This window comes from Hoplias malabaricus, chromosome 10 (genome assembly GCF_029633855.1).
Source record: "Hoplias malabaricus isolate fHopMal1 chromosome 10, fHopMal1.hap1, whole genome shotgun sequence".
NCBI classification, from domain to species: domain Eukaryota; kingdom Metazoa; phylum Chordata; class Actinopteri; order Characiformes; family Erythrinidae; genus Hoplias; species Hoplias malabaricus.
The window spans coordinates 5634161-5757376 of NC_089809.1; the positions used below are offsets into that span (position 1 = coordinate 5634161).

General features: G+C 39.9%; 8 protein-coding genes and 1 non-coding gene across 15 annotated transcripts; 6 read left to right on the forward strand and 3 right to left on the reverse strand.

Annotated features, from left to right (window-relative positions):
- Positions 1–1849: 1849 nt before the first annotated feature.
- zgc:92606 (uncharacterized protein LOC100000242 homolog) lies at positions 1850–8307 on the reverse strand. Its single transcript, XM_066682884.1, has 5 exons — positions 8154–8307; positions 6935–7024; positions 6526–6604; positions 5623–5741; positions 1850–2775 (listed from the first exon to the last, which is right to left on the reverse strand). Exons 2-5 carry the CDS (start codon positions 7022–7024, stop codon positions 2710–2712), a joined length of 354 nt encoding a protein of 117 aa, XP_066538981.1. The 5' UTR covers positions 8154–8307; the 3' UTR covers positions 1850–2709.
- A 4080-nt stretch (positions 8308–12387) lies between these two features.
- Positions 12388–25706, forward strand: leng8 (leukocyte receptor cluster (LRC) member 8). The gene is made up of 15 exons (XM_066682773.1): positions 12388–12636; positions 13219–13360; positions 14422–14559; positions 14672–14746; positions 15154–15562; positions 16187–16358; positions 16654–16824; positions 17676–17894; positions 17996–18145; positions 18572–18863; positions 19082–19183; positions 19272–19340; positions 19461–19590; positions 19843–20050; positions 20710–25706. The coding sequence occupies exons 1-15, from the start codon at positions 12596–12598 to the stop codon at positions 20870–20872; spliced, it is 2481 nt and encodes an 826-aa protein (XP_066538870.1). The 5' UTR covers positions 12388–12595; the 3' UTR covers positions 20873–25706.
- A 742-nt stretch (positions 25707–26448) lies between these two features.
- Positions 26449–33227, reverse strand: tpi1b (triosephosphate isomerase 1b). The gene is made up of 7 exons (XM_066682815.1): positions 33042–33227; positions 28352–28475; positions 28055–28139; positions 27827–27959; positions 27610–27695; positions 27411–27498; positions 26449–27145 (listed from the first exon to the last, which is right to left on the reverse strand). Exons 1-7 carry the CDS (start codon positions 33148–33150, stop codon positions 27027–27029), a joined length of 744 nt encoding a protein of 247 aa, XP_066538912.1. The 5' UTR covers positions 33151–33227; the 3' UTR covers positions 26449–27026.
- Positions 33228–34216: 989 nt separating this feature from the next.
- LOC136709130 (U7 small nuclear RNA) lies at positions 34217–34272 on the forward strand. Its single transcript, XR_010804443.1, has one exon. It is a non-coding gene; the product is annotated as a U7 small nuclear RNA (small nuclear RNA).
- Positions 34273–36660: 2388 nt separating this feature from the next.
- Positions 36661–49680, forward strand: lpcat3 (lysophosphatidylcholine acyltransferase 3). 2 transcript variants are annotated; one of them, XM_066682947.1, is made up of 13 exons: positions 36661–36789; positions 38267–38374; positions 39438–39544; positions 40081–40174; positions 40405–40442; positions 42120–42298; positions 43774–43882; positions 44049–44135; positions 44723–44889; positions 45732–45879; positions 46810–46965; positions 47345–47470; positions 47780–49680. In XM_066682947.1, exons 1-12 carry the CDS (start codon positions 36705–36707, stop codon positions 47462–47464), a joined length of 1398 nt encoding a protein of 465 aa, XP_066539044.1. In that variant the 5' UTR covers positions 36661–36704; the 3' UTR covers positions 47465–47470; positions 47780–49680. The 2 variants fall into 2 exon arrangements, with proteins under 2 accessions (XP_066539044.1, XP_066539045.1); XM_066682948.1 differs by lacking the exon at positions 38267–38374 and having other exon boundaries at positions 36705–36789.
- Positions 49681–55426: 5746 nt separating this feature from the next.
- Positions 55427–87552, forward strand: clstn3 (calsyntenin 3). Of its 3 annotated transcripts, none has more exons than XM_066683527.1 (20): positions 55427–55588; positions 55934–55974; positions 58201–58267; positions 61397–61519; positions 63248–63458; positions 64703–64911; positions 66693–66842; positions 67468–67653; positions 69880–70167; positions 71826–71938; positions 72504–72663; positions 74757–74816; positions 76169–76317; positions 76784–76932; positions 78558–78781; positions 81915–82076; positions 82719–82864; positions 84250–84385; positions 84473–84657; positions 85506–87552. In XM_066683527.1, the coding sequence occupies exons 3-20, from the start codon at positions 58201–58203 to the stop codon at positions 85653–85655; spliced, it is 2868 nt and encodes a 955-aa protein (XP_066539624.1). In that variant the 5' UTR covers positions 55427–55588; positions 55934–55974; the 3' UTR covers positions 85656–87552. The 3 variants fall into 3 exon arrangements, with proteins under 3 accessions (XP_066539624.1, XP_066539625.1, XP_066539626.1); XM_066683528.1 differs by having other exon boundaries at positions 55427–55580; XM_066683529.1 differs by lacking the exon at positions 55427–55588 and having other exon boundaries at positions 55859–55974; positions 84476–84657.
- A 1025-nt stretch (positions 87553–88577) lies between these two features.
- Positions 88578–105777, forward strand: pex5 (peroxisomal biogenesis factor 5). 4 transcript variants are annotated; one of them, XM_066683733.1, is made up of 16 exons: positions 88578–88845; positions 91110–91266; positions 92013–92051; positions 92568–92685; positions 93318–93461; positions 94869–94959; positions 96080–96170; positions 97208–97330; positions 99183–99269; positions 99915–100034; positions 100514–100657; positions 100949–101019; positions 102396–102617; positions 102716–102881; positions 103803–103960; positions 104080–105777. In XM_066683733.1, exons 2-16 carry the CDS (start codon positions 91153–91155, stop codon positions 104318–104320), a joined length of 1929 nt encoding a protein of 642 aa, XP_066539830.1. In that variant the 5' UTR covers positions 88578–88845; positions 91110–91152; the 3' UTR covers positions 104321–105777. The 4 variants fall into 4 exon arrangements, with proteins under 4 accessions (XP_066539830.1, XP_066539831.1, XP_066539832.1 ...); XM_066683734.1 differs by having other exon boundaries at positions 99186–99269; XM_066683735.1 differs by lacking the exon at positions 97208–97330.
- A 642-nt stretch (positions 105778–106419) lies between these two features.
- cdca3 (cell division cycle associated 3) lies at positions 106420–111452 on the forward strand. The gene is made up of 7 exons (XM_066683592.1): positions 106420–106643; positions 107496–107679; positions 108326–108440; positions 108813–109399; positions 110349–110670; positions 110902–110981; positions 111121–111452. Exons 2-7 carry the CDS (start codon positions 107542–107544, stop codon positions 111211–111213), a joined length of 1335 nt encoding a protein of 444 aa, XP_066539689.1. The 5' UTR covers positions 106420–106643; positions 107496–107541; the 3' UTR covers positions 111214–111452.
- A 1370-nt stretch (positions 111453–112822) lies between these two features.
- On the reverse strand, positions 112823–121186 carry gnb3a (guanine nucleotide binding protein (G protein), beta polypeptide 3a). The gene is made up of 8 exons (XM_066683319.1): positions 121074–121186; positions 120495–120640; positions 119221–119284; positions 118615–118777; positions 117759–117825; positions 116793–116994; positions 115619–115835; positions 112823–112958 (listed from the first exon to the last, which is right to left on the reverse strand). Exons 1-8 carry the CDS (start codon positions 121128–121130, stop codon positions 112852–112854), a joined length of 1023 nt encoding a protein of 340 aa, XP_066539416.1. The 5' UTR covers positions 121131–121186; the 3' UTR covers positions 112823–112851.
- Positions 121187–123216: the final 2030 nt, after the last annotated feature.

A 123216-nucleotide genomic window follows, 5' to 3' on the forward strand; every position in this document is an offset into this window, starting at 1 on the left:
TTTACAGGTGTGCAGATTATTCTCCTTTGTCTTAGTTAGTGGTGGTGTGTTGCCAGCAGTATGGGTGTGTGTGGGTGAGTTAATGTCAGGCAAGGCAGGGCAAACAATGCATGCTGCTGCATTGTTTGGCTACACTGAAACTTTGAAGTTATTATTCTGTGTACTGGGTACATTCATTCATTGTCTGTAACCACTTATCCAGTTCAGGGTCGCAGTGGGTCCAGAGCCTACCCGGAATCACTGGGCGCAAAGCAGGAACACACCTTGGAGGGGGCGCCAGTCCCGCACAGGGCAACACACACAGATTCATTCACACACTCACACCTACGGACACTTTTGAGTCACCAATCCACCTACCAACGTGTGTTTCTGGACTGTGGGAGGAAACCAGTGCACCCGGAGGAAACCCACGCAGACACAGGGAGAACACATCAACTCCTCACAGACAGTCACCCAGAGGAAACCCACACAGACACAGGGAGAACACACCACACTCCTCACAGACAGTCACCCGGAGGAAACCCATGCAGACAAAGGGAGAACACACCACACTCCTCACAGACAGTCACCCAGAGGAAACCCACACAGACACAGGGAGAACACACCACACTCCTCACAGACAGTCACCCGGAGGAAACCCATGCAGACAAAGGGAGAACACACCACACTCCTCAGACAGTCACCCAGAGGAAACCCACACAGACACAGGGAGAACACACCACACTCCTCACAGACAGTCACCCGGAGCGGGAATCGAACCCACAACCTCCACATCCCTGGAGCTGTGTAACTGCGACACCTACCTGCTGCGCCACCGTGCTGTTTATTACATGTAATTAATATTTTTTTGACGATATAAGACATTCAATCTATTCCCATCATTTGTTTAATGGGATTGTTATTTACTTATTTTCATTTATTTTATTTATTAACCCTCAAAATGTCTAGTATTGTGGGATATGTATTTTTATTTTATTTTTTTTATTTTATGTATAATGTGTTTCCCCTCTGCTTTGGTGTTATTTATAGTATTACTGTTATCTAATTAATATTAGATTTTGGAACTTGTTTATTATAATGTGACTTGGGTTCTTCTTCTTTACATATATTTTATTATATTTATATTTTTTGGAGAAGTATTTTTTTGTTTGTGGCTGCTGGCCTCTACACCATCTGTTTTTTGGCACCCGGACTTGCATATGTGAGGTTGCTGAATTTTACTCAGCTATATTTATCTGTTAATCTTTATTTCCTAATTATTCTCTGCGTTTATTTTGATGTTGCTGTACTGCTTTGTGTTAGACCACTGACTTCAGCTTTATGTCACATAGCAAAACGCTCTAAAAACAGAACAGAGCTGTAAAAACATCAGTTTCTGTGTTGAAAAATGCTGAATGTTCCTAGAGGTTTCACTGCACACAATTCAAGCCCCACAACAGTAAATATGTTTTTGAACCAAAGAGTTTTTGATCCTAGTTGCAGGGCAGACTTGGCCTAATGGTTAGAGACTGGGCTTGGTACCGGAAGGTTGAAGTGTCTTTGAGCAAGGCACTAACCCCACAAACTCACACCAGGGCTGGCTGCCTGCCGCTCTGGGTGTGTGTTCACAGCCCCTAGTGCACTTGTTCGTGTGTGTTTTCACTGCCACAGATGGATTAAATGTGGAAGACGCATTTATTAGTCAGTTATTAGTTCACTTGTGTGAAAATGTATTGTGGAATGGACCAATAGGAATGCTCCAAAATTACCTCCATAGAATGTGACATAGAAGTTGTCGTCTAAAGAGATTCACACTTGTCCACACCTCAAAGACAGAGCAGAATGTTCAATATTCTTTTTTATTTTTTTTTGCACAAAATGTATAACTTTACAAAAAGTACTATTTGCATTAAATACAAATGAGTCACTCATAGTGACTCTCATAGGAGAGTGTCATGGAAATATGAATACTTTTGTACGGCACCACACTCTTTACACGGTCCCTCTCTCTCTTTCTCTTCTGTTTAAAGGAATACTCTGTTACTTTTAACGCTGATCTCAATGCTGTAATCTTAAAACCACAGATCGTACAGAATATTCTGTCACTGGGTTTTGCTTAAGCATTTATAAATTAAATTTAGTGATTTCCCATTGTTTCTGAGCATGCAAAATATGTTTTTGGGAGTAATCAAAGATCTGACACAAAGGCAACAGAAAGAGATTAATTAGCAAAAAAAAAACCTGAAGTGCTTCTTTTCTCTGATACCTTTATAAGAGCAATATGTCATTTTTCTTTGAAGTAAAACAATTTAGTTGAGTTAAAGAATTAAAGAATGTTTTGTAGTTTAAGGAACCATTTTGTTTTTAATGAATTGGCTCCCCCACAAAGAATGGCCATGTTTAATATAGAGAATGTGATCAATCTCAGCCAGTAGGTGTCACTATGATACCTGTTTTATAATATACAATAGAAACAATTGAGGAAAATGACTGATTACTCCTTTAAAGCTTTACTGACTTCACTGAGTATAGTCAAACGCCATGTTTGCCCCCAGATATAAACACAAATAAACCACGCCGCTGTACAATGCCCCTCAAAAACTCAGGCTTTATCAACATATTATAATAGTGGTAAAGAGTTAGGCTAACAATTCCCTCCCACTATACCTCCCTCTTTCTCATCCTCTGTGGCCCTTTCTCTCCCTCCTGCACACAGTTTTCTGTACTCTCTCATGCTCCGTACACACTCTCATTGCTGTACGTCATATACAGGAAAAGGTCTTCGTCATGGTGTTCCTGAAAAAACAACATATTACAAATTAATATTTTCAGACACTAAAATATTAGATAAAGCACTAATCAAACACAATGTTTGATTGTAATTCTGCTTGCTCTTCAACCCTTTAAAACGCTACATGACTGTATATGACCTACTGAATTGATTTTATTTTTACTCAATAATTCATAGTATTCCAAGGAGACAGCAGGTAGTGTCGCAGTCACACAGCTCCGGGTGACTGTCTGTGAGGAGTGTGGTGTGTTCTCCCTGTGTCTGCGTGGGTTTCCTCCGGGTGACTGTCTGTGAGGAGTGTGGTGTTTTCTCCCTGTGTCTGCATGGGTTTCCTCCGGGTGACTGTCTGTGAGGGGTGTGGTGTATTCTCCCTGTGTCTGCGTGGGTTTCCTCCGGCTGACTGTCTGTGAGGAGTGTGGTGTGTTCTCCCTCTGTCTGCGTGGGTTTCCTCTGGGTGACTGTCTGTGAGGAGTGTGGTGTGTTCTCCCTCTGTCTGTGTGGGTTTCCTCCGGGTGACTGTCTGTGAGGAGTTTGGTGTGTTCTCCCTGTGTCTGCGTGGGTTTCCTCCGGGTGACTGTCTGTGAGGCGTTTGGTGTGTTCTCCCTGTGTCTGCATGGGTTTCCTCCGGGTGCTCCGGTTTCCTCCCACAGTCCAAAAACACGTTGGTAGGTGGATTGGTGACTCAAAAGTGTCCGTAGGTGTGAGTGAATGTGTGTGTGTTGCCCTGCGAAGGACTGGCGCCTCCTCCAGGGTGTATTCCTGCCTTGCGCCCAATGATTCCAGGTAGGCTCTGGACCCACCGCGACCCTGAACTGGATAAGCGCTTACAGATAAGGAATGAATGAATGAATTCATAGTAGTTAATGATATATTTAATAGCTGAACCTTAATAATTAGGCTATTCATAGATAATAAATACTTCATGTTCAGTTACTGAATGATTTTTAATAGTTACTGGATAATAAGCATTAAAAAGACTATTAACTGAATAATGAGCTTATAATTTAAGTAATTAAGCCAAGTTTAGTTGTATGTAGGAAGGCTCTGTCTTTCAATGATTAGTGCCTGTTGAAATATGTGATTTTATACAAATTGGATTTGGTGATTTTAGACTTTTGAATAGTGGTGTATAATTATACAGATTTGTTTACTTTGCCCCAATGACAACTTTCATTTCATCCTGAATAATGAAGATCTGATTTTCCATATCATTTCTACATAAGATTATGATGCTAAAATGAACTATACATTTACATGTCTATTTTGGATTTTGCAATACAGATATGAGGGCGGCACGGTGGCGCAGCAGGTAGTGTTGCAGTCACACAGCTCCAGGGACCTGGAGATTGTGGGTTTGATTCCCGCTCCGGGTGACTGTCTGTGAGGAGTGTGGTGTGTTCTCCCTGTGTCTGCGTGGGTTTCCTCCGGGTGACTGTCTGTGAGGAGTGTGGTGTGTTCTCCCTGTGTCTGCGTGGGTTTCCTCCGGGTGACTGTCTGTGAGGAGTGTGGTGTGTTCTCCCTGTGTCTGCGTGGGTTTCCCCCGGGTGACTGTCTGTGAGGAGTGTGGTGTGTTCTCCCTGTGTCTGCGTGGGTTTCCTCCGGGTGACTGTCTGTGAGGAGTGTGGTGTGTTCTCCCTGTGTCTGCGTGGGTTTCCTCCGGGTGACTGTCTGTGAGGAGTGTGGTGTGTTCTCCCTGTGTCTGCGTGGGTTTCCTCCGGGTGACTGTCTGTGAGGAGTGTGGTGTGTTCTCCCTGTGTCTGCGTGGGTTTCCTCCGGGTGACTGTCTGTGAGGAGTGTGGTGTGTTCTCCCTGTGTCTGCGTGGGTTTTCTCCGGGTGACTGTCTGTGAGGAGTGTGGTGTGTTCTCCCTGTGTCTGCGTGGGTTTCCTCCGGGTGACTGTCTGTGAGGAGTGTGGTGTGTTCTCCCTGTGTCTGCGTGGGTTTCCTCCGGGTGACTGTCTGTGAGGAGTGTGGTGTGTTCTCCCTGTGTCTGCGTGGGTTTCCCCCGGGTGACTGTCTGTGAGGAGTGTGGTGTGTTCTCCCTGTGTCTGCGTGGGTTTCCTCCGGGTGACTGTCTGTGAGGAGTGTGGTGTGTTCTCCCTGTGTCTGCGTGGGTTTCCTCCGGGTGACTGTCTGTGAGGAGTGTGGTGTGTTCTCCCTGTGTCTGCGTGGGTTTCCTCCGGGTGACTGTCTGTGAGGAGTGTGGTGTGTTCTCCCTGTGTCTGCGTGGGTTTCCTCCGGGTGACTGTCTGTGAGGAGTGTGGTGTGTTCTCCCTGTGTCTGCGTGGGTTTTCTCCGGGTGACTGTCTGTGAGGAGTGTGGTGTGTTCTCCCTGTGTCTGCGTGGGTTTCCTCCGGGTGACTGTCTGTGAGGAGTGTGGTGTGTTCTCCCTGTGTCTGCGTGGGTTTCCTCCGGGTGACTGTCTGTGAGGAGTGTGGTGTGTTCTCCCTGTGTCTGCGTGGGTTTCCTCCGGGTGACTGTCTGTGAGGAGTGTGGTGTGTTCTCCCTGTGTCTGCGTGGGTTTTCTCCGGGTGCTCCAGTTTCCTCCCACAGTCCAAAAACACAGATTGGTAGGTGGATTGGTGACTCGAATGTGTCCGTAGGTGTGAGTGTGTGAGTGAATGTGTGTTGCCCTGTGAAGGACTGCCGCCCCCTCCAGGGTGTATTCCTGCCTTGTGCCCAGTGATCCTGACCATTTTTAACTCTGAGAGAAAGTCTCTTTTAATTTAGGGCTGGTTTTCAAGTTATTTTGTGATATTGATTTTAAAGATTATAATAATGAAGTGTACTATGAATTCACATGTAAATATCTCATGTGCAAGAATGTTTTAATTGAGTTAATGCATTGATTACCTCATACACAGCAGAAAGAGGGGAGCTGGATGGAGGGAGGGTATTTTTTACAAAAAAGAAGAGGGCTTCCTCTGGCCTCATGGACACTCTCTGCCTAATGAGGAAACACAGCTGACCAACTGAAAAAGATGGAGAGATGAATAGATAGATAGATAGATAGATAGATAGATAGATAGATAGATAGATAGATAGATAGATAGATAGATAGATAGATAGAAAGGCAGACAGGAGTCAGTTGTGTTCAACATTTTTTTATTAATTGTGCTACCCTGTTTTAATCATTGGGGGTGTGTGGGAGTGGGTAGGGGTGTGTGGGAGTGGGTAGGGTGTGTGGGAGTGGGCAGGGGGTGTGGGAGTGGGCAGGGGGTTTGTGGGAGTGGGTGGGGGGTGTGGGAGTGGGTAGGGTGTGTGGGAGTGGGCAGGGGGTGTGGGAGTGGGCAGGGGGTTTGTGGGAGTGGGTGGGGGGTGTGGGAGTGGGTAGGGTGTGTGGGAGTGGGCAGGGGGTGTGGGAGTGGGCAGGGGGTTTGTGGGAGTGGGTGGGAGGTGTGGGAGTGGGTAGGGGTGTGTGGGAGTGGGCGGGGGGTGTGGGAGTGGGTAAGGGTGTGTGTAGGAGTGGGTAGGGGTGTGTGGGAGTGGGCGGGGGATGTGGGAGTGTGTGTGGGAGTGGGTAGGGGTGTGTGGGAGTGGGTGGGGGGTGTGGAAGTGGGTGGGGTGTGTGTAGGAGTGGGTAGGGGTGTGTGGGAGTGGGCGGGGGGTGTGGAAGTGGGCGGGGGGGGGGTCATGTTTAAAAAATATTTAGTGCAGAATCTCTTAAAACAGCAGTTTCCTAAATGAGAAGAAGAGTCCTTGGAGCGATGACTGATTGCTCAAAGAACATTAAAGGGAAAAGGATCACACACTCACCTGTCAAATCTGAGGGAACAAGGTATTTCTTTTTGTCAAGTTCAGGAGCACGAGATCTAGCAGCTCTCTCTACAATGATCTAATAAAAAAAAGTCACAAAAAAGAAAATAATGTATGATATTTTAAAAAACAGATGGAACATTAAAACACTGAGGTGAGGATTTGAAGCCATCCACATTTACATCAGTGAGGTCAGGTATTTTTGTTGGATGAAACACCCTCACTCTATAGTTCAACTGTTCAAATGCGATTCTAGGCATTGGGCATGTATCATTATATTGGTCAATGAATTTCTATGGATTTTATACAAGGTGTTTAGCACACTGTCATTAATGGGTACACCTTTAAGTGGCAGAAATTAGAATTGTCTACAAACTTTTGGATGTATAGCATCAGTTGAGTGACTTACTGGAATTTTGTCTGGATGTTTAGCTCTGACTCTTTCCCCCTCCAGTCTCCTGACCTCAATTGGGACACTACGCTGGTACTGGCTACTCATCTGCAGAATAATAACAAACATTCATTTTTATTAAATAGAGTAATCTCCTTAGCTTTTATCGGTTGACTTACAGGGATTCATAAAATCTACTTTCAGCATCAACAGTAGAACAGCTTAGTGTTTTTTAATACACACACTCATTGATTGTTTTTCTCTTGGCTTTCACAGACACAATGCCTTGTTAAAAAAGTACACTTGCCATTTACCAAAAAAAGGGTATCCATTGCTGCATGGCTCCTTCCCTCCTACAGTGGTGCCACAATATTCTGTTACTCATATCAAGGCAAAAAAAATAATACATTCCCCCTCCATTCACAGATTGTTGTTGTCTGAATTTGAGATCCTCAGGGGTCATTTGTTCATCAAAACTACACATTTACAAACATACCATAAAGCCTTAAAGGTCATTTAGGATTAATACTATACTGTCACCTACATTCAGTGTGACATTATGAGTAAATCTATGAATATGTAACTCGCCTGCAGCTAGAACCCCATCCCACAAGTTGACGTTATTGGCTGTTCAGATTTATGACATAGGAAACCCCTGCTGTTTGAAATTGCCTGTTTGAGACTGTTATTTCAGACTATACGTCTAATTCAAAACACACACACTCAGATATGTTACCAAGGTAAAATACTTCATTGTCATCAGATCATCAGAGGTCTTTTAATGTGTGTGTGTGTGTGTATACATACACCATATTAAAAGTTTCTTGCAATATCTTATTAAGTATTAGATTTAAATCATTATTCAAGAAATATCTCATTTTTCGGCGAGCTATAAAGTAGGAATATATAATACACCTAACATTTATGGTTTAATTCATATTGTTATCATTGTACATTATAAACTGATAATAGATGAGAACATCTTATTATAACACAACTGTTGTTATGACTGCTGTCAGAGCAGCTTGGTATTTCGTAACGTGGTCATATGAGCAAAACTTGACAAACGCAAGCAGCAACGTATGCACCGCGAAATTATATATATTTACAAATGAATAATTAGAAAAAAAACCTTTTTGATTAATAAAGATAAACAAATATCATATCAGACAAGGCCTCTTCGTTATCAGATGTAAAGTTTAAGAGAAACAGCTGTCAAATTAAAATCTTTAGCTACCTTTTTATATGTCCGCAGAGGGGTTTTATATGTCCGTCTTCCTCTGGTGTAATATAAAGGCTCAAAATGAGCAATTAAGCCACTTTTCGCCAAAAATTGTAAGCCCAATTCTTCCAGATCTCCCTCTACATGTAAAATGTCGACTGGTCCACTTCTACCGAAACAACAACACACGCCCTTTCCCCGCCCATTTGGAATATCTTCGACCAATCAGAGAAGCGCCAAGCGCCACTGTCCAACGAGCGCAGTCACTTGGGCGGGGCTTAAGTTTGTTTACAATGCGTCCATTCGAGAGAGTCACTCTCAATCAACTGCTATACGCCAATGAAAATAAGGGAAAACTGGGACATGATCCTATGATACGTGCGTGACGTGTCTTTTTTTTTTTGTCTGGAAGCACCTTCTGTTCTTTTCTGTACGAGTACATGAGAAACAGTCAGTTCAGTTCAGCGGGTAAAGTATTCAGTTCGTAATGTGTCGTTTTAAAAGGGCAAATTACCGATTACTTTGTTATCAAATAATTCAGAACGATTTATTATAGTCATAGTAGAACATACAACTTTTCCACCGCATTTACCCTATCCGCGGTACGCTTGGGGCAGTGAGCACACACACACACACACACCCCGAACGACCATCCTCAGTGCCCGGGGAGCAGTTGGGTGTTGAGTTCATTGGTCAAGGCCACTTCAGCCGTAGCTTGTGGGAGGAGACAGCGTTGTCCATCCATCCATTATCTGTAACCGCTTATCCAGTTCAAGGTCCAGAGCCTACCTGGAAACATTGGGCGCAAGGCAGGAATCACCCTGGAGGGGGCGCCAGTCCTTCACAGGGCCACACATACCCTCACACATTCACTCACACCTACGGACACTTTTGAGTCGCCAATCCACCATCCAACGTGTGTTTTTGGATTGTGGGAGGAACACACGGGGAGTACACCCCACACTCCTCACAGACTGTCACCCGGAGCGGGAATCGAACCCACGACCTCCAGGTCCCTGGAGCTGTGTGACTGCGACACTACCTGCTGCGCCACCAAGTTTGGGAAACCCGAGTGATGACATTCCTTCAAAATAAGTTAAGGCAACCGCTTAATATAGCATGTAGAAAAGATATCTACTGCTTTGAAAGATGTGCAATATATATACACAACCAAACTGCTCAAATCAATAAAAGGGAAAATATAAAATCACAAAAATAAAACACATCTTAAATCTCAATGAATTAAATATTCCAGTTGATTTTTTTTTTCATTACATAGTGGAAAGCGTTGAGAACAGAATAATATAAAAATGCTCAATATAAATCAAAATTACTATCCCATGGAGGTCTGGATTTGGAATTATACTCAAAATAAAAGTGGAAAATCAAGTTAAATTGATTTTGGAACTGATGCAACTTCAGTGGAAATTCCTCAAGACAAGTAAAAATGAGGCTCAGTAGTGTGTGTGTGTGTGGCCTCCACGTGCCTGTCTGACCTCCCTACAACACTTTGGCATGATCTTGATGAGCCGGGGGATGTACTCCTGAGTGATCTTCTCCCAGACATTGATTAAAGCATCAGTCAACTCCTGGACAGTCTGTGGTGCAATGTGGCATTGGTGGATAATGTCCCAGATGTGCTTGATTGGATTCAGGTCTGGGGAACGGGCAGGCCAGTCCATAGCATCAATGCCTTTATCATGCAGGAACTGCTGACACACTTCAGCCATATGAGGCCTAGCACTCTCATACATCAGAAGGAACACAGGGCCTACAGCAGATTCCAACAAAATGCCTCCCCACACCATTACTGACCCACTGCCAAAAACCCACAGTGTGTACCTGCTCTCATCTCTGTGGGTTTCCTCCGGGTGACTGTCTGTGAGGAGTGTTGTGTGTTCTTCCTGTGTCTGTGTGGGTTTCCTCCGGGTGACTGTCTGTGAGGAGTGTGGTGTGTTCTCTCTGTGTCTGCATGGGATTCCTCCGGGTGACTGTCTGTGAGGAGTGTGGTGTGTTCTTCCTGTGTCTGCGTGGGTTTCCTCTGGCTGACTGTCTGTGAGGAGTGTGGTGTGTTCTCTCTGTGTCTGCATGGGTTTCCTCCGTGTGCTCCGGTTTCCTCCCACAGTCCAAAAACACACGTTGGTAAGTGGATTGGCGACTCAAAAGTGTCCGTAGGTGTGAGTGTGTGAGTGAATGTGTGAGTGTGTTGCCCTGTGAAGGACTGGCGCCCCCTCCGGGGTGTATTCCCGCCTTGCGCCCGATGATTCCAGGTAGGCTCTGGACCCACTGCGACCCTGAACTGGATAAGGGTTACAGATAATGAATAGATGGATGGATGTTTCACATGGGAAATCTTGTAAGCATTAACAAATATTGTTTGTTAGAAAAGTTCCCATTTGGTCATCCCCTACACTTTCATGCCTGTTCATTATAATAACATAATTAGAAGTTATTTCCAAGAATGAAAGAAAAAACTCTGTAATGTCTGAAATGTGGTTTAAAAGTAACCTCACCTTCATTTAGTTTATACTGACCTAATTATTCCCTGTCTCCACTATTTCCTCAATTGCTGGTCTGCAGCTAAAAAAGCCATATGCCCTGAGTATATACCCTTGGTGTCTTAAGTTTTTGATAAATGCAATTCTGGCTGTCTGAATACAGATGCCTGTGACTTTATTAAAATAATAATAATAATAAAAATAACATGAAAATGTTAACAAGTAAAAAAAATAGGGTGTTTAAAACAGGGAGGGGATCTGAAAAATTAAAGTCACATAGTATTACAAATTATATTTTATAAAAAAACAGGATTAAGCGGTACAATGTACTCTCTCCTGAGTATTATTTAAAGAAGACTGTCTCCATAAATTATCTCCCCGATTTCCTAGGGTAGTTGCAAAATTTGGATTGGGTATACACTGAATATCACAGGTGTGTACATCTATGTTGCTCATTGATAGATCAGATACTGAAATGATTTCTTCTTCTGTCATAATTTGAAGCAGATATAACTTTTGATTGTATCATATTGGGGCGGCACAGTGGCGCAGCAGGAAGTGTCACACAGCTCCAGTGGACCTGGAGGTTGTGTGATCGATTCCCGCTCCGGGTGACTGTCTGTGAGGAGTGTGGTGTGTTCTCCCCGTGTCTGCGTGGGTTTCCTCCGGGTGACTGTCTGTGAGGAGTGTGGTGTGTTCTCCCCGTGTCTGCGTGGGTTTCCTCCGGGTGCTCCGGTTTCCTCCCACAGTCCAAAAACACACGTTGGTAGGTGGATTGGCAACTAGGGTGTCCGTAGGTGTGAGTGTATGAGTGAATGTGTGTGTGTCTGTGTTGCCCTGTGAAGGACTGGCGCCCCCTCCAGGGTGTATTGCCCAATGATTCCAGGTAGGCTCTGGACCCACCGCGACCCTAAATTGGATAAGTGGTTACAGATAATGATAATAATGTATCATATTGTTTGAATGTCATTTGCTGCAGTTATGGTATGTTGTGACATTTGCAGCTCTGCTCTGGGTGACTGTCTGTGAGGAATTTGGTGTGTTCTCTCTGTGTCTGCATGGACCCTGCAGGGTGCTCTGGTTTCCTCCTATGGTCCAAAAACACATGTTGGTAGGTGGATTGGTGACTCAAAAAGGTCCATAGGTGTGAATGCGTTTCACCCTGCGATGGACTGGCATCTCTCAGGTATGTGTTCCTGCCTTGCACCCCATGATTCCAGTTAGGTTAGTAGCCTAATGATTAAATAGACACTATAGTGGTTTTATCTTAAACATTATTGTGATGCTGAACTCATCTGTAACAGCAAGCACAGAGCCACTGTCTTTGCCACTCTGGGCTCAGCCTCACCAACACCACGCCTTGATTTCAGGACATTTTACACTCTTCCCACTCTCCAAGAACGTATAGTTTGATCATTTAAGTCAGCTGTCAGTGATGATGAATAAGGGAATGTTTTATTACGGTAGTACCCAAAGCTTTCAAATTTGAACAGGAGCTCATAACATTATATGTATTTTACCAATAAAGGGAAAGTAATAGTAATATATTGTGCATAAGCCTGAATATATCTACGTATCTATCTTTCGTAAATAAACACACTTAGCAAGTGTTTCTGAATGTCTAACTCGTGTTTGTTTAAATGTATTCCTCTTTCCTGTAGCCAGTAGCCTGTCCGCCTCTGCGCATGCGCAGTCCAAATTGGGCTGGGAATGCAAATCGGGGAGCGACTAGATTCGGCAGGCAGCAGCCATTTTGTTGTAGTTAGGTCTTGACTCGGTGTAACGAAGGCTATGGATTTGTTATTTTTTTCGATTATGGCCTAAATTTCTATAAGACACGAGTTTGAATCCGGGTTATTTAGACGATTAGTGAATTTCACTTTTTAATCTTTTTGTTAAAAGCAGCATATTAAACCCGAAGCGCAGCTTTTCTTTTAAAGGAAGCGAAAAGCTGTTGAAATGGCGACAAACGCAGCGGCGCAGGCCCCGAGCGCGAACTGGTGAGATAATTATAATTTAATACAGCGAACTTTAAACAAGCACAGGATTCGTTGAGTTGCGTTGCTGCTTCGTTAAAATAGTTATTGAAGTGGGTAAAGCTTAAGTGTATTTTCCGCGCCACGTTAGAATATACGTTAACTGATGATCCTTTTAAGTTTACGAACTGCAGCAAAATCTTTTAACGTTACTCTACCACAAATATGATGTAATGGTTCTGTAATAACGTATAGGTTTATGAACCGATGACCATATTTCGAAGGGTCAAGTAGATCAGTGGTAAAATGTGCTTGAAGGTGATAACATTGATTATAGGCAGAGGTTAAGCTAATCAGCCTTTTTACAACCAAAGTGTAAAAATCGGGTTTTTTTTTTACATTTATAGTTTTTTCACCTTGCAACTCACGTACGACAAAAATCAGATTGTTTTATTCTGAGCCACTTAATGCTCTCACGTTAGTACTACTGTTTGGTAACCTCTGGCACCTCCAGGCCGGAAGGTGTCACTGTGATGTGTGTAGTTTAACGTGAAGAAAAATAATAGAACGCTCTTTTAAACGACAAACTGTGCTCCTTTTTTACAGGTCTTATGGAGGAAGTTCTGCTGCTGCTGAAGCTCCTGTTCACGAGAACCCCGAGTGGGAGAAGGCCCGACAAGCCCTAGCCTCTATCAGCAAAAGTCAGAACTCTACCAAGACTTCACAACCCAACCACACCACCTCACAGGTTAGACTGATCTCCAGATATTTGAGACTGCACAGTATGATTGATGTCACAGTATTAGCCTTTGGAAAAAATACAATTTTAGTAGAGCACTAAAGGGGTTTCAGTGTTGTATTTTGTTCAGGTGGAAATAATTGGCATTTCCCAAAAACAACAAATTTCCTGCTGTATCCTGTAGTAAAGATAATATTCCACATCTCATACAAGTATTTTTTCCCTCTATATTTCTTTGGAGCTATAAGAGTGTTAAGGACCCAAACTTCAGGAAAGTAATACAAACAAGCTGGCAAGCTTTTTTCAATCATGTTATTTAAGTTTCTGGTATGGTAGATGTAGGCCTTAATTTAATATTTAATATTACAAAAACTAAATTACTGTAATTGTTTCATTTAATATTTTATGTGTGTATACATACATGTTCGCACACAAATCTAATTTCCTAAAATGTTTGGACATGGAACATTTAGGTAGTATTTTTAGCTTAAAATTACAGCTTCAAAATCATTGTAATGTTCCACTGACCTGTAATAGGGAGAATAGAGCCTCTGTGTTGGCTACTTCAGAAGCTGCGCTATTACTGTACATTTTGGAGGAAGGCTCCAAACCACACTCTTTCTCACGAATACGCTTGCAGCACATTCAAGTCTCTAAAGATTGCTGCCTTTAAACCCTTTCTCTAATGCGACTTAGTTACAAGTAACTTAATTTCAAAATGCTTCCTTCTAAGGCACTGACATATCAGAATGTTGCTGCCTTCTGTTTCAGAAAATGCCTTGGGCTTTGGGAGCCTACGTGCCAAACTCTGAGAGAATTGTCAGTCAGTTCAAAGACAACGTTTCTCAGCACAGCACTTAAATCTTTCACCATCTGCAGTTCATAATATGCCAATGTTAATGTGATACAACCTGGTCAATGTTTTTCAACAAAGATAACTAATTTGAATTATTCCTCTGTTTCACAAAAGTGCATTGTCTAAGCATTTGGGTGGGTGTTTTGGCCTGAGCACCTAGAATTATGAAGTGAGCTCAAACTTGTTTATGAGATTAATTATTTTTTGTTTGTAGGCTGGCCAGTACCAGACGGCAGTGACAGACACTTCTGCAATGCAGCAACAGCAGCAGTACTATCCGTGGTACCCACCGAACCAGCAACAGTACCCGGGATACGCATACCCATACTACAATTACTATGCTATGCCTCAGGTAAAAATTCTCTTTAAAATGTGTACTTTGACTCCATAATATACAGATATATAATAAATATTTATGTTGACTATGTGTTTTTTAATATATATAATATAATCTTAAATTTTAGTATGGAGGAGGGTATCCCCCAGCTCAGTATGGTGTTCCAGGAGCCTACCCACCACCTCCAGCCCCTGCAGGACAGGTAAGTATCTTGTGTATATAGACAAATCTATATAGTTTTCACAAAAGTAATGTGTGTTTTAGGATAGAATGATTCATGGTAACCTTTATAAATATAAACGCATTTTAATATGATTTTACTGTAGTGTGGAAACTGTGGTGAGCTCATTTTTGGTCTCGGTTTTTGTTTCTTTTTCATTTTACTATATGAGGCTTAATAATTATTGTCCATATTGTATAAAATATTAGAATATAAATTTCATGGTACATGGTTCACTTGTAAACAAGGACCACATAGATTTGTCAGGTCAGATGCGAAATCTTATGTATGCCACTAGGTGTCAGTGTAATGACTGTTTATTAGCATGAAGAAGAGTCACTGGAAAATGACTGATTTTATTTATTTATTTTTATATAAATATCCCCCAGTCTCAGGCGATGCCCATGATGGAGGAGCAGTCATCCAATTACACGTCTGAAACCCAGCCACCACCTCCTGCTGTCCCCCAGCCACCCCCACAAAGCCCTACATCATCTGACCAGCCCCCTCCTCCTCCACCTCCCCCTATACCTCCCCCACCCAATGCCCAATACCCCCCACCCCCCTCCCCAACTCTCTACAACACAAATGGTTCCCTACCGTACAGCCCCACTGACTCAATGAGGGGATATAATCATGGGCAACCCAGGCCTAGTTACCAGAGTTATCAGACTTTAGGTTACCAGCAGCAGCAGGGTTCAGGACAGAATTCTTATGGAGGAGCTGGCAGAGGAGACAAGAAACTCAACAATTCAAATATGAACAAAGGCGGACAGCAGTTGTGGAACCGCATGAAACGTAAGTGTTTGTTTATTGGGCTGGAAGATGTGGACAAAATACAATATATGATTAGGGATAGGCTATAAAGATATTTTATGATTGGATCATAAACGGCCACGGCAACTTGAGTTTTGAGGTGTAGGATTCAACAGGAATTTTGGTGGCTGAAGTGAGGAAGATACTGGTGGGCCCTGTGTTAAGCTCTAATGGATTGGCATAGGATTTTTTACATCTTGTGTATGATTATAAATAGTTCAAAGGCTGTTGTAAAAGGAGACAGAAGAGAGGAAATCTTTTAGCCACTGAAACCTGTAGGATAAGGCTAGTAACTGGGGCTCCTCCCCTTTGTATGAGTAAATGTGACTCCTCTTCGGCACAGTTTTATTGTTCGTAGAATGTAAATTTTTGCCAGTGTAACTCTGACATCAGAAAATATTACTGAATGTTTCTGTTCATAGCAAATATATGCAGTTATGTAGCCTAGCAAGATTTCTCATAATTATGACTAGCAAAGGATTAGCAATGCACGGGTTTCATGTCAAATATTTCTTTACTTATGTATGTTAATAAATTATTTATTTCTGATAACGATCATTTTTGAAAATGTTTAGAAAACTCAAAACCTTTTCCCAAAACCAACAGAAGCTCCTGGAAGTGGTGGTGTGAAGTTTAACATACAGAAACGCCCATACGTGATGGCCAATCAGAACTTTCCCCCTGGTGAGCAGCCACCTGGATTAGCAACTTCCACTGCATCCACCACAGTGACATCATCATCAGCAACAGTTTCATCAGCAGGAGCAGCTCAGGCAGGGTGAGACACTTGACTTACTGAGGCATGCTGAATAGCATTATTCTTTCCTTAAAATAAATATATATAAATTATATATTTAAATGCTGTGATATGCTCGGTGCTGTATGATATTCTCTGATGTTAAACCAGTATGTGTCACATCTTAACAGATTTAATTTTAGCAGAGATTAAACAAAAATTAGTGGGTTTCATTTTTAGCAAATGATATGTACTACAGCCCTACATAAAGCGTCAAAGTAGGGAGAATTGTAATGAGGAGGAACTAAAGATATGGTGTTTTCATATGTGTATGTAGCCCTCAGGACTGGCCTCAGGCCATGAAGGAATATGTGCAGCGCTGCTTCACAGCCTGTGAGACTGAGGAAGACAAAGATCGCACAGAGAAAGTGTTGAAAGACATTCTGCAAAGTAGACTACAAGATGGCTCTGCCTTTACTATTGACTGGACAAGAGAACCACTGCCAGAGTGAGTTTCCTGCCTGGTTTCATTCTTTGGTTCTATGTTACAGTGTTTCTTGCTGCTGTGTTCCTTTTTGTTTCTCAGTGTTGTCAGAAACATGCATGTTCAATACACAATATAACAGTCTTTGTATTAACAACACACATTTTATAAAAGTACATGATTCTGAAATGTTCTAGAACTGTTGTTTTATTACAGATGTTGATGTTTTATAGCAGTTTACATAGAATTGTTCAGCTGTGTAAATGACTACCTGTTATAACGTTGTCTTACTCAAAAAAAAAAAAAAAAAATATATATATATATATATATAGATAGATAGTATGGTTCCTTAAGAAATTTGATAATTTTTTTTGCAGCTTGGAATAAAAACAAAAAAATGGTTTCCATTGCTGAATGTGGTATTACTGTTTTGTCCATTTATAATAAATATCAAGATGTCCCATGAACATATATTTGCCATGTTGAGACATGAGTAAAACACCAAAATGATCTGAAATGTTATTGTCAGCACCCAACCTTATATTCCTCCTTTCAGTTTTGAAGCAGTGCAGTTGATTACATGTGGCAGTCAGATAAATTAAATGAGCAATAGATGCTAATGTGTGGTCTTTACACAGGATACAGGATTTAAAATGCATGCAAAATTAGATTTTCCTTACACAGAAGTGCAGGAACATGCTCCAGTGACGGCTTCAGAGTTCACAGAGGTCATCTGCAATTCGAACACATTATAACTCAGCACTGTGAAACTACACAGAATGGCACTTTTTTCCCCACTCCCCGTTTCCCCACCTTTTTGTTGATTTTAGCTGTCATTTTTACAGAAGAGAAATTAAACGCACTCTTTTCTGCAGAGTAAAACCCAGACAGTCTCGCTGGGAGGCGGTGCCTCAGCACTCACAGGAGAACAACATCGGTCGAGGTGGAGCCACACGAGGTAGAGGTGGAGGCAGGCTGGGTAACTATAGAAATGTGTTTTCTCAGAGAAGCCCCTCCTCCAGCTCATCCCGCTCCTCATCGCGATCGCCTTCCCCTCACAACCGCCACAGAGACCGAAGTAGACACCGCCGCAGGTGACACACATACAATTACCCGTTAAAGATGCATTTAATAATTAGAAATCTCTGCAGAGACTGTGGTGTTTAATTGGGGGGTTGTTTTAATTTGCCCACAGTGACTCTGGCTCCCAGTCAGACAGCAGCATGTCTAGTGACCTCCGACCACTCTCTCGCCGGCAGCAGAGAGCTGGACGAGGTCGAGGGGAAGATCGAGGGCGAGGAGGGGAGAGAGGAAGAGGAAGGGGAAAAGCAAACAGAGGACGGAGGTAAAAATAAATAATACCTTAATCAATGAACCTTATTAAGCGTAAATATAGCGCTCTCAATGGGTGTTTTATAGTGTTCCATTCTCTTGTTTTACATTTTTTAGTCTTTATGCTTTTGATTCACTTACTCTAGTCATTGACCCACTCTGTAATCATTATCTTCTCTGTGTTTGGAAATATGTTGTTCTAAAATTGGTTTTATTTATTTTATTTGTTGCTATATGGTACCTATAATTCTGGACTGGTTTATGGCTGATCCTTAAACAAACTTTTGGTAATTTGATGTTACCTGAATTGTTCTATGGTTTATTTTTGTTACAGTTTGACCATGACCAAAATAAAAATAAGGCAGTCGCAAAGGTTTTATTTTATACTTGAACCATCGTGTGAATCCTCCTGTTGAGCCTTGAGTTTTTTGTTTCCTAGGAACATGGATGAGCCCGGTAGTGGTATTGGTAAAAAGCGAAAAGGTGGAAATGCTGGAATGGATTTCCATGATCCAAACCGCGAGGCGAAAAAGCAGAGCCGAGCAGCACGTTTCCACACGAAACGCACTGAGCCGCTGGTGCTAAACATTAATGCTTTTGATCTTCCCAATGGCACCCAAGAGGGGCTAAGCTGGGAGGACTGTCCAATAGTAGGAACCTGCCAAGACATTACCAAAAACTACCTGCGCCTCACCTGTGCTCCAGACCCTTCCACAGTCAGACCTGTACCTGTAAGTCTTCCACACATCTCATTCACAAAATTGGGTTGTTCTAATTTATATTGAAACTAATGATAGCATCTATAGTTGATTTATCAGCTATTCAACAAATTTAGCCATTATGACCTCTGTTTTCTCTTCACTGCTATCATTAGAAGTGAGGTCATTTAGGGCACGGTCGATTGTAATCATGTATTGTCAGTGATCATGGCTCCTTTGTTTTTTTTCAGGTGTTGAGAAAGTCTCTGGTTGCAGTGAAGGCTCACTGGAAGTCGAATCAGGATTACCAGTACGCCTGTGAACAGATGAAGTCAATACGACAGGACCTCACTGTGAGTAGTCGAGCAATATCCTCAGTAATGGAATCCTGTCCCTTTTCTGTTTATGCCGTTGTATTTTAATATTTCTTTTTCACCTCAGGTTCAGGGTGTGCGAACAGACTTCACAGTTGAAGTCTACGAGACTCATGCACGTATTGCACTGGAGAAAGTAAGAAAGTGTTCTCTCATTGTTCATAGATTACTTATATACTTTTTGATATATAACTTTAATATTACTTAGTTATATTTTTTGTCAAGTTGCACTCAATCCTATTTGCATATTTATTAGGGAGACCACGAGGAATTCAACCAGTGCCAGACGCAGCTGAAGGCCCTTTATAAGGACTGTCCATCAAGCAACGTGGGAGAATTCACCGCCTACAGACTACTGTACTACATCTTTACTAAAAACTCTGGAGGTATAATATCTCTTCCTCTTGTCTGCCAGCATTTTTGCTCCATCAAATTTTCATTTTCCTCTTTTACATTGTTATTGCTTAATATTTTACATATGCACTCTGTATCAGCTTTTTTTACTGTGTAACATTGTGATATAATTCAGGATAAGGAAAGTTTGTCTAAGAACATTATTTAAGTTAACATATGCTCTATTATAGCCTAAACACTGAAATAATGTGTGCCCTCTGTCGTGTTCTCTGTTTTTCTCTCAGATTTGACTACCGAGTTAGTGTATCTTACCCCTGAGCTCCGTGAGGATGAATGTGTCTCTCATGCTCTGGCACTACGTGCTGCCTGGGCGCTTGGAAACTTCCATCGTTTCTTCCAGCTTTACAAAAAAGCGCCACGCATGGCCGCATACCTCATTGATAAGTTTGTGGATCGTGAGAGGAAATTGGCATTGGGGGCCATTTTCAAAACGTGAGTAAAAAATTACAGGAGGCGCTAGAAGCAGTTAGATAAATTTTCTTGACAAATGTTCACCCATCATCTCAATGTAAGGAGAGGAATACTGGGAGTCCTTGACTTACAACGTTGATCTGTTCCCACGTCGCGTCGTAAACCGATTTTCGGTGTAAGTCGGAACATACGTACATACTGTACGTAAATAACATACTGGCACTTATCCTATCCTAACACCTATCCTCCTCGGTCCCGAGCCGCGTGACCGTGTATTCTTCCGCAGCGCACACCAAACACGAAGTTCACGTTACGACGTTTACGACGCAAAACCACTTAAGTTGAAACAAGGCTTTATACAATAAATGGGAGATGTGTGGTAACCACGAAACATCGTAACTCGGGACTGACGTAACCCTAGGACCTCCTGTATATCAAATTTATTTATTTAATAATGGTTTATTTAAATGTAATTTATTTATTAATGGCATGATAAACCAGTATAACGAGACTGGGGATTGTATCAAGTACAGTGTGTCAAGGTTTAAATGAATCAAATTAGTCCTACAGTGTGGGTTTTTATTTACGTGTATGTGAATATATGTGTATTATGAATGATACCCCTGAAATTGATTTCCATTGTTTTTTTTTGTTCTTCTCTTTCTCTCCCTTTCCCACAGGTTCAGGCCCTTAGTGCCAGTGGAGTATGTGCAATCCAGCCTGGCCTTTCCATGTTTAGATACATGTTTGGCCTTTCTGACAGCACTAGGGGTTACATTTACTCCTTCAGACCCAAGCAAGATAGACTGCAAAGCTAGCTCAGCTTGTTTAACATCATCTTAAAGTTGGGAAAAGGGATGGGGAGAAATTGGGAAATTGATAGGAGAGACATAAGGGACCACACATCTGCACAACACAGCCAACCAAACTCAGTTTAGTTGGAAAGAATATTGTACAGCAATGACTAGACTTACATTTGAATTCTTATAACTCTTATAGAGCGTAACTTTAACACAGAAATGGACTAAACACGTGTATAAGAAATTAGTGTGCAGTAAATTTTTTTTTTCCTTTATTTTCTTTTTTTTTTTTTTTTTTGGCTTGCTTATTTACGCTCACACGCAACCTCAAGTGTTTTTAACGTTTAATAATGAACACACCGACACATTGCAGTGAAGGCGCCATAAACACAGACATGAGTTCAGTAGGTCTAGGCCATTTTCAACTGTCAGACAAGGACAAAATTAGTCAGTGTAGAGAAGAGTTTCTGGGTCTCCCATATACAAGCCCTCACAAACCATTTTTAAAGCTAACAGTGTTCTGTGTTCTCATGTTTTTTTCCCCCCTCAAGCTAACGGTCTCAAAGCTCATATGAAGAAAGAGTCCTGCAAACCAAAGATGTAAAGAAAGAAAGCCTTGAAGAAAGTTTTGGAAGTTTTCTTCAATGTCCAAGCATCATCATCATCTGAGCAAGACACGGATAACTTCTGGAAGCTTTCCCGTTTACATTATCCATCTCAAGTCATCTTGCTTTAATGAACTTTACCTTGCTTTTAATCATGGGCCTATAGAGGATGGTTTGTATGCCTGTCATCTGCATCATACAAATGTCAGAAGCTCCAGTAGCAGTATAGAAGATCAGCATCCAAGGGATCCAAGTTATTTCAGTAGCCACAAAGATATGGACTTGAAACGATGTCTTCTGCAGGATGTTTGTCTTCTCTCTAGCATATCAAAGCCCTTCACCTTTCTTAATGGTCTATTCAGCCTTCAGTCTACCCCATCTACATCAATAAATACACATCGGAAATCTGGCCTCCAAGTCCACCAAATTTCCCCCCAGAGAAGCATAGCTTATTGAAAAGGCTGCAAACAGCAAAAGACTTGATTTGTTATATTGCTGATTTAGAGCTACTCGTCCACAACTTGTTGGGTCTCAGTCACTTGGCAAGATCAACGGCAGCTGTTCCATGAAGATCAATGTCACCTCCAACATTGCTACTCCATGATGGTCCACAGCTACCCAGCACAATGCATGGATGTCAGATCTCCAGTCAGCCAAGGTATAACGACCAGTACAACGCTCCCCACCAGATAACAACATCATCTACAGCAGCATCATCATCTTGTCTTGGTGATGGTCTGCTGCTCCTGTCCAATCAGGAGCTGGCAGAGAATGGGTTTGTATTCTCATCTGACCTCTTTGCCTCATCAGCCTCCTCTCCGACCCTGGGCACGTATGTATGGCTGGTAAGAAAAAAAGGGACTTGGCTGTTCTTGGAAGAAGACAAAATGCTCAGCAGCATGTTCTACAGGTCTTTCACTGGCCTTTGTTTGGAAGGCATGCAGATTAAAATCAAGTATATTTGATCCAACTGAAAAGTCAGGTTTTAATATCTAATGTGTGAATGCTAGGGAAATATTAAAATATTTACCCAAGTTGACTGCTCATTTAAAATAACAGGCAAATCTGTTGTGAACCATCTGGAAAGCTTAATTGTTAGAACTTTGCTTTTCAAATTACAATCTGAAGGATTTGCAGGTGAGGCTCAGTTTAAAGCAAAATTTAAGTTAACACATTGTATTTCAGTATTGGTCTCAGGGTCATCAAAATAGACTTTTGACTGCATGCCCCAAACCACCTGTCCACATTTGATCCAGTTTTGCATTTGAAAAGGTATTGTCAGAAGTATTGAGCCGTAACATAGTTGTTTGCAACTGAGCAGAGAGGGTTCCCATACTGAATTAGTTTGTCATGTGAATAGTGTAGATATGAGCAAAGATTGTTTAAAATGGTAAGTGTAATTCTGATCCAGACAGTTATATATAATTATAATTTCTGGTGAACAACGTGTAAATATTGGTGCATTATATTTGTGAATATGTAAAAAAATGTACATTTGACACTTAAATATATACATGAATTCATAATTTGCTTAGGGATAGAAGGCTAATATAAAAGGGTGGATAATTGTTTTCTAATTTTTCTTGTCCCTTTATTATTATTCCCCCCCCCCCCCAAGTTGCATTGTATTACACCAAATCTTTTTCTTGTGTGCTTTACAATTTCACATGATATACCCATTCTGATTTTTCATTTAATTGCTTTTCTTATTTTATTTCTTTTATTTTCTTACTTAAATTCACATTTTACCTTCTTTATAATCCTCATTCCTTTAAGTAGGAACAACTAAACAATCCCTTAATGACAAGAGAAAGATTTGGTTTAAGTACTGCTTCCATGCCCGTTAAGATATTTGCTGCTTTGGGCTAGAATGTCTTTCTGAATGTAGCAATAATGAAGGTAATTTTTGAAATGGTGAATAGGAGGTTAATTTTTTATTTTTATTTTTTTTCCTCCCCCTTTTGTTCTGTTTGCTTTGATTAGCTTCATTATTATTCTCAGCAAATGCCTAGTGTTAACTGGTGTGTTTTGTTTTGGTACATAGCCTCTTAAAAATAAAGATACTGAAAGTGTTCTCTTTGTGTTGCTATGAAGAACCAATTTTTGAGTATTTTAGAACCAGTGCTAATGGTGAACCATTTTTTTGTAAATGAAATGAGTGAAACAACTTTAACTTTCAGAGCAGTGCCTGTCAAACTGCTCTTTAAGGGCTCCCAGGCAGTTACTCTCCCCCCCTTAAAAAGAGCCTCCACATAACGTACAAATTGAAGGCAGGACCTCTTTTGAGATACGGTTCTTTATGGCACTGGTTCTGAAATCAGTGCTCAAGGACCCTTGGATGATCCATGTTTTTGTTCTATCTCTTATTTTAGAACAAATGTGTGGACCATTTTTAGGGAACCAAAAAGTGGTGGTTCTTTGCCAACTCTCAAAGAGCCCTTTAATATCATCTTCATTTTTAAGAGTGTAGACCTTTGCTTTTCTTTTCGTCTGATGTGATTTCTTCAACAATACCCTGCTATAGGCCTAAACACCTGTTTTGGAAAATCTAACTGGAAATTGGTTTTGATTTCGTGCTTTTGTTTCGTCTTTTGAGTTTAACTGCTTGGTTTATTCATATTATAATATTTCAGATTCTTATTTGACCCCATTCTTCGTCCTTTTTTTTTTTTGATGGTCTCCTGTAAACGAGAGTTGTTCATTATTGCAATTGTATTGTGACGCCTTCCTTTTCTTCAATGACTCTCTCCCTTTTCTCTTTCACTTGTATCTCATTACCAGATTTCTCTTTTTGTCCTTGCAGTCATGCTTAATTGGAGCTAAACGAGGGATGAAAAAGAGGAAAAGATGAGAGGACACTTGTATCCAGAGATGAACTGGACGCTGGAAAGTGGGCACTGTGAGCTGGCACAAGCTAAATAAAAATGCTTTATTTTTTAAATGCCAGTATTGTGAGATTCTGATTGATCGAGGCATATGTGCGTTCGATTGAAATTGAAGTCTTTTTAGTAATTTATAACGAAAGCTTTAGATAAAGTTGAAACTTCAGTGTAAAACATTGTCAGAATGATTAACATGTTGTTTGGACACACTTTGTATGTTCAGATGTGTTCTGTTCCCTTCTTGCTTTATATCGTCTTCAAGGCTGTATAGTGCTTGTTTGGTTGTTGGCCAAGAAAATTAAAAATTGTTTATTCGACTCCTGTTAAGTACCTCTAAAGTATAATGGTGAATTGGAGTACTACTGTTAAGAGTCAGTTAAGGTTTAGTTGCTAATATTATTGCTTGTGTGGCAGGACTTGAGTGTTGTTTTTTGTTTTTCTTTTTGGGGTGTGCATTATTGGTTTGGCATTATTTCTTTTTCAATAATGAGGGCATCACAAAGCTCCTTCCACTGAACTGCTAAGCGTTGATGGATGTGGATTTTCTTGGATACTTATAGTCCAGCTGTTAATTGGGAAGGTATGTTTACAGTCGTTTTATCCTGGTAAAAATGGTCTTAAGGATAAATTAAGGCTGCTCTCCCCCCCTTCTAGCCATTGGCCATTCAGGCATTATAGACTCTATGCTTCTCTCTGTGTGTTAAAATGTAGTGTTATGCTCAGGCACAGGACACATCTGAACAGTTCACTAAAATAATTCAGCTATTTCAGATGAGTGTAATACTGGTTTAATTTGCTTGTCTTTGCTATAACAATTGCCCCTCTGTCTAATCACATTTTGGTTATATATATTTTTTGAGAATGTATGTTTGACAGTAAATGGTTGTACTGTGTTTTTCCAGCTTGTTCTCGATCACTTTTAATGCCCATCTCTTTGTAAATGTGGCTTGTGCCGATTTCCGCTCTGTTGCTTTTTCTCTGACTGCATTCTTATTCTTTCTTCCTCTATCTCCTCATAGTACCATAGAAGGTTTTATTTAATTTGATGCTTTTCCCTCTGATTCCTGTGATTGTGTCCAACTTGAACACTCGTCATCAGTTGAGTTTTCTGGCTTAGTTTTCATTCTTTCTTTCTTCTTTCTGTTCACCCCTTTTTTCCTCATTATTCTCCCTCTTCTCTTGTGTTTATGAATATGTAATGGTTGTGATGGCCGTATATGTGGTCTAATGCTCTGCCGTAAGTATTTGCCTCTCTGCCTTCTCTTCCAGCTTTAAACTCTTAACATCCTGATGTCAACTTTGTTTCACATTAGGATCTGTGATCAGTGAGAATTTGACATGTGTATTCTTCTGTAGATACTGTACATTTTCTTAAGTAAATAAATAGAAATGAATGAATTTTGGGTTTGTGGGATTATTGATGTTTAGAGAATTTGAGGAAGAGTTTCTGTTGCTTGCTTTTGTATTTGGTACTTCATTTAGAGCCAAACTGTTAAAAGGTTCCATTAACTATAAGAATTTTAACATGAAATTGGAATCGTTTGTATGTCTTAGTGGTTTAGTCACTACCTGCTGGCTCTAATATGAATATTGACTGATGTTTGAAGCTTCCAAGTTTCTGCTTTCCAGTCTGACCATGGAATATATTTGACAGACTAATGCCATCATTCACGGGTCCAGAATTCATGTTTGTGTAGATTCTACAAGTTAAATCTAAATTGTTGATGCTGGTTATGGACCTTGACTTCTTCCAACACTGTATTTTACTGGATTTGAAAGCAAAGTTTACTTTTGCATGAGAAGTCCATACTCAAACTCACCATTAAAGTAAATGTAAATTTGTACATCAAGTGCAAATAAGTAGCAATGTATACAGATGAACTTGTGTACAAATCTAATTTCATAACGGGCCAAAATAAAAGGCTAAAGAACCAAACTCAGTGCTGTGACTAAAGCACACCAACAGAATAATTAAATTTAGTGGTGTAAAAATAAATGTCTTTTACTCTCAAATACACTGTAAAGTCCAAATCCCTCAAGAAGGATTTGCACTTGCGAAAATAACTAGTTACTATGCCTCTGTGGGATTCTAATAATTGTAGATTTGCTAAAACAAAAAGAATACTCACACATTCTAATTGCAAACATTTATTTCCATGTTCCTATTTGCTTTTACCGTGTAATACCATTGGCCATGACACCATGATTAATATTGTGATGAACTACTTGTAGCTCCAGTGGCCCATGTGTGGTTGATTCATCATTAAATAAAACAGGTAAGACACAGAACACTACAGTAATGGAAAATTGCACAGATTTAGTAACAAACAAGACAATAAAAACACTCAAGTGATTGCCTTTGTCTTGTCCTATAACTGAAACCTTTGAAAAAGGGGTAAACGTAGTTCAAGTAAAGGCAAGGCTTGAAGGCCTGCAGCTGGTTATTCTAAGGTTACCAATTGTAATGTACATTTAATTATTGTACATTCATTTTCCCTTCAGTGTAAGACCTTGACCATGAGTGCCATCAACTGAAATCTCTCTTTAACCACAAACACAAGCCAAAAAAAAAAAGACATGGATGCAGAAGCATCACAAGGACACTGTAAAAATAAAAAGTTCCAAATGGGACCCAAGTGCTTGTAGTTAGGACCAGAATGGTAGGAGGAGGGTGCAATTGGCGTTGTTCTTCAGCATCAAGTTTATTTTTTTATGCCTTTGCATTGATGATGTCAACAAACTCTGGCTTCAGGGATGCTCCACCCACTAGGAAACCATCCACATCTTTCTGGGATGCCAGTTCCTTGCAGGTTGCCCCAGTTACTGAGCCTGAGAGAAGAGGGGAATACGATGCAGGTTTTAGGATAGTTGTCCAAACACCATATTTTCATGACACCCCCCCAGTGCTTAACTGAACATATTACAGAGATGCCAATTCTTGTTCTAAGAAATCAGCCAAATGTAATAATTTGAGTGACATCCTATTTTCTTTCTATGTTTAATACATAAAATTAATTGTAGCCCTAATCTAAACCCAATAGCAAAAGGTTATTCCCAACCTGCTGAAGTTTCAGAGCAACAAACTAGTCCTTACCTCCATAAATAATCCTCACAGAGTTGGCCACAGCCTCTGAGATGTTGGCTTTCATCCACTGCCTCAGTTTGTCATGCACCTCCTGAGCCTAGTTGAAGAAACCAGAGTGAAATTACAGAATTAGGCCAGAGTACTAAGTGGAGATCTGTATTTAGATGTCCAGAAATGTGGAAGAGTCACTTTGGGATAGAGCCTGTACCTGTTGCGGAGATGCAGTTTTGCCAGTGCCAATGGCCCACACAGGCTCATATGCAATCACCACTTTACTCCAGTCCTTTACGTTATCTAAAACACAAGAGTCAGTTCAGCTTTCAAAAGAAACTTGCCTACTTACACAATCCAGTCATTGGAATGAAGTTATTGTTTTTGTGTGTATTTTATATATAAAAAAAATAGGAGTCTCATAATGGTTTTACCTGCGATGACTTTGGTCTGTTCAAAGACGACTTTTTCAGTGATGCCAGCCTCTCTCTCGTCCAGTTTCTCTCCAATACAGGCAATCACACCTAGACCACTCTCCAGAGCATGAGCCACTTTCTGACCAATCAACTGTGGGGGAGGGTAAATAAATATATTTTTTAAAAAAATTTAAATGCTGAAACATTGTGTTTGACTTGGTCTTCAGTCCAGCCATCAACTCTTACCTCGTCACTCTCTCCAAATACGTGACGGCGCTCAGAGTGTCCTAGGATCACCCACTCAACACCACAGTCCTTAATCATCGCAGGGCTGTGTATCAAAGACACCAAGAGCTGCCATGATTCACTTGAATATATTTATATATTACCACCCATTCAGTCTACAGCAATTTACATGTGCCATTGTAACCATTATAAAGTAGACGGTTTATACTGTGGTTGAATATTAAAAATACAAGCTTTCTTCCCCCTTAATTCCTCTAAAAACAGTCACCTCACATTTCCATGATAAGGGTCCTGTACCTGATCTCTCCAGTGAAGGCACCTTTGGCAACCTTGTAGCAGTTCTGTGCAGCGACACCAAGTTTAGCATCAAGCTTGGACCTGGCAAAGTCCAGGTAAATGGCAGGAGCACCACACACCACATCTGTAAACAGACAATGTTTGGTAACAGGTTCTGTCCAGATGTTATAAACACAAAAATCCATGCAATTCCCAGCTTGGGCTCAAACACCACATTACAGCAGTAAGACCTTCTTGGATAAGTATCCAGACTCTTCTCATTCAGGGCAATGGGGGTAAAGGCTAAAGTGCCCTTCCAAATTTTCCTTCATTAATCAATATTTAAAATTCCCTCTGTGTCATCATTTCCCCCCAAAAAGTGTTTCGACATCTGACGGGCATTTATTTGAGTTCTTGTGAGAATTCTGCCCCTCCCGCCTTGCCCCTCCTCCTCCGGTTAGCTCTCATGCAGTGCTGAGCGCCAGGCCAAACTGCTGCGACACACTTCTCCTCTGACCCGCAGCACCAGACAGACAGGTAATGGCAGTGTTTGTGCAATCCCTGATGTTGTTTAGTGCAAAATTAACCACAACACATTATAGCGCTAATGATTACGTGGCTACTTGCCCAAAGTTTTCTTTCCTTCACACCAGCTGAATATGCTTGCCTTGGATTTTATTGGCTTAATAGACCCATTAACTACCCAAAGTGGTTTTCCGTTCTGAAATAAAAGGTAGGTCTTAATCTGAGCTACATGACAATCTTGTGAGGTAAACTGATAATAGTAAAGGTATATTTACTGCCATTATTGCGACATGCTACTTGCTCCCTTCACCTCAGTACAGAGCCCCGCCTCCTTAAAACAGTTGTATTAGAGTATAATGAATGATTTATTTTTAGTTCATTTACATAAACTTTATAGAAAGTTTTCATAAGTTAAAATATATTTGATGATTATTTAATACATTGCATAATATGGCTTTGCTTTTCGTTTATTTGTTATTTGATTAGATGTGTATTGATTGTGTTAAATAAATTCAATATCCTACTTTATTTATTAAAATAAATAAATAAATACACAGATTTGGCAGCGAGTGCCCTTTTTTGCCTTGAGCACCATCCCCAAAAAGTCTGCATGTGCCTGCTTTACCTGTAGCATGATTATAATTTTAAATTGTAGTCTCCTGAATGCCACTAATAATAAATAATAAATAATATAGCCTCCAATTTGTTTTACGCCAATGGCATTCCTCACAAGCCTGGTTTTAAACAAGTCTGGTCAGGTGGTGCCATTAAAACAACACGTTACCGCTGAGAATCAATCAAATTACTAGAAAATTAAATTAATGTGTGCAGAAAAGGCACACAAATCACATTTCTCCGTTTTAGCTGGGACGGTTTCAGCAAAAAATTAATAATGCCAGACATCATGTGCTACACTGTACGCACTTTGGTGGTGCTCTGTTAGAGTGAAGCTTTGAAAAGGGGAGAAATGTTTTTAGATCATTAACAAATTTTCTAGAAACTCACTGAATCAGCTTGTTTACAGTGGGGGGGTCATGGGAACCAGACGCCTCTAAAAGCTGCTCACAAAGTTATTACATGAGATTGTTGGAAATATGCTGCCTGAGGAGTTAGACATTATTACAATCTTTAATCAGATAAGGTTTTGGCTGAAAATTTAACTGAAAACAGAAATAGAAAATTCGTATTCTTGTTGTACACACAAAATTGCACATTTGTGGATTTGCCTTTATGGTGGAGTTATGTAGTGGAACCATATGCTGCCACCAAGAAAATGTATTTTCATGGGGAATCCATGTCCTTTAAGAAAGACAATGCCAGGCCTCTATCTGCAGGTTCTATAACAGCGGAGGGTCATGGGCAAAAAATACATCAGTTTGCATGCTCAGTTCTCAAAGGGTTAAAATGCCCCTTTCCCAAAATAAAATATAATTACAACAGTGCAATTTTGTGTTTTTGTCAGTTAAATAAAGCTGCAAGAGAACTGACCAAAGTTCTTGTTTTACTAAATATTACAAAAGGTCTGATCTTTTCCAGAAACGTTCTGTGCGTGCATCATATAAAATAATCGTGAATTATAAACTAGTCTAAACTGACCTCAATGAACTGTGACTTTTGTAGAGTGTGTGGCATTCACAAGACTATCTTGGGTAAAGCCTAAGTCTAAAATAAACCCACACACTCTCTCTACTCTAAAGGTCATGCGTCCTAGTCTCTGCTGTCAAAAGGTCCAAGGTCATTTGAGAAAAGGTTAGTCCACATTCTCCAAAGATCATGGCCAAGTGGCATCCTGAGGGATAAGAAGCTTAAGGTAATGGATTGAAATAAATTTTATATAACGTGAAACTTTGGGATTTGTTTATCGAGGTGTTCCTGGCTTTATTTGGGCTGCACAATATCCCTTGTTATTTTCACATTATTTAGGAAGAGACTGCAAAGACTTCCTCCATCAATAACCTTACTTTTGGAAACCACGTTGAATGTGCAGATGTCAACATGTAATATATCCACAGGGAGAAAACCCCCATTTCTTACTTCAGTAATTTCAGTTAATTAAAAGATTAGTCCTAAATGAGAACTAAGGCAGGTTGAACTTTGACTGTTCAAAGTTCCCAGAGCTCTGCTGACCGTACTCTCCTTCATTAATAACAGAAACAGCTGCAGGAAACTCAGGCTGTTGAAGCATTATAATTAAGTGTGGTCACAAAAGACCTGTATGTTTCAGTGTGTGTTCATTTACTTGTTTCACTAGCTCCCTATCCCAAGTTAAACAGTTAATACACCTTAGCACATTATGTTTGATATAAAGGTTTTAACATTCATTCATGAGCTGCACAATTTCCCAGCCAACATTCAGTGAACTATTCTACATATAAAATAGCGTGCACTATAAAATGAGTAGGAACCATTTGAGTTCAGCCAGGGACAAGTGGGTCCCATCACAACTGTAAAGCAATCTGAGGAGATTCTCTGCAGTAAACCATGTTATTGACAAATCCCTCAGAATAACTATTTAAGTTAACTAAATTAACTATTTAAATGTTTTCTTATTTTATATGAGAAAAAAAGAGACTTCCTCATTTCCTATGGCTATATACCAATTACAACCTTTTTCCCCTTACACACTGCACACCATACAGAAGGTCAATTTCTTCTAGGTCCAAATAATGCAGTAAGATGAGTAGAGGACACATAACTGTAGGCTGTGTGTCTCCAAACTGGGCATTTTTAAAATCATAAAAGTAAATCTTGTGAAAGGATGTTAACTTGATTCTTGAATCTCCCCTGGGGATCAATAAAGTATCCATCCATCTATCTATCTAACTATAAAGGGCGTAGGAAGCGAATTGGGACACAGCCCTCCTCTGACAGAGGCTACGTGCTGGGATTCACACACCCACAGAGATGTTTAAAACACTTAATAAAATGTTGCGCCTTTAATACAAAAAATTAAAAATAAATAAAAAACATAAAAACAACCATCATTTGTGACCTGTATAACCATTTAAGCCGACTAATGAAATCCCCTAAAAGTTAATATATTTTTTTAATTATTACTGAGGCTATAGGGCCGCACAGTAGAGGACACGCGACCTTGGCACTCTTGCTAACGGTCTTTAGCATCCTAGCTCAGATTCGGTACAGAAACTTTATTATTATTATATTCATCCTTTGAATACGTATAAAATTACAAAGCCCCAGTGAAAGTAGCGCGAATTCTCAAAGAGACCAGAGACTGATACTGCATTCTTATTCGACAGCTCCATAAACGATCTTATCGTTCCACCTTAAAAATGGTGTGGCAGGTACATAGCTACCATAGCTGCACCAGCCAGGGTAGAGATTTAGCCCAGACTTCGAAGCCAAGTTCAGATTCATGAAGCCAAAGAGTTATTCCTAAGTGACGTTTTGGGCACATTTTCGTTCATTTTCCCCCAAGCCTAATTTTTAAAACATGTTTAAATGAAGCTGCCCTCTTGTATTTACTTTTTTTTTTAATGGACTGGGAACATATTTAGTAGTATAAGCCTACAATATTTTGACTACAGTATATTTATATTTTCTGCATACACTTTAGCTATATAAGGTCTCCTAATTCTTTCTGAGCGGTTGTCGAAAAGCAGAGTTGACACTGCGCATCTTATTGGAATTTTCCGTTCCACCTTAAATGGTGAAATATTCTGGCGCCGAATGTCATTTTAAACCTGAAAAAAATGGCACTAAATTTGTCTGAATATATAGCTCATTTTATTATTATTATTATTTACACCCAACAGTCGTAAACAGCGCGTTTAGTACTTTGATTATTATAACAGCAGACTGCTGCATCATTTAAGGTGGAACGGAAAATTCCAATAAGAAACCACATGATAAAGGTTTAACTACAGCGAATCTCAAGCGTGTGTATGTTTATGTAAAGCTTAACTGATGCACATACCTTCATTTCATGCTTATTTCGCCGTTAAATCAATAGTTAAGGTCATCTATTGCTTCATTTAAGGTGGAACGGAAGATTCATATTAGAAGCAAACTTAAACTGATCTACCAAAAGCTTGTCAGTCTTGCTTAGTTTGTGCAGTCTCTGAAGGACTAGTAGGTCTGTTGCTGGAGCAAAGAGAATCCCTCGGTGCTACAGGCCTTTGGATTACATGTCATTGATTAAACATTTGCTTAATTTCTTTCTCACCCACGTCCCCGCTGATCTTAGCGCTGTTCAGGGTGTTGATGAGCTCTCCGAGACTCTTCTTGTCTCCGTTCATTTTCCAGTTTCCACCAACAAAGAATTTCCTGGACATGTTTGCTGTGGATGTGGCTGTTTCTGCTGATGTGAATAACAAGGTCTGCTCGGCTCTGAGAGAGAAGGCAACACTGAGCTCTGGCTATGGGTTTATATACGCTGTAAATGGAGCGCCACCTCCGAAACTATTCATTGGTTTTCACCGAAACGCCTTCTAAAAGCACCAGCTCCTGTGGCCAAAATGAATTGTTTCCCACTTAGGGCAGGATTAGACTATGTTTTGGACATTTCTGTGAGCATTTGATGGCATTGTGCCACGACAGCTGTTACTGGTTTGCACTATTTCAAAAGTACTGTTCTGCATGGTGCTCCATAATTCCAGAAAACTGCTATAATTCCACTGCTATATCACCACAAACTAGCCAACGCCTGACTTTGGGCATGGCAACCTTCAAAAGGAATGCAGCTAAATTTGTTTTTAACTTTTTTGTTTATGTATTTTTAATTGATCGAGACATTTAAATAAAAAGTGGGTTTGACATTTTGAATCCAGTCTGATTTAATCAAATATTATATTGCATGTTCTTCAGGTCATCAAACCGTATTAACTTAGAAAAACAGAACAAGGTCTGTGACATTTTCCTTACAGTACTTTGGACATGAATGAGTTAAAATGAAACTCCAGTTTCATCCACGAGGGGGCATGTCTCATACTGGGACACGGGGGAATATTAGTAAATAATAATATCTGAAACATTTCTATATAATTTGTAAATGTTCCATATTATCACATCTATATAATTCCTTTAAATGTATGTGTGTAATAAGTTAAATACCGTTATCAAGTTATTGGTGTCATTTTCCCGAAAGGGGCGGGGCATGCGATTACATTTGCATACCCAGAATGCCTTGCGCGTTGTCGTGCTTTGTAAAAGCAAATTTCTCACTTTTAAATGCAATTTTACAGTCGTTATTTGTATAAAGTTTAATATAAAGCTATATATATTAAATATAAAGTGCTAGATATAACATTACTTTGAGAACTTTGGTAACATCTGTCAGTCACCGTTGGTTATATGTCTATGGACAGAAGTAACGCAGATTTGTAGCCCCTGACCTATTTGGAAAATTTGCTCTTTTAGTATTTGTCTAGAAGGCTTTTTCTAAAGAAGAAGCCCCCGTTTTGTGGTCAAAAGAAAGATATTTTAAAAATTTGATTAACTTGTCGTATTATATGCGTTGTTTTAATTAGTTTTCCGTGTTTATTGCTATGAAATTATTTGAGATACAAGAATGTTTTAGTTATTAGTTGCCAGGTATTTAGGCTATCGTTATGATAGAAAGTTTAGATCAAAATAAAACTAATGCGGTGCCGTCTTTTATTACGTGTAGTTTTTAAGCCGAAATATTTCAACGTTCTTTGATCCATTAAAGCGTCATAAAAACTACACTACCCATGATGCATTGAGAGAGCAGACCACAGGGTTTACACTGAGTGGAATTTATAACAGGCCTCTGTTAATATTATACAAAACCACAGTACTAAACAAACTACGAATAAATCTTTAGTGGCAGAAAGACATCATTTGCCCGAAGATCTGACATGTTTTATACTTACCGCTTGTCATGTTTGATGGCTAAACATAATAACTAAACTCTTAATATTTACTAGTATATTACAACTATTACTACTACTAATAATAATAATATAATCTGGAGTGCATTACAGAGAAATAGTATTTTTATGTTTGTGAAGATACAAATACAGTGTATCAGTGTTAAATGCATGCTTAAAACTAACTTGTGCATTAATTTTTTTAAGTGCATACAGGACATACATATTTATTCAGGCGTAACTTTAAATAAATTATATACCAGAAAAATAGAGTGACATCATACATTGGAATATCTACCCAGGTTGTTTTGGAAACAGTCACACAGCTCTTCAACCAGAAGAGGGCAGAAAAGCACAGCTATGTTCATTACAATACAATCAGTTATCCACTGAGTACACTTTCATAATAAGCCTTTCATAATGCGCCTGGCTTTCACAATCTCATCTTTGTGGGTCACTTTTTTAAAGGGGCCATCTCCCACATTTGTCTTTGTTTTCATATTTACACACCTAAAGAAAAAGTATGACATTTATGTAATTTTATGTGCCAGAATATGCATAAATATTTTTCTAACATCCTTTGTCTAATCTGTATAATATTATAAATAAATTGATAATAAACTTTATAGAAAGTGACAGTATTTACAGCTGACCCTCTGTTTCCATGGAGGATTGTTTCCTGGACCACCATGGATGACATAATCCATGGATGCTCAAGTTCCTTATATAAATGGTATTGTACTTTCATGAAGTTTATGCACAAAGAAGGGTCTGTAAAATAGCAGTAGACTACTGCAGCGTATGTCCACACATCACTTCATTCAAGTGCATTCAGTGTAGTGTCCATGGACCACAATTTCTGTTTGACTAACTCTACTTTGAACAAATTTACAGCGATAAAATAAATACTGTATTTTAGTATTTTTGGTTTATTCTTGATGCAGACTGCTTATTTCATTATGTAATGCTGTATTCTACTAAAATGAAGCAGTTGTGGCTAAAATACTTTAATGTAAATGGGAGGAGATTCAGTGCTGCAGTTGGAGTAGATATATGTAAAATATTTTGTGAAACATAATATAAGCAATGGATTTTTAAAAAGGCTATTTAGCTTCCACATAATGAGGAAAAAAGGCATTAACTATCTTTACAAATTCTTATTTTAGGAAAGTAAAAAAGTTTTTGATTGATATGACCACTTAGTAGCTAGATATAAGCCTCCTCTGAAGTGCTCATGTGCTATATTTCACACTCTTTATAACTTCAGCTTGAAGGGCGTGTCTGGACTAATGTAGGCTAAACAAGTTATACCTTGTATTGTTATATATGTTCTGTTGAGTTATGGTACCTTGTCGAAATGTGCTACTTTGCAGACCCAAAATATTTCAGACCCAAAATATTTAATGTTTTCATTTGTTTTTCTTGTTAAATCTGTTTTTCTCTGGTGCATTACACAATCTTTATTGTTATTATTTGGTTGAGTGTACCAAAAATGTACACCATGAATTAAATGTAAATAAATATATATATAACATTTTTTTTCACTGTAATAATCTTAGAATTTCTTTAATGAGGGGATTTGGGCTGTACACATCTCTTGCTTATATTTCTGTGTTTGTTGATACACTACATATATCTCACCCACTGTTTTAAACAACTGTATGTATAAAAGTACACTATGGCAGCACAACTTGTCAGAGCACCTGTTCTGATGTAAATGCAGTGATTTTTTGAGACATCACAACTGCAACTAAACAGACTTGAATTGTGCGCTATAACTATGTAAACAAACTAGTTTCAGAAGGAGTGTTCTTTTGTGATATGGGCCCTTTAAAGGTACCCCCGCTCCTTATCGCCTGTTTTAAAGTCTGTTAGCTAGTGTTGTAAATAGTTCAGCTACGATTTTTTTACGGAGGAGGAGAAAGGGGAGGGTATAAACCAAGCGAAAAAGGAGGAAAAGAATTATACTCTAGCAGCTGCTTCCGCCCACACGGAAAATGGCAGCTCCCTTGTTGGAGAAAGTGTCTGATTATTTAGGCTCGCCCGAACCGGCGGTCCGTTTAATTCTCTCTATTTTGATAGGTAAGTGGTTGAGAGATTTAACGCAATGTTTACGCTTATTTTGTACGTTTTTTTAAACATTAGGCGGCGTATAGCCACAATTTTCTGAAACGAAATCTGTAAAAACGAAGCTGAAGTTGGCATCTTGTTATAATTTTCCGTTCCACCTTAAATGGTCAGCAGTTCCATTCTGGCGCCTCGGTCTGCTTAGTGAAACTGTAGCCCATTTAAGGTGGAACGTACAATTTCAAAATGAAGCACATATTTGAGACAAATTTGCGAAAACAGTAATAACAAAGTTATTAGCGTGTATGTTTAAGTGCCAGAATGTAAATTGTGTATTGTGTTATTTTATAGCACCAGACGTTAGTCTTGTTCTACAGGACTGATTTTAATTGTATACATTTGTTGAATTAGGAGAATATGGGATAATCCCAGACTAAGGTTTTTATTGTGACTAATATAGTTTGTTAAATAGGACCGGAAAAGTTTTGAAGACAAAAACATAAGGTTTAGTTGTTCTCAAATGTCAAAACAACTTTGCTTCTTGCTCTTCTTTGCTATACCACCTTAAATATCTCATGTGCCTGCTTCGGTTTTTAAGGTGGAATCAGTAATTCGAATTAGAGAAACAACTTCAGTTAATATAAGAGGGTAATTACCTCGATGTTAGTTACAGAACAAGATGCTTTTGACAGGAGATAGAAATGAAAAGAGATAGATAGAAAAGAAAGAGATAAGGAGTGAAAAAAGTTAGGATAAAACAGATAAACTATGGGGAAAAGGTCTTCTGTACTTTGGCCTGACACATGGCCATGCTTGACAGTGTCTTAGCCAATGAAAAAGGAACCCGTTTTCAAAGCTGTACTGTTATTATATAGAACCGGTCTCACTTGTTGATTTGCAAAATTTAACTTTGTTTCAGGTCACGTGAATAAGTCTTAAATATTAACCAGTCACCTTCCAATCCTGCCTCTGACTCCAGTGAATGACCTAGTCTTTATTCAGTCTGAAGCAATCGTAGGGGTCCATGCACGAAATGTCACTGCACAGAGCTGGGTATTTTTATTAGTAGATTAAAAACCATCGAGGTGTTCTTTTGTGAAATATCAGCATCAAACAAGATGTTTCTCTCAACACAATTTGTGAAAACAAGAGTATTATTTCAGTTAATGCCCTACTGTATTATTGCTAATGTAAAAATAGTGTACAGCAAATAATGGTGTTTAAGCACTAAAGTAATTAAAGAAATATTTTTTTCCTTAAAATGTAGCAAACTTGAAATATATATGTTGTGTTAATTCAGTGCTTAAATTAAACAAGTCATGGCAAGGTTTAGCCTCTTGAATGGCCCTTGTTGCCCAAGGTCACCTGGCTGATACACAACTCTGCACAAAGTGTCATTATCGGTCAGCTGACATGAAGTGGCCTATTTTAACCTCTCTCTCTCTCTCTCTCTCTCTCTCTCTCTCTGTCCCCCTCCTTCCTCCCACCACAGGTTATCCCTTTGCACTGGTGTACCGGCGGTTTCTCTTTCATCAGTCAGCGTCTATAATTCATCTATTCCACACACTCTCAGGGCTGTCCCTGGCTGTGTTTAACTTTGGTGAGGTGGAGAAGGGATGAGGTTGGGGGAATGGGTCAAACTCTTAGAATAGAGATAGAGCTAGCTGCTAACTGCCCGATAGGCACAAGATTATAGATTGTAATATGCATTATGTGTCCTAATGTTTTTAAAATTTGTTCCAAAATCAAGGGTATACATCTGAATTTTATCCTGTCAATCTATTAATTTTTGACTTGTGTTCACGTGAATATTATAAACATATACAGAAACTCATCTGTAGCTATGATTGGTCAAGAGGATCATAGCACACTGGACACAACACTGATTAGATTTGGAATGTCAGTTTATTGCATGCTTCTGTCTTTAGCTGTACAAATTGCAAAAGCCAAAATGAACTATTTTTGATTTACAATCGATATATTATTCACCTCTAGATTTAGATAAGCCGTTGAATTGATAGCCAACTTAATACCACTCCCAGGTACTTTCCAGTCATGCAAGATCAGATTATTTGAATGTGAATTAGCTTGAGACAATGCTAAAGTTTCTAGCCTATCACTGGTAAAAATGCATAAATAATTTGTTGCCTTTGGCTAAAATAATGCAGACAAATATGTTCTTTATTTTGTTATGTCTACTACATATGCAAATATCTCTGCAACAATGGATTGTTGTTTCCAGCTTGCACCTTAAACAAAAAGCAATCAGACTCTTTTGTTGTTGTGAAAAGCAAAGAATATCAATTAGTGTTCTCTTTTGAGCATCTTAGTTGTGTTGTCTTGTGGGTGAAATTGGGGAAAAATTCAGGATAAATATGCTCAGCTATGAACCTGGCTTGTTTCACTTTATTTGACCTTGTTGGAATGCATATAAGATGTTGGGCATTTTAAGGAACAAGTTGAGACAATGTCTTTACCAACTTTTGCTTTTTTCAAATGCGGCATTGGGAAATAACAGCAGGTCTGTCCATTCAATTTCTTTTTATTTTGTGAATGTTTTTGCAGTTGCCATTCCTTTGGTTGTGTATGGAATAAAGAACTATTGTCTATAGTTTCTCAATTTTTTTTGTCTGGCTCTATCTGTTTATATTGCTCTTTCTCAGGGTCTCAGGTCTATCACTCAGCATTATGCATAGTCGTCCAATTTCTCTTCCTGAGGCTGATGGGAAGGACGGTGACGGCGGTACTGAGCAGCTTTATCTTTCAGATGGTGAGAAAGATATTGACCACACACACAAAATAAAATCTGATATGATGCAGCATGGAGATCTAATCTAGAGGGCCAATGTTGTTTCATTACACCAGAAATATTTATTGTTTAAATTTTCATCTTGACACATACCTTTTTATAAATTTGTACAAAATATATTGGATAGAACACTTTAGATGATTTTTATGTGACACTTTTTTTTTATTATTTCTTCTGCCTTTCAAGTCTTACTCATTTTGAAGCTAGGTTTAGCAGAATTCACAGTTAGCCTTCTTCTCCAAGCTTTGAGTTATCTAACGGAAACTGGTGGGTGGGACATACAGCAAATAAATTGGTGGGGGAAATTTATTATTATTATTATTAGTTTTAAATAAGTTCTAGTCAGAATAATGCAATCATATAATACAATTATAACATTTTACTCTGTATATTGGATAAAATGGCATTTTTGTTTGTAAAATTATTAAAAAGGTCTGTCAGATAAGAATGAATTTATGTATTTATACTCTGTCTCTCTCTATCTCTCTCATTCTCAGGCATATCTATTGACTGGTTATTACTACACAGCAACAGACGAGTACGATATCAAATGGACGATGCCTCACTGTGTACTTGCACTCAAACTCATTGGTATGCTTAACTGATTTTTTTTAATTGAGTTCACATGTGTATTAAAAGTTGCTTTAAAACTCTATGGAAATGTTTATAAAGTTTTAATTACTGATTTATTGTTTTTCTCAGTAAAAGCTGAATTGACACTTCATTGCAATTGGATCTGCCTCATGTTGTGCATTTATACAGAGCCCTAAATCATGATGACATTGTTAATGATGGTGTTTTTCTGGTTCTGTTAAATACAGGTCTATCACTTGATTACTACGATGGTGGAAAAGAACCAGTACGTATTTCCTCAGTCCTATCAATTTCTTTTATTTCTGCTTTTCCACCATGTGCTGCTCTAATTCTTTCGTTCTTGTTGAGGCTTTGTTTGTTTGTTGTTGGTGTTTCCTGAAACAACCGCTGTTGCAACTAGTTGCCATACTTTCATGCTGAAGTATGGAGTTGCCCAATTTTCTTTGGCATTCTTACTTTTTCTGGTTTCAGAGACCATTTAGGATGTTTTCCAGACACAGATCTAACCTTTGACTTTATTTTCATGAACTCTTCTCTTTTATACGTATACAGTTTTGTTTGTTTGTTTGTTTGCAGATTTTCTCATTTGTCTTTAAAGTTGACAATATCATTCTTCCCAGATTCTAAAGTTATGTAACGTGCCTGGGCTCTAAGCTGAGTTTGAGTAATCAGCAGTAAGAGATTTGCTGAAGCTTTAATCAGGTTACTTACTGTAGGGTCTTTCATATAAGGCTATTTCAAAAGGGTGCTTTACGCTGTAAACTCTTAGCCGGCACATACAGTGGCTAAATTATTGGTGATACGTGTACCTTTTTAAGCCCAGTGAAGAACTGAAATGGATTCTGAGTAAGAAAGTCTTTTCATGTGAATTAATCTGCGTAAGTCTGAGCTGTGGCAGGAAAACCACCAAGTAGTGATTTAACTCTAATGTATGCCTTTGCCCCCATGTCTGTTTGTTTCAAATGTTTGTGGGCATTCAGTATTTCTTCAGAAACAGCCTCTAGAATTCTATGAAGGCTTAACGCTAGTTGTTTGAACATTGCTGTGAGTATTTTATAGCTTAAAAATGTGGTCAGGTGCTGATGTTGGCTGATAAGCGTTGGTGGACTCATTGCAAAAGTATTGAAACTCAGGCTTTCTCCAAAGCCTAATGCTAAGGAGCTTTAAACCCATCTTTCTGGGGCTTGGAATTGAGATTTTTTGGCTCATGTGCAGCTGTTTCAAAGCATCCCATTTTGTGTATTAAAATAGTAAAAGTAATGAACATGTCCACAAGTTATCATTCTGATATTCTCTGTTACTGCTTTATTACCAATTAGTAAAGATATTACCACATGACTATGTCCTAGCTTCTTAACCCAAATTTATTGTAATACTAAATACTTAAATCAACTTTTTTTCATTTAATCTCCTTACTATAACTACGCAACTACATATGGGTGAAGAAACTTCTTCTTACTGTTCAGTGGTGCTGCAATGTTTTGTAATACGAATTTTGTAAATACTTGGACAATATGAAAAATACACAGTACACAGTACAATGCCATACAATAAAATACAGTTGCAGTATTGAAGTTTGCAAGCAAATTGGACTGGACACAGTGCACCAGTAAACAATAATGCCATGTTTTCACAAGTCTACAGTACATTTATTTTCATATTAGTTAAATTAATAAAAGCCATGCCTTAATGGGCTCCCATCCTATCATCTAGTAGTTACTGTGCTAATTCATTGTTGTTGTTGCTTACAGGCTCTGTACATGTGATCAAAAATTTAAATAGTCTTTTATAAAAAGTTCACTATAATTGCCTTAGCCATGTTGTAAACGCACATTTTGAATAGCGATGATGATAAAATATGTAAGACAGAGAAGTATGAAATTGTGATGACAATTACCCAAATAAGTTCACATTTTCATCACATTTTTCTTTTTTGTCTTAGTCTCAGTTAAATGCAGAACAGAAACAGGCAGCTCTCTCCTCCCCCCCGTCTTTACTGGAGGTCTGCGGTTTCTCTTATTTTTACGGGGGATTTCTGGTCGGCCCTCAGTTCACACTGAGAAATTACCTGAGGCTTGTTTCCAGAGAAATGAGCGACTGTCCTGGCCAGGTGCCCAACAGGTGAGCAATAGCTCCTTTTAACATGCTGTTACTTCAAAAAAGTAGCAAACTGCATTGATTAACTTTTTTTTCAAACAGATTTTTCTGTAAAGTATGATTTAAATGAGAAGAGGATTTCCATCATTTTGTAGTCCCTGAATTAAAGCAGGCCACTAGTTGTTAGTATAAAGGCTCTTTCTTAATTTGAAGACGTTTCACCAGAGGAAATGGCAGATTGGGGCTTGTTTGGCCACACGTTTACTCTGTCATCACCTTCCACTCTTCCCTGTGAAGAAACCTTTTTTTTATCTCAACATATGTTTGTTCGGTTCTGTAATCAGCATAGAACTTTTCCCCTATATTTAGCCAAGAGAAGCTTGGTGCAGCCTGGAGCTATGTGGCTAACATTGTTAACAAGTAATGGAAGGCTGCACCGGGTCCTCTTCTGGTTTACTGCACTAAGAAGCTTCTGATTCACACACCACACACACACAGAGAGAGAGAGAGAGAGAGAGATGAGACCCAGGGTTTGCAGTTGCTAACTTTAGCCGGATGAGCTCACTTTTCTCACTTTTTTTTTTATTTTAGTGATAAGTACTTTTTTTCGCAGGTTGCTACGTGGATTAAGTGACTGAAGTTGCACTTTGTGTCGGTGGAACCCAAGCTGTGTTGAGGACAGTGTTGTAATCCGGTTTTGAGAGTTACTGATGAACAAGGGCGAGTGCTAGCAGCTGCTAACTTTAGCCAGATTACCTCAGTTTGGATATCGATTCTGGTAGCAAGTGCTTTGCTGTCAGTTGCTGTGTTTCTAACGGCTAGTGTACCACCAAAGTTACACTTTATGGTTGTAATAACATGGTCCAGTGTGTATTATGAGCAATTATATGGGTTTTATCATGTAGTCAACATTATTTTATTCAATTACACACATTCCCCTAGGCTTAAAATCAGCTGGAGCCCCAAGGCCTTTTGCTATTTTTGTAAACATCACTCGATGAGCACGTGAGTAAAAGAGAGGGAGAGATGTGTGTTTGCCTGCGAGAGAGACAGGGAGAGTGTGTGCGAGAGCCGGTGTTACACCGAATTCTGTGATCGTTGAGTTTTGTGACCCTAGAGGGCACTGTTTAATGTCCAGCATAGGCCTGAATATTAATTACATAAATGTACTTAAACATGAATGTTTGTAAGGTTTATATGGAGATTCATTGGGGCTAAATGCCAGGATTCAGTGGGGCTTCATGCCAAGGCTATGAAGTAGTGCCCTCTAGGGTCACAGAATTTGGTGTCGCACCAGTCGTGAGTGAGTGAGGGAGCGAGAGATGTGCACCAGACTTGATTTCACGACAGTACTGTGAACATGAATTACACTCAACACCCTTCTGTTCTCAACAGGTCAAAGGGTATTTTTACAGATTTCACTGATCAGTGTGTATGTAAATTATTTTTTAGATACAGTGCTGCCATGGAATAAACTGAACACTCTCTCTCTGTTGCAGTGCAATCCCGGCCTTGAAGCGGTTCTGTCTGGGTTTGTTTTTCCTTGTTATCTTCACGATATGTGGACCGTACTACCCTGACAGCTACTACCTTACAGATGAATATGAGGTAAGAGGAATAGTTTTTGGATGTTATGGCATTACACATTGTAAGATTGGACTCTGTATTTTGTGCTCAGGACTAGCACACTATTTTTGTGTTGAACCCTTCAGTGGATTCTATTGTGAGATATGATTTGAATATATTGTTTTTTTATCTTTAATAATTTGTTTAGGCGCAGCCGTTCTGGTACAGGTGTATTTACATCCTGTTGTGGGCGAAAGTGAACCTGTACAAATACGTTACCTGCTGGCTAATAACAGTGAGTATCCACATACGCTAACACAGTGGTTCCCAGAGGTTTTCTGCAGTGCCTCCTTTTGTAGATAAATATTTTTGAGCCCACTCTGACACTCACATACACATCTTTTGATTCCAAAATGATCATTTTAAATATTGTAACTGTAAATTTGCAAGCTTTGCGTTGAGGGGAGTACAGTGGTGCAACTAAGAGTGTCACTGTCACACAGCTCCAGGGTCCTGTGGTTGTGGGTTGTTTTCCCTGTGTCCACATGGGTTGAATTTTTGAAGTCATTGTTGTTTTAATGTTTCTGCTTAAATTTGGCCAAAAACAAAATTATCCCCCAAAAATGTAACCGAGCCAAATCCATTTTGTTCTCTGAACCGTTTTTGCATGCATTCCTAATTGGTGTAAGTAGGCTTCTGATACTTTCCTGCTACATTAGACTCGTAGTTACATTACCCTCATAGCTGCAGTGCAAAAACTAGTGTACTCCAGGCGTTAAATATGCAATAAAAAGAAGTTGGGAAAGTTGAGATTTGGTTAAACAATGCTTTACCAGTTTCTGTAGATTTGATTAACCATGGTTTCCTTCCTGTTGCGTGCAGGAGGGTGTGTGCATTCTCTCTGGCCTTGGTTATAACGGACGCACTGAAACAGGAGAGCCACAATGGGATGCTTGCGCTAATATGAGGGTTTGGATGTTTGAAACCACACCCCTCTTCACAGGCACAATCAGCTCCTTCAACATTAACACTAATGCTTGGGTGGCCAGGTCTGTATCCACATTTTTTGATGTAAATGTATGTTTTCTAATTATGATACTCGATTAGCTGCTAATGAGTGGTTAAATCAGTTAGTAGCACAAAGAGGAGCACATGATTGAATAAACAGAATAACGTTCACAAATCATACATGAACCTGCAAAACCTAAAATGACTTTACTTTTGTTCTTGAATGCAACATTTAAGCATTGGCCCCTTGGTTGGTTTGTTTCTCTAGATGAGTTGGATGGCCCTCATCCTTCAATGACAACCAATGCAGTTGCCTCTTAACTGAATTAGCATTTAGAGTTCTCCTTTGAGCATGCTGAGCTCCAGTTATATAGCATTAGCATTGGGTTAAAAAAAGAAATGCTGAGATGAATCTCATACTACAGTTTCTCCCAGGTTAGGAACATTAATATGATGTACCTAGCCATTTTTATTTTAAATTCTACATTTAGAATTCTACTCAAGCTTATTTTGGAAAAAGTACTTCTTTCAAAATACAGTTTTTCTGCTTTAGTTTTTATTTCAGGGCTGTAATTGTATGCAGCAAATCAACATGTTAAAATGAAAAAAGACAAATGATTTATCAGTTATTTACTGAAATTGCCTTTAGCTACCAATGTTTTATAAGCTAATTTAAGCTATGTTTAAATCTGAGTATTTATAGATGAGTCATCTTAGCATAATAACAAAATTCAGCAACTTGAAATCTAAAGTCTCCACTTAAGATTGCAGTTTAAAGCAGTCTTAACCTTTCTCTCTCTTTGTCTGTCTGTCTGTCTGTCTCTTTGTCTGTCTGTCTGTCTGTCTCTCTGTCTGTCTGCCTGTCTGTCCTTTCTTTCTACAGGCACATTTTCAAGCGAATGAAGTTCCTTGGGAATAAGATGGCTTCTCAAATGGGGACGTTGTTTTTCCTGGCCATTTGGCATGGCCTTCATTCGGGATACATCATCTGCTTCTCTATGGAGTTCATAATCGTCAATGTGGAGAAACAGGTGAACTTTCTGATAACACTCAGTCACTGCTGGAGGACGCTTCATGCATCCAGCTGGCGCAGCACTGATCAGATAAGGAATTAGATTTAGATCTACAGCAGCCTTTATCAAATCCGCTCTGCAGAGTTTTCTGTTCTTATTCCTCTGGATCTTATCAACCTCTTCTGCTCAGTTTAAACACCCCCCCCCCACACACACACACACACTTCAGTGCACTGTACAAGTACAGTCTCCTAAGTGTACTGTATAAGTGCACTATGGGTCAGTCACGAAACCTAGTGAGCTGACTAAGTGGGCACTGACTACGTAGACAGCTGTTTAAGCAATTGCTTGACGGCTTGTTCCCACCCCTGCACACGACCGGTGTTTACATACTTCAGAGGCTAGCATCGCCTCAGCGTTTCAGCCCAATGGAATCTGTTCTTCATGTTTTTATCACAATTTTTAAAATTATATTTGATCTGGAAAAAAGAGCAAATTGGTCAGGAGCTGTGCTTGAGTTGCATCATGTGGCTGAGATGCGGCTGAGGAAAGCGGAGGAAACCGGAGCACCCGGAGGAAACCCACGCAGACACAGGGAGAACACACCACACTCCTCACAGACAGTCACCCGGAGGAAACCCACGCAGACACAGGGAGAACACACCACACTCCTCACAGACAGTCACCCAGAGCGGGAATTGAACCCACAATCTCCAGGTCCCTGGAGCTGTGTGACTGTCACCCGGAGGAAACCCACACGGACACAGGGAGAACACACCAGGGAGAGCGGGAATCGAACCCCACAACTTCCAGGCCCCTGGAGCTGTGTGACTGTGACACTACCTACTGCGCCACAGTGCCGCCCTGTACCTAAGCAGATATTGTAGGGCTATCTTTAAGAGTTTGTAGAAGACTGCATTAATAAATGGAGCTCCTCTTGTCCCTTAGGCTCAGACGCTGGTGAAGGACAGTCCCATGCTTTCCGACTTTGCTAAAGGCCCCTTTTATCCCCTTATTTATGTGGTCCAGCAGTTCATCCACTGGGTCTTCATGGGTTATTCTCTTGTGCCCTTCTGCCTGTTCACTTACGACAAGTGGCTTAAGGTAGGTGGCGCCTTCTCACGATAAATTATGAATTTTCTAATGGTCAGTTTGAAGTCTGAATGGTATATTTTAAATGTTCAGCTCGACCCAGCTAACTGTCCTGCAAAGATTTTTTCCTCTTAATCTATGGGTTATATATTAATAGTGATAATAATAATACATAGATTTTAAATGTTGACCCTATCCTCTCCATCTCATTACGTCAACATCATCAGTAACTTGAAAATGTGCCACTTGGCTCAATCCGGCATATTTACATGATGTAATAATGATGTTAACACATTTCTGATTTCCCTATTGATTAAATAAAGTAAACGAATTGACGTTTTGGTTCTTGCGGTATGTGTACTGTATTTATGTACTGTATTTTCTTTTCCAGGTTTATTCATCTGTGTATTTCTGTGGTCACATCTTTTTCTTTGCTGCCTTTCTTCTCCTCCCTTACATCCGGAAGGCTCTCGTGCCTCGAAAAATGAAGAGCGAGAAAAAGGAGGACTAAGAATGGGTAGCTACAGCATTTGGTGTTTTCTGTGTTTATTTTTGTAGCGAGTGTTCCCTCGTCATGTATAATTTTTTTTTGTTTTATTTCTGAGGTGTGTGTGTGTGTGTGTATGTGTGTGTATGTGGGCGGGCTGTCATTTCTCTCTCACTGTTTCTTTTTTTGTGCTGGTGGTGTGATTAATTATGAGTTATTTTCATTCTCCAGCAGCCGTTCAGTTGTCAGATCTGCCGTCATAATGTGTCACGTGTTTGTCTGGACACAAGTCAAGGCTCAGTGTTAATAACATCTCTCTCTCTCTGTTTGTTTGTGCAGGTTTTATTTCTCTGGCTCTCTTGAAGCTGACTGAAGGGAACTGTGACTTTTACAGAGCAACTGATTTTGGAAAATATTTTAAGGCCTTTAATAATATATATTATAAATATATATACATACACACATACATAAATTTGTACAAATATTTGTTTATATGTTTTTGTTTTGTCTAGGTTTTATGTTGGGGAAGGGTTTAAAGAGAACAGAATATACTACAAAACCACGTGTTAATTTTTCATTTTTTATTTTTTTTGAGATGGACGATTTTCGGAGGCATTTTTGATCAGCGATGCATGGGAGAATTGCAATGGCTGTGAGTTATTACAAATTCCTGCTGCAGCCACAAAAATTGCACTTGAACTCTGGTTCATTGTTAAAAAGAAAAACGACGGCTGTACGGAACGAATCTTAAATAATGTAGTTAACATGTACGAGGCACTTTTCTTCAAGAAAAGAGTACAACATACGTTGGATCACTTTTGTCCTAGGAGACTGCTGCTTTGGGATTGGCCTCTCCATGCCCCGCCCTCAAATGTGTCCTTTCCTAGAAACTGTGGTAAATTTTTGAACGTGATCGACAGATGTTTGATTGACATTCACCTTTAAGAAGAGTAGTAGAAGAGCATACTTATTGCTTTAAAAGGACTTTTATTATTTATTTTAGTGAATGTGCGTTATGGCAAAAAATAAAAGTAGAGCCCTACGCAGAACCACACTTCATTTACATCAATTTTTTGACTTGCTTTCAGTTTTCCAAAGAAAGCTGCAGCCACACTACCACTGACAGGTCTTAGACGTTGGTTGAATGTTCTGCTTTTCATAATCCAATAATCCCAGACACTAACAGATATGATTATGATCAGATCTGAATTGAGAGAGAAACTTGGTTTTTCTTCCCTCTCAAAAATGAAAGCTTTAAATGTGGTTTATCTGATGGGGACAGTTTTGATGCCTCAGCAGGTTTTGTGCAGTTGTTAGTTGTTTCGTTTTTTTGTCTCTGAGGTTTGCACAGAATGGCTCTATCGCTATAGGGTTAAGCTACATGATGATGGCAACAAAGAGAAGTGAATAGAGATGTTGTGTAAAGACTGTTGCTATGAAAGGACACCTTTTGGGGGCAGAGCATAGCGAGGCAAGCTCAGTTAGAGTTGTGTTTTATTTGAAGTTATTTAATTGCATTTTTGATTTTGGTTTCAACTTTGGAGACGTTCTCCGACCTGCAGCCAGTGCTCATCAGATTTATACAAGACACTGTAATGTAAAACAAACACACACACACACACTGTTCAGTGACTCAGATATGCCTTTCAGTGTAAATGAATGTTATACTCTATTTTGTTCTTGTTTTTTTTTTTTTTTTTTTTAATGATATTTCGCCATGAAAAAAAATGATTTTAGTGATCAGTTTTTAGGATGGGTTTATGATATTTTTTTCCCTTGTAATTTTTGTAGCCTTTTCAATACGAAACAAGGAAATATCAATTCTTGTTTTTTCACTTGTACACTTTTGTCTGAACTGGAACACAAGCAAAAAAAAAACCAAGACAAATTTTAAAAATAGAACACATCCAGGAAAGTTTAAAATATGAACACTACTTGCCAAAACTGTGTTGTTGTTTTTTTTTTTTGTATAAAATGAAATCGCAGCCAGCACGGAGCGATGGATTTGTTCTTTTTCTTGATGATGAATTTATTTTTTTTTTGCTCTCAACACTGCCACAGTGTAAAGACGCAGGGACTCTGTAGCGTCGGGAAGATCTGAGGAATATTTATATGTCTTCAAGTTTTCGCGGATGTGAAATAATCATTGTTGGACAAAACTAATTCTGCCTTACTGTTACCAAATGTACAAAGGAAAAAAATGATTTTATGACACCTCTTTTGTAAAGTTCATTAAAAATGCTGGATTTGATCAAACTTTGGTCCCTGACTGGGGGGGGGGGATAGAGGAGTGTAAGGAGGGATGGATAATGGAGGGATAGAGGAGTGTAAGGAGAGATGGATGATGGAGGGATAGAGGAGTGTAAGGAGAGATGGATGATGGAGAGATAGAGGAGAGTAAGGAGAGATGGATGATGGAGAGATAGAGGAGAGTAAGGAGAGATGGATGATGGAGGGATAGAGGAGAGTAAGGAGAGATGGATGATGGAGAGAGGGGAGTGTAAGGAGAGATGGATGATGGAGGGATAGAGGAGTGTAAGGAGAGATGGATGATGGAGGGATAGAGGAGAATAAGGAGAGATGGATGATGGAGGGATAGAGGAGAGTAAGGAGGGATGGATAATGGAGGGATAGAGGAGAGATGGATGATGGAGAGATAGAGGAGTGTAAGGAGGGATGGATAATGGAGGGATAGAGGAGAGTAAGGAGGGATGGATAATGGAGGGATAGAGGAGTGTAAGGAGAGATGGATGATGGAGGGATAGAGGAGAGTAAGGAGAGATGGATGATGGAGGGATAGAGGAGAGTAAGGAGGGATGGATGATGGAGGGATAGAGGAGTGTAAGGAGAGATGGATGATGGAGGGATAGAGGAGTGTAAGGAGGGATAGAGGAGTGTAAGGTGAGATGATGGAGTGATAGGTGTGTAAGGAGAGGGATGATGAAGGGATAGAGGAGTGTAAGGAAAGATGGATGATGGAGGGATAGAGGAGAGTAAGGTGAGATGGATGATGGAGGGATAGAGGAGAGTAAGGAGAGATGGATGATGGAGGGATAGAGGAGTGTAAGGAGGGATGGATGATGGAGGGATAGAGGAGAGTAAGGAGAGAAGGATGATGGAGGGATAGAGGAGAGTAAGGAGAGATGGATGATGGAGGGATAGAGGAGAGATGGATGATGGAGAGATAGAGGAGTGTAAGGAGGGATGGATAATGGAGGGATAGAGGAGAGTAAGGAGGGATGGATAATGGAGGGATAGAGGAGTGTAAGGAGAGATGGATGATGGAGGGATAGAGGAGAGTAAGGAGAGATGGATGATGGAGGGATAGAGGAAAGTAAGGAGGGATGGATGATGGAGGGATAGAGGAGTGTAAGGAGAGATGGATGATGGAGGGATAGAGGAGAGTAAGGAGAGATGGATGATGGAGGGATAGAGGAGTGTAAGGAGAGATGGATGATGGAGGGATAGAGGAGAATAAGGAGAGATGGATGATGGAGGGATAGAGGAGAGTAAGGAGAGATGGATGATGGAGGGATAGAGGAGAGTAAGGAGAGATGGATGATGGAGGGATAGAGGAGAATAAGGAGAGATGGATGATGGAGGGATAGAGGTGTAAGGAGTGATGGATGATGGAGGGATAGAGGAGAGTAAGGAGAGATGGATGATGGAGGGATAGAGGAGTGTAAGGAGAGATGGATGATGGAGGGATAGAGGTGTAAGGAGTGATGGATGATGGAGGGATAGAGGAGAATAAGGAGAGATGGATGATGGAGGGATAGAGGTGTAAGGAGTGATGGATGATGGAGGGATAGAGGTGTAAGGAGAGATGGATGATGGAGGGATAGAGGAGAGTAAGGAGAGATGGATGATGGAGGGATAGAGGAGTGTAAGGAGAGATGGATGATGGAGGGATAGAGGAGAGTAAGGAGAGATGGATGATGGAGGGATAGAGGAGAGTAAGGAGAGATGGATGATGGAGGGATAGAGGAGAGTAAGGAGAGATGGATGATGGAGGGATAGAGGAGAGTAAGGAGAGATGGATGATGGAGGGATAGAGGTGTAAGGAGTGATGGATGATGGAGGGATAGAGGAGAATAAGGAGAGATGGATGATGGAGGGATAGAGGTGTAAGGAGTGATGGATGATGGAGGGATAGAGGTGTAAGGAGTGATGGATGATGGAGGGATAGAGGAGAGTAAGGAGAGATGGATGATGGAGGGATAGAGGAGTGTAAGGAGAGATGGATGATGGAGGGATAGAGGTGTAAGGAGTGATGGATGATGGAGGGATAGAGGAGAATAAGGAGAGATGGATGATGGAGGGATAGAGGTGTAAGGAGTGATGGATGATGGAGGGATAGAGGTGTAAGGAGAGATGGATGATGGAGGGATAGAGGAGAGTAAGGAGAGATGGATGATGGAGGGATAGAGGAGAGTAAGGAGAGATGGATGATGGAGGGATAGAGGAGAGTAAGGAGAGATGGATGATGGAGGGATAGAGGAGTGTAAGGAGAGATGGATGATGGAGGGATAGAGGAGAGTAAGGAGAGATGGATGATGGAGGGATAGAGGAGAGTAAGGAGAGATGGATGATGGAGGGATAGAGGAGAGTAAGGAGAGATGGATGATGGAGGGATAGAGGAGAGTAAGGAGAGATGGATGATGGAGGGATAGAGGAGAGTAAGGAGAGATGGATGATGGAGGGATAGAGGAGAATAAGGAGAGATGGATGATGGAGGGATAGAGGAGAGTAAGGAGAGATGGATGATGGAGGGATAGAGGAGTGTAAGGAGAGATGGATGATGGAGGGATAGAGGAGAATAAGGAGAGATGGATGATGGAGGGATAGAGGAGAATAAGGAGAGATGGATGATGGAGGGATAGAGGAGAATAAGGAGAGATGGATGATGGAGGGATAGAGGAGAGTAAGGAGAGATGGATGATGGAGGGATAGAGGAGAGTAAGGAGAGATGGATGATGGAGGGATAGAGGAGTGTAAGGAGAGATGGATGATGGAGGGATAGAGGAGAGTAAGGAGAGATGGATGATGGAGGGATAGAGGAGAGTAAGGAGAGATGGATGATGGAGGGATAGAGGAGAGTAAGGAGAGATGGATGATGGAGGGATAGAGGAGAATAAGGAGAGATGGATGATGGAGGGATAGAGGTGTAAGGAGTGATGGATGATGGAGGGATAGAGGAGAGTAAGGAGAGATGGATGATGGAGGGATAGAGGAGTGTAAGGAGAGATGGATGATGGAGGGATAGAGGTGTAAGGAGTGATGGATGATGGAGGGATAGAGGAGAATAAGGAGAGATGGATGATGGAGGGATAGAGGTGTAAGGAGTGATGGATGATGGAGGGATAGAGGTGTAAGGAGAGATGGATGATGGAGGGATAGAGGAGAGTAAGGAGAGATGGATGATGGAGGGATAGAGGAGTGTAAGGAGAGATGGATGATGGAGGGATAGAGGTGTAAGGAGAGATGGATGATGGAGGGATAGAGGAGAGTAAGGAGAGATGGATGATGGAGGGATAGAGGAGTGTAAGGAGAGATGGATGATGGAGGGATAGAGGAGAGTAAGGAGAGATGGATGATGGAGGGATAGAGGAGAGTAAGGAGAGATGGATGATGGAGGGATAGAGGTGTAAGGAGAGATGGATGATGGAGGGATAGAGGAGAGTAAGGAGAGATGGATGATGGAGGGATAGAGGAGTGTAAGGAGAGATGGATGATGGAGGGATAGAGGAGAGTAAGGAGAGATGGATGATGGAGGGATAGAGGAGAGTAAGGAGAGATGGATGATGGAGGGATAGAGGAGAGTAAGGAGAGATGGATGATGGAGGGATAGAGGAGAGTAAGGAGAGATGGATGATGGAGGGATAGAGGAGAGTAAGGAGAGATGGATGATGGAGGGATAGAGGAGTGTAAGGAGAGATGGATGATGGAGGGATAGAGGAGAGTAAGGAGAGATGGATGATGGAGGGATAGAGGAGAGTAAGGAGAGATGGATGATGGAGGGATAGAGGAGAGTAAGGAGAGATGGATGATGGAGGGATAGAGGAGAATAAGGAGAGATGGATGATGGAGGGATAGAGGAGAATAAGGAGAGATGGATGATGGAGGGATAGAGGAGAGTAAGGAGAGATGGATGATGGAGGGATAGAGGAGTGTAAGGAGAGATGGATGATGGAGGGATAGAGGAGAATAAGGAGAGATGGATGATGGAGGGATAGAGGAGAGTAAGGAGAGATGGATGATGGAGGGATAGAGGAGAGTAAGGAGAGATGGATGATGGAGGGATAGAGGAGAATAAGGAGAGATGGATGATGGAGGGATAGAGGTGTAAGGAGTGATGGATGATGGAGGGATAGAGGAGAGTAAGGAGAGATGGATGATGGAGGGATAGAGGAGTGTAAGGAGAGATGGATGATGGAGGGATAGAGGTGTAAGGAGTGATGGATGATGGAGGGATAGAGGAGAATAAGGAGAGATGGATGATGGAGGGATAGAGGTGTAAGGAGTGATGGATGATGGAGGGATAGAGGTGTAAGGAGAGATGGATGATGGAGGGATAGAGGAGAGTAAGGAGAGATGGATGATGGAGGGATAGAGGAGTGTAAGGAGAGATGGATGATGGAGGGATAGAGGAGAGTAAGGAGAGATGGATGATGGAGGGATAGAGGTGTAAGGAGAGATGGATGATGGAGGGATAGAGGAGAGTAAGGAGAGATGGATGATGGAGGGATAGAGGAGTGTAAGGAGAGATGGATGATGGAGGGATAGAGGAGAGTAAGGAGAGATGGATGATGGAGGGATAGAGGAGAGTAAGGAGAGATGGATGATGGAGGGATAGAGGAGAGTAAGGAGAGATGGATGATGGAGGGATAGAGGAGAGTAAGGAGAGATGGATGATGGAGGGATAGAGGAGAGTAAGGAGAGATGGATGATGGAGGGATAGAGGAGTGTAAGGAGAGATGGATGATGGAGGGATAGAGGAGAGTAAGGAGAGATGGATGATGGAGGGATAGAGGAGAGTAAGGAGAGATGGATGATGGAGGGATAGAGGAGAGTAAGGAGAGATGGATGATGGAGGGATAGAGGAGAATAAGGAGAGATGGATGATGGAGGGATAGAGGAGAATAAGGAGAGATGGATGATGGAGGGATAGAGGAGAGTAAGGAGAGATGGATGATGGAGGGATAGAGGAGTGTAAGGAGAGATGGATGATGGAGGGATAGAGGAGAATAAGGAGAGATGGATGATGGAGGGATAGAGGAGAGTAAGGAGAGATGGATGATGGAGGGATAGAGGAGAGTAAGGAGAGATGGATGATGGAGGGATAGAGGAGTGTAAGGAGAGATGGATGATGGAGGGATAGAGGAGAATAAGGAGAGATGGATGATGGAGGGATAGAGGAGAGTAAGGAGAGATGGATGATGGAGGGATAGAGGAGAGTAAGGAGAGATGGATGATGGAGGGATAGAGGAGAATAAGGAGAGATGGATGATGGAGGGATAGAGGAGAATAAGGAGAGATGGATGATGGAGGGATAGAGGAGAGTAAGGAGAGATGGATGATGGAGGGATAGAGGAGAGTAAGGAGAGATGGATGATGGAGGGAAGGAGGTGGATGAGTATTTAAAGCATGTATGAAGTGCTATTTAATTGTGGTCTGAGGACAACAGTGACACGAGCACAGCCCCGAGAGCAGTAAAGAGGATGGGAGGGAGGTACAGGGGGAGGGAGAGATGCAGTGGTAAAAGAGGACGAAAGAGGGACAACTAAAAGTAAAGAATGAATGAAGAAGGGTTACATGTAGAGTGAGGATGGTGAAAATGGATAGGTAATGAAGGAAAAGTGGGAAGGTTATGTAAAGGTGATGACTGGAGAGAGAGGAAGGTGCAAAAGGAAAAGAAAGAAGAGGCGAGTTTAAAAAGAGAAGAGCTGGAGAGGCGGGTAAAGGGGGACAGAGATGGAGAAAACTGGCAGCCATCTGCCGTCTGAAGATTACACGTCTGTCAGTCAACGACTCAGGTAGAGAGAGGGAGAGAGGGAGGACGGGGAGAGAAGAGGAAGAACACCCGTAGGAAAATAACTGAGGGGTTGAGAAGAATGCGAAAAGGGAAAGAAAAATTAAGGTAACGAGGTAAGGTTAAACAAGACAGAATGGGATAAGGGAGAAAATAGAGGTGGAGAGAAAAAGGGGTAGATAAAGCTGAGGGAAGAAAGGGGGAGAGAAAAAGAAAAAGGTATCTCGAGAGCCAGACAGAGAAAAACAGGAGAGTGTGAAAAAGGAAGGATGAGAGAGAAAGAGAGAGAGACGCAGTGTGGGCGGTTTAAAACTCGCATGGAGAGGGAGGGGCAGTGAAACGGGCAGCGCCTCCATCTCTCTCTCTCTCTCTCTCTCCAGCATCTCTCCTGCAGCTCGAATTTTCCACTGAGAGAGAGCTGTGTGTGTGTGTGTGCGCGTGTGTGTGTGTTTATATTCCAGATGCAGTGAGGGTCCTCAAGGCCCCCTTTAAACACCTCAAGGTAACGTTGGACATTTGGATTTTACATTCCATCCATTTCACCTCCTTTCCGAACATCAAGACGTCTTTTTACGTTTTTTTCTCGAAGAGTGTTTAATGTTTCAGTCCATACGTTTACCTACTCGCCAGCTTCTTATTCCAATTTTCCGTTCCACCTTAAATAGTGCATCGCCAGCATGGGACTGCTGCATCTTTTAAGGTGGAAAGACGATTCTAACAAGACACGGGCGAATAGGACAGCAGCGCGAGTCTGACACATAACGGTCATTTTTGCATTTTTCAAATTGAGGTAAAAACGGACTAACCCGCAAACGCACTCGTTCTCGGGCAGAGGTCCTCAATTTTGCACCCGTTTTCAGGCGCATGCCCACTGCACATCGACGCAAGATACAGAAAATTTGCTTCATGAGGTGGAAAAAACGCAACGACATCGTATTTATGTCGAAAGACGTTTACCTGGCCACAGGGCAGCCTCGGTTTGCGAAAGCAGCAAAAACTGCTCGTCCTTGCACTGTCCACACCGCCTGTGGTGTAAAAAATATGTCCAGCCAAGGGCCTTGCAGTGTGGCAAGATGATAAAGCTGTGAATGCTCTTGTAGTAGAGGAGGGTATGTTAGAATGAGGGTGGATTGGGTAGATTTAAGGTGGATGGGTTGTTTTTTTTCCGTGCTGAAAATGTACAGAAAGCAGCCTGGTTAAGGTGGTTCAGTTTGTTAAGCTGATTGACCACCATGTGGTTGTGAAAACAGCATAGTCCAGCTGGTGGTGTCTGCTGGTTAATACTGGTCTGTTTCAGGCTTAGCTCGCCAGCCAGAGGGGTCATGCTTGTTGACCAGCATAGCATATCAATAAAACACAACACATGCTGTTTTTTTATTCACAAAATATTGTCACTGTCAGACAAAACCTTGTATCTTTATCTTCACATTATTTGAAGCAACTGAGATCCAAAATTACATAGAAGCGGATATTATTACATTTTCTTACATCAGTAATGGTTTTACTTTCTCTTGTAAAGTGACCATTTTAGAGGTACTTGTTTTTTTGGATATATGCTAATTTCTTGTAAGTTTGGTGGACCTATCACCCTTGTCCAACTAAGCATGGTCTTAACCCAGCAGGAGGGCTTCACAAGCAGATATACCCAGTTGGTTAGCTAATATATGCCCAATATCAAGAGCTGTCCAACATGAGAAGAACATAGAAGAAAAGTTGTGTTTCTCTGAGAAATCCTGCTTTGTGAAATATCCTTCTGCTCAGACCTTGAAAGCTGCCAAGACCAGCTACAACTGTGCTGGTTTTAACTGGATTTTTCAGCAGGGTTAGGATTGATTGAAAGTATTTTTGTTGAATTTGGTTGGATTTTGGGTGGATTGGTTTAAATTCAAGGGAGTTTTAGGAGGATGATTTCAGATTTTGAGGGGTTTGATGGGAAATTGGGACTACATTTTTCTATTTGCATTCAATTCTTGTTGGAATAAAAATGCAGTAAAACTGACAAAATTCATTTAATTATATGCAGCTCATGATCACCATAATATTGTGAAAAAACATGAATGTAAAAAGGTAAATAAAAGCAATATTATAGATGCCTACATCTATATATAATTGCATATTTTCTAATTTAATATCTGCTGAAACTGATATGATTCTGGTAAAATTGGGCATCTCCATTTTCTTTTTTGGCTGGTTTGGGTTGGATTTTGGATGGCTGGGATAGGATTGGGTTTGGCATGGATGAGGTGAGTTTGGGTTAAATTTTGATGGGTTTAAGGTGGACTGGGCTTGTTTAATTTAATTTAAATTGCTTAAGATGTTTTATTGGATGTATTTAGTGGGTTTAAAGTGATCAGGTGACTGAATCAGATTTGACTTTGCTGTAAATGAGTTTGGAGTAGATTTGGGGTGCTTTGCATGGGATAGGGATGATTCTTGGTGCATTTAAGGTGGATTGCTGTGGGTTTTGGGTGGGACTGAGAGAAGTGGATTCTATTGATTTGTGCTTTAGTAACTGAATGCTAATAAAATGCACGTTAAATAAAGACGAGCCCCCTGGTGTGTGATGCCGACACAGTTTCCATGTGGCTCTGTGGTACTTGCACTCCTTTGTCTGTGCTCTGTCTATCTATTTATCCTCATGTCTTTCACTGCTCAATGTCAGTTTAATGCATGTGTTCTTCCCCTCCTCCCTTTCTGCCTTCTCCTCTCTTCCTACCTTCTCCCTCAGATGGCGAGAATGAGTTTGCTCTCCTTTCTCCTCTTTTGCTTGACTTCCGTTGCTCATGGCAACAAAGGTCAGTCGTCTCCTGTCCTTCTGCTGGTTTGTGAGCGATGGTGTGATGGCATGATGTTGACCACTAAAAACGAACGTGTGAATACTCTGCTGCAGAGCAAATCATCCAGAACTAAATAAACTGTGACTCTCAACATCATCATATGTTTATCTTTATTAGCATGTTAGCATGTTTTCAAGGCAGTGCAGGTTTATGTGATGAGAGCATGTAATATAATGCTGAAGATATCATTAGAGAGGCAAGGAAAATAGATAGGTTGTCATTTCTACAGTGTAGCACGGTAGCAATAAAAAAGTGGAAGAGAGAGAGAGAGAGCGAGAGAGAACAAGATGTACTGAAAACCAGGGTGAGAGATTGAACCAAAGGAGCATACTGAGACCAAGAAGGAGAAATGTTTATAGAATTTACACTATAGCACCCCCCTTTTTACCCACATATAGTTATCAGCCAAGACAGGTTTGCAGTCTAATTTGTTTCTATAGCTTTGCGCTGGAGCTGCAATGCTAAGGTAGCTAACAAGCAAGGGAAATGTAGACAATTAGCATGGTGTTAAATACATGCTGCATCATCACATACATGCCTCAGAGTGAACAGTGCTTTCAAATAGACTTGCTGATTTGATTTCTGACACCATGACATTTGTTCTTTACAATAATGACAAGAATACAACACCTAGCTAAATAAAAATGGTCATTAGCACATATTTACACACATTTACACCAAATACAATCAGTCAGCCCAGACATGTTTTATGTTTAAGGTTTGCTTCTTCAGTTTTGCACTAGAGCTACGAAGCTAATGTAGCTAACAGGTAACAGAAGATTACAGGCAGGCAAAAGACATTTTGTTCAAATTTTGTTCAAGCTTTCAAGAAGCCCTTACTGAAAAAAAGGAAATAGACACAAAAGAAGAATATTTCCAAACTGAACAAAGAAGTTGCTGGAACAATGGACTCTCTGCCCCAGATCTCAGACTGATTGAATGTTTTTGGGATTAGCTTGAATCATAAAATACAGCAAATGCAACTTGACTTCAAAATAGATTTTTTGGTGGTAAATAGTTTGTGTAAAAATATGCCTGCATGTTTCTTTGAGAACAGCAAGCCTCCTAAAAAGAACAGAAACTGTAATAAAGTCCTGAAAGAGGACAAGGGGTAATATTTTATATTATATTTAGTAGTGCTTTTTTAGTGACTGATAATTACAAAATTATTCAAGTGGTCTTCTTTTTTTTTGAGGTGGGGTGATTGAAGAGAGTGCATGTGCCAGGGAAATGAGAGAGTGACAGATCCACTCAGTCTGTAATCCAGAGAGTAATCCAAAAGCCTGATGTTTAATGCTACATTATGGAGAGAGGGATGAGGGGGAGATAGACAGAAAAAGGGAGGAGAAAAAGAGATGGATGACAAAATACAGTAGTGGCCAGTCAAAATATCAAGATGAAGTTGTTGGAACTTGTAGATAATAAATTCACAACACAAATGCATGTGAAATTTAGCAGTCATTTCTAGCTCAACGGAGTGAACATGTAGTCATTAGCCATAGTCATAGATTTTAGTGTGGACAGAATTCACTGTTTGCTTGTGACTGGGAAAGATTGGGAAATGTGAAATCCATTTACATGAGTTGTCCTTGTAGCTGCAGTGTCAAAATAAAGAAGCAAACTTCAGACAATATTTTGAGTGAATTAGTCGTTTAGACAACATTGGTTTAATTCTATTTATTTTATGGGAAGTGTGTGTTTGCCATCTGTTAGTGCAGCTGAGGTGTCACCTGACTGAGGCTGTTGGTGTAATGGATGCTGGGTATAGTGTGTGTGTGTTCATTTGTGCGTGTTTAGATGTTTTCAGTGTATTGCTGCTGTGGTATTGCTGCTGTGTTTGAGTGATAGGTGCAATATAGCTCCCTGTGAGATAAGAGCCAAACCTATCCTTTACCTAATTGCTCTGCCAAGCAGACGATCACGCAGTCCTCCATGAAGTCTTGGTGTGTGTGTGTGTGTGTCTGTGTGTGTGTATATATACATTTACAATAGTATTTCATTATACACTATATGGCCAAAAGTTTGTGGACACCTGCTCATCCAAAAACACTATATCATTAGGGCATTTGTTGCACTAACAGCCTTTACTCTTCTGGGAGGTCTTTATATTCGATGATGCACACACACACACACACATGCCAATGCTTGTCTTTGGAGATTATACAAGCTATACAGAACTGACTTTTCTGTGTCCAGATTGCTTGGGTGATCCTTAAACTTTTGAACATACAGTGTTTATAATATATACTATTTTTATATTATAAGAATATAATTGTACATTCAAATTTCAAACATTCTTATGCTCTTTTGTGTGGTAACTCTTGTGTAGTATTAAAAAAACAAAATGATTTTATTCAACAAATATCAATAAAAGAAATTTGGTAGTTTGAAAATGACAAATCATCACTGCATTCGTTATGAGTTCCATCAAGAAAAAAGCACTGCAGCGGCATCTGCATTGATTTGTTCTGGTCTTGGGAATAGTATTTTATCCAGAATTACATGTGAGTTTTGGTATAGATGGTTTAAAGGTGGCAATTTCGATGTTAGCAGTCATTAGCATAGAGTATTAATACTTGATTTTTAGATTTTTTGTTGTATTTTTGGGGGATTAATACAGTGAAGATTGTAATTTTTTATATTACATAAAAATTACCAAAAAAAAAAAGACAAAAGAGTGTGAGAATGTCAGATTTTTGAATTACAATTATATCTTACACTAAAAACTAAACCTTTGTGAGTATATATGACAACATATTGTGACTTTGTATAAAATTAAACCTGTGTGTTCCTGTTTTTTTGTGCATGTCTGCATGTAACTCATTTGAATGCATATTTTCTCGTTTTTTTTGCATTGTACAATGTGTGTTTTAGTGGTGCATGAGCCTCAGATCTTTGTGGCTTGAGTTTGTGCGTGTGTGTGTGTGTGGGTACGTGTACATGTGTGTGTGGGAGAGAGAAAGAGCGAAAGACAGAGACTCACTCACACTGTTAATAGCGTGTTATATTTAGACTTGTTAAGAATTTTTTTTTTATTTGAAAGTTTTGCTAATGCCACGTTGACCCTCCCTTTTTGCCTTCTCTCAGCCAATAAGCACAAGCCATGGATCGAGACAGAATATCAGGGCATAGTCATGGAGAACGACAACACCGTTCTGCTGAACCCTCCTCTGTTTGCCCTGGATAAAGATGCCCCTCTGCATTATGCAGGTAACATTTCCCACTGCACCACTTTTCTTAATAATGCTGTGTTGAAAATAGTGCCCTCGTCACAGTTGGAGTGGATTAGGACACTACAGTAGGGAACATAAATGCTCCTTAGCTGAGAATTTAATAAGCACTTTTAGACCACTGTTATTTAATGGAACAGAAATGTCACAAATGTCACTATTTTATAGGACTCTACTACACAGAAATGGACTCTCAATGTCTATTCTCATGATTGGTGCACTATATACAACATTATTCTAGGGAAGCAAAAAAAAACAACCCTAATCACTGTTCCCAGGATTTGAGCTCTGCCTTGAAACTGGTCAGAAATGGCCTCCTGATAACCTTGTCCATCTTTGGAGCACTATCTAGAACACAGTTATAGGAAACAGAAATGGCCACTAATCACAATCCTTATCTAGCTTTTTTACTACTGTTAAAAGTAGCAGACCTTTGTGTTGTTACATGGTTATTACCTGTTCACTTGCACAGCTCGAGTGTTTGTAAACAAGATTAAGGCTGGGGTTAATGCGTAGGTCAGTTTGGAGTAGTAGGCGATTAGTTTGGAGCAGCAGTACATAATTACACACCAGTGTTTACACAAATAGGACCAAATTGCGGCGGGATTAGACCTGGAAGCCTGGCCCCCTCCACACACAGATCCGTCATCTGCATGGGCACAGGCTTTTACTCACTCAGGGCATAGATAAAGATTTCATTTATTCTTTCATTCTCTTTAACCACTTCATTCTATTCAGGGCCACAGAGGGTCCTACATTTTTCAAAACTGCTGCATCGTAACTCAGCATGCATGGAGGAGAATATACTACCCAATAATTGCATCACATATGTCTAAGGGAATATAGAAAATTATGGAGAACTGATGTTCTTTCAACAAAAGCAATCTCCCTCCTGCTGTTTGTGTTAATTCAGAAGCTTTGCATCTTTTAAAGCGCAACGTATGTTTCCTGTAAGAAGTCGACTGTACCTTTTTTGTGTTTGGAGTTTAATTTGTGTGTAAGTTTACTGTTTGAAAAACCAGAGGAACTAATTTGTAAGTCAGGATGTTTAGTTTTGTAGGAAAAATAAGTCAATATTAACCACTTGTTGCGCAGGAATAGATTAACGTCCTCAGCTCTTTTCTTACTTTTCAATGTTCAAATGTTTTCCACTGTCCAAGGTAATGTTTACGAACCGTGGTTCAGTCACAGAGAGAAATCCTGAGCCGTTTCAGACAGAGAAACCCAGTTTCTTTTCCATTTACAGAGCCAGGGCTGCGTACAAACATCAGAGCTTTTTCTAGTGCGCAAACACACTGGAGAGCTAGCAAATTGTGAGGAAACATTCTTTGAATTTTACAAAAAATGTATTTGAATTAAAATAATTCAAATGACTATGTAGGCTAGCATCATGCTATGTAATGGGGAGAGAGGGAGGGCCAACATCCACCTAAATCGTTTACTCTATTTACACTTACATTCATTTTAAGGTTTGTTTTAGTAAAAAGGCAATAAAGAACTACACAGTGTTATTTTGACTGTAGGGCAAAAGGTGGAACAAATCATGGTTCCAATCATTTAACTCCTATTTATAATGGAAAAATGCACAAAAACAACATTTGAAATGTTGAAACTGAGAAATGTTATAGTTTCTTGAAAAATAGGGGGCCATTCCACCCATCGTGAGAGTTTTATGTGTGTGTTTCATAGATTTTCACTCTGTCTCTAGGTGAGATCTGTGGCTTCCGTGTCCATAACGGTCCTGGCGGTACTGGAGCGAGTCAGTTTGAAGCGGTGGTTCTGGACCGGTCCACTGGAGAGGGACTGGTTCGATCCAAAGAGCCCCTGGACTGCGAGAGTCAAAGAGAACACAGCTTCACCATCCAGGCTTATGACTGTGGAGAAGGACCAGATGGCACCAACAGCAAGAAATCACACAAGTATGATATCAACTGTACGCTGTATAACATACACTGTATCTCCAACGTTTTCCATTAAAGTGCACCAAGTTCTGGCCTAGCTTGTATAATTTCTGTAGAAAACCAAGTGGTATGCTTGTAAACAGTTGCATATGAGACTAAGGGCACCATGCTCAGTGGCAAGCGAAGGCTTGAGGGGTAGTGAAGCCTTGGAGCAATGCCACTTCATTCTCTGCAGCAAAGGAGCTCTTTCCAATACCTCTGGAATGGGTTGGAGTGCAACGACTAATCATTCAACATCAATATCATGAGGTTTCATAGAAAAGTATAGTCCAGAGGTCTTCAAATACAGACCTTTGATCCAGGTTCCAGGTCGGGATTGTAAAATGGCCGGCTGGTACGTCATGCCAGTTTAAAATCCCAGCCTGGATGCATGATCCGGATTTCAAGACTATTACAACAGCAAAGTGGGACAGGCTAAATCCTTTTCACACCCAGCACGATTTTATTTCACACATAAAAAATAAAAAACAGATGCAATTTTTAACGCTGTGGAACCTTCCCACCGCGTCAGACGCATGTTTTGTCCCAGCACTTTGAAGGGCTTCAATTGAGAGGATGCAGACTTCTTCCTCTGTGTGCTGCTCTCACTTTAAACATTTACAGCAAAAAAACCTCAAACAAATCTCAGAGATAATGGACTTTAATGTCCAGCTCACTCACAGTGTTACTATATTTATACACTGTTCTCAGGTTCAACAGGTTCGTTACTATGAGTCTTGTCTCTCTCTCTCTCTCTCTCTCTCTCTCTCTCTCTCTCTCTCTCTCTCTCCCTTTCTGTCTCTCTTTTGTTCTCTCATATCTGTATTATATTCTTTCTCTTTTTTCTATTTCTCTCTTTCTCTCTGTCTCCATCCCTCTTTATTTAATTTCCCCTCTCTCATTTACTTCGTTTCTTTGTCTTTTCTCTCCCTCTTTTTCTATTTGTCTCTTCCTATCTCTCTCTCTCTCTTTTATTTTCATATCTGCGCTGAATTCACTCTCTTCCTCTGCCTCTCTCTCTGTCCCAATCTCTCTCAATGTCTGCCTGTATTCTCTACTATATTTGTACGTACTTCTCTCTCTCTCTCTCTCTCTCTCTCTCTCTCTCTCTCTCTCTCTCTAATATTGTCTTTCTGAGATCTCTCTGTCTACTTGTATTTTCTGTCTCACTGTTTTGTACTCTTTATCTCTTTATACCACTCCTTCTTTGCTCTCCCCTTCAGAGCAACAGTTCACGTGCGGGTGAATGACGTGAACGAGTTTTCTCCAGTGTTCGTGGAGCATCGCTATGAGGCGTCCGTCCCTGAGGATCGCCTGTTTGACCGCATCGTCCGAGTCGAGGCTCTGGATGCTGACTGTTCCCCTCAGTACAGTCAGATCTGCTTCTACGACATCATCACCCCCAATGTCCCCTTTGCTATTGACAATGACGGTAAGAACTCCCATAATCCTCTGGGCTTTCAAACTTGTCTCTGTGGACCAATGAAGTCCTGTGTTATTCTGTAGTAGTTTAATGCTCATGTAAGTTATTTCTGGCCTAAACTGGATTTCTGTTTGACATAAATGCATGAGGTCTTTGAAATATAACAGAAAGCTAATTTAATGAAACATGCACAACTATTATTGAATTATTTGGTGATTATTCTGTTTTAATCAGGAGTTTATTTCCCCTTTGCTGCAGTAACAGCTGATACAACAGCCGCTGGGAAAGCTTTTACACACGGGATAAGGAAGCATTGCTATAGCAATTTGAAGCCATTCTACCTCGTAAACGTTAATTAGGTCTGACATTGATGTCAGACTGATGTCAGATGATAGGCTCTTGGTCACATCACTGTGAATGCAGTTCTGCTGCTGCACGGCACAATGCAGGGTTTTTTAGACCACTCTAACTGACTACTGGCTGTGATCATGGGGATTTTTGGCTGAACCGTTATCTCATTTTCTACTTTTCATTTCCAGTAAGGAAGTAGATGTGTGTGCTCAGTGATAGTGAGGGTATTTGAGGATGGTAACTGATCTGAAATCAATTAATCTGGTATGGGTTAAGTAGCAGATGAGAATCTCTCTCTATCGCTCTCTCATTGACTAACACAGAAGATCAATGGCCGACATTTTGTAACATGACAAGAACTGAGGAACAGGAAGCAAGGCATGAGAGATAGACAGATAAACATTTATAGAGAGAGAGAGAAACAAGGAGGATGGAAATGGAGAGCAGATGAATGTGGAGCAAAATGTGAAATGAAAGAATGACAGAAAAAGACAAAGGATGAAGTGAGCGTGTGTATGTTTGTGAGACAGACAGAGAGTGCGAGAGAGAAAGACAGTGAAAGGAGGAAAGGGTAGAGAGTGAAAGAAAGAGATGCAGAGAGAGAAGGGAAGAGATTTAGAAGGAGGATGGAGAGAGAGAGGTAAAGAAATGGGAGCGAGAGAGAGGGAGAGAGATGTTCTCTTCAGTGATGACCTTGCAGATTTCTCTGAATGGGTGTGAAGGGTTTGGATGGTAATTTGGGTCAGACTGAACCAGGCACCACAGTGTGAATGTGCTTCTATTGTGTCTTTTCCTCACTGTCATCACTATCTCACTTTTCTGTCCTCTCTATTTTCTTGCCTTTTCTCTCCAATGCCCTTTCATTGTTTAATCCAATATTCAATGCAGCTGTTGGTTATTACTACTACTATTATTACTATCTCTACTACTAATACTACTATTCCTATTACTGTTATTACTACCCCAAACACTACTATTAGTATTAGGCACACAAATAATTTTTAAAGCGTTTTTTGTAACATATAATTGTCATTTAAAATTCTATCTATCTATCTATCTATCTATCTATCTATCTATCTATCTATCTGTCTGTCTGTCTGTCTGTCTGTCTGTCTGTCTGTCTGTCTGTCTGTCTGTCTGTCTGTCTAATAAAATTACGTTAAATTCTGAGTTGTTGTGTATACCAGGTTTTTCAAAGCCATTATAAAATGACAATGCTAATAAACCCAGACGATGATGCTAATAATAAGAAAATTAGCCAGATATTTTTAACTGTCTCTCTGTCATGTGTTCAGTGTCCCTGGAGATACTTTAAGTGTATTAAAACATTCCATGTCTACCTTTAACTTTATTCTTGCACTCACTCTGTCATTTTCTCTTAACTTCATCTGAGTGTGTCTTCTTATCTGTCTCTGACTCTCTCTCTCTTTCTCTCTCAGGGAACATTAAGAACACTGAGCCTCTGGACTCTAAGAAACAGCGTGTCCACACTTTCTGGGTGACTGCTTTTGACTGTGGGAAGAATCGAGCTCAGGCAGATGCTCAAGTCGTGGTCACTGTCAAACCCTCCTGCAAGCTTAGCTGGATCGGTACGCTAATGCTAATGCTAATGCTTTGGTTTTTAGACTATATTCACTTTATAATCCCCATTAATCAACTCTGACTTTGCACAGAACGGTCTGTAGTGAAGCTTAACATATTTGTTCATAAAGTGACGATATAAATCTTAGTGAAAGTCATTAAGAAATGAAAACTGAATATACTGAAATCCAGTGCACAATCTGACTGAAAACTGGAACAAACAATACGCATAATAGTGCTGCGCTTTCCACCTTAAATTGTGCAGCAGTTTTAATTCTTGCACCTTTTACAAATACTGCATTCCACCTTAAAAAGTACAGCAGTTTCTTCAGTAAATTATTTTTCATTCCACCTTAATCGATTTTGCAGTTACATTTTTCTTCAAATACAGTCATTCCTACATTGATGTTCACCTGCAGAAATACCAGTGTTCAACGTCACTGCTGAAAGTGGTTTAATCCAAATTTACTGTCATATTTTTTTTCTAATGGTTTTGACTAAAACAACAGTGGAATCAGATCTAAAATATTTTCTAATAGCATTGTTAGAGAATGTTTATACCTTAAATTATATATTAGTGTATTATAAAGCACAAGTGTGTATATATAAGTTTGTTTGTGACTGTGTTCTCAGGCTGGTCAAAGAGAGTTGAATATACTCCTGGCTCCGGCAGCATCCCCCTCTTCCCGAACCTTCACCTGGAGACTTGTGAGGAGACTGTGTGGAACATCCAAGCAACCGTAGAGCTGCAGACAGGACACATTGGGAAGGGCTGTGACAGAGACAGCTATTCCGATCGCTCTGTCAGGAGACTCTGTGGTGAGTTGGGATTGGAGGGCATGACTGGAGATTAAAGAAGCATTATGTCATTTTTACCAACAAAGAGTAGCAAACAATATTTATGCAATGGATCTATTATTATTTTTATATCTTTCTAACTTTCTTTCTATAAACTGCAGCTCACATGAGTATTGAATAGATTCACAGTTTCAGTTTATGAACCAAACTGGTCAAACTGACTCCCTCACATGGGAGTGGCCATGATAAAAGTAGGTCTTATACAGATTCTTTAATACATCCAAACCACTAGTTGTCAGTAAGAATAATTACTGGAGAAATTTTGGAAAGTTTGTTGTTAGTAGGTATTCAGTAAATTCACCAGAGTTAAATCAACACTATTAGTGTTAACTTAACACTGAGAGTGTTAAATTATTACACTAACCGTGTTGATTTAACACTGGTGAATTTACTGTGTAGTAGACCCAGAGCTCTACACACTTGGAGGAGAACTTTAACCACTCAGTTATGTTGTGTTATGTAAGGTTATGTTACGCCTATTTTGGCAACATTGTACTGATTGACTGGGGGAGAGGGAAGACCATCCTACCCAGCCTGAGGGAGGACATCTATGCTTGCTATTGGATTTCTGCCCTTGGATATCTGAGGCATCACTAGAGATCAAAGGTGTGATTGGCTGAGCATAGGGCATGTAAATTGAATTATGACACTTAAGACAAAGACATGGACTGTTTTAATGAGATAACAGTACTTTAAAAGGTCAGCTACAAAATATAACACAAACCCGAGGGGACCCAATATTGCCTCCCATGGCCCCGGGCTGGTAGATCCGTAATTCCCTGTTTCCCCAGATCTGTCTGGGGTTTAGAGGAAAAGAAAGTGCTATGAGATTAGTGCACAAGAGGCTGGCGTGTGCTTTAGCGCTTTACGAGCGGATTAAAGGGATTCTGTCTCCCAGCTGCACGCCCTGATGTGCGAGAGTTAATAGCGTCTTCTTCTGACACAAAATGGTGCGTAAAGATGAGGATTAGCTGCTTCTTCGGCATGTTTCCCCTCCTTGTTTTCAGTTTAATGAGATTATAGCACGGAAAGCCATTCTGAACCGCTCAGAAAAATTTCTTGATTTATTATTTGACATCTGGAGTTCTAAACTAGGGTACACAGAGCTGTCAAGTATTGTCAAGGGATGCTTCAACCAAAATTAATAATGTAACACTGTTTCTTTTGATTTAAATAACAGTGATAGTATTTCTTCACAGTAGTAACACTTACAGTTGACTGGGGCAGCTTTAGCAAAACAGGAATTTCACGCATCTTTTAACACAGCCTTGTATTGCTAGCATATTGCTAATGTTACTCTATGAAAATCGCAAGGCTATACACTTGTTCTTATGCTCGATCTGTCCAAAACTAATCTCAGTTTCTTTTGTTGGTTGTCCACCTGCTTTTGCATAGGTTGAATATATAGTCTTTTTCCAAAGAAAAACATGCATCCCCATATTTGTCGATGTTTAGTTTACTACATCATTTCAACACAGCAGCTGTCCTTCACATCGTGTGAGAATTTCATGATGAATTATGAGTTAGTAGTTTGGATATACACATTTTTCTTTGGACATCAATGATATATTGACATATGTTCAGTGCTTCCTTTACCATTATATTTCACAGTTAAAGGAACATTTACACTTATGCCACATTCTATTTGAACTTGGATGTTGGACTTTTTGAATTCCAAGTAGGAAATTTAAACTGAGACATCCCCACAAGCCAGATTTCCTACTCAGAAAGTCGGGGGAACCTCAACAACCCGAGTTCAGAATCCAAGATGGCTACCCTCATATTAGTGAAAAAGCATTAGTATCATATTGTTATCCCAATTAGTATCATTGTTATTAGCCCTCCTAAAATATTGCATAATGCATGGTTGTCAGTTGGTTTTGCTAAGAGTGCTAACTGGGTAAAAGCTAACAATGAAAATCTAGGGCATAGGGTTTTCTGAACGTTTACTGGAACGCGGCCAGCTCGGGTGTGGCGTCATTCCCAGCTCTGACATCCAACTTACGAGGTAAATGGAATGCAACATAATGCTGTCTTAGTGGTTAGATTTGCAGTCAAATTTGGTGGACATCATAGCCATTCCCAGTAAATGTATGATGAATTTGCTGTGTATTGTAGTTTGAGAATAATAATACAATGAAATTTCCGGTGAGAAATCATGTATATAAGCATATGTATTCCCGCCAGGTGCTGCAAGGGGTGAAGTCGACCTGCTCCCGCCTCCTTCTCCGGCAGCCAATTGGACAGTGGCCTTGCCAACCCTGCCCTCTTCTGATTCGTCACTGGTATTCTCCTTTAATGGCTCCACCCAGGTTGCTGTGGTGCCTGACTCGGTGGCAACTGCTGTGTCTGGTGACCACTTCACGCTCCAGCTGTGGATGCGAAGGGGAGGAGCCAACACCCAGCCACCAGCCAATCAGGCACGAGGAACTCGCAAAGAGGAGGAGACTATCATCTGCAGCACAGTCAAGAATGGTCAGTGATGATTTGGGCCTTCTTCTTAAACACTTAACCTGGAGCAAGACCATTAATAATCAACCCGGTCTCACACCTACTTGTGATATAGTCACATATATAGGAGACTGCATTTTGTGACATAGTCGCATATTTTCAACATTTTATGCGACAATATCACAATTATAAGTGAATGGGTAATTACCATACAAACACTGGTATCTGTGCCCCGTGTTATGCGACAGTAACACGAAAACACTTTCACATTTCAGGCGTCATTACCATCCGTTAATATTTACCATCCGTCTTATTTTTATTTACGGAAAATATAACCTCACTAGTTCATTCATTCATTCATTATCTGTAAGCGCTTATCCAGTTCAGGGTCGCGGTGGGTCCAGAGCCTACCTGGAATCATTGGGCGCAAGGCGGGAATACACCCTGGAGGGGGCGCCAGTCCTTCACAGGGCAACACACACACACACATTCACTCACACCTACAGACATTTTAAGGCGCTAATCCACCTGTCAATGTGTGTTCTTGGACTGTGGGAGGAAACCGGAGCACCCGGAGGAAACCCACGCAGACACAGGGAGAACACACCCCACTCCTCACAGATAGTCACCCGGAGGAAACCCACGCAGACACAGGGAGAACACACCACACTCCTCACAGACAGTCACCCGGAGTGGGAATCGAACCCACAACCTCCAGGTCCCTGGAGCTGTGTGACTGCGACACCTACCTGCTGCACCACTGTGCCGCCCCTTACTAATTCATTATTTGCTAAAATATTGAATAATGGCTAGAGAAATGTCCTTTTCAGTATTAACCTTTTGGGGACATGGAACACACCAAAGACTTCACAACCCCCAACCCCAGGGCATGGAGCTGTGTGACAGCGACACTACCTGTTGTGCCACCGTGCCACTCCTAAGAGTGAATGATGACTTTTTTTTAAATTAAAATTAATAAAAATAAAACTGGGATCCATTATGAATATTTTAAAAATGGGTGTTTTAAAAGGATAGCAAACTGAAATAAACAAAACAAGACAAAAAGAACAAACAAACAAACAAACATAGACATTAATATTAACCTCATTATTTATATTTTCCTTAGAGAGAGTTAATTAATCCGGCATCTGTTCAAGGTTTTTAAAAGTTTGAGTGAGGTCCAGACCGTTGTGGGTGCTGTAGAAGAGGTCTGCGGAAATGTTTATTAGATTAATGTGTTTCCTCAGAGACAGTCAACCGGAACTATGCTGAATCACAGGACAGGAGATACATAAATAAATACATTAATACATTTACAAATAAGCAAATAGTAATCACCAAACACAGTGAATTTATCAAATGTTGTTTTCTCCCACGTTCTCTGAACTCCTTCCTAATCTACATCATTGCTGAATAAAGGACAGAATTAAGAAACACTGTACAGCGTGTGCATACTTGTGCATTCCTGTGTTGTTAATTTTAAATAGATCAAGTTTAAATAAGTGAACACCTCATCTGTAGAGTACATATTTTAATGCAGTATTGCTGTTAATGCGCTGGACCAAAGTCAAATATAAAATGTAAGTGGAGCAGGCACAGCAGTGCTGCTGTCTATGTCTGAAGCCAGATACCACTGAGTGACTGTGATGTACGTGTCCTTTTGTGTGTGTTGTTATTGACAGATGACACATATTCACACTACTCTCTGTCCGTCCACGGCTGTCGTCTCTCTCTCTTTTACTGGCCGGATGTCTCGGCTGCTCGGCCGGTCAAATTCCTCTGGAAACTGGAGCAGGTAAATATTTTATTTAAGTCCCAGGCAGCAGAATTAGATTACAGATTACTAATAGATTTTTTAAATGAAATTAAATAATGACATTTTTAATGTAGTTAATCGGCCAACAATTAAGTGAGGTATATTCCTAATGTATATGGCATGAGAACAGGGGAATGAAAAAATTCAAATTAAAATATAAAATTCAATAGTTTGAATGATAGTAATGATGGTATTATAAATGTAAATTTGAATTATTTTATCCATAATTCATTTTTAGTTCTCCTGTTGTTTTCATTAAAGGAACACTAGGTCAAACTGAGTATTTTCAATCCTCCAAAAGTTACATAGTGCAGTTTTTGCCGTGCTGAGCTCAGAGTAGCAACAACAGAGGCTCTTTTCTCCCTATTACATGTGAGTGGAGCATTGCAATGATTTTGAAGATGTAATTCTAGGGTTAGTCTCACGTGACTACTATGCAGCTGCCACAACAAATAACCTTTTGAATTGGAACAGAAAAAGCGATGAAGAAGCTGGCAATTAGGAAACTGCGTCCCTGGTAACCATTGCCATCTGTCTTCCACAGGTTTGTGACAGTGAATGGCATCACCTCTCCCTCAGCGTCCAGTTCCCTTCTGTTACTCTATATGTTGATGGAGTGACATTTGACCCTGCACTTATCCACGATAATGGCGCCATCCCCAACCCTGCCCCACGGCAACGGATGGTCATTGGAGCCTGCTGGGGTGTGTATATGTAATCACACTCCTTACAGTTGTGTTGTTTGCAAGTTCGGTGTTTTAGACTGGGGTGGTGTGTCTGGTGCCTACCAGACAGGGTGCCAGCCGATCAAATATTTTATAAGACTATTCAACTTCTTTTATGGAGAGTTCTGCTTGTTGGTCTGCCAGTGGAATAACATACTTTCACTAACTATCTCATAATGAGAAATATTAGAGATATCAAACACATTAAAATTATTTCACTTAATATAATCCCATTTTTTTGCTGAGGAATATTCCAGCTGCTGTAGAGATTCTTAAGGAGACTGGACTTTTCTTTAATTACAGACTACACGTTTGTTTCTGTCTGCTATTTATACCTTGTGACTCATCAATTATTCAGTAACATAGTGAAACAGCTTAGTGTGTGTGTGTGTGTGTGTGTGTGTATACAATTGCATGAGAGAGATGCCCAGGCTTTTAGTCTCTTGCTTTTCTTTTCACTGCTCACAGAATGTTTGTTTATTATCTGAAATTTTCTGTATGAAAAATTAGGTATTGATTTTAAGGGATGAGAGACCTGGAAAAATATACTCAGTCAAATATACAATCAGATGCAAAAGGTCTGGCAAAAAATACAGCTCTGAAAAAAAAAATAAGAGAGCACTCCAGTTTCTTCTTAAATCAGCATCTTCACATATACAGCAGCCTTTCTATTCAAGTGTTTGTTGAATGCCTTCACAGACACATCTCAGTCTACTTTATGAAATAAAGTAGAACAAAATCCTATTCTAATGAGCAACAGCATATAAACCACTGCTGCTGTCATCACTTTTCACTTGTTATAGAAGTAGCTGGATGGGAAAAGCAGTGCTAGGACTACCCAAAAATAAGTGTAGTCAAAATACAACTACAGACAATGCCTAAAGCATTAAAAAGAAAGGTTCTTAATGAGGAAAAGAAGGGTTAAATTGTAGCTGACAGAGGGATACAGTGAGCGTCAGTTTGCTTCCATCTTGTAAGAATAAGATCATAAGAACAAGATCAAGCAGCAAACACATGGGACAACAAAGCTACAGAATGGCAGAGGTCAAAAATGACTCTCTACTGACCGTGATGACCGCCACCTCATTCAAACGTCACTTAACAATCATAAGATGACGTCCAGTGACCTACAAAAAGAATGGCACGTGGCAGTTTGGGGGGAATGCACAGCAAGGACGGTTCGAAACAGGCTTCTGGAGGCAGGGCTGAAGTTTTGGAAAAACTTCCAAACTTCCACTTTTTTCTGGAAAAAAGCCCTTTATCAACGAGAAGCAAAGAAGAGCCAGACTAAAGTTTGCGAAAGCCCATAAGGATTGGACTATAGAGCTTAGTCAACACCTAGCCGTGTAATGGTTAGACTGGTGATGATCTGGGTGTGCTTCAGGCTGGAATCAGGCAGATTTATCTTTGTGATGGACACATAAATCAAGCCACTTACAAAACTGTGCTGGAAGAAAACTTGCTTTCTTCTGCTCTGACAATGTTCCCCAACTTTGATGATTGGCTTTTTCAACAGGACAATGCTCCATGTCACACAGCCAGGTCAATCAAAGTGTGGATGAGCTGTGATCAAAAATCAGGGTTATTCCACCAAATATTGATTTCTGGACTCATCCTAAGTTGAAATATTAGTACTGTGTTGTTTATAAATGAATATAAGTTTGTTTTTCTTTGCATTATTTGTAGTCTGTAATTTCTGTATCTGTTTCTGTTTTGTTATTTGGAGCATTAGTATTTTTTAAAAAAAACAGATGTTCTAAAATACAATACTTTTATTTGGAATTTGGAATAAATGTTGCCAGTAGTTCATAGAATAAAACAAAACTGCTCAAACCCGTCAAACACATACCCATCAAGTGTAAAACTAGTGAAACGGATAATTTTGTAATGGTCTCTTATTTTTTTCCCAAAGCTGTATATACTTGCTATTTAATGTTTACATGTCATTAATAATTAATTTAATTGATAGTGATTTATGACATCTACATAATCCTTTCATGACAAGCCTTTCATTACACTTGTTATTGATAAACAGTATTCTCTCATATAATCTTGTCAATATTTCATTCCAGAGCCAGAAGAGAAGCAGAAAACCATCGTAAACAACAGCATTCCTGAGGGCAAGGACACAGGTGAGTCTCGGCCTCCAGAGAATGATGGATCGGAGGATTAATTTCACAGTGATTAAGTTTTGATTAGTATTCTTCAGAAAATGCTTAAGAAATATCAAATATCAGCTTAGATCCTTTACATTATTTGGAAAAACCTCATATTCACGAGTCACATTAGAGTTCATGACACCTACATAAACCTTTTTTGACAACAACTGACATCTACAAAAGTTGCATTCATTCATTCATTGTCTTTAAAGTCTAAGCACCAGCTCTATGAAAGTGTCAAACAAATAAATACAGTGGAATTTGAGTTCCTAACTTGTGTTTATTGATAGTCAGAAAACATGTTATTTCTTACTAATTCAAGGAATAAGGTTTAAAAGACCGTTAGTCCCCCCCCCCCCAACGGTGTTCGGAAACTCTAATAGGCGTCTTGCCTGTGACGTAGATGGTGGACAACAACTCTAGAAGCTGCACTTAATTTAATGCACAATGACGAAAAGGTGTGTTGTTTTTGGCTGCAATCATTCAATGTACAGTGGGACATCTGTGAACAAATGGCCCAAAGATCCCAAAATATCCAGAAAATGGACTAAATTTGTCAACTTTAAACGGACACTTTGGAAAGGACCATCCGCTCACTCCGTTATCTGTAGCTCATTTCACTGGTGCTTTTCCAACAATATGGGCATGTAAGGACACCAACGAAAGGTGTTCAAGAGCCTCTGTAACATGGAGGTAAACAGGGTAAGGACACTCACTTCGCCTGTTTTAGTTGGTGTTAGTTAACGTTAGCTTGACTCGCTAAACTCGGTGGCTCAGATTATACTCGGCTACGTAGCTGCATTACGGAGGTTTATAGTGTCGGATGAATTCGAGTTCGACTTCGATCACATTTACAAGAATAACGGTACCTCTACATTTGAGTTTAGCTTATTGCTAGGCTATTGTCATGAATAATGTTGGCTATTTAGCTAGCTAGATACTGTCATAACAGTCAGTCATAACGGTGTTGTTCAGCTGTTGTCCACCAGTGACGTCACGGTTGCGTTCAAGAATTCTTTTTGGAACAAGCCTTTTTTGGATGTTGCTGTGGATTTTGCCAGTTGTAATAAAAGGTTTATGTAGGTGTAATGTAGTCTTATCAACATTTAACTGCAGTGAAGTATTGTGGATTATCTTAGTAGTTAATTGAGCACTGAATTTACACAGTATTTTGTGAATTCACACAGGAATGTAGACAATAACACAACACAAAAACATAAAATTACAAAAATTTTATAACAACCCTTGTATAAGGGTAAGCACTTGTCTAATTGTATCAGTCTCATGGTAATTGTTTATTGTTTTTTGCATGTTACCATCCTCAGGGAAGTTTGTAAACGGTTACCGAGGCTTGTTGTCAGGGGTAACAGTGCGTCCAGGAACTGTGGAGCCCCACAGTGTGGTGGAGTGTTTATATGCCTGCAGAGAGGGCCTAGATTTTGGGGATCTTGAGACTCTGGGTTCTGGCATGAAGGTACAAAACAAATGAGCAACACTTAGAAAAACTGATGCACACAAATTTAAATAATGAGCCAAATAAAGAAAGCTAAATTCAAGACAAAAATATACATAAAAACAAGCTGATAATGAATAAAAGCATACAACATATTCCTCTGAGTCCTAAGCTTCTTCACAGAACTCTCTGTTCCATATTAAAGGGAGCAACATTTACTTTATGACTCATTGATTTCTTAATAAAACTGTCTGCTCTGCCTTAAATTGCGCAACATTTACATTCTGTCACACAAGCTTCTTAAAAGAACTGTTGATTCAGCATTAAACAAGTAAGCTTCCTAATAAAATATTTTTTCCACGTTTAATGTTGCAAACATTCCTCATAAAAATGCATGTACTTTAACACTCAAACTGTAATACAGCAAATAACTTTATCATTTGACTTTAGATGAACTCTGGTTCTAATGGTCCTCCTGTGTTCTCAGGTTCATGTCAACCCCAGCCAGTCGGTTCTGGTTCTGGAGGGAGACAACATTGAGAGCTTTAACCGAGCTGTCCAGCAGGTGACCTACAGAAACTCTCTCCGCTTCGCCACCCCTGGAGTCCGGCCTTTGAAGCTCAGTACCTCCCTCAGGTACCCACACCAGAGTTTAATTTGTTACTTTACGTTACTTTAAAGTGTCCATATCCATATAGAACATGATATACACATAATGCCCTTTTTTCTCTCTGAACATCTAATTTTAGTGGAACTGTTGAGTTAATGCGTGTAGTAGTATTTTAGTAAATGTAATAAATATACGGTGTATTTTTACATAAATGTAGTTATGCACACTTTTTTTTCTTGTAAATTGTTTAAACAGCTTTAATGTAGGTGACATTGAGTATTAGGGAAGCAATAATTATGCAATATATTTATGCAAAAGACTTGTAAACAGTGCTTCAGCTCAGAATGCTTTTGAAATAAATCACAATACAAGGCCATTTAGGCTAGCGGTCATTCACATATGTCAGCCTTAATGGTATAGTAACCACAACAATACAGTAATTGAAGCATAAATGTGGAAAAATGGAGAATAAAAATGCATTAAATGCAAGAACATTGTTGGATATTGGTCCTTTAATTAGGGCCTCACATTTATAATGATTGTAAAGAGCTAATAATTCTAATTAATGTTTCACCCTGAAATAGAGGTGAAATTTATCAAGTCAAAAGCTAAACCGCCTAAGCTTTACTAATAAAAACATTACTTCATGCTCTGTATCATTCTTTATGCTTGATTATTATAGTGTGAGCTATTCATTGGGCTCATGTGCTGAACCTGAAATGAAGAGACAATTAAAGAGTTGTTTCTCAGCGGAGAAATGTGAAACGAATGAGCTCACTCTGAATTAAAAGATGATGAGAGGATGAAAAGATGAGGGGAAAAGTGATATGGCAAATCAATTTACAGCATCCACAGTGGACGAATGAAAACTGATCCAAATGGCTTAAAAACAGCCATTAGCACGATGAATAATGATCGCACGATACGGTGACTACTTGGGACGGGACGAATAATTGATTTAATGATACATTGTATATGCTAATCTTCTAGACACCTCAAATATAATTAATTCAGCTTCTTTAAGGTGTGGAAACAGATTGGTTTTGATCAAACAGCCTGTGATTAAAATCTCAGATAAATGTTAGAGAAACTAGTGAAAAGTACCATTTTCACTAAAAAGCAAGGTACATTTTGGATATGGGCTCTTTAATATTGAAATAATGATTTGTAGTTTTTTTAGTCACCGATCTTGTAGTAAATTTTGCTCTGGTGTACAGAGGGTGAGTGCGCCGGTGATGTTTTAAGGCAGTGTGAGGAGATTGTGGCATGAGGCTGTTGGCGGCAGTGTGTTTTTAAAGGCTGGTCTTCAGTGTAATCAGATTAAAGGGCAGAAGGTTGTGATGACCAGCTGGTGATACATCAGCGATCAGGCAGAGATAAACTGAAACAGCTGCTCACACACTCCCACACACACAGTTACAAAGCTGCCAGTGCACTTGGACGCTCATGTACAAATTTTTACGTTAATTAATCATTTAATTTACAGTTGATGGATCACATGTCGTGTCAAATGTTGCAGGATTTATCACTGACGTGAAGCCCTGTATAGTGCCCCTTGTGGACATATAGTTAAGCATGAGTGAGTAAGTTAAAAGCCAGTTCCTCTCTGTCTCCCCCTCTCTCCCTCTCTGTCAATTTTCCCTCCCTCCAGGTGTTTCAGTGATAGTTGTCTCTCTCTGAGGAGGCTGGATGGTTATCTGGTGGTCCTTCAGCCAGATGCCCCTCAGATCTCTCTCTCCGGTGTGGGACCACACCTGGCTCGACCAGCTCTGGAGTTTGAGGGGCCGCATGGTGTTCCTCTGTTCCCTGAGCTCCGCATTGTTTGCTCCCTGTCTCACACTGTCAACACAGCTGCCCAGGGAATGGAGGGAGGGGGTGAGTCTCTAAAACATATTCTATTTTGAAAGAGCAAACAGTTATGAAAGTATTAAATTGTTTATTATTTTCACATTTCGTCCGAACAGGTTAAATTAAATGAGATGACGAATCATGGTGAACACGAAAAGGGGTGTTATACAACAATAATAGAATCTTATTCTGCCGTGGTTCATTTGAATTTGCCATTCCACATTAAATGGAGAAGTAAATGTCTAGCAGCGGACTGTAACTTCCACACAGTTTAAATGGTGCATATTACGAAACAAATGTATTTTTCAGTTCAAAAGGACATTAATTTGGGGATCTGGAACTGGAACCTACCAACCCGCACACTGTGAAACAACCCAGTCAGTATTTGTGAATGGCCTAAGGAATGTCGTTCAGGTTTTGTGCTGCATCTCACGTAGATTGCAGGCATTTTAGAGTCTCTCCAGTTACCTTGTGCTGAAGTGAGATGTGGCACATTATCACTTTAAGGAACAGGGGCCGGTTCCTTAACAGCAACATGGCTGAGTTTATGGCGATAAATGAACTAATCCCGAGGAGAGTGTTCCTCAACCGGCGGAACCCACTGGATACAGTTAATGATGAGCAGTTAATTTTAAATTATATATTAGATCAGTAGTCAATCCATGAATTGTTTAATCGTCTAATTTGCGCAGCTGTGCTCTTCCTGCTGCAATGCAGTTAACGAGTGCTCTCCGATTTTATGCTACGGGATTCTTCCAGTCAGTAATACGTGAGGTATTTCATGTCAATAAGTCGACAGTGTTCCGCATCATTCACTTAGTCTTAAATGCCCTCGCCCCTCTGCTTTTATTGCATTCCTCCAGAAATATTATCTTTCCCTTCTCTGTTTTGGTTTTCTTGTTTTCATTCCTTCTGTTTTTTTCTGAATAGTTTTGGGAGGCGATAACGGGTATCACAGCGAAAGCATTTGTAAACAACCAGAGAAAAAACTCTTAGTGCAGTAAATCCCTTACGTAAGGAAATCGTTTAGCTCCGGTTTCCTCCCACAGTCCAAAAACACACGTTGGTAGGTGGATTGGCGACTCAAAAGTGTCCGTAGGTGTGAGTGAGTTAGTGAATGTGTGTGTGTGTGTTGCCCTGTGAAGGACTGGCGCCCCCTCCAGGGTGTATTCCCGCCTTACGCCCAATGATTCCAGGTAGGCTCTGGACCCACCGCGACCCTGAACTGGATAAGGGTTACAGATAATGAATGAATGAATGAAGGAAATCATTTAAGGGGTACTGTGCAACACCCTTAAGTAAACACCCTCAGCTAAGGAGAAATTAAGCCTCAAGAGTGATACTTAAGGGGTTTTGTGCAACAGGCCCCAGGTGCTGAAACTGGTTGTTCTGAATAGTGCTGTTCATGATATAATGCATAAATTATATCCACTTTAAGGTGAAAGGAAAAAATTCAAATAAGAAGCTGGTGAATAAGAGATTTTAGCCTCATTTATAGTTCCTTGTTCCTTTCTGACTAAAAGTATATTTAACCACAAGTAAAAAAAGGTTTGGTTTTGTGGTTCTGTATGTGCTGGAGATGTGTTAGCTTTAGCCGCAGTGTAACTTGAGCCGTAACCTTAGCAACTGTTGTTCAGCACACGAAGATATGTACAACGTCTCTTAGCCAATCACATTTTATGGGTGGAACTAACTTACATATAAATTTAAATCTATAATATTACAGAGCAGTTTCAGGCTGTATAATTGCTACTTCTGTTGTTTGTAGATAGTGTATCATGCAGTGCCATAAACCACATAAGCAAATTTAACATCGTACGATCACAGTCAATGTACACACAACTGGTGTGAGGTAATAGATCAGTGAGTACAGAGGTTATGAGGTCACTCTTCTCAACACATGGGATCATGAGAACTAGAGCTAAACAAGTGATTACTTATCTGTTTGTGTCTTATCTGCTTCCTTTACCCTTTATTCTACACTCTCTCTCTCTCTCTTTTCTCTCTTTCTCTCTCTCTTTCTCACTCTTCTCTCTCTCTCTCTTTCTCTTTTTTCTCTCTCTCTCTTTCTCACTCTTCTCTCTCTTTCTTTCTCTCTTTCTGTCTCGCTCTCTTTCTTCTTCTCTCGTTCTCTCTCTCTTTTTTTCTCTCTCTCTCTTTTTCTCTCTCTTTCTCACTCTTCTCTCTTTTTTTCTCTTTTTCTCTGTCTCGCTCTCTCTCTTTCTTCCTCTCTCTTTCTCTGTTTCGCTCTTTCTTCCTTTCTCTCTCTCTCTCTCTCTCTCTCTCTCTCTTTTTTTCTGTCTCGCTTTCTTTCTTTCTCTCTCTCTTTCTCTCTCTGTCTCTCTCTCTCTCTCTCTCCTGATCTTCCAGGGATCATCAGCAGTAATTACACTATCACAGGGACACAGATAATGTAATCACCCCTGATTATGTATTGTGAAATACTTTCCTTTCTTCACAATGCACTATATTTAAAGTATATTAAAGGGGAGTTAGTAATAAGAGCCAGGGATCATATTACTTAGCAAACATCACATAAACAATGCTACCACTGCCGTCTAAAGGTGTTAAAGTTTCAGTCAGAGGTTTCCACTTTTGGGTGACACTTCTCTTCATACTGGAAGTTATTTTATTTTGCTTTATGTATTTATTTACTGTTTTCTGTAGTCTGAAAAATGAAGTATCCCTTACATTTATCTCATCCATGGCAGTGAACACACACTCACTAGCACACTACTGCTCTAGGGGCAGTGAACACAGTCATAAGACATTGCAGGCAGCCATCTCAGTGCCCAGGGACAGTTTGGGTGTTTGGTGCCTTGCTGTAGTTGAAGGAGGAGAAAGCACTGTTCATCCCTTCCTTCACCCCCATTTTTTTTTTTTGCTTTCCAGAAGACTGAAATAGAGCCCTTTCAGTCCCCAAATACAAAAGTATAAATTCAAATAGCAGTTGTACATTTGAATTTATTTGCATTTCTGATAAATGCGCACAATTAATATGGTTAAAATTTGTACACAGAAAAAAAAGGTTTTGGGAACATTTAGAGAGTTTAGAGATTTTGTAACATGGATTATGTTCTGGTAACATCATACAACCAGTGTTTTATTTCAGAACAGCTGAACTGTACTGATCATTCTGTACTATATTTCTCTGACTCAGCGCTGATGTCAGACGCAGTGGCTCACACTCTGGACGGCTGTGAAGTCCAGCCCCTGGGGGAGGAGTTAAACCCAGAGAAGGAGGAGCTTCTGGTGGACATGGAGTCACTAAAAGAGAAAGGGCTGGATATCATCAACACCACTGCCTACATTGCCATCACTGGTAATTTGGCTACACAACAGTTAGATAAAATTAGATATGATATAATAATAACAGATATCTCTCAAAATGGTGGATTTCTGATGCTTCAAGGGGCACTCATTGTGGACACAGATGTTCATTTGTGTTTAATCTCCACAGAGAAGCATTACACAAAAGGGTGATGCTCTGGAGGAGCAGCACATGAGCCTAAAATCACCATGCCCAATGCCAAGTGTGAGCTAGGCCTTGCATTTGTGCTGTGTAGCAGTGGAACTATGTTCTCCATAGTGATAGAACATCTAATATATTTAGTATATTTTGGATAAAGACTGGTGGCTACCATCAAATCCTCACTGCAATGTTCCAACATCTAGTGTAAAGGCTTCAAAGCAGAGTATAACCTGGAACTGTATCAAGGAAAGACAAACAGCCTTATGGTTACATTGATTTCATTAAAATTGTCGGATGTGCAATTGTCCACAGAGGTTTGGCTATAAACCGGTAATGGTCAGTTTATCCAGCCTCAGTATGGGGTATGTTTACTATCACTGCAATATCCACATTGACCAGTGCATTGTAACCAACATATTTATTAATCCCATACATTAATACCTCTAATATCTTTCTTTTCCCCTCTATCTTTTTTCTTTCCTTTGATCCTAGGGGCGGAGTCTATCTCAGTGTATGAAGACGTCTTGCGCTCTATTCGCTACCGACTCGCTAAAGGCTCTGCCCGCTTTGAGAGGAGATTCCGACTTTCCTGCTCAGAAATGAACGGACGTTACACTAGTAACGAACTCTCACTGGAAGTAAGATGCTCCGCATTTACCCAAATTCAACACAAACACACGCAGGATACAGCAATATATATGATATTTACATATGAGCATAACATTCTCATAGTGGAGACGTTAAAGCTACTCTGAAATTTTATTTTGTTAGTTCATGCATCTGGAAGAATATTTATATAACACAGTTTTTCATTCAAACTTTATTCATTGGTTCCCTAACCCTAAAACATTTATTGATGTCACCATGAACCTGTGGGTGTAGAAACATTAACGTTAATGAAGTCTTTATATAATCTATGACTTTCTCACAAACACATCATGGTAAAAAAAAAAAAAAAAACGAAAAATGATGGTCATGACTTCCATTGGCCATTGCAGAAGCAGCGTGGACATTATTGGCAAAATATTATCCCTATATTATCTTATCCCTATATTTTACCATATTATTTAAAATCAATTAAAATTTTCTGATGTTCAGATTTGACGCTGATCTGTATTTTTGAACCATGACAAAATTGATTACCCATTCTCTCAATTTCATGATGCCCATTTTAGAACCAATGAAAAAAATAAATAAAATTATTTTTTACATTCATTCATTATCCGTAAGCGCTTATCCAGTTCAGGGTCGTGGTGGGTCCAGAGCCTACCTGGAATCATTGGGCGCAAGGCGGGAATACACCCTGGAGGGGGCGCCAGTCCTTCACAGGGCAACACAGACACACACATTCACTCACACTCACGGACACTTTGGAGTCGCCAGTCACCAAGTGAACACACCACACTCCTCACAGACAATCACCCGGAGGAAACCCACGCAGACACATGGAGAACACACCACACTCCTCACAGACAGTCACCCAGAGCGGGAATCAAACCCACAACCTCCAGGCCCCTGGAGCTGTGTGACTGCGCCACCGTGCCGCCATTATTTTTGACCTTTATCATTCAAAATCTTCTAAAACCATTTCTCTCTTTTGTTATTAAACTGCATGTATGTTGCTAGCTAGCTCTCTGTTGTTGTGTACATTGTAGCAGATTGGCAAACTTTTTGTCTTGCGTGTGGTGGTCTAAAAAATAAACGCATATAAATAAGTTTCATAACGAGTTTTGGAGCATTGCACTATCCTTGGATACTTTTTCAGAACAGAAAGTTACGAGCTGAATGTCTGTTGCTAGTGAATGGCCAGTAATCTGTGCCCTCAAAACCTCAAAAAGTTAAAGGCGCTACGGCGCCCTCTAGTGTGCTCAACCAGCAATTGGTCAAAGTGTAAGCTTTTGCTGTTTACACTGGTAGAAAAAACTGAACTTATTAATGATTTTGTAATTTTCTTTTGTATCTAATATATATAGGTTTCTGTAAATCTAATTATTGTTCAATGATATTATCTCTTTTTTTTCAGGTGAATTTCTTTCATTCCCTGGACGGTCTTAATCATCCCTCACACGTGCTGGCCTCTCAGCAGCAGTTCCTACATCCATCCCATCACACAGGGGAACTGAGTGGACACACACTGCCCAATCCACACCGCAACTCAGGTACAGGCACACATAATAATAATAAGTATGCATTTATATAATAGTAATAATAATCATCATTAAATTCCTAAACACGTTCTTGTGCAGTAGTTCCAGGAGCTGCCACAGTCATCATCATGGTGTGTGTGGGGTTCCTGGTCGTCATGGTGATCCTTGGGGTGTTCCGCATCCGCTCCATCCATCGCCGTGGAGATGGAGCCAGGGGCAGCAGCAAAGAGAGCAGCAACCAATGGGATGATTCAGCTCTCACCATTATCGTCAACCCCATGGAGGTAAAGGAGAAACCTTCTTTACAGTTTTCATCTTTGCTCCAAATGTAGCAGCTGAGACCTGTGTGTTGTCTGAAGTTTAGCTCTGTAGATCTTCACTGGAGCTGAGACTATTGTAGTTAACAAGGAATAAAAACTTCAAAAGCTTGACCCTGCATGGCTTGAAACATCTTCATTGTGTATTGCGGACCCAATGTTTGGATTTCACTAAAACAGATCCAGCCCTCATGGGGAACCTCGCATCCTGTGAAGGCAGGGGACCCGGTATCGAGTTGATAGTTGTCTCTCAAGTGCATTCAGGCTCCCCAGGGTGCAAGGTACTTCCTCGCGTTGGGACAAGACTGCCCAACTCCTTTAAGTTGGTTTGAGGTTTCACAGGGGGTGAGGCCCACCTTCGCTTAAGGGCAAGGGTGCCCTGTTCTTCCAGGTTGGAGTTCCCCTTGCCGGGGAGTCTCAGGTTTCAGAGTTCCTCTGGGTCCGGGGGGCTGAATTTATGATAGCGCAAGCAGACCAGGGGTTCCACCTGTGACACATTTTCCATTCTTCATTGTTTTAACTGCCTTTCAAGTCGGCCATTTTCATATATAACTATATAGCCATGTAGTCATGTTCAAAACACCAATGTGTTTATGTTGACTACTTTTCAACTCATATCGATGGATGCAGATGTAAATCTAAACACAGCGTAGTACATTTTTCATGAATTGAAGTTGTATGAGATTTTGTTGGAACTGTTGTAAGTTAGAAACAAAAGTAGTTGGAGATATTAGGAGTGTAATGCTGAAGGAGGAAGTTTTGAGTTAATGGTTTGGTCTTAAGCCATAGCTTTAATGTGTATTTCTCTGTTGCAGTCATATGAGAACCGAATGGGCTTGGCGGCAGATACAGAGGGTGAAGGTGATGATGAAGAGGAGGGGGTGGAGTCTCCTGATGACACAGGTGATGACCAGCGAATCATCATCAAGAAGGAGGGAAGAGACTCCACCCTTCGTCGCTACTAAGTCAATTTGCTTCAAGATCAAGCGCCCAACAACACACAAAAACACACAACCCCCCAACAAACACACACATACAGCATAAATGTATTTGATATCAGCCTTTGTGAATGCATTGTCTCTGGAATGTAAGCTCAAACACAAAAACACACACACACACAATGCACAATGCCCAGCCAACTTTAAACTCACATTTAACCCCACATTCTACGAAGTACACAACTTTGGCACAACGATGTAATTACTGTATGTATAATCACTCGTCTAATCCCGTCAGTGAATGTGATCTTTGCACTGTATCTTAAAAAAAAACAAAAGAACACAGAAAACCCTGAGTTTCGTTACAGACGAATGTAAAGCTAAAGTGATCTGCGTTACTATAGAACTTAGCCATTTAAGAAATGCAGTGAAATTGAGGTTTTAAATCACCTTTAGTCATGTTTTAAACATAACGATAGCGTGGAGCCACGTGATTCACATAAACTCAGAGTTTGGTTGTTGTCGTATCTCTGTGCAGTCTTTTTTTTTTTCTCTGTCAAAACCTCAAAAGGACTTTACAGATATAAGCTATGCTCACTGGCCACTTTATTACAAACATACTTTGCACTTACAACAATGTATTGTGAGACACTACTGCCTGATTTTACATATAATTTACATAAATCACCCTGTTCCATGCAGATATTTCAACACTGAACCAATAAGGAGAATGCATTCAGCAGCTCCTGAACCAATGGTTGTACATTGGTGCTCATTTTACGCTCAGATTTGAATGCAGCTCCATGTTGTGCCTGAAAGCTGCTTTGAAACTTACAACAGCGCTACGATGTCAGTTACAACAATGCTGAGCATGATTCATCCAATAATAATTGCTACATGGGGGTCTTTTTAGGGTCTTGTCCATGTAACGAGGTATGTAGGAACAGTACATAATAAAGTGCATCTATGTGGTATGTAGAGTTAATAAAATAGTAAATGAGTTAAGTAAATAAAGTGGCCACTGAGCGCATGTGTAGATAACTCAAATTTCCCAGCAGTTGGAGCAGTTCTCAAACCACTGAAATAAAACAGATAAAACATGCACACTACTACAATTACTGCAACAACAACACCCCACCCCTTGCTGCATCAGAATGTTTGCTCAAATCTGGGCAGTTTTGATTGTATTTAAATGTATGTAAATATAAATTACTATTATTATTATTATCATTATATTTTTTGTTGTTGTTTAAATCCAGTTTCTGTCTTTGCACTTTTGGACAGGCTTGTTGTTTTCTATTTCTATGATTTCTCTGATACACACAACTTCTGCCACACGTGTATAGTGATAATGATAATAATAGTATTAGTAATAACTATAATATGAATAATAATATTAATAATAATGGTAATGATTGGCTTGATGAGTGTCTATTTATTTGTGTGTTCAAATGTGTAATTTAAGAACTTGTTCATATCTGAATCACAGTGAAACAGAAGGCACATTCTCGTTATAATGCAGTGCTCCTCTTTCGCTCCTTTTTCCCCTCCATTCCCCTTTTCCCCCCTTTGAAGTTTCTCCGTCTTTACTTCCCCCACTGCTTTTTTTGTTTTGTTTTCTGAATGTACAGCTCTCTCCTCCTCTTCTCCCTCCCTTCCTCTCTATCATATGTCTCCTCTTGCTCTTTCCGTCTGTGTCAGTGTACAGTGAAAACCTGTCAATTAAATAAAGGCCTGTTGTTTTTCAATGTGATAATTAAGAATGGGTAAAAAAAATTGCATTAATATCTTATGGTTACTCTTGGGACATTTAACTGTACTTATAGATACAATAACATGGATTATTGACTGATTGTTATTCGATAATCATCTGAAGTAAGAAAAAAAGGAATCTGTTCAACAAGTTCATAATAAAAACACTCGGATGATGTCAGCATGTGGTCATTAGTGGTACATCAAGAATGTTTTTTTTTTTTTCGTTTGTTTGTTTTTTAAGCAAAGACATTCCGAAAAAACAATCTCATCCTTTAACGAGAAAAAAAAAACAGCTCACGCCAGAAGGAGTTTACCAGTGTGTTTTAGGCAACATTCACAACAAACCGTTGAATAGCTAATTACCAATATGTGTTAATTTAACTACATTGTGTAACATCTGTTACTTTTAACATTTTTAAAATCATACAACACAACTTTTACAAATAATTTATTATAAACAGTTGTCATTAGTAATAAGTCTGTAAGAATATAAACTGAAAGTATGGATAAATATGGCAGAAATCTGAAAAAGCTAAGCCTACATTAGCATAGGCTTTGCTCCGCAAGTACTTTTAGGTTGCTTTCCAAGTACTTTTTAAGTACACTTAGGTCAAAATTGCAGGAGGAGGTACTATGGAGACCTATCATTCCAGAGTTCACTGCCGTTCCTCTAGTCAATGGTTGGCTTAGAGTATAATGACCTTTGATTCATCTTAAATGAATGTCTAAAATGGAGGGTGAGCCAGCAGCATGTGTGATCCAGTAGTACCAGCCCAAAACACCTAGGCGACCTTGCACTGTGGTCCTGACCTTTGAAGAGTTGATAAAGTGGACAATGAGTGCAGAAAGGACATCGTTTTAATTTTTTGGTTGACCAGTATAGAGTGTACTTTAGGCCTCAAAACAATTTCACTGTGGTAAAGGGTTAACTTAACGTGGTCTTACAAAATTGGACTTTGTAACCTATAGCCCATGATATTTACGCTTAAGTACATTAAACATCTAAACAAATGACTCAAATTGAAATTTAAAAACAAACAGGTCTTATGGTTAGTATTTCGACTGGACCTTTATCAAATATATAGCTAATATTACCCCTGTTCAATTGCTATATGGACGCGTTGGTTTGTCTGCTGTCATTTTAGGAATTCTACGCTGTTTACGCTTCAACTTCTTCGAAGAATAGAAGCTGGACGTATACTTCGTTCCTGAATAGCACTTTTGTTTCGTATAATTCATGCAGCGCCTTCAATTTCTAGGTGGAAAATAGGTAAATGCATAAGTATTTGGACACGGAGCTGTGCGGTTAAAGACGTGTGCCGAGGCTCAATGACAGCCGCTCAGTTCTTAATCTTCTCCGTTTTGTAAGTAGCCTACAAGGGTGCGTCGTATATTTTGCGCAGGGTGCTAAGCTAACGTTAAGCGAGCAACGCCTGACAGGGCTGAGGGCGAAGAGAGAGAGGTGAGTTTAATTTGGATACATTTTGCCATATAGCGACATTTATTTTAATATTTTATTTGTTGTTTGTGTACGGTTACTTATTTAAAAGCCTGCTGAGCACGAATGTAAAGGTGTTTTCCTGTTTTCCAGCTTCATTTTTTATTATCCGTTCCACCTTAAATTTTGCGGCAGAAGCCGTCTGATTCCCGTGTCGCTGGAATATAACTGCCGCACCATTTAAGGTGGAACGGCCAAGTCGACAATGAAGCTAGATAATACAAGTCAATGTGGATTGTCAGCCTTGATTAAAGACTGTAAATTGTTTCTAGGTGATAATATCTTGCTGTTTGTTTGTTAAATGTTGAAATGAAAGTTAACAACATTCACAGTAGTGTATTCAGCTGTTAAGTCCCCCTAGGTTGATGTTGTAATTATATATTCAGAGTGTCACACACACAGATGGGATTTTGATTAATACATTCATATTAAAGTGTATTTTCATGGTTCAAGGGCTGGAATATAAACACTGTCATTAAGTCAGAGCTGGGTGAAATTGTGCAGTGTACAAAGTTATTTGGGTAGTGTACATGCACCCTCAAAGGTACAGAATGGATGACAAAGTTTATACAGAGTATGAATAAATGTACGTAAATCGTACATTTTAAAGTTAACAATTATAAGGGGCCTTTTAAATTTTCCTTTAAAATGCACTCATGCCCATGAGAATTATCAATGCCAAGTGTCTGCTAGAGTGAGTGAGTGATATGAAGCCCCCAGAAATGATCCTGTTGCCACCGTGACTGCTTGTGGCCAGATGCCATCAATTCCTCATGAAATGTTTCAGCAGATTAGAAAGCTGTTGTTTTAGCAATGTTAGGTAAGCCAAATCAACAACAAAACATTTCACAACAAAAAACACTTATTGTCTCTTCATATACTAACAGTTTAATTTAGCAGGTGTTTTGGGAAAAGCCTGTGGAATTGCACCTTAAATACATTTTTTAAAAATAATACAGACATGTAGTTTTTCCTACTTTACTATGGAAAATGAACTTGCAGACTTGAGTGTCCACCTTTTATAATGTTCCCAGTAACTAATCGTTTAAATCTTAATCAGCTTATGTGACATATGTTGATGCCAGTGGAAGATTAGGCTGGAGGGACAGAGATAACAAGTAGTGATGAGGAAGATGGTGATGCAGCAACTTATTTGTCCTGGTACACACAGGAGAAGAATCTCTAAATGTCAAAATTGTTATGAGTCGCATCAGTGGTCAGTTAAATTAAGAATATTCTGAACAGTTGCTGCTTTTATTTTATGTGTGTTTCATTATCTGTAAGCGCTTATCCAGTTCAGGGTCGCGGTGGGTCCAGAGCCTACCTGGAATCATTGGGCGCAAGGCAGGAATACACCCTGGAGGGTGTGCCAGTCCTTCACAGGACAACGCAGACACACACACACACAAACACTCATTCACTCACACACTCACACCTACGGACACTTTTGAGTCGCCAATCCACCTACCAACGTGTGTTTTTGGACTGTGGGAGGAAACCGGAGCACCCGGAGGAAACCCACGCAGACACAGGGAGAACACACCACACTCCTCACAGACAGTCACCCGGAGGAAACCCACGCAGACACAGGGAGAACACACCACACTCCTCACAGACAGTCACCCGGAGGAAACCCACACAGACACAGGGAGATCACACCAACTCCTCACAGACAGTCACCCGGAGGAAACCCACACAGACACAGGGAGATCACACCAACTCCTCACAGACAGTCACCCGGGGGAAACCCACGCAGACACAGGGAGAACACACCACACTCCTCACAGACAGTCACCTGGAGCGGGAATCGAACCCACAACCTCCAGGCCCCTGGAGCTGTGTGACTGTGACACTACCTGCTGCGCAGTCACACAGCGCATGTTGTTTGGTCTTTTTTGGACTGTGGCCCACCACACACTTTGCACTTTGTCCCCCTGGTCAAATGTTCTGCTCTAGATTGCCTGTGTTGAGAGTGAAATGTAGTAGAGTGTAGAGCAGAAAAATTGGATTAAAATATTGCTGTTTCAGTTTTAAATTAAAATTCATTTCTGTGATTTAAGCTTTTATTTTCTCCGAGGAAACAAGCACATGCATTTTTTGCATTCAACGTTTGTTGAGTAATGTTGGGATATCGTTAATATGTCTGTTGTTGTCATTTAAATTTATATCCTGAGTTGTGCTCTAGTGTAACCCTTGTCATACAGCTGTATTTCTCTTCTGTTCGGCAGAAACTCCCTGGTGCTTCTTGGAGCATCCTGACCCAGCGTTGTCATGGCGATGCGGGAACTGGTGGAGGCGGAATGTGGGGGAGCCAATCCCCTCATGAAGTTAACGGGTCACATGACCCAAGAGGGTGGAGCCTGGAGACACAGGTCAACCCCCACTGTAAGTTTAGTTAACATTATTAGTTGATAATGAAGGGTTGAGCTCCCACTGCATGATATACTAACTGATATTGAGCACATTCTGTGCACATTTAATAGTATTAGATACACAGATACATAGGTATTTTTGTATTTCAATGGGCTATTATCCAATTTTGGACCTTTATGTCTTAAATAAGTATGTGTCTGCATGTGGTTCACACTTCAGTCTGTAACTCTCAGAATGTACATGTTCTGCACACACACACGTCATCTACAAAAACATTTCTCTAAAGAGCTATCAATTGACAGTTTTTTTGTTGAGCTGAATGTGTTTTTTCTATTGCATCTCACAAAAATGTTTAAATGTTTTTATTGGACCTTATAAAAAGAATTTGTTGTTCATATTGATTTTTATTTTCATATTTTCAGATTAAAAACTACAGCAAATGTAGGGCTTAAGAGGTTAATTATTTTCTCAGAGATGGAATGTTTCCTGGTTTTTCTTAGCCAAATAATAAAAGAAAAAATGTATTCAAGGGGTTCATGTGATCCTTCTCCCAGCAGTCTGTATTTTGTTCTGAAGCAGTATTGACACTAGGCTGAAATAAAGCTGAAAAGGCCTGAGAAAGAGGTTTGCATTTTCTGCATGGTAGTGGTAAAGCAATGTATTAGTCACAGATGTGTGCAGATGTGCTCATTGTTTTGAATAATGTCTTAAATATTTCACCATATCCTTCTTGTTTTTATGACTGTTTTTTCACTTAGATTCCCCCCACACCAATTGAGATAGCCACAGAGGAGGAGGTATATTTTTTTATTATTTGATTCTGTCTCTTCTGTTTACCAGTTCTTACCAGTCCAGGGCTTTTTCAGTGTCTGAGTGCTCATTTGGGATCAGGTTCTTCTCTTAGATACAATGACTTCTATCACTTCTATCCTACTATGAGACGCTTTATGAAATTGGGTCTGTTACATTCACTAAATTATAAGAGTTAGGAGTACTGCTTATATATTCTATATTTAAATACCATTCAGTGATTTTGCTGAGAAACATAATATTCTGCATTCAGCTAATGTGGTTTACATATGTGTATAATTCCCACCCAGCTAAAACTATATCATCAGTTTTACTATGTTTTTGTTTATTTGTATGTTACAAATCCATAGAATTTAATGTATTTGTTTTATCCCGTCTAAATTAATTGTGATAAAACTGAAAGGACAGTTGAATGTTGTTGGATAACAGCTTTGAGAAAACATTATGATTTCGTTACATGACTGTGTATTTCGCCACAACACTGATGCCACTTTTAATTGCAGCTAGTGAGTGAGTTTCTCCAGGCTCCACCTCGGCCTCCTCACAGCTTCGATATGGGGCAGCTTCTGGAAGAGATGCAGCAGATCGACCAGCAGAGCTACAGACAAGCTCCACAGAGAGGTAACACACACACACACCATCTGAGAAAAGCTATAACGCCTCAGATCCGAGAGCCTTCAGAGATTTTACGTGAACCCAATGTATAACACTGCAGATTCTGATAATCATAAGCAGAATGTAACATGTTTCAAATGTGTAAACACTTCTAGAAGCTGAAAAGCACAGTTTCTCTTCAGGAAAGTTTCAGTCACTGTTAGAGGTTCCGATTCTGCCAATGTGTGAGTCATCTGACAACAAGAACATGGAGGAGTGGAAGGAAAATACTGATGTAATGAACTGATCTAGTATTTGATTCTACCCCTCGTTTGGTGATATTTGAAACAACACAGAATCACTAAAAAAAGCAGAAATATTAATTTTATACAAAGATAATAATTAATGCTACTGTTTCACAATAAAAATTTAAAGCTTCATGTGTGATGTGTGAAGACATGGTAAGAAAAAAACAATATCCACAAGTTCTATTAATTTATAGCATGTTTGTATAGCATAAAGAGGAGCTGGTATTTTCAAATGATGCCAAAAAGTGATCAACAGATTGAAACCAGAGTTTTTTTTTTCCCCCAACAAATAATGTTATTGTATATTCTGTATATCATGAGTAATAACATTTAAATAACTCCTGATTTCAGCCCCCGATGTAGCTGCTTTGGCATTGTCTGGGGACTGGGCGGCTGAATTCCTGTCTGGAGCCGACTCTGCTGCTTCTCCTGGTCAAACAGTTCTTGATACGGCAGATGCTGACTGGACAAGAGAATTTATCAATGAAGTGACAGGTAAGGCTCTAAAAGACAATAAGCTGTGGTTTAGAGTGTGTATTCGGGGTATTTTTAACAAAGTGTTACAGCTATACCACACAAAGTAAACAACTGAATAAATCTTTTATTTATAAATAATAAATAAATTATATTTTTGAGAGATTACACACAGAGCCATAAAAAACATCCTCCTCCTATTGTGTAAATATTCTGTTGTAAAGCCTTCTTAGGGATGAACATGGGTTTACAAACTTTAAGCTAAACAATGTGTTTTTATTACTGAGATTAGAATTGTATTTAATATATTTGCATTGAGGGGCAGCACGGTGGAGCAGCAGGTAGTGTCACAGTCACACAGCTACAGGTGACCTGGAGGTTGTGGGTTCCCAGGTGACTGTCTGTGAGGAGTGTGGTGTGTTCTCCCTGTGTCCGCGTGGGTTTCCTCCGGGTGCTCCGGTTTCCTCCCATAGTCCAAAAACACACGTTGGTAGGTGGATTGGCGACTCAAAGTGTCCGTAGGTGTGAGTGAGTGAGTGTGTGACTGTGTGTGTTGCCCTGTGAAGGACTGGTGCCCCCTCCAGGGTGTATTCCCGCCTTGCATCCAATGATTTCAGGTAGGCTCTGGACCCACTGCAACCCTGAATTGGATAAGCACTTACAGATAATGAATGGATGGATATTTGCATTGATTTACACTTTTGGTGAGTGTTATAGTAGGTACTGAAAATGGTATATATTTCTGTTTGCTAGATGAGATGTGAAGGATGCTTTTATTTAAATGATCAGTCTTCCTCATATATGTAATACGTAATATTAAACTTATTTATCAACAACAAATATGGCGGCACGGTGGCACAGCAGGTAGGTGTCGCAGTCAAAAAGCTCCAGGGGCCTGGAGGTTGTGGGTTCGATTCCCCCTCCGGGTGACTGTCTGCGAGGAGTTGGTGTGTTCTCCCTGTGTCTGCGTGGGTTTCCTCCGGGTGCTCCGGTTTCCTCCCACAGTCCAAAAACACGTTGGTAGGTGGATTGGCGATTCAAAAATTCCGTAGGTGTGAGTCCGTAGTTGTGAGTGTGTGAGTGAATGCGTGTGTGTGTCTGTTTTGCCCTGTGAAGGACTGGCACCCCCTCCAGGGTGTATTCCCGCCTTGCGCCCAATGATTCCAGGTAGGCTCTGGACCCACCGCGACCCTGAACTGGATAAGCGGTTACAGATAATGAATAAATGAATGAATCAACAACAAATATTACATTATTCCCCCAAAAAATGTTAATAATTAATTTCAACAAATTTTCTTTCCTCACACTTAAGTCCATATTTTCTTCCAGATCAGAATACCACTGATAATTGGTAGCTCTTTGCTTTCATTCAATGATAGCAACTTTTATATTATTGACTCTCTCTGTCTCTCTCTTCCTCCTTCTCAGACCCTGGGCGATGGGCTGAAGAGTACCTGGAGCAGTCAGAGGAGAAGCTGTGGTTGGGTGATCTAGGAGAGAAGGAACAGGAGAAAGAATGGTGAGAAAGAGTGAGAGAGAGAGATTCACAGAAATTAAAGTGAAATGTTGATGGGCAGAATGAATATTCTGAATATTATTTGGAGAGTTAAGGATAAATTCCTCAGCTGATAAAGTGTAATTCAGGCATTCCACATTTCAAAGCACTGAGAGGATGTTAACCTTGAAGGCTGAGTTAAAATCTAAACAGGACATATTTGTGGTTGAAGAGTGAATTTGGTTGTTAGAAGTTGTTTATGGATTGAGATTGAGATCCTTAAAGGGAAACATTTTTTGAGATCATGTTGTTTATTGATCTGTTGCTACTAAGTCCTTTTAAGGTTAAAAATGGACTGAGATTGATGTCTTTAAAATGTAGCTTTTACTGAGAAAAGGTTATGTATTTATCTCTTAGACATTTGAGAAAAGATTGCTTTGCTTTCACATTCAGTACCTGTTTGAGACTATAATTCTTTACACTTTTACATGCTGTACTCAAAGATGATTTTTTTAAACATTAAAGCTGGGTCAGATAAATATTTGTAACTCTTTACCCCCTCTGGTAATTGGTTCTCAAACTGCTCCATTTTGTTTTCAGTTTGGGTTTGGTATTGTTTGAGTTTTGTGGCCATGGAAACCAAATAACCAGTCAGAGTTTACATGACGCACAGCTCCACACATCCATATGACTGGATGCAGAGACATGTACACGGTTACAGATAATGAATGAATGAATGAATGAATTAATTAATTAATTAATTAATAATATTCTAATATATACCAACTAGGAATTTTCCCACTTTCATCAAAAATTAATGCTGAAAACTGGGAATTTTCTCACCTCCAACAAAAATTAATACTGGGAACTGTGCTAGTTCTGACAGAATATTACCTCTTCGTTTTTTATTATTATATTTTGACATATATGAATGGTTCGTGATGAACGGGCTAATAAAAATGTTCAAAATTTTGGACGGAAATATTTTAACATTAACGTACATTTTATATTTTCCTATATGTCTTTAGGTCTATCAGGGCTTGATGATACTGAACTGTTTATTGTTCATTGCAGATTATTATCATCTTTGTTTAAATTGCACATTTTATTGAAGTTTCAAACCTAATGAGATTTCATTCATCAGGACAAAGGAGTACGAAGCAGGGGAGGAGCTGAAAAAAACAGCAAATGAACTTCTAGCGAAGGTGGACGACCCCAAACTCCAAAACACAGAAGTAAGCATGTGACCTTCTTGTGCTGGACCTTTTTTTCTCTTGCCGGATCTCATGTGTAACCTGGTAACTTTTGCTTTTACTCTAAAACATTTACTGACACTCAGAAAGACAAATAGATGCTCTGTGACTCCACATATATGCTCCATTTCCATGATTCTTATGATATTTGGCCTCTGTTATTTTGATATAGTTTATGGCTTTTCAGTATTGCCACTATTTTAAACTAGTGAATTAAAAAGTGAATTATCTGACCACACTGAATTTAAATTTTGTGGACACCTGCTCATCCTGTATTTCATCTAAAATGAAATGCGCCACTCTCCTGGGAACACTTTACACTAGAGATTATAGGATTTGAGGGCCTTTAGTTACAGGAACTCTTGTGAGGTCAGGTACTGATGATTCCGGATGTATTGGAAGGAGCCCCATCACTCTAAAGAACACAGTTCCACTGCTACACGGCCCAATGATGGAGGGCTTTTTATACCTGTGTAGCCCATGCTTGGCATTCTGGATTGTAAACTTGTAAGACATGTGCAGCCCCTCCAGAATGTTTTATTGTATGGGTCTATGCTCTTCTATGGGTATTATACAAACTGTGGTGCAGCTGAACAGTGTCAGTAATGGGCGCCCATAAAATGTTTTGGATTCACCCATTAGAGCAAGTGTCCGCAGATTTTTGGCATCAAAGTGCGTGAAAGAAAATGTCAGTGAAAACTTCGATACAGGCTCTGTATCGAAACTGTTGTTGTGTACATTTTGATTAGCTTATTTGTGACCCCCTCACCTCTTCTGTCCTCTGTCTGTTTTTCTCCATGGTGTCAGTTCTAATTATGTTCCATTATTAATTTTCAGTCTTTATCCGTGTTGTTCCGAGTCGAGCCCTGTTCACATTGCCCTGTGTTTGATTAGCTGTAGCCATGGCAACATTTCTTAGCATACACCTTCATGTGATTATGAACCACATCTGTGTGCTCTTTCCCTTTAGCAGTAGATGTGTAATGGCCGTTGTTATTGTTGTTGTTGTCGTTGTGTAGTTCCTGCGGTTCATTAGGCAGATTGGCGAGGGCAGTGTGACTGTGGAAGACAGAGCAGGAAAGCAGCTCACTGATAAAGAGCAGGCCAGGGAAGCACACACCTGGGCCTCCAGCTTCACCCAGGTACGAGCCCTACCTCCTGCCAGAGAGGAACATCAGAAATTGGGCGGCTAGGGACTTCCCAATCCAGTTACTTTCCCACCCAAGTTCTTTAATATTGGCTGTTTGCCCAAAGCAAATCTTATCTTATGTTTAATAATCCAAAAAGGGCTGTGACAATCACCTCTTTTAGGAAGAGTTGCCTTGTTTAGGACTTGATGGACTTAAATGAAGAAGAGCCTAACGTGCAGGGTGATGCAAAATAGGAACATTAAATAACAAGCAAAACGATTATAAAGATAATTGTACCGTTTAATGTAATTGTAAATTTAAGTATAATGTAATGCTAGTCTGAACGAATGTGTTTTAACCTGGACTCTAAACTGAGATCTTTTGGGATTTTGTAGGGAAACCGTTTACAGCATTATTATCGAAAATGCTTTTTTCATGTTTTAAATTTAGCAAAACTAACTTTAAAATTAGTATTGAATGTGACTGCAGTGCTAAATGTGTATAAGCTGCAGTTTAGTGTATAGTGGATGCTCATTTACAGTGCATCTACATTCTTTTGGCTTGAGACATGAATGGGACATTATCTCTGTTATTATCTTTATTATTAGATTATGTATTCCTCATAAAATACCTTATTAAGCTTGAATAACCAATTTAAAATGGCAGCCTTTTACTGTCTGAAAATTACACACTCTTGAATTGTGATTTTGAAAGCATTATACAATAAAACAATTTCATTGTTCCAAAATGTCTTGAATACAACGCAAAAAAGTAAAATAGCATCAAAAAAGGACAAGAATAGGTTTGTATTGGTGTACTCCAAAGTAGATATATATTCTTTCATATTGGACTAGGATAATCTTGGGGCTAATGAATCCTTGCTGGCGGCCGTCTGGACTCAAAGCTGTTTTGCCAAATGAAAACTAACTCCATGCCCTTGCCAATGTGCTCCCACAAGCTCTATTTTATCATGCAGTTTGAAGTCCATTTGGTTTGTAGTGGAGCAAATGTGTTGCATTTCTGCATCAGCCGCTGAGTGGAGCTCTTTATCTGTTAGTTTTAAATCCATATACTACTTTAACATTTACTTCTTCTTTTGTTTACAAACAACTATATCATCTTCTTGACCTATTTGCCTACATCCATACCCAAATATAACTCCTCAATGAACCCAATACCGAACCCACCATGCCCATAAATTCCCGTCCCTCCCACCTGCCTCTTCGTCCAGTTCCTGGAGAAAACAGGGGGAGGGACTGTGCAAGTGGAGTCTCGAGAGTGCAGAGAGAAGAATGACCAAGCTAAAGCTAAACAGGCAGAGCAGTGGGCTTCTATCGTCAGGCAGGTAGGACCCCTGGTGCTTGACAACACAGATACAGTGGTCCTGCTGTTGTTTATTGACATATTTATTTATTTTTATTTGGTTTAGTATTCTGGTATCCTTTCCTGAATATTTTTTACATTGTTTTTGTTTCAGTCTTATTATTTGTACCATAGTTGCTTTAAGGTCTTTGTGCTTTCCTCAGTCGTTAGTATGGTATTGCAAGGCATTTTCTCACAGTAACCTGCTTGCATTTTGTGCAAACAGATCCACCGCCCTGCTCCTTAAAGCCACTCGGTTTTTCATTAAAGGGCAGGTGCCTGTGTAGATGAGTAGTCTGCTTGCTTCGTGTAAGTAGAAAGGGAGGGAAAAAGGGATGAACGAGGGTAAGACGCTTTGTTCTTTGGTCAGCCTTCCCAGCCCCTGTTTATCTTGTGTGTTTGTTTGTTTTTCCCTCCACTCTCATTTATTTTCTCTGTTGTCCTCTGTGTGTACCGTGCAGTGTGGTGGTTGGAATGGATTATAAAGTCTTGGTTCTCTCAGCAGGTTTCAGAAGAATCTGCAGAATCCTGGGTGGATGAGTTCACAACATCAGGGCCAGAGTTTCAGCAGGCCAAAGCTGCTGTGGAGGTAAAGGAGATACTTTAATTTACAGTATTTAAATAGCAGCTGGGCGACACGGTGGAGCAGCAGGTAGTGTCGCAGTCACACAGCTCCAGGGACCTGGAGGTTGTGGGTTCGATTCCCGCTCCGGGTGACTGTCTGTGAGGAGTGTGGTGTGTTCTCCCTGTGTCTGTGTGGGTTTCCTCCGGGTGACTGTCTATGAGGAGTGTGGTGTGTTCTCCCTGTGTCTGCGTGGGTTTCCTCCGGGTGACTGTCTGTGAGGAGTGTGGTGTGTTCTCCCTGTGTCTGCGTGCGTTTCCTCCGAGTGCTCCAGTTTTCTGCTTCCACCTGCAACGTGTGTTTTTGGACTGTGGGAGGAAACCGAAGCACCTGGAGGAAACCCACGCAGACACAGAGAGAACACACCAACTCCTCACAGACAGTCACTCGGAGCGGAAATCGAACCCACAACCTCCAGGCCCCTGGAGCTGTGTGACTGCGACACTACTTGCTGCGCCACCGGGCCGCCCCTTACTTGTTGTTTTATAAAACGAAAATTAAAATTCATATTACATTATTTTCATGTCATTTAACAACTTTACTAAGAGGACGCAATTATTAAATACAGTCAGTCTCCACATTCACATGAGTTGTGTTTGTGTCTGGGTTCAGAGTGATGTAGATTTCTGGGAGAAGCTGCAGCAGGAATGGGAGGAGATGGCGAAGAGGGATGCTGAAGCTCACCCCTGGCTTTCTGATTTTGACCAGCTGCTTAGCACCTCATATGACAAGGTTAACCTTATTTCTTTCTACTCTTTGCAACACGGTGTATTCTGAACACTGTAAACTCCGTTGTTGTTATTATTATGTTACGTGCTGCAACGATAGAACATGATGTAATTACTCCGCCAGCACCAGAATCCCAGAGTTAGACTGATGTGAATAAAGTGGTTTTTATGAGTGTACTTCTCTGAGCTGGATTTCAACCCTGTACTCTCCCTCATGGAAAATCTGTAATTTAACCATTTTTATGGTAAATTACAGAACGCTCAGAAAAATCTTAACTACTACTTTGTAAATATGCTTTTGAAGTGATTACTCATCTGTGACAGGGTAAATACTCTTATCAAAACAAACCTGCATGACCATGGGTATCATTAGAATGTAATGATTACTATGTAATTCCAAGCTTAAAAGCATTTTTAAAAATGTCACCGATAATTTTTTTTCTGTTTCGAGTGCTCAAATGTTCCATGTCTGGTTATTTTTAGGGGTATCAGTTTGAGGAGGAGAATCCTTATCTTTCCCATGAGGACCCACTGGCGGAGGGGGTGCGAAGGATGGAGGCTGGGGATATTCCTGGAGCTGTTAGGCTCTTTGAGAGTGCTGTACAGAGGGAACCAGACAACCAGCTGGTCAGAGTCTTGCATCACTTTTAGAAATAAGCACTGTAGGGATGTCCTTGATTAAAGGAATTGTCATATTTACAACATAAATCAAACCAGATCCCTTTGTTTACATCTCAGCGATTGAATTTGGGAGCATTGTATATCTCAAGCATTATGAGTAGTTTAAACTTAAATTTGCAGACACATGCACTGTTACTGGCCAGCCTACACTGATAAAAGTGATTATGCTGGGCCGCCTACACCAAATGAATGAAATATTGATAACACTGTAACTGTAAATCATAATTGTGTCCGCAGGCCTGGCAGTATCTGGGAACCTGCCAAGCAGAAAATGAACAAGAATTTGCTGCTATCAGTGCCCTCCGCAGGTCAGTGAAGGATCTGCCCTAAAGGCTTACTGATCAGTACTGATTGAGTATATACAGGGGTTGGACAATGAAACTGAAACACCTGTCATTTTAGTGTGGAAGGTTTCATGGCTAAATTGGAGCAGCCTGGTGGCCAATCTTCATTGATTGCACATTGCACCAGTAAAAGCAGCGTGTGAAGGTTTAATTAGCAGAGGGTAAGAGCACAGATTTGCTCAAAATATTGCAATGCACACAACATTACCAGAGTTCAAAAGAGGACACATTGTTGGTGCACGTCTTGCTGGCGCATCTGTGACCAAGACAGCAAGTATTTGTGATGTATCAAGAGCCACGGTATCTAGGGTAATATTAGCATACCACCAAGAAGGACGAAACACATCCAACAGGATTAACTGTGGACGCAAGAGGAAGCCGTCTGAAAGGGATGTTCGGTTGCAGACCCAGATTGTATCCAAAAAACAAAACCACGGCTGCCCAAATCACGCCAGAATTAAACGTGCACCTCGACTCTCCTGTTTCCACCAGAACTGTCCGTCGGGAGCTCCACAGGGTCAATATACACGGCCGGGCTGCTACAGCCAAACCTTTGGTCACTCATGCCAATGCCAAACGTCGATTTAAATGGCGCAAGGAGCGCAAATCTTGGGCTGTGGACAATGTGAAACATGTATTGTTCTCTGATGAGTCCACCTTTACTGTTTTCCCCACATCCGGGAGAGTTACGGTGTGGAGAAGCCCCAAAGAAGTGTACCACCAGACTGTTGCATGCCCAGAATGAAGCATGGGGGTGGATCAGTGATGGTTTGGGCTGCTGTATCATGGCATTCCCTTGGCCCAATACTTGTGCTAGATGGGCTGCCAAGGACTACCGAACCATTCTGGAGGACCATGTGCATCAACATTGTATCCTGAAGGCATGCCATGTATCAGGACGACAATGCACCAATACACACAGCAAGACTGGTGAAAGACTGGTTTGATGAACATGAAAGTGAAGTTGAACATCTCCCATGGCCTGCACAGTCACCAGATCTAAATATTATTGAGCCACTTTGGGGTGTTTTGGAGGAGCGAGTCAGGAGACGTTTTCCTCCACCAGCATCACGTAGTGACCTGGCCACTATCCTGCAAGAAGAATGGCTTCAAATCCCTCTGACCACTGTGCAGGACTTGTGTATGTCATTCCCAAGACGAATTGACGCTGTACTGGCAGCAAAAGGAGGCCCTACACCATACTAATAAATTATTGTGGTCTAAAACCAGGTGTTTCACTTTCATTGTCCAACCCCTGTATATATGACATTGTTTTTTTTTCTCCTCAATGATAAATATGTGAATATTTATATATTTTCTTCTTACTGTATTGTTTTCAGGTGTATTGAGCTGAAGAAAGACAATCTGACAGCTCTGATGGCTCTGGCCGTGAGCTTCACCAATGAATCATTGCACAGACAAGCTTGCGAGACACTGCGTGATTGGCTGAGGCACAACCCTAAGTACCGGCACATCCTGGAGCAGAGGGAGAGAGAGAAGGAAAAGGAGGGCATCCAAGAGAGGGATAAGGAGAGAGAGAGATTCGGATCCCTGTTGCCAGAGTATGGAAATATTCAGACAGAAGGGTTCAGCTGTTCCCCTCTTTTCTTTTCACTTCCTCCATTTCTTCTTTCCTAACGTTTCTGTCTTTTTCTCTCAGGGCACTATTTAATGAGGTTCAGTCATTATTTCTGACAGCGGCAGCTTCTGATCCCACAAGAGTGGACCCTCAGCTACAGTGTGGTCTTGGAGTGCTCTTTAATTTGAGCGGAGAATACGACAAAGCTGTGGACTGTTTTACTGCTGCACTGTCTGTTACTCCACAGGTACACACACAAAAACGTGTATTAGTATTATGTGAAACATGGGGACCCTTGAGTTGATTCTAACCTTTGACCTCCCCTGTACATAAACATGCGGACACTTTCATTGCCTCATATTAAAACACGTTTCTGAAGATTCTAGCACATCGTTACATTGCGTCGACACTGACATATGTGAATACAAGTTAACTGGTGTTTAATATGGGGTAGCACGGTGGCGCAGCAGGTAGTGTTGCAGTCACACAGCTCCAGGGGCCTGGAGGTTGTGGGTTCAAGTCCCGCTCCGGGTGACTGTCTGTGAGGAGTGTGGTGTGTTCTCCCTGTGTCTGCGTGGGTTTCCTCCGGGTGTCTGTCTTTGAGGAGTGTGGTGTGTTCTCCTTGTGTCTGCGTGGGTTTCCTCCCACAGTCCAAAAACACACGTTGGTAGGTGGATTGGCGACTCAAAAGTGTCCGTAGGTATGAATGTGTGTGTGTGTCTGCATTGCCCTGTGATTCCAGGTAGGCTCTGGACCCACCGTGACCCTGAACTGGATAAGTGGTTAATGAATGAATGAATGAATGGTGTTTAATATTCTTTCTGTTAAAAATGAGCTTTTCTATTGATGAGTTTATAAGAGTTTTTTTGCACTGTTCCTTCTGAGATAATAACAAAGACAAAAAATACTGAATGAGAATGAGAAGTGAAACCTTGTTTTTGTACAAAACAATTGCCTAATAAATATGAACTTATTTTAAAATGTTATTTGGATTTGTTTCATATCTTTCTTTTATTTGGAATTGAGAGTTAATTTTCCTGGTCATATTAAGCTCAACGCATCATATATAGTTCATAGAAGAGAACTCATGTTTACAGAATTATAAATATAACATATTTAGTTGAAATATAAATGTGTCTACTTTCTCCATTTCTTCTCGTACCTCTAGGATTATTTGCTGTGGAATAAGTTGGGAGCTACTCTGGCTAATGGCAGCCGATCGGAGGAAGCTGTGGCGGCGTACAGACGAGCTCTGGAGCTTCAGCCTGGGTTTGTACGAAGTCGCTACAACCTGGGGATCAGTTGTGTTAACTTGGGAGCTCACAGGTGAGAGAAAAGGTCCTGTTGTCACTTCTGGGTCTGATTACATTCCCAAACTGTGATTACAGTAATAAAGTTAAATAAAAATGCATTGATTTAAAACTCTATCTGTGTGTCTCTCTCAGAGAGGCGGTAGAACACTTCCTGGAGGCTCTCTCTCTGCAGCGGCAGGCTGCTGGTGACGCTGAGGGTGGAGCTGGACGGGGTCCTGGCGCTGCTGCAACCGTGATGTCTGACAACATCTGGTCGACCCTTCGTATGGCGCTGAGCATGATGGGAGAAAGCTCATTGTACGCAGCAGCAGACCGGCGAGACCTGGACACCTTACTTGCTCACTTCTGCCAGAGAGAGGAAGAGACAGAATGAAGTTGGGGAAAAGAGGGAAAGCAGATAGAGGAGAGGAGGAGGAGGAAGGAGGTGCTGTGCGAATGTGGAAAGACGTGTCATGGCAAGACTATTGATATTAAATGAGGAGTCGTTAGAGAAAGAAAGAGGGGAAGAATGTGAAATATTCACTCAACACATGCACTACATTTGGTGTGAATGGACAGATGGACACACTGGTGGTCATTGGTTGTTTCTGACATATGGGCAATGATCTATCAGAATTTCCCATGGTACATCAGTCACAAAACTGCCAACAAAGTGCCAATGGAGCTATCACTGCTGGTGGACAAAAACCCTCCTGGCTCCAAAATGGCAAATATTTCAGAAGGAAAAATGTTCTCAAATTTCAGTGGACGTTGATGTAAAAAAGATTCCATTCAAAACCAGTTTGAGGCATTTCTATCCGTCTGTTCAGCTTGAAATATCCACACAATGTAAAAGAAAATGAGTATCTTCATATTATGAAAAAAATGGAGACATAAGGTTTTGTTCTGGTAGCGACAATATGCAGAGTGGAAAAGAATCAAACTCAAAGGTCCTTGTCCAGAAAGAGTGGGGTTTTTCATTTTGTTGATCATGAAAATGGCACGTCTTGGCTACAACTGTTTGAAGACACCGAGGTCAATGGCTGGAACTCAAATGGATCCTTATTAGTGTTGCACTCTACATAGGATACAACTACGTTGTTTACTAAATGGCACTGAAAACCAAGGGTTGATGATGTCTGATCATTTGTTTTGCTGAAGTTGTGCAGTCCTGTAGAGATTCTTCATTTTCTGTGGCTTGGCAGACACTGCGAGTGTTAACATTCCCTTTGTTTGTTTGTTAATTTTTTTGGCCTAATAATGAGATAATGCACTCTGAACCAAATTTAGCTGATATAGTGAACAATGATGTGACATATGCCCTGTGAGAAATAGTCAGGCCCTTAAAGTAATTCTGATCAACATTCATAATAAAACAGAAATGGGGATCCATTTATGTCACAGCCAGTATGCTTTTACACTGTGATCTTAACAAAAAGATGTTTGCCTTCAGTTTACTAATTATGCTTTTTGGGAAGGAAGTCTCTTGCCTTGAAGAAACTTGTGTGTGCTGTACTCCATTTTTGTTTCTGTATAAACCAATAATAATGGAGATTGCCATTATCTGTTCAATATGGGGTAAGACTGAGAGGCAAAAAACCATGAGAAACTAATGGAAAAAAAGGACAAAATTGGGAAGTGAACGCCAGCACTCCCTCTCCTTCGCCTCTTGTGAAATTTGATGCTAATGCTGTAAATGAATAGGCTTAATTGTAAATGCTACCAGCCATCTTGTGTACTGTACCTAATTGTATGATTATTATTATTATGCCCGTTTTTGAATATAGCCAACAAACTGTACTGATTATGTATGTAATCCAAGCAATAAAACTTTGAATTAAGGACAGTGGCTGTTGCTATAAAACTAATAATGAATAATGGGTGCATTGTTTCAAACATAATTTTTAGTGAGGTCCAAGTTTTCCTGTCAAATTAGCGTCTAATTACTGTGTATGATTAGTTTTATTATCTGCTATGTACACTATGTAGGAATGGGTCAGAGCTCCATACTTATATTTCTTTCATTTTAACGTCTAAATGAAGACTAAAAATGTTGATAGAAACAAAATAATTTAAATATACAAGTTTTTATAGTTGTGCTTTTGAGTAATGCGTAGGTCCCCATGAATAACATGCATAAAATAATTAATTAAAAAAAAATACCAGAGCCGTTATTTTATCATAAAAATACAATAAAATACAATCAATATTCATTAAAAAAAAAGTAAATGCTTATATGTTACGTTAAAGGAAAAAGGGTGATACTGTATAAAACGAATAATGCTTTATTAAACAATCTATATAAAAAAGATTAGGCTATATTAAATCAGGTATTGTCCGTTATTTTTGTTGTTATGAGGCGTCATTGTTTGATTTTAAATCGGGTTTAAACGCCCAGGGAACGCACAGCTATAGCCAATCAATGACGAGGGCGTGGTGACGCCGGCGGTCGCTGATTGGACAGTTTAAAAATTGCCGCAAACCTGTGAGGCACGATTTAAATCCTCTGGCGGTGACGACACGAGAGCGAAGAGCAGAGAGAGAGAGGGAGAGTTAACGCTGAAGTAATTGTATCGGCTGTGTTTAATAAGACTCTGTTCTTAAAACGTGTGACGATAGTTTGCGGGAGAAGAGAAAAGAAGTGCGTGGACGGCTGTGGAATCTCTAAGGTGTGTAGCTAACTCGGCTCGGCTCGGCTCGGTGCGGTGCGGTGTGAGGTGAGTCAATAAGAAGCGTGTGCTTGTTTTTGTTTTTCCGAAAGCGTTAAAGGGAGTCTGAGTTGTTGCACTCGTGTAGCAAAAAAGTCAGGTTTAACCGAATTTCATAGGCTTAAAAAGTAACCGCTCAAACCCAGCTCATGTTTATGGAGCTGTTTTTTCCCGAAATATTGTATTAAATTGTGAACCAATAAAATAAAAAAAAACAGCCATTCGTTTTAAAATTACATTGTGTAAACATCGGCTTCTCAACTCCTTAAATTTAAGGTTAGAGCCTCAACTCTTTAAACTTTTTAAGATTAGAGTCCATGGTTAATGCAAATGTGCTGTGCTCTGATTGGCTGCACTGTATTCCTTTTAACTTTAGTGTAATTAGGCTGGAAGTGTGTGTGTAAAAATATGCTTGTTTTTAAATAATATAAGGTGCCTGGGTTTCTTTCATTTGACGTTCTTTAAGACGTGTGTTGTTCCTGCCTTTCCTTTGTCATTCGTTATTTTTGAAGTCTTTTTTGCATTTTCTCTAGCAGGGTTTTTTTTTTTTTTATTGAACTTTGAGAAGCTAGGCTCATGTGTAGTTGCTCCATATTGCCCAGTGCTATTGGTCAAGCCATTTCAATGTATGTTTACATCTGAACATTTATCTGCAATAAGTGCACTTTTTCAAAAATTAGATGACCTCAAGTTATATGGAGTGTCTACAAACATTCTTGACCTGTACTTTGAATTTTGGTGCTGTGTGGTAAAATGGCACCACACAGGGAGCACAGCCATTTACGATTAAGTCCTAATTACTTATAGTCATCTGTATGCAACGTAACTGTCTTCTCAATTTCCACAATTTTCTACTTGCAGAGGCTACTCTACTATTCATTGAGCTTGAGCTGAAAAGAAGCTAAGCATGGGTACAAGTGAGAGTAAGATGGCTGTGGTGTCCACACCGAAACCAGAACCAGGTCACACCATTCAGAACCGGCGTCTGGCCCAGCTGGTTGACCCACGCTCACCTTCTTGTGGAATCAACCGTACACCGATACAGGTAAACACAACTGTTTACATCTGTTTTTAAATTGTGAAATCCACCTCATCTTTCATCATAGACATGTTATAATAGGAGTTTTAAGCAGTATGTAACATTTATTTCAAGTTTAAAATCATTCACTTTGTCCATGGATACGTGTATGGAACATTACAGCAAAAACCTGTTTTACACCACTCATGCTTGTGATGTCATATGGCCGAAAGTTTGTGTTCATACAACATCTGAAATGGTGGGAGTTAAATGGGAGGTTGTTCTCCTGTTGCTGCCGTTAAAGTCTACATTTCTGAGAAGGATTTATACTAGATGTTGGAACATCTATGTGTATTTAATAGTCACAGGAGCATCAATAATATCAGATACTGATGATGGATGATTTAGTTGTGGCAGTCTGTTGCATCCTAAAGGTATTGGATGAAACTCTGTCACCACAGAGAATGCTGTTCCACTGCTTTACACCGTCCAATCCTGGTGGATTTAAGCTCATATGTAATTGCTCATGAGTAAATTCATAAGGCTAAGTTGTTAGCAAAGGACTATTTTACATCACAGATATTTAATTTAATCATTGGGGGAGAGTGCATGGATTGTTTGGAAAGATTAAAAGGAGGCGAGTTACAAATGGCCTGTACATTGTTGGTTGTAGGTGGATGGAGCAGCCCCTTGTGTCAGAGAGGGTCAGGAATCAGCTGCACTAGTGTTTGACCCACGATCACCAACCCCTGGAATCGAGCGCACGCCTATGAAAGACAGTATGAAATGTAAGCCACCTTTACACACAGCAGCTGTATCAATTATTGTTACAAAAATGTATTTTTCTATGAAAACCAAGCAAAAATGGCTCATGTTTGAACTTTTGCTCACTTGCTTCTCACTTTCTTCTATGCTGATTTGTTTTGATCCTTGTAGTATTTTGACAAATTTCATTAAGATCCCACAATTAGACCACAGTTAAGTGCAGATTTTAACATGCGAGTTGGTGCAGAAACACTGTTCTATTATACATAAGTGATTTTGTTATATTTCATAACCATCACTTTAGACTACAATAATCATAACAGATCTTGATCTAACCACCACTCCAAACATCTTTACTTTTATTCTGTAACCTTTTAATCTCCTCTCCTTTTCAGTGACGGTCAGTTCACTGGCCCGGAAACTCAGCACATTTTTCTTGAATGACACTGGAATAGTGGACTCTTCTACCACTTCCCTGTCTCCTGTCACCATCACCAAACACCCCAGTCTCCCTAGTGTTGAGCAGCAGGACAATCCAAGCTGCTCAGAGCCCCTCCTGCCTTCTCAGGGCACACAGACCGCACACAAAGCCTCTCCTTCCAGCCCTGTGGCCTGCAGCCCCTCTGTAAGATATGGCTCGTTTTGCAGTAGTCCGTTCGTGCTGGTGGGTGAGGTGGAAGTGGACATGGCGACAGATGTGTCTCTGGAAGAAGCCGAGGAAGCTCTTCTTTTGGGAGAATCTCCACTTCAGAGAGAGCTGAGCCTGAGTCTGCTGGCCTGCCGGGACGGTGTTTATCCTCCTGACTTCTGCAAATCTACTGAGGAGCGTCCTTCCACTCCTCTTCCTCCCGCAGAGCTCAAGCAAAACGGTGATCACTCCTATGGTCTCCAGGTGGTCTCATCTGAGTCGACCCAGCTGTCCTCCCCTACTCAGGCAAGCATCATATCTCCAGCAAATGATGCTGAGCCTCATGAGCAGCAGGTATGCTTTGGAAAGGTTTGGCAAAACTTTCTTGCCATTTCCATGTTATCCTTAATGTACTCGGTCAGTTACACGTATAATTGGCAATTAATGTTGCTATCAATTAGTTGGTCTATTGTTCATTCCATAGTAACACTGATATATATTCAGTTTGTCACTCTGGGCATGCTCATCCGTTTTAACCTGGAGGTGCAATTCATGAGAGGTAGAAACGGGTTCTGGCTAAATAGTCTTGCATTGCCAAACTCTCTAAGGAGACTGTTACCTTTTGCCTTCTACTGCATGGAAAGTAATTGGACTAACATGCAAAAGAACCAGTCAAAAGTCTGCTGTTTTGGTGTGACTTCTGGAGGCAATCTTTCACATCAGCCAAATCTTCACACCAGTACCAGAGCCAGTACAAAATGATACGCGAATGACAGTGAGGCCAGCTTAACTGAAAGTATCATAATATCAAAGTAGAGGAGGTCCTCGGGTTACGTCAGACCCGAGTTACGATGTTTCATGGTTACGACACATCTCCCATTTACTGTATAAAGCCATGTTTTGACTTAAGTGGTTTTGTGTTGTAAACTTCGTGTGTGGTGTGCGCGGCGGAAGAATACACAGTTACGCGGCTCGGTACCGTGGAGGATAGGTGTTAGGATAAGTGCTTACAGTATGTTATTTACGTACAGTATGTACGTATGTTCCCACTTACACCGAAAATCAGTTTACGACGCAACGTAGGAACAGATCAACGTAAGTCGAGGATGCCCTGTATTCTACATCAACTTGTGGGATGAGCAATCTGTGGCTAAGATGAGGCCATTGTTATTTTTCTCTACTGTGGCCTGTCAGCAACTCCTCCTGTGAATTCAAAGCTGTTTTTTCATGAAAGGAGCCTTTTAAAATGTGTCAAAGATCAAAACCTTTTATTAATTTGAACTCTTTGCCCCCTCATGTGCAGGATGTTACAGAAGAAGCTCCTGTTGTGTCTGAGCAAGAGCCAGAAAAGCCCAAGGTGGTTACTCCTGACCCTGTTGATGCCCCCTGCCTGAACCTGACCGGTCAGAAAGAAGTGCCTCCGTCTGGATTTTTGATCCCTAGGTTTGACACCCGCAGCCCAAGCCAGGCAGTGTTTAAACCCCAGTGGCTGGGTGTGGGGTTTGGGGCCACAGGGGTCAGGGCTAGAGGGGTTCAGAGCCGTGGAAAAGGAACGGCCTCACCTCGCAAAAAAGCCACCGACGAGAATGAGAATAAGGTAGTCCTCTCCAGACAGAAGCAGAGAGGTGGGTTTTCTTTGATTTGGTTCTAACTGGACTGAAAATTTACATCAGTACCCATAATGCATTAAGAACACACACACACCCTAAACTAGGACTTGCAACTCTGTTTCATTTTCACCATAATATTATCTTAAAACATAGCTGCTCTTTAATTGGTGTAACATGATGTGAATTGAGATTTCCACAGAATAAATGTTTCAGTTTGTTCAGAGATTGTATTTTCTCCTGGTGCAGGTAAAGCTCTTATTGCTGAAGGCAGGTCTCCACTGCAGATTCTAAAGGAAACAAATTCACCCAGAGACCGCCCAGCACAGGTTCACTTCCTCTGTTTCTGTAGCTTTGTCTTTCTGAACTGTGTTTTTAAATGTTATTCTTGTCAAAGTAATATTTTCCTCATTAGCACGGTTGGCACAATACAAATAAAATGTAACAAACACTCTTTTTTGCGCTCAGATGAAGCTGAAGGTCTCAACTCCAGAGAAGAGGAGGTTTGGACAGATGGACAGAAGAAATCTTGTTGTTTCTCTTAACAAGGAGAACCAATGAGGGACAAACTGGAAATATGGACTCTCACTCTCAAGCAAACACTATGTACATAAGCCCAAATGTGCTGAACTGTTTATCTCTCTCTCAGGAAGCAGCCCAAGAATTTAAATTCTGTGTGTGCGTATGTGTGTACATCCTGTGCATGCCTTGTTTTTGTAGACAAGAATTCTTTTTTTTCCTGCCATTTTGTCAGTCTCTTTAATCGTTTTTAAAAGTGTAAATAAAATTGGTTATTTTATTTGTTTCGAGTCATTCACTGCAGACGATTCTCTGTAAAATTAACAGCCACCTTAGTGTTGAGGGGTAAAATTCGACACAAATTGTGGTAGCTGCAGGTAGGAGGAGTTTGTGTGTGCCCTTTGTGAAGCTCTCTAATAAACACATGCTTTAGTGATTATTTTAAGTAGGGGGCACGAAAGTCGTACCAAAAAATGTCCCATATATTGTTCTTCATTGCGAGGGATCAATCACAGTTCTTTTCTTTTTAGATCATGGTCTTGTTTGGGATAAGAGGGCTTATGACACGTGAGGGACGTTTGTTGCTGAGATCTTTCTTGTTTTAGAAAGTCCTTATGAGCAGTAGCAGGGACCTTTGATGTTCCTATGATGTTTTAGAATAGGATAAGTTTAACTGAATACCTCTGGGCACCTCATTTGCTAGTAGTGGAAAAGTGTATGTGTATATATATTTTTCTCTTTTAAAAACCTACTTTTGAGCAGGAATTCCTAAAATGGGCATGAGTACTGAATTTTTATATATTAGTGATACGTTGTCTTTTCAGCTACTGACTTTCGGCTAGAGGTTCCAAGTGTTCCAAGAGATTCCACAAAACATTCAGGCACTAAACGTGGTTGAATTTAATTTAATGGCTGGTATAAAGCAGTGGAAAAGCAAAGGACAATCAGATAATGCTAAAAGTACACTATGCAAAAAAGACCAACGCAAAATGAGTCAATAAATAGTAAATAACTATCTATACTTCTGCTTGGGTAAATAGAAATATGTAAAATGGCATCAGTGTTTTTCAAACAAAGGTCATTACAATTCCATAAATCACACTGTATTTTGTAAGCACTGGAGTTATTTTGCTTTGCCTGATTTGACTAAATTTCCTGTAATAGTTTTCCTTATTTACACATTACAGGATTCCATTCATTTTTTTCACGGTGAGCATCTTTCAATCTGTTCCTATTTATTATGCATAACTAAGAGTACATTATTTTTTTATCAAACCAACATGAACTACATTCAACTAATTCCATTGTTCTCTTTCAACAGAATAAGTTGGAAAGTGCCTTCTGCAGTATGTGAGAGTACAGTAGTCCCTGATAAAGATGAAGATTGGAAGAATCTCATCGTGTGGAGCATCAGTTCTTTCAGATTTGTGTAAGTTATTGCATAATTTCTTAGCAGAAAACACTAGTGGCCAGCCTGCCTCTGACAGATATTTTGTCTTACGCACAAACCCATCTCTCTGGACTTGGCACAAAAAACCCACCCTCTCTCTTCCTCTCTTTTCTCCCTCTTGTAATCATCCCACCCCCACCCCCAATTAACCCATACCCAGCATTTATGATCACTCAGGCTTTCCCTTGCCCTGTCTTTATTTCCCTCTCTTTCTCTTTCAGAAGGGTGTGTCAGTTCCAGATCTTCAGGAAGCTATCCCACGATCCTGTGCAGCAGGCCATTCCGTCAGCCGTCACCCCGATGCAGCTCACGCGGTTATCGTGGCCAGCCAACACCCCTGTCAACAACACAGAGTCAGGATTATACGGTTTTGTTTCTACTCAGTGAATACCATTCACCTGCTGTGGACATGTGCTCATCTCCTATAGTCTCTATAGGAAAGCATGTATTGAAATGGGACACCCTAGAGCAGCTGCACATGACCATACAGGGGGCATATAACCAAAAGCAAAATGACTTTTTCAGCACATGTACATATTCATTTGGAGTTCAAAGAGCAGCAAAAATGAGAATGGAGAAGGATGAGAACAAGGCAAAAACAATGAAAATAAAAATGCTTTTGTATATTATATTTCATGCCTGCTTGGGGGTGAGCTGTGTGTGCCTCCTTGTCATTTAAAGGAACAGGCGCTGAAACCATTTGCTCTGAACAGGGCTGTTTATACAGGAAGGCCTTTGTGGTATTTTGCTCAAAGCATATCACAGATATTTTATTAGGACCATAAGGAGCTGTGTTAACTTGTGAAATAGGGTTAGAATATGTTCTCAATATGTTCATCATGGTTAATGCCAAGCATCTGGTACAAGGGAATAATGTCCCCAAGCGTATATACAACGTTGATGTGACGTCTTTATTTGGTTGGCTTGTGGTCGTGACGTCACATAACTCAGATACAACGAATTTTCAATGTTAAAAACTTAAGCGAGGTTTTGGTAGTGAATATGACGTCGACATAACGTTGATTTGAATTTGTAGACATTTTAAGCAGTATTTTGAATTATAGTTGGGGTTGCAAATAATATGTTGCTTAAAGATTGTATCCAGTTCTTATCTTAGCATTTCCATGAACATATTCCTAAACATTTCATGGCCTTGTTATCGCTATTTTATTTATTATTTGCCATTCATATTAAACTTCTCAAATGCCTCTTAAAACCATTGCGGCAGATCTCCTGATCTGTAAATCATCAACGGCCACAACTGAGGAGTAATATGACTTGGAGATCCGCGGCTCACAGCCGTTCAAATCAAAACACTGGGGGGTTCTAAACCGTTACTTTACTCCAGACACGGTTCAAAGCGGTCGTGCTCGGACACTTCGTTTAGTCTCTTCTTGTAGGACCAAAACGTATAATATGTATGCTAATAAACTTACAATATTATATAACGTCTGGTGATAAAAATGTCGTTATGTTTTCAAGGTTTGCCCCGGAGAGACGCGGTAGAGTAGACGCGGAAAGCACAAATGATGTCGATAATTTTTGTAACATTAAAACCACTCACAGGTGATGTAAAAACACCTGTTAACGTCCGACAGGCAGCAAATCTGATCCGCCTCATGATGTATTACCCCAAAGTTCCGGCCACTTTAATTACAATATTGGAAATCGTAGCTAACTGAAAATAAATAGAAGTACTTTACTCACTTAAATCAACATTTTTCAGGAGTCAAATATGTGTATTTTAATGTCCAAGACTTGCTTGACTTTGAAAGAAAATATGCTTTTAGATAAAAACGCTTTTGTTTAAGTAGGTGCCAATACTGCTAAGATTATTGGTGCCCCCTAACTTAGGCCACCTCCCCTGCTTGTGACAGTCAAACGAGACAGTTGCTACCACATTCAGTGGTTTTGAGAGGTTCACAATGAGATCACGTTTGTCCTGTGTTGGTATCCGTACTCTACATGTAAGGATTAAAATGGCGGTAGATTTTCCCCTCAGAGAAAAGGAAGCTAACCGCTAAGCTAACTTTTACACTGAGGGAAATATCTGTCGCGAAATGGAAATGTGTTGTGTTCTACATGCAGTTTTGCACACAAAGATTTACAACACTGTTAGATAGGGTGAGCAGACGTCCTCTTTTACCCGGACATGTACTCTTTTTTAGACTTAAAAAAAAGTCCGGGATTTTGTTTTTCTAGAGTTTACATGGAATTTCGAGAAGCGTTTCGTTCACTAACTAGTCCCCTCCCCTACTCCGATTGGTTCGCTTGAGTGAGAAGGGGGCGTGGTGAAGTAGCCTAAAATCTTCTGATTGGACGGTCTGACTGTAGCGCTACCGTTATTGGTAGATAACCTTCTCTGTAAACATTTAATTGGTCAGTCTGCACGTCAGTAGTCCTTGTTTACGTCAGGCAAAGCTCATGTACCTACCCTCATTTCGAGCAGCTTGAACGTAAACGTAAAACGTAAATTCTCGGATTAAAAAAGAAATTCCCATGTTTTGTGTAGCAAATAAAGGTGTAAAGGACCTAAAAGCACACATGATGAGACGTGTCCTTTTTTCACCACCTCAGATCAGGTCACTCTACTTTCACATATTTGCTATGATTCTGACTGGGTATAAAAGAAAAAAAAAGATCTTATATATTTTACATTCTTTATGTTATGTGATCTTATTAATACAGACTACTGGTGTGAAATATTAAATACACAACACAAATTATGACCAAAGTATGGTTTTAAAGAAACGTTATTAAAACAACTTAAGACATCAAAATAAGGTAAAATTAACTTGGTAAACACCTAGTGCGGACGTCACATAGACGTTAGGGAAAAAGTCGTCTAAAAAGCTTCCAAATTCAACTATATTTCGACCGTCAGCTGCCTTCAGGGAAAGACGTCTCAATGGTAAATTCACACCATTCGTTTCAGACGAAATAAAGGAAGAGCAGGTGTCCATAAACTTTTGGCTGATTGACCTCGTCCATACTCACCCACTCTCTCTGCCTTGAGTGAGTCCCAGATGTTGCAATTAAAGTCATCATAGCCGGCGAGGATGAGGCGTCCAGACAGCGAAGGAGCGATGGAGGTGACCCCACACATGATGCTGGAGTCCTGGTAGGTGATTAGCTCCTGGTCAGCACGTAGGTCATAGAGCTTACAGGTTGCATCGTCTGAGCCTGTGATCACTGCATTACCATTTGGGAAAAACTGAGGGGAAAGGAAGGATAATTTAGTAGATTTTTGAGAAAATGCCTTAACCAGCTCACTATCAAAGATAATTAAATACACATCTTTTGTGTAAGTGCAGTCGCAAAGTACAAAGTGTAAGAGTTCAATTTTCATGTTCATGTTCAATTTAGTCTGCTAAAAAAACAAACAATTCCTGCTTAATCTACTTAAATATTGACATTAGTTAAGCGATTTGGCCAATATATTTTGAGCTTTGAGTATTTGTTCATAGTTAGGAAAATTGGCCGGATCAGTGATTTCCCCATTAGTTTAATGAGATTGGTTAATTACTTCTCACTCAAACTTTAAACAGTTTCTACTTGTTCAACTGAAACACACAGCTTCTGAAGGGTTGTAGCGACTATACCTAAATACTATGCTTGTTTTTTTGGTCTGTGATCCAGTGTATGTTTTACACACAGCATTTGTTCAGATATGATATGATTTCCCATAGGAAATCACTGCCTGAATGTTTGACACATTCAAGTTTAGCTGCCAAAATGTGTTGCATCTATCTCACAGTCATTTACCATCATACAACAGATATCTTAGAACCACTACATTTGATTGAGCATTTTCTACTTCCTCAGCATTAAAGCTGGAACCAAAAACTTTGCAGGATTGTAGATCTTATGATTGACTTGAAAATTTGAAAACTGTACTCTGGCAGATTTCAATATAAACTCTTCATCTTTCAGCTCTGATTCTGACATTATCTACATTGCCGCTAAAGCCACAGAACATGCTGTCTGCAGCCTCAGAGGTGCAGAATACTTGTGTAATTTGTAGCTGATTGGATAATAATGCTAAATCATCATTATAATCAACATCTTTTCCGCCCATCCATTTCAGTGTTGTGGTGTGCTAAATGTTGTTGATTTAAATGTAATGTAGTACATATTTCTTGTGTGTGAATGTTTTTAAATAGAGACTCACAGCTATAGCGTTAATGTCACTCTCATGTCCACTGAACGTCTGTCTGCACTGGCCCTCTCGTATGTCCCACAGTTTAGCTGTGAAATCACATGCTCCTGAAATAAAAGTCTTGAAGTCTGGAGACACAGCCAGACTCATGCAGTCACCCATGTGTCCTGTGAAAACTGTCTTCTGTGTCCCAGTCTCAATGTCCCAAAGAACACTAGAGACAGAAGAAAGCAATAGAAATAGATTTGTCCAACAGCATTAAAAACAGTCTATGTAACCATCTATTTTATATATCTATACTGCCCCAAGATTTACTTCAAGATTTTAGTTTATTAACACACCACACTGCTCACAGACAGTCACCCGGAGGAAACCCACGCAGACACAGGGAGAACACACCACACTCCTCACAGACAGTCACCCGGAGAAAACCCACGCAGACACAGGGAGAACACACCACACTCCTCACAGTCACCCGGAGTGGGACTCGAACCCACCCGGGAGCTGTGTGACTGCAAGACTATCTGACCAAGAGAAGTTTTCCACAAATTTACTTGGAGGAAAATAATTTAATTAACTCATTCAACAATAAAGTGATGTGACTCTTGCAGCATACAGAGCAAGGTTTAATCGCCCCGCTGCAACTTGGAGAGTGGCTACACAAGGTTTCATCACATGGATTTCCCTGGCAACCCTTGGTTAGCCATTTTTTTCCACTCCTCCTATCAACACATGAATTCTTCAACATAGGAAGGCAGAAGATTTCTGCTGTGTCTTGCTGTGAGCCAATTATTGTTTTGGTGCTTGAATTACAGGAATGATCCGAATTGGAATACAACTCTACTCGCTGAATTGTCAGTTTACAAGATAGATTTAATATTCAAATGCCTGTAAATTATCACAATATCACGCTACACCTTATTACTGTTATTCTGTTCTTGACTGAGTGTATCTTTGGTTTTGCTCCTGAACTCTTACCATGTACAGTCCCCAGAGCTGGTGATGATCTCAGCGTCACTCAAGAAGCGACAACACGACAGGTACCCTGTGTCAAAAACAACACCAGGAAAATCAGTGAACAAATGCACTTAAAATTAGTTTAATGAACAATTACATTAACACAGTTCTCCTCTGAAACACAAGTGTAGCAAATCAGCCAAATCGATTTTCCTGCTTTAGTGTTGCCCTGGCAATTGCCGGGCAATCAATTGAATATTAATCAAAATTGACATTCAGAACTTCTAATTGACATAATTTGTCTATATCAATGATATCGATCATTTGTATTCCACTGTGTTCCCACTGTGTGTTCATGTACTGTTCCTTTAAAATCACGCTACCAAGCTGTAGTCATCTGATTCTGCCCCTATCTGCCACATCGAAGCAACCTAAATGCAGAGGCCGACCAAGCGACTTGAACAGCGTCTGTGGTCTGGACATGATGTGTTTGACTATAATTAAGAAGACATTAAACAAAAAGAAATCAAATGTAAATGCGGAGAAAAAACAAGAGAAAAAAGCTCCCAGCAACATTAGAAAAAATATCCTGTATTTAACACTGGAGCATATTTACAGTACAAGCCTCGTCACTGAATTCTGAGGGTCAAAAATATAAAAACAAAATAATCTTTCATTAATCGTAATTGTGGTAAAATGTTAAATTAATTGTGATAATGATTTGTGCTCATATCGCCCAGCACTAACTGGACTTGTGTTCCCTGAGAGTCAGACAAATTCCCGTTAGAAATGTTTGTGCTTCTCTTGAACATTTGGGATACTTGTTTCCACCAACATAAATTAGACTTTGCAAGAATTTTCCTTGTGTGTGTGTTACCTGTGTGTGCAGCCAGCTCCCTCATGACCTTGACATTTCCGTCTTTGCCCTTCAGATTGTAGATGGAGCACATGTTGTCCAGTCCTCCACAGGCCACCATGTTTCCTGAGGGGGCGTAGGAGCAGGTCATCACCCACGAAGACTTCAGTGGGATGGCATTTACCTGAGACACATTCAGGGAGGAGTTTAAATGTCAGAAGGCAGTTCTATTTTGATCCATACAGAGTACAATTTGGCTTATGTTATGAGAATTTCATAATAAGATTTAAAGGATCATCATTTAAACAAAAGTCTGAAAACCCTCAGTCAAATTCGTTTTGAAATTTTACCACACAGCAATTAAACTATTGGAAAAAAAACAAAAACAAAACATAACATATGCAAAAGTATTTTCACAATAGAGGACATGCTCACCCTGGAGCAGGTGTCTACAGTTGTCTAGATAGAGAGAGTTATGATAGACATTTGTGGGCATTAACTACACTACAGAGAACTTGTGCTCAAAGATTTGAACACTAGATGGCACTGTCTTTTTGGATTACATGAAAGGGTTTGCATCTGGATACTTATGTATGTGACTTGAAATGGTCAGTTGTCACTCAGTACCTTGTTGGTGGTGTAGCTGTCCCACACAATCAGCTTTCCATCCTGAGATGCACTCACACAGAGTCTGAGAGAGAGAAAATAGAAGTGATAGATCATATAATAGTCCAGCATTTTCTAAACATCCCTTATGATTAGTGAAAGATATTCAAATTATAATATTTCTACGTGTTAAAAATCATTATAATAGTTCTATTTTAATGTTATTTAAATGTTAGCTATGTGAAGGTACAGTCGATGTAGTTGCATATATTAGGACATATGCTGCCATCATGGTCTGTGGGTCTTTTACGTGGCCATGTCAGGCCTCATCTTGTATGTGCTACAACAGCATGGCTTTGTAGGCACAGTGTGTGATTGCCTGGCATATTTGCAGTCCAGATCTGTCTCCTATGGTGCACCATGAAGTGGAGAAACAAACAGGGACCACTGACGTCCGAGCAGCTAGATTCTTGTATCAAGGTTGAATGAGTAAACATTCCAGTTTTAAAGCTTCAACAATTGGTATCCTCAGTTCCCAAATCAAATTATTAAAATGTGTAATTGTAATAAAGGACATTTTAACAGTGGTAAATGGTTAACCTGGTAAACCTCTGTTGGAAACGGCTGTGCTTAATGACTGCTGAACCAAACACTAAAACATCCACTGAGCATCAGCCAATCCTATCAAAGACAGCAGAGTCTCAGAGCCTCTATCCTATTACTCCATTATAGCTTTAAATCTACAGCTTAAAGAAAGACTGAGCAAAGCACATTTCCTATTTATACCCTCATTTTCAACATTCAACCTCACTTTAAGGGAAGTACACTGTCAGAAAGAAAGGTACTACACAGGTACACAATTGTCACTAACAATACAAACTGTGTAAATGTACCTTTAAGGGTACCACAGAGGTGCAGTTGTGTCACCTAAAGGTACATTACATTCTCTTCCGGAAGAAGAGGGGGATGCCTGTAAGCTTTAATTATAGAACTGTTAAATTAAAGAGCCTTGGAGACTAAATGTGGCATATAAAATCAACAAAATTTAAAAAATCTACAAGTATTATAGAACAGGGTACAATTATGTTCCGTACCTAAAGGTTCTGAATATGTACCTTTGAGGGCATGAGTGAATTTTTCTGAGAGTGCAGGTGTCTAAAACGTTTGACTATTTAGTGTGTACTGGTCAGACCCTATAAGAAGTGAAAAATAAAAGTAAAGTAAAAATGCTTTCTAACGAGGGGAATATTCATATTTGTTTGTGTGTATGTGTGTGTGTGTGTTTGTGTGTTTACTTTGAGTCGGTTGCCCAGTGCACGGCATAGATTTTGGCCAGATGTCCTCTCAGTGTCTTTCTAGTTTTGAGCTGGACTCGACCCACCACCGCTGTCCCTGAGACTACATCTGGCAGAGTGGTGTCCGCAACAGCTTTACGGGCCGCCTGCAGAGGGCAAAGGTCAAAACATTCACATTTAATAAGGCTGACAATTTAGAGGGTATTATGAAACTCTGATCTCTTCTGATCAGCACTGGGACCATGATTTAAATTGTGGGTATTGTCTATACATTTCTATAAATCAAAAAATATATAAATAAATATATTATATATAAATATATAAAAATTTTATAAGATTATATCAAATTTTCTACATACTTTTACATTTTTCTATATACTTTTGCAGTGGTTGTATTCTTGAACCCTTAGGGTTTTGCCAGACTGCTTGTGTTTGGATGTCTCACTGGGAACCATTTCACAGCTAAACACTCTAAACCAATTTGTTTACTTCTCTGGTTCCTCATTAATGCTTGATGACACTAATAATGTGTTTGCTTTGTATTGTACCACATATGGTTTGAACTGGTGAGATACTAACAGTGATTTCATCCTTCAGGCTCTCTGCCTCCTTTCGAAGCTGCTCCATTTCGCCCATGGCAACGGTTGTGAAGCACGGTCACCAACGGAAACAAACTGGAAGTCCAATCAAGTGAGCAGAGGGAAAGCTGGGATAAAAATAAAATTAAGAGATACATTAAAAAAATTAGCACTAGTGTTATTTTGATTGTTGCATTAATGTAGTGCTGTTCTGAGAACAAATATGTTTGATACGTTTAGCTTTACAGCGTAGTCCCCATTTTCACGTTTTGTGAAACTAAATCTTTCCCTGCCTCGGACAAGCATTTGCAATTCAAACTCATCTGAACTGGCTTGCAAATGCTCACAAATAAGGATGAACGCAAAATATACGCTCATACAACCTCAGTCCCACAAACCATTCAAAAATTTATAGTTATACAAACCTGCTTACACAAACAATCATCTGCTTTATTGCTTTTGGTTTAATGCATTAAAAGTGCATTCAAAGTGATGTCATCTAAGCTTGATTCTCTAAGAATAAAAGTTAGGAAAGAATAAAGCTAGGAATTGTAGCTTACTTTCCTATGACACAGGAAAAATGCCTAACACTGATCATTATTTGAGTCTGGATTCACGCAAAAGAAAATTAGGTTTAACAGATTATAGATACCAAACTACTACTACTCACAAAAAAACACTTACTTACTATCATTAATCACTTTAGCTTTACTTTTGCATTATTCACCCCAATGACCCATACAAATATTCACCTCTATAATGTATACTGTCGCAGTTGCAACAAGGCATTCTTAAATAATTTTTCTCACAAGTCATTTCTAAAAGTTGAAAATACTAACGTGAAAAAGCTGTCTCTGTGACAACTTCTCCAACTTGCTTATATCCCAAATTACAACTCATAAATGCACATGGAAAAAGTTATTGTTATTATTATTATTATTACTGTAAGGAAGTTTACATATTGAAATCTTACCTTAAAAAATGAGAGTAGGTTTATGATCCCTTTTCTTGTATTGCTGTTTAAATCTGTGGTAGTCTCTTGTGCTTATGACCAAACGACTTTGCTTAAAATTTGTTTGAGGAGGGTGTGAGGGAGGGAGCTGCTCTGTCATGGTTATTAGTCAAAGGGTTTCACTTTACCTTTACTTTTCATGTATTTCATGTATAAAAACATGCATTAAATATATAAAAAATAAAACTTAAAGACAAAATATTTATGGCTGCCACAATATCAGGACTCAAAACGCAATAAAAAACGAAATATTTCGAAATAAGAAGAAATATTCAATGTGTTATACTCTGTTATCTTTCCTGCGCATTCATTCCCTTTATAAATGTTCAAAATAATATATTTATAAATTAAATTAATAATAAACTTTAGCTTGGCCTCATTCTGCATAGATTAACAGTGAGATGAGGAGATTTAGTGTGGTCTAACTTTTATCACGCAGTTCAAAACCAATAGCTTAGCTTTGTTTCCACTCACTGTGTTTACAACAAAACTCAATTGATTATACATAATTATTTCTTGGAGAAAGGGTAAAGTTAATTGAATAAACCTTATTTTTTAGATGCTAACTCTTCAATTTTGTATTTTTTTGGCTCTGCTATACTGTCCACAATGTTTTAAGTATGCTAACCTATTACCTTTATGATTTGCTAGCGCTTCACTTTTACATTCAAGATTTGCTAACCCAGTAGGTTTTTTACATACAAACACTTCACATTTAGGGTGAAGGCTAGCACATTTTTGCAGCTTCAGTGCTTCTTTAGGATCTGTTGGTAACACGACTGGAGCTTAATGCACATCTGGGAGAACACTATGCTAACTGCTTAATTCTGTTCTTGGCTAACAGATACCTTTGCTAATTAGCATTTGTAAAATATTGCAACTGGTTTGTTTAAATGAGGCTGAATGCTAATTATACTATTATATTAGACTTATATTAGACTTAATGTTAATTTTACTAGTATTTTTCTGAATATTGTGTGTTCTCTGAATTTATCTGTTATTTATTGTTTTTTTTTTTTTGTAAAATGTTCATTAATTTATCCTGTTGGGAGAATAATTGGGACATTTTTTAATTAATATAAAAAAGAGAAGTTTTTATAGAATATATTTAAGTTAAACGGTTTTGAAACAT

Excerpts from the sequence above, each read along its gene's own strand:
- zgc:92606 (XM_066682884.1), bottom strand. The coding sequence starts at position 7,024 with ATGAGTAGCCAGTACCAGCGTAGTGTCCCAATTGAGGTCAGGAGACTG. Across the intron at positions 6,605-6,934 it reads AACATCCAGACAAAATTCCA|ATCATTGTAGAGAGAGCTGC; the intron begins GTAAGTCACTCA and ends TTTTTTTATTAG. Across the intron at positions 2,776-5,622 it reads CTCTTTCTGCTGTGTATGAG|GAACACCATGACGAAGACCT; the intron begins GTAATCAATGCA and ends TTGTTTTTTCAG.
- leng8 (XM_066682773.1), top strand. The coding sequence starts at position 12,596 with ATGGCGACAAACGCAGCGGCGCAGGCCCCGAGCGCGAACTG. Across the intron at positions 12,637-13,218 it reads CAGGCCCCGAGCGCGAACTG|GTCTTATGGAGGAAGTTCTG; the intron begins GTGAGATAATTA and ends CCTTTTTTACAG. Across the intron at positions 19,184-19,271 it reads CAATACGACAGGACCTCACT|GTTCAGGGTGTGCGAACAGA; the intron begins GTGAGTAGTCGA and ends TTTTCACCTCAG.
- tpi1b (XM_066682815.1), bottom strand. The coding sequence starts at position 33,150 with ATGTCCAGGAAATTCTTTGTTGGTGGAAACTGGAAAATGAACGGAGAC. Across the intron at positions 28,476-33,041 it reads TAAGATCAGCGGGGACGTGG|ATGTGGTGTGTGGTGCTCCT; the intron begins GTGAGAAAGAAA and ends GTCTGTTTACAG. Across the intron at positions 28,140-28,351 it reads GCCTTCACTGGAGAGATCAG|CCCTGCGATGATTAAGGACT; the intron begins GTACAGGACCCT and ends TTTGATACACAG.
- lpcat3 (XM_066682947.1), top strand. The coding sequence starts at position 36,705 with ATGGCAGCTCCCTTGTTGGAGAAAGTGTCTGATTATTTAGGCTCGCCC. Across the intron at positions 38,375-39,437 it reads CCTGGCTGTGTTTAACTTTG|GGTCTCAGGTCTATCACTCA; the intron begins GTGAGGTGGAGA and ends GCTCTTTCTCAG. Across the intron at positions 43,883-44,048 it reads ACCTTACAGATGAATATGAG|GCGCAGCCGTTCTGGTACAG; the intron begins GTAAGAGGAATA and ends TAATTTGTTTAG.
- clstn3 (XM_066683527.1), top strand. The coding sequence starts at position 58,201 with ATGGCGAGAATGAGTTTGCTCTCCTTTCTCCTCTTTTGCTTGACTTCC. Across the intron at positions 64,912-66,692 it reads CTTTGCTATTGACAATGACG|GGAACATTAAGAACACTGAG; the intron begins GTAAGAACTCCC and ends TTTCTCTCTCAG. Across the intron at positions 76,318-76,783 it reads CTCTGGGTTCTGGCATGAAG|GTTCATGTCAACCCCAGCCA; the intron begins GTACAAAACAAA and ends CTGTGTTCTCAG.
- pex5 (XM_066683733.1), top strand. The coding sequence starts at position 91,153 with ATGGCGATGCGGGAACTGGTGGAGGCGGAATGTGGGGGAGCCAATCCC. Across the intron at positions 96,171-97,207 it reads CCAAACTCCAAAACACAGAA|TTCCTGCGGTTCATTAGGCA; the intron begins GTAAGCATGTGA and ends GTCGTTGTGTAG. Across the intron at positions 102,618-102,715 it reads TTCGGATCCCTGTTGCCAGA|GGCACTATTTAATGAGGTTC; the intron begins GTATGGAAATAT and ends TTTTTCTCTCAG.
- cdca3 (XM_066683592.1), top strand. The coding sequence starts at position 107,542 with ATGGGTACAAGTGAGAGTAAGATGGCTGTGGTGTCCACACCGAAACCA. Across the intron at positions 107,680-108,325 it reads TCAACCGTACACCGATACAG|GTGGATGGAGCAGCCCCTTG; the intron begins GTAAACACAACT and ends TGTTGGTTGTAG. Across the intron at positions 109,400-110,348 it reads CTGAGCCTCATGAGCAGCAG|GATGTTACAGAAGAAGCTCC; the intron begins GTATGCTTTGGA and ends CCTCATGTGCAG.
- gnb3a (XM_066683319.1), bottom strand. The coding sequence starts at position 121,130 with ATGGGCGAAATGGAGCAGCTTCGAAAGGAGGCAGAGAGCCTGAAGGAT. Across the intron at positions 117,826-118,614 it reads GGAGCTGGCTGCACACACAG|GGTACCTGTCGTGTTGTCGC; the intron begins GTAACACACACA and ends TTTTTGACACAG. Across the intron at positions 115,836-116,792 it reads GTGACATTAACGCTATAGCT|TTTTTCCCAAATGGTAATGC; the intron begins GTGAGTCTCTAT and ends CTTTCCCCTCAG.